The sequence below is a fragment of the Zalophus californianus genome, chromosome 3, assembly GCF_009762305.2.
Source record: "Zalophus californianus isolate mZalCal1 chromosome 3, mZalCal1.pri.v2, whole genome shotgun sequence".
Taxonomy (NCBI): Eukaryota; Metazoa; Chordata; class Mammalia; order Carnivora; family Otariidae; genus Zalophus; species Zalophus californianus.
The window spans coordinates 175970025-176097048 of NC_045597.1; the positions used below are offsets into that span (position 1 = coordinate 175970025).

The window sequence follows — 127024 nt, forward strand, 5'->3', positions numbered from 1 at the left end:
TGTGACCAAGAAGCTTCCAGGACCGTGACAGTCACATGAAGTGTTTTCTGGCTTATTCTTTCATCATGAATAATGCACAGCACTTCCCAAAATGCATTTTGTGGCATGTGTTCTGCAGGACAGTGATGGGTGTTAGGGTATGGACCTGGCCACCCTTTCTCTTCTACAGTAGCCCAAAAGACCGGCCTTCCACAGAATTCCCTTCGGGGAGATGCTCCCCTAACAGTACCGAGCCTAGCAATGTATACTGTCCCCCAGCTAGCAGGACACTGATCCCAAAAATAAAATCGTTCAGAAAATTTGGGAAAGAATTATCAGGAGAGTTTTATGAGCACCTGAAATGGTCTGAGGGCCATCCTGACGGTTTTTAGCTTCTTTTTTTTTTTTTTTTAAGATTTTATTTATTTATTCATGAGAGAGAGAGAGGCAGAGGGAGAAGCAGGCTCCCAAGGAGCAGGGAGCCCGATGCGGGACTCGATCCCAGGACTCTGGGATCATGACCTGAACCGAAGGCAGACGCTCAACCATCTGAGCCACCCAGGCGCCCCCGGTTTTTAGCTTCTTGCTTTCCCTTTTAACTTGTCTCCATCTAGTGCAGTGGGTCTCAGACTAGTTTGAGACCCATTCATGAATTGTGAACTGTCCTGACATTTTTGTTTCCTAAACTGTTGTGAGATCACTGTAGGTTCATACGCAGTTGTAAGAAATACTACAGAAATTCTGTGTGTCCTTCACCCAGCTCCCCCCAGTGGTAGCATCTCGAATGATGGTAGTGCAGTATCTCGGCCAGGACCATGTCATGGACACAGTCCAGCCTGACTGGTGGGTGTATGCTTGTGTGCGTTTGGGAGGGGAGGGGGCGTGTATTTCTGTGTGTCTGTCACGTGTGTAACTTCATCACTGGCCTTTTTTTTTTTTTTTAAGATTTTATTTGAGAGAGCGAGCGAGCACAAGTGGGGGGGAGGGGGAGAAGCAGACTCCCCTCTGAGCAGGGACCCCGATGTGGACTCGATCCCAGGACCGTGAGATCATGACCTGAGCTAAAGGCAAATGCTTAACTGACTGAGCCACCCAGGCGCCCCAGCTTTTTCTTTTTTTTTTTAATGGGATAGTATAGATCAGAGTACATCGCATTTCTCAAGGGTAGGTATTGATTTTGGAGTGTATTTTGGTTATGTACACACATCTTGATTAGATTATAAAACACCTTTTTTTACTGTGGGTCACCGTCAAGAAATCTGAAAGCTATAGGTCATTCAGTCACCTGGACTCCACAGAAATGGGCTCTTAGTTCGGGGCTCAGGGCCCATCCCAACAAACCTGTGCACTGGGGAGGGGTGGCCCCTTGTCACCCGCTTCCGGTGGGTGGCAGACCTGGAAAAGGAAGTGCCCGCTGCTGCGTCAGCCCTGTCCTGGGCAGCCCATACTTAGCAGTTGCCATTTCCATTCCCTTTGGTCTCATTGGAAGTGAAAACCCTTGTCCCAACAGCTCCTGAGGCCAGAGACCCAAGCCTGCGTCTGCTCTGGGGTCTCTTGAGTTCAAGCAATGCTACACCCTTCCAGGGATTGCTGAAACACTGCAGTGGCCCGGAGGGGGCCGTGGAGAGTCTGAACCCTAACAGGAAGGAACAGGGTTTCTTCTGCCCAGAGACCTGGCTCAGGGCTTCCTGAGGCCAAAGTCCTGGCCAGGATTGTACCCAGGGCCCTCCAGAGGCTCCCAAGGGCTTGTCTGCTCTTGCCTGAGGGGAGTGAAGAGTGTTGACAGTGGCTCCTGGAGGCCAGCCAGGGTCCAGAAAGCCCCGGGGCTTCCTTGCCTCCACTTGTCCAGTTAGCAAGTGCCCCAGCCCCTGCTTACCACACCCACCCGACCCCGGGCCCCCAAGGTCAGCAAAGAGCTGCCAGTATCCAAGAGAACGGAGTGGACGAAGGAGGCCTAGGAGGATTCCCCGGCAGGGTTGGGCCCTGCCATAGAGGCTGTGCCTGAGGAGAGGAGAACGGGGACCACGGAAACCGGCCTGCAGCTGGAATGGAGGGTCTGGAAACTGCCTGCACCAGAGCCCTCCTGTGGGCCAACGGTCTAGAAGGCCAGGGATGAGCTGGTGCCAGAGTTGGAGGAGAGAAGGCCCAGATGGTCCAGTGAGGAGGAGACAGGACCCAGGCTTCCCAGCCCCTGCCGCCTAAGCTGCCCCCTTCGGACGTCATCCCACACACATTGTTTAGACAAAGCAGCGAAGAAGAAACACAGACATCCTGGATCCCGAGGAGGCCAGGGCTGGGAACAGAAGGAGGTCTGTTTATTCCTGGCAGCCCAACATCTGACGGGCCCCACAGCCACTTGTGTCCAGGCCCCAGTCTGAACTCTCCCAGAGCCTCTGACTTCTGCCCGACCAGAGAGCGTGGGTCTGCGGGCCGGCTGCTGGAAGCCCGCGTCCTCTAGCCACCAGCTCGCTTGAGGAGGGTTTTGAGGCTGGATGCTTTCTTCTTCCCACTTTTTGTCCCAACAGAAGTCCTGCCTCCCCGGGCCCCCTGACCCCTTGCAGGATGGGCAGAGCTAGACCCCTCGGGCCGCCAGCCTTCAGTGCGGGTCTCCCTGCCCTTCCCCGCTGAGGGCGCAGAGGTCCCCTCGCTCCATCTACCTGTGCTCTTGAGCAGGGAAGTCTTTCCTCCTGTCTCATCTCTGGCATTCTTGCTGCAGTTTGCTGCTTCCTCCCACTTCAGCCTGCTGCTTTCCAGCACCCCAAGGCCTCGCTTGATACCAGTGAAAACGGGAGCATCACACCTCTTGGCTCCCCAGCCTTGCACTCGCCCTTCCTCTCCTGTACCTGCCCTCCTTGCTGTCTGTGGAGCAGAAGTGCCATCCCCTCTAGCTTTTCATGAGCTATCTGCCTTTCTCTACAGTTTTCTTAGCGGGGACAGGTGGCTGGAGGGAAGCGACATGCAGAGGGCAGAAATCCTAAAAATGTTAACAGCTGCCTTTCACTGAGTGCCTGTGTGCCTAGTGCTCATCCAAGTCTTCACGCGTTGGCTCGGTTAGTCTCGCCCTAGGGGAGCGCAATAGAAGCCCCATTCTGCAGATGAGGAAACGAAGGCAAAGGAATTTCAGTAATTTGCCCAAGTTGACAGAGCTAAACAACAACAAAAAAGGATCCCAGCCAAGATTCTAAGATTCAAACCCAGGCTTTCTGGGCTCACGCCTCTTATTCATCATGGAGGCCTCCCATTAAGTGTCAGACACTGGGATATACGCAGTCACATATGTTACTCCATGATATTCCCCCAACAGCCCCGAGAGGTAGTTTTACTTGTTCCCCTTTTACAGTAAAAGGGGGGAAAATTGAGGCCCAGAGGTTAGCTTGCTCAATGCCACACCCCCAGAGCCATTTTTACCTCACTGCCCAGAACTTGACTCAAGGCAGTTGAGAAAAGTGCGGAATGACCCCCAAGTTCTAGAAGGTAAGTTTGGCTTTTAAGCCAAAAGGCCCATCAGGTAATAGGATGGGAGGATCCTCAAGCTCCAAACACCCCCAGCCCTGGCACCATCAGACACTGCTCTTCAGAATTATGGAGCTGGGGGTGCTGTCAGCCAGCTGGCCACTCCAGGGGTTTAAGACTCATCAAATGTAAATGTATTCGCTGGGACAGGAAGTGGAGAGGGGGAGCCGGAACCCTGATTATTCATTGAGTGGACAGCATTTCTCCCATTAGCTAGGCAGGCAGCAGGTGACAGGGCTCCAAGTTGGGTGACCTGAGGTAGGGGATCTGCCACCTTGGTGGCAAGCTATAGCTGGTGGCCGGAGAGGGGGCACATGGGTACAGCACAGGGCGAGGGTACTGGACCAAGATGGGAAGGCCTCCCAGCCCCTGCGGCCCAGCGTGTGCCAGGCCCCACCCCCCCAGAGGCGGGGCCAGGCTGAGCCCCACCCGCTCCAGCTCCATCCCTCCAGAACCCAGGGCAGGGGCAGAGCCTGGGCAGCAGAGAGCCTCAGGGCCCTGCGGTCCCTGCGGAGTGGAAGCACCATGTCCTCACCGGCCGGGACACCAGACAGCGCCAGAAGCCCTGCAGGCCTGCCTACGGCAACACCCTGACACTGAGGGGAAAGCCCAGGCTGGGCCAGGAACACCTGCCCCCAACAGCCATGTGAGTAGCTACGCCCTCCTCCCTCTTCCCCCACCGCCATCCACCCCGCACCCGACCTCACCGGGAGACCTCAGCCCCGGGTCCTGAAGAGGCCCCGCAGCCAGCCCAAGCCACCCGAGCCTCCAGGGCGTGCAGGTCACGGGGCCAGCCCAGCCCTGGGAAAGCGGCCCTGGGGCCAGCCCTGCCTTTCAGGCTGCCCCGGGGGAGGTGGGGTGGGGACTCACTCCAGGGCAGTGCTGGGAGCTCCAGCCCTGGACTCCAGAGTCCAGGTTTGAGGTCACGGACCCTGAGGTCTCATGGGGTTTAATAAAGGTGGCGCAGGCACTAAGGGAACAGAAACTGAAGGGCCTGATAGAGAGGGAAGGATGTCCTGGGTAGAGGGCTCGGGGCTCGGGGCTCGGGAGGATGAGGAAGAGGAAATGGGCTGAGGGGAGGGGAGAGGGGCAGCAGCCTGGTGTGGCTTGGCCGGCTTTGGGGGGGGGCTGGGTGGGCAGCTGGGAAGAGAAGGGTCCTGAGCTCGGGGTGGCGGTGGTGCCCTCGGATCCAGGGGGGTGGGGGCCGGTGGGAATCCTTTCCTGGGGCCAGGGTGCCGGAGGGGGCTGAGGACACAGAATCAAGAAAGGGAAGGGTGGGGCCCGATCAGCCACAGACCGGCCAGGCCCTGCCCTCAGGCTCCCCCCCCCCCCCCCCCGCCGCCGCCTCTGGGCTCAGGTTCAGGTGCACGGCCCGTCCTTGCTGCCCCCATCTTCCTCCTCCCCTCTCTACCTCCAGTTCCCAGGAAGGGCCCTGTTGCTAGTGTGGTGCGGATGAGTCAAGTTTATGGGCTGGAAGTCCTACCCGGAGGCTGCTCACTGAGCTGTAACCGGCTGTGCAGGGGAGGGGGGTGCTCAGGGGACGGGGCACCCTGCTTGCTGCTGCCACCCGTGGCCCTGGCCTGTCGCTAACTCAGGTGTTCAGCCAGCCCTGCCTTCGCCTCTGCCTCACTGTTCCCCCCCGCCCCCCCCAATCCTTAGCAGCCTCCCTTCTCCTAATGCTCTGGTGCCAAGCAGGCTGGGAGCATCTGAGGACAGGGACCCCTCCTTCATCGTAGCACCCCCCGCCCCCCCAGCACTGGCCCCAACCCGACCTGAAGGAGGCTCTCAGCTGATGGCTGGCCAGAAATCACTACACACCAGCCAGACCCTGTCCTCCCTTCTGGCCAGTTTGAGAGGCCTTGCCTTGTGGAGGCAGGGGTGGACAAAATGCTCTGGGGCTTTGGGGCTGGGTGGGTCCACCCTTCCGTCCAAACGGAGGCATCAAACGCGGTGGCCCAGAGGGGCTCGGACAGGGAATGACAATGGCCAGCCGGCAGGGTAGGGCCTGGGGAGTTGGGTGAACACAGGCACCCCTCAGCTCCAGCCGCAGGACATACTCGCTGTGGGAAGTGGGAAGCCCAAGATACGGATTTTTATGTAAATCGTAACTGGCACTTAATTGAAAAAAAAAGCGTGCCGGCTTAAGAAGGTAAGGCTCGCGGCCCGCCGTCGGGCACCATCTGCCTCACTGGGCCGCCCATCTCTCACGCAGGCCCGCCGACTGCTGCTCCAGGCGGCCCCCGTCCCCGGGCCCAAGATGACACCCAACGGCACCAGGGAGGCGCCCAGCCCCGTCCCCGCGGGAGCCTTGGGGCTCTCCCTGGCCCTGGCCAGCCTCATCGTCGCTGCCAACCTGCTCCTGGCCTTGGGCATCGCCCGGGAGCGGCAGCTGCGCCACCCGCCCGCTGGCTGCTTCTTCCTGAGCCTGCTGCTGGCCGGGCTGCTCACGGGGCTGGCGCTGCCCGTGCTGCCCGGCCTCTGGAGCCAGAGCCGCCGGAGCTACTGGCCCTGCCTCTTCCTCTACTTGGCGCCCAACTTCTCCTTCCTCTCCCTGCTCGCCAACCTCCTGCTGGTGCACGGCGAGCGCTACGCGGCCGTGCTGTGGCCCCTGCGGCCCCGCGGGAGCCCACGGCTGGCCCTGCTCCTCACCTGGGCCGGCCCCCTGCTCTTTGCCAGCCTGCCGGCGCTGGGATGGAACCGCTGGGCCCCCGGCACCAGCTGCAGCTCCCAGGCCGTCTTCCCCGCGCCCTACCTCTACCTCGAAGTCTACGGGCTCCTGCTGCCCGCCGTGGGGGCTGCCGCCCTTCTGTCCATCCGCGTGCTGGCCGCCGCCCGCCGCCAGCTGAGCGACATCCGCCGGCTGGAGCAGGCAGTGAGCCGTGGCACGCCGTCGGCCCTGGCGCGGGCGCTCACCTGGAGGCAGGCGAGGGCGCAGGCCGGGGCCACGCTGCTCTTTGGGCTGTGTTGGGGGCCCTACGTGGTCACCCTGCTCCTCTCGGTCCTGGCCTTTGAGCAGCGCCCGCCGCTGGGGCCCGGAACTCTGTTGTCCCTCATGTCGCTGGGCAGTGCCAGCGCAGCGGCCGTGCCCGTGGCCATGGGGCTGGGTGACCAGCGCTACACGGGCCCCTGGAGGGCGGCCGCCCGGAGGTGCCTGCGCGCGCTGCAGAGGAGAGCCCCCCGGCCCCGGCCCAGCCTACCACACCAGCAGCCAAAGCAGCATGGACCTCAACCTGAACTGGGGCAAGGGCCTCTGCTGGCCCCTACTCGAAGCATCTGTCCATCTCGGCCACCGAGCCAGTCTCCTCTTGTCCCCAAGCCCCGGGATCAGAGGCCCTGCCCTTATGTGACCCCACCCTGACCAAATAAACTCCTCTGGCCCAGTTCACGGTTATCTCACTCCGCAGCTCCGAAAGAGCGGTGCGGGCGGGGGGCAGCGGCGGAAAGAAACCAAAGCCAGACACGCAGCCACACAGACCCGACTCCCTCAGAATCAACCGCCGGGGAGGACGAGCCGCCGCCCCACACGGTGAGCTGAGGGATCTCGAAGCCTAGCAGACTTTGCGGGGAGCCTCACCCCGACGTGTCCCTCAACTGGTTCCCCAATGTCCAGATGCCACAAAATCCACATACACACGGTCTCTGGGAAGTATATTTTATTTACATTTTTAAAATCTGTAACTAATCTCTCTTCCTCCTTTCCACCCCCCCGAGACTTGGGAAGGGAAAGAACGGGAACCTCAAAGACCTACTCCCCACATACAAACACACACCCCCGGGGCTCCCACCAGCAAAGGGAGGTGAAAGAGAAAGAGGCCTGACCACCCCCCCAACCCCCCGAGGGACCCGCAGGTCTGGGTGAGGGTGGTGGGGGGAGCCCAAGGGGTGGGTCTCTTAAGAGAAGGGACAAGAGGGGGCAAGTCAGTTTGAAGGGGTTGGAAAGTAGTCCGAGGCCCCCCCCTTCCCCCGTACCCTACCGCCTCTGCTGGTGGGGCTCTCCCTTCACCCCTCAACACCAAAGCAGAGACTGCAGCCGTTAGCGGTCAGGTCTCTGGACACAAAATACTTTTGCTTTGTGGTCTCCTGACGTTGTCACCACCAGGGAGGCATCTCTGTGGACAGAAAGCGCAGGTCGATGGGACTGAGGGACCTGGGGCCCGGCCCCAAGCCCATTACCCAGGGACCCTCGGGTGGCCCCCTCCAGGGCATCCTCAATTCTAGATCCCTGGTGCCTGGCACCGGGCTGACACGTCCACGTCGAGTGAACACACTGGACGCCAGCAACCAGTAAGGGGATCGGAGAAGAGCCCACAGCATGGGGGGAGACGGTCCCAGCCCCTGAGCCCCGGAGCGGAGATGTGAGAGCCCACGCAGGTCACCATCAAGCAGAAGTGACAACTCCCTCAGGCTTCCCTGCACTTCGGGCTCACACACCGGGCCTGCGGCCCCAGCTTCCCTTAGGAAGCCCCTCCCACACCCCAAGGACCCTACAGCACCCCCAGGTGCCATTCCCACCCTCCAAATACACAGAGGCTCCAGCCCTTGCCCAACTCACGTACTTGCTGAGGGCGAAGTCCAGGATCTCGGCCGTGTGGCCCCGGTAGTCCGTGAGCAAACGGCCGGTGCGAGCGTCCCAGAGGCGCACGATGCCGTCCAGGCTGCAAGTGTAAACCACGGCGGTGCCTGCCTCCCACAGCAGCTGCACGATGCCCGACTGCACCGGGCGGGGTGGGGGGGACACGGGACAGAGTGGACAGAGTGGATGTCAGGGCCGGGAGAGCGGGGAGGCGCCGGCCCTGACTCTCGGGGAGGGCTGGAGGAGGGGAGCAGTGCGGAGGCGGGGAGGGCCACAGAGGGCCACGCTGCAGCTCCAGGCTGCCCATACCTGGTGCTGACACCGGTGCCTGAGCGTCTGCGTAGATAGGTCGTAGATGGCCAAGGTCCCGTCCAGGTAGCCGACCGCTGCCAGAGGCATCCTGGGCAGAGGAGGGCACCACTAAGGCTCGTGGGAGGACCTGGACTCATGCACTCTGCACTCCTCCCTGGCTTTCCGGCCCAGGCACCCCTCACCAAACCCCCTCCTCCCCAGCTTTCTCCTCTCCAGGCCGAGGCCCTTCTCACACTCACACGCTGCAGAAGCCCAAAGACTCCACGGAGTTGGACTCGCTCTCCTCCCCTTCTCCCACATTGGGCTGGGAGGCCACGGTCTCGGGTCTGAAAACCCCCACCACCTAGAAGCCACGGGAGACAATTCGAGGATGGGAGGAGGGCTGATGAGAAGGAGGAAAGGCGACGGGAGAGGGGCTGGGAGAGCCCTCAGAGGCGGGGGCGGGGGGGGGGGGGGGCACGACACGGGAGGCAGAGGCCCCAGAGCCTGGCTCCGGGTCACACTCACCTTGCCAGTGGTGGCACTGACCAGCTTGGCCTGGCAGTCCACGGAACCGGTGAGGATCAGGCTGCCGTCCTGGTTGGTGGCGACACAGGTCAGAGGGCCCTGGTGACCCTCGGTCCCTAGGACGGAGCAGACAGCTAAGTCAGGCTTCCTCGACGCACCCAAGGCCTACCCCAGGCCTTCCGCACAGACACCCGCTGAACCCTGGCCCTGCCCTGGAGACCTTTTAGTACGTGGATCGAGCTGCCCTGCTTCAGGTCCCAGATCCGGATGGTGCCATCTTCATAGCCGACCACGGCTCTCTTCCCTGAAGGGCCACAGGCACGGACGGAGAGAAGGACAGACAGCACTCGCAGGCACACCCGGCAAGGGAATGGGGGGGAAGGGGGAAACCAGGAAGTAAGGGAACAGACGCCGCCCCAGGGACTAGCGGCCAGTCAGGGCAGGAAAGGGGAAGCGGTTGGCTCTGGGGCCTGGGTCCATGTTCCAGACAGCAGAGCTTGGAGCTGGCCGACTAAGGCCCGGTAGGGAGCCCAGGAAGGCGGGTGAACCTGGAGCCAAGCTCTCTGTGCCCTGGGAAAGACAGACAGGACAGCGGCCCTCACCGTCAGGGAGGACTCGGCCACAGGTAGCTGGGCAGCTGGGGCCTTGGAAGGTCTTGCAGTCACCATTTGGGACCTTCCACATCCAGGTGTTGCCATCAGCTGTGCCCGCCAGGAGGACAGGTGCCCGAGGGTGCCACTCCATCCACTGGGCAGAGAGGAAGGGTCAGCAGGGAGGCCTGGCCCCCCTAGGAGCCCGTCCCGTAAGCGCCACCCAAGCTGTCCTTGCTTCCAACGGCGGCAGGGACGGGACAGGAAACAGAGCCCCACACTCTTGCTGCACGTGGAGAGCACAATGCCTTAGAGCGGGCTCAGTCTGGTAAAGGCGAGACTGGACCCCCCAGTTCCCAGCTCCTCCCCGAGGCCCTGTGCAGCTAACACCACTCTGATGCTCTCACCTCCAGATCTCCCGCTTCAAAGGACCAGACTTCCTCCTTGGTGTCCACCTGCCACACTTTCAAGAGGCCACTCATGTCCCCTGTGGCCACAAGGGTAGAGTCGTGGCTGAAACCAGCACAAGTAACAGAGTCTTTATGGCCTGCAAAGGGAAGGAGGCAGAAAGAGAGGAGAACATCAGGAAAACAAGACCCAGGTGTCTAGCCCCCAGAAAGGACCAGCTGGGAAGAGAAGAAGGGTGGGTCCCACCGTAATAGGTGACTCAAGCTCACTGCCGCTCCAGGAGGTCTCCCTAGGAATGGTAATGTCAGCCTCCCACTCAACCATGCCTAGCCCAGGCCTATGTCCTCCCCATTAGACCTTCCCCAGACTCCTTTGGCCAATACTGGCTCCCTCCCCATGCCCAAGACAGACTAAGTTATTCTGAGGTCCTCGGGTCCAGCATAGAACTGGCCCAAAATGGGCACCAGTAAATGGCTGCTGGATGCACAATCATTGCAGGCTAGCCCCCTAAGACCTCCAAAGGAACATGACCTCACCCATACTCCCTCACCTGCACACTCAAAGAGCAGCTCCCCATCGCTGAGCCTCCACACGAAAGCTTTGTCATCCTCACCCCCCGTCACTGCCAAGGTGTTGGTCTTGGGGTCCAGGCTCACACAAAACACAGATGCTGTCCAAAGAGATATTCCATGAGTAAGCGGACAGGGCTCCCACCCCAGGTTCTGTCCTTCAGGACCTTCAGGAAACCCACCCCCTTCCACCCAAAGCAACATGTCTTTCCTCCTGGAAAAGAAGAGTGCATCCAAGTTCTTCTAAGTTTCAAGCATCAAGTTGTTGGAGCAATTCCTCCCCACGCTTGCCAAGCTCCCAAGTCCTTGCCCTGGGCTGCTGCGTTCACCACCCCAGACAGACGCACAGACAAGAGGAGGGTACACGTGGAGGCTTACAGGTCTCAGCGCGGGCTGCCACCAGGCTGACCACAGAGTGAGGAAAGCACCACGTCACCTACCTCATTAAGGGCTACCATTTGGGAGAATTATATAAAACATGCTCAAAAAGGTACTACTACCTCTAACTTACAGCAAGACAACTTTTTGAAAAGAAATTGAGACCCAGAGAGGTTAATAGAAATCACAAATCTGTAAGGAGCAAAAGGGGAATTTGAAGCCAGGTGTCTCGGCTGGCTCCAGGAGCTAAGCTCTGCCCCAGGCCTTCACGGCGCAAGTTCCTCCAGGGGAAGGCCAGCCTCTGTTTTCCCACCTCCATGTCCCTCGGAAGGCTCCCGACACAGCAAGTGTGTGATGTTCAAATGCCCACGTGCACTGAGTTGATGACGGATCTCCTCAGAGACCTACCTGAGTGCAATGCAAAGGTGACTTCGCTGTCGTCTGGGCCCTCCATGCTGCCCACCACCCCTTCCTGGGGTTCCAGAACCCAGCCCTCCTCGTTGCCCTCTTCCTCTTCCTCCTCTTCTTCAAAGTCCACATCTTCCATCTCCTGGGCCAGATCATCTGCTTCGGGGAGACGGTTAAGAGATGGGGCTCGGCAGACAGTAAGAAAGAGGGCAGGGGAGACGTGGTGGGGAGGCCTGAGGCGCTGGGATGTAGCAAGAGGGTCGGCTGAGGTCAGACGGAGAGGGTGAAGCGCGGGGAGGAGCGACAGGGAGGAGGGGGCACTGGGGACGGAGGACAGGAGAGGGTCTGAGGACCCGGGGTTGGCGAGAGACGGTGTGCGAAGGGAGGACCGAGGGGATGATGGGAAGGGGGTGTGTGAGGGGAAGGGCCAGAGGAGGCGTCAGGGGAACCCCCACCCCTGCCAGGCCTGAGAACTAAGTGTGGGGGCAGGGCAGGGGGAAGGGCGAAAGAGGTCGGTAGGAATGACCGGTGGGGAGTGGACGGGAGGGGGGGAGAAGCAAGGGTCAGAGGCCAGGGGTGAGCGCCTCCTGTCCCACGGCCCGAGGAGCGACAGTTCTCACCCGGGTCCGGCGGGCCAGGATCCAGTTCTACCACCTCGATAATCTCCTCATCACCATGGAAGCTCAGGGTCTCCAGTGGGGGGGTGTCAGCGGCGGCCCCGCTCTCGGATTCGGACTCCATGCGGCGCAAGCGGCCGATCCACTTCTCTGGGCCCAAACGCCTCCCAGAGTCAGCTCTGCGCGACGACGCGGAACTCGAGCCCCTCCTCCCGGGAGGAAGTAGGCGTAGGCGACTCCCCGGCAGGAAGAGCGACGGCCGCTAGGCCAATGGCGAAGGGGGCTAACTGGCCGACCCACCAGTCACAGAGCAGAGATGGGAGAAGGGGCCGGGGCGTGGCGGGGAGAACCCAAACTCCGCCCGGCCTGACTCCGCCTCCAACAGGAGGGAAACAAGCGAGCGTGCGCGCCTCCGGGGTCTCCTGGGAAGAGTAGTTCTCCCGGGTCCCCTCGCAGGCTTCTGGGAGATGTAGTTCCTGGTCTGTAGGCAGGACGGAAGGAGCGGGGGAGGCCCCTTACGCAAACTACAATTCCCGGCGCGGAGCGCGGTGAAAGGGGGGGTGGGATCTGAACATGGCGGCGGTGGTAGCTGCTACGGCGCTGAAGGGCCGGGGGGCGAGAAATGCCCGCGTCCTCCGGGGTAAGGAGAGGGACCCCGGGGAGGGCAGGACGGCAGGGGATCCCCTTTTTTTATACATCCCGACCAGCAGTAGCAGGAGGTCATGGCTGTCGATTCCTGCCTGCACCCCTCTGCAGGATCATAAAGAGTCAAGGGGCTCAAAGATGCTCTCTAGAGGTCACCCAGCCCATCCCCCTGCCCTCAAGTTGCGCGACAGCTCTGGGGTCATGCTGCGAGAGGGAGCTCCGAGGAAGCCTTTTAGACTCCCGCGCTCCAGGTGTTTCACACTCACCGCAGTGCAGAGGAAAGAGCCCTGGGCTTCTGGAGGCTTGGGTTCTAGCCCCGGATAATTAGCAGTTTGACCTTGGGCGAAGCAGTTCGGCTCTTGGGGCTTCAGTTTCCTCTTCTATAAAGGGGATGGAGTAGACTACCTTTAAGCTCCCAGTGCTAACATCCTGCAGTTTGAAAACCTTTCCTCGGATTTCCTTCGTACGACTTATGTGAGCCCCACTGCAGTCCTTCACATCCTGTCGTCTGAGCAGATGAAGAACAACGAAGCTCGCTCTCCTGGCACCAGGGTGATGAGCCCGCAGTGACGTGGAAGTGGCTTCCAGAGGTGCCACCTCGATGGCAATTTTCCCATTTTCCCTTTGGATTCTCCCTGGCACTCATTACTCCAAACTGCCGTCTCTCCCCTTCTTCCCCTGGGCTTTCTTCTCGTTCTCTCTTACTGACCTTCCTTCCTTCCATCCACAGGGATTCTCGCAGGAGCCACAGCTAACAAGGCCTCACAGAACAGGACCCGTGCACTGCAAAGCCACAGCTCCCCAGAGTGCAAGGAGGAGCCGGAGCCCCTATCCCCTGAGCTGGAATACATTCCCAGAAAGAGGGGCAAGAACCCCATGAAAGCTGTGGGACTCGCCTGGTGAGTTTTAACTAAAACTCTTTGCCCACCAATGGGGAGTGGCACAGTGGAGGGTGGGACCCAGAAAGTTCTCCAAGTTTCAGGTGGTGAGTTGAATCTGAGGTTGTGGGGACAGAACTGCTTGGCGTGAGGACTGGAATCTCAGAGGAATGGCGCAGGGGAGGGGGGAAAGTATGTGGAATTGGAGACACAGTGGGGTTTCGGTGTAGTAAGCTGAGCTAATCTGATTTGAATTTGGGTCCCTGGCCTCATTCTCTCTTTTGGGAGCTTGGGCTGAAAGGCCATTGAGCTCTTTCATGGAGATCGTTAAGATCATGTGAGATTATGTTAGTTGTATAAAGTAGCATCTAGAAGGTGTTCAATACTTCGTTATTTGGATGTGACTCTGACCTTAATATGTACTGTTGATCAACATTGAAAGGAGGGGAAATTTAACACTTTTTTTTTCCCACACCTGAGGTGTGCCAGTACTTTACAGTGTAATGTTTTAGTTTTTCTGAGATAAATGTTACATCCCTTAAACCCAAAATACAAAAAAAACCCTTTTTTTTTTAAGTACATCCCATTTCACAGAGGAGGGAACTATAAGTAAGGTTCAGAGGTGGGATCCTCACAGGTCTTGTGACTCTGCCCTCTCCGCCACACTAAAGTGCCTCCCAGGTAGTGGTTACTCAGATGAAGGGGAGTCTGGGAGGGGATGTGGGGCAATTAAGGCAGAGGGAACCTTTGCCAACACTTGGAGAGGGAAGGAGGATGGGCCATCTGGAAAATCTTGCATAGTCCGTATGGCAGGATCGCAGGGCTCACGTCAAGGAGCCTCAAGCTATACGGGACAGGAATGAAAACGTGGGCAGAGGACCAGCCACACTGGGCCTTCTGTGCTGTGCCTAGGAGTTTGGATTTGGCCAGGAAGTGACTGAGAGCTGTTAGAGAGTTTTAAGCAGTGCAGCAGCAGGATCTGATTTGCTTTTGGCCCTCCAGCAGCCAGCGTGGAGGCTGCATAGACAAGAGAGATATTGAGGTGTTCGTGCAACCGATGAAGCTGGAATGAGATTCCCCCAGCTCCTCTGGCTCAGGCATGGCCCTTCCCCAAATCCCGTGCACATCTCCCCACCCCTAGGGCCATCGGCTTCCCCTGTGGTATCCTCCTCTTCATCCTCACCAAGCGGGAAGTGGACAAGGACCGTTTGAAGCAGATGAAGGCTCGGCAGAACATGCGGGCATCCAACACGGGCGAGTATGAGAGCCAGAGGTTCAGGGCCTCCTCCCAACATGCCCCGTCTCCTGAAGCGGGGTCAGGGGTGCAAGCCTGAGGAACACTGCCACCCTCCCCTAGACCCTATTGACTGTGGCCTCCAAGACTGTGAAGTCCTGTGGGTTTGGCCAAGATTCTGGTCCTTGCCTATGAGGTCCACCAGAGGGCGCTGCCAGCCCCCTGCCCTGCCCCTCCTCAGAAGCCAGCCAAAGGCAAATAAAGTCCTGAAATGTTTTGAGCGCAAAGGAACCAGGAGTGGGCTTGTGAATTCCTTGGGACGGGAGGGGCCGAGGGAGGGGTTGGTTACTCACATGTGCTCCCTCTCACAGGAGCGTTCAGTGTTCCTGGCTGGCTGGTTGGGGAGACTACAGAGACTTAAGTACAACAAGCCTAGGCTCAGGCCCTGGGGACCAAGCCTTCAGAGCTGCTGGCCAGGAGGGTGGGGTCTCACTGAGCCTCTAACGAAAAATAAAAAGAATGAAAAAGGGCGTTCAGAGTGTGTGTGTGGCGGGGGGGGGAAGCGCTCCTCCTCTTGGTCCGGTCCAAGTGACTGGGCACTCTGGGCCTCAGTTTCCTTGTTTGTAACAGGGATTGGACTAGTGATTTCTAAGGCATGGGTTCTAAACTTGAACCTGTGGTTCATCTCCCCCCACCCCCACATGCGAAGTCGTGTGAACACATACAGCTTTGTGGGGAGGAGAGTTCATAGCTCTCATGTGCTTTTGTAAAGGGTCCAGGATGCAGAAAAGGTCACGTGCCACTGCTCTGACCGGTCCCTGCCAGACCCCATATTGCAGGGTTGAACCTTTACCAGTCTGTTGCATCCATCACCCGGAAGCACTGGGGCAAAATATATTTGATTATCTTAGAAAAGGCAGAAGACGCCAAGCCGGAATGCAGAGGCAGGAAGCGGATGCTTTGGGCAGAGCCAAACCAGCACTCCCAGAGCTCCCACCTTAAAGCAAAGAAACCAGAGCCAAATAGGGGTTTAACTCCTAAACATAAAACTTTATTACATTTCTAGTTATGTCCTTTTGCGTGATATATTTACGACCAAGTAGTTAAGAGAAGTCCTAATTATATCCTTGGGCTAATTTGGTTTCTACCCCCACCAATAGATTGACTCTTGTCCCCCCCCCCCCCCCCGCCCCCGTTCCAGCTTGAGGCACTATGTGTAGCGAAGAAAGTGGCAGCTGGCTGGAGAGATAAGCCTCAAGTCTGAAATCCCCCAGTACAAACTGAGAGCAGAAGTCTCCTTTCGCTCAGGGTCCTCCCCAGGTTAGCATAAGAACATGGAAGTTTCCATGGATACCACAGGAGGCTTTCATATCCCTCAGACCAGGCGGAAGACCCCAGAGCCTTTCCCCTGCCCCCACCCTGGCCTCTCTTCACCCTCGTTACTTCCTGGCCACACTTACAGTCCTACAAACCACCCCATCTCCTGACCTTTGCTCCTCGCTTTCTGCTCGGAGCAGCTTGGGCACTGGAACAAGAGGTCTCTCTGACCAGAGATCTCAGAAGCAGCCAGGGAGGCCCCAGGCAGGGCTTTGGAGAATGGGGACCAGAAGGCTGCGAACAGGCCTGTCCTCTCCACCACTAGAAGCCATGAGGAAGCCCAGGGTAGATGCCACTCTGTATTGGCCCCTGTGCTTGACTTTGCTTACCGCCCCCCTTCCTCCCCTGCTCCAAACAGTATCCGTATATGCCATCGAAAACAGGGGGATTGAAGCAGGGGAGACCCATGGGCACAGATCTACCTTCAGGAGCTTGAAGACACCAAGGGTTGTCAAAGGAGTACAGGACAATGGCCTAGGAGTCCAGGAGGCTGGGGACAAAGCTCTCTGACTTGGGGGTTGAGGGAGGAAATAGCTCTAGCTACAGAGCCCAGAAGCCTATGGCAGAGGTGGGAGGGGACACCTCATCACCTCGAAGTCACTTCTACCTCTCATACTCCTTTTTTGGCTACATAGTAGGCTCTTCTTGTCCTTCCCTGCAACCCCAGCTATTGAGAAGAGTTTGGTGCCATGTAGTGGGTGGAGAAGAAGGCACATCTGCCTAGTCTCCTCTGGGTCTACCAAAGGCAAGAGTTAGTCCCCAGTTCCTCCAGCCCACCAGGTAACCTGCGCATCTACCACCAGAGAGGCCACCCATCCCAGGACAGAACAGAAACTGGGCATGTTACTGGAGGGGAAAGGAAAGGGATCTGAGGTCCAGACTCTGGTCACAGGGCCCGGCCCTCTAGGGAAGTGGGAGCCCACGGTGGGGCGGAATGCGGTGCTCCTTAATTGCGATCCCCGACAAGCTGCAGCACAAAGGTGAAAATGTAGATGATGTCGGTGTAGATTTGCAGAGCGCCAGTGATATAGTCCTCGGGGCTGATGGTGTGCTTCCGGTTCCCAAGGACCAGCTGCGTGTCATAAGCCAGGAACTGTAGGGATAGGGAAGGCACGCGTGAGAACCCAGGGGCTCCGTGGCCAGAGCTCCTTTCTGGTTCTCGTTTCATCAGCAGATCTGTCCTGGGGAGCTTCCATGCCATGCACTATGCTTAGGGACATGTTAACGAACAGCACAGCACGTGGTCTCTACCCTCAAGCGGTTCAGAGTCTAGAAAGGGAGAGAGACACACACCCTCATCCGTAATAGGGCCTGCTGGGTGTACTCCATAGCTGGCGGGTGAACAAGAGGTGGCAGGAATGCCCAGAACATCAGTCACCTCGACAGCAGAGAGAGAGAAAGGTAACTGTGGCCTGCTCCCTGCCTCCCAAGCAGCCCGAATTCATGCTCCGTCTGTCTAGTTGCTCCCCTCCAGCCCCTCAGCTCCCCTGCCAAGAGGGAGCAGGGCCTTACTCACCAACGTGAAGCAAATGGCCCCCAGAGCAGCATAGACCATGTGGAGCCAGTAAATCTGGGGAGAAGGGACGGGGATGGTGTTAGAAATCTTAGCAAAGCCCGGACCTAGGCAGTCCCTCAGAACCAGCTTCCCCTGGAATTCTGGGAAGAATAAGGAAGAGCAGGGAGAGCCAGGAAGCTAGCTACATGAAAGGACCACTTCTGCCTTCTACATCGGGGAAGAAATTAGGAGTAGTAACATATTTAGAATGCCTGGCTGGCTCATTCAGTGGAGCATGCAACTCTTGATCTCGGGGTTGTGAGTTCGAGCCCCACACTGGGTGTAGAGATTACTTAAAAAAAAAAAAAATAGTAACAAATTTGGACAGAGAAAACAGAGGCCATCCTTCAGTGGTCATATGAAACCAAGCTCCAAAGTTAGGGTACAGAAGTGTCCACTGTACTTCTAGAAAAAAGCAGATGGTTGCGTTGTAGCTCCGGGAGGGACAGAGCCAGGCAGGCACCGGTTGAAGAGCCCTGCCCCCTTTCCCCCAGTCCTAGTCCACACTCAGTCGTGCTTCCTGCCGCCAGCCTGGGAAGGAAGCCCCCAGCCACCGAAGGACTGCCGGAATCCTGGAGCCCTCCGGGTGCCTGTTCACAGAAGGGCAGGGCCAGCCATGGTCCAGTAGGCAGATGCCCTCCCAGCACTGTGCTCCCCTCCTCGCAGGTCCCTTCCATGCAAGCCCATCTTCTCAGTCCTGGGCGCCTCTCCCATCTTCCTTCTGGAACCTAACCTCAGCTGCCAGGCAGATCGCCCCACTACTTCCCATGGGAATTCTGCAATGCCATCCAGGGCCTTGGGTTCTACGGCTCCCAGGGCCTTCTCATCTCCAGACAGAGATTACCCTAACCCAAACAATGGTGCTCCGGTGTTGGAGCCTTTGCTAGCCAGTTGTGAGCTTCCAGAAGAGCGAGCCTGCCCAGAGGCCTGGCCACCACTTGATACAGAAAGTCTCCTCCGAGTGCTAGGTTCACTGACCCCAGCTCTCCCAGGACACTCACATATTTGAAGGACAGCACAATGGCAGTGACAATCCCTGTCACCATCATCACAATTCCCAGGACACAGAAGAGGCCTGTGCACGAGGTGAAGTCCACCTGCCAGAAAGGGAGAAGGAGGTACCTGTCAGACGAGCGTCACAACCAGCAGCCCAGCCAGACTCCCCTGCCTCCCCAGCCGGGGAATCCCAGTGCTGCCTCCTAGAAGGCGCGGGAGTAACCATGACATTCTAAAGACAGACACAGGAAACAGTTTTATAGGTGCAGACAGGAGGGGAAGGGGATTAGGGTCTCTAAGGGAAATCCCTGGTGTAGAGGGGTCTGGGCCCTGGCAGGCCTGCTGCGGTGCCAAGGCTGGAGGGCCAGGTTTATATAAAGAAAGGGGGGGGGGTGGCCAGGGAAGCGCCCCCCACCCCTCCCCATACCCTCACCTTGGTCTGGAAGCAGAAGATGGTGACCGAAATGGACACCACAGCAGTGATGATCATTGCAATGATGACAGCTTTGGTTTCATACACACTGAGGGGAAGAAGGAGTTCAGAGAGGCCAGAGGCATAAGTCATGTAGGAATGACTTCAAAACTATCACTTCTAGAAGGATCCTGCCTGGCATCCCCCCCATGCAGAGGACCGCGGGATGCCCCACTCCCCCATAATACACACTTCGCAAGAGTGTGATGGTTTGTCCCTGAGTGTACCTGGAAATGGTGCCCGTCATGAAGCCCATGGCAAGAGTCTGAGGGCAGGACAGAGACAAGAGCGGAACACGTAAGAAAGGCAGGTCCCCTGCAGGCACGGCCCTGGCAGACTGCCAGAGCTGGGGGCACATGTGACTGAGCAGGAAAGAGGCAGCCAGGAGGAGACCAAGGGCGTGGGTCAGGATAGGGTGGGGGAGAGAGCCAGGGACATCGGCCACGGTTGTGTCCCCAGCCCTTCCCTGGGACCCACCCTCCCTCACCCCTTCTTGACTTACAAAGATGGTCAGCAGGATGATGTTCCATGGGAACCGGCGTCTGAAGGGAAAAAGACCATGATTAAGTGACTTGGGGCCAGCCAGGTATCAGAGGCTCCTTCAGCAGAAGGTAGCTCTTGGCTCAGGTGCTTGGAGAATGTGGCCTTGACTTGGGGGGGGGGCGGGGAGGCTGGCATGGCCTTTGGGACCTGCTCAGGTGTTCTATGCAGGGACAGCATGGGCCAATGGGACAGACCTGGGCTGTGGAACCACAAAGACCCGGATCCATTTGCAGCTCTTACCCGGCCTGCCTGTGTTAACTGTGGGAAAGTTACGCAGCTTCCCTGAGCCGTGGGTGCTTCCTATTTGTAAAATGGTTAAAATGCTACATACCTTGCAGAGGTACCGTAAAAATAACAGCCACACAACTGAATCGATCCCACACGGGCAAGGGACTTTAAACACACCTGAACCTCAGCTGCGCCCGTCACCACTCAGCTGCTATAGGGATCCCCTTTCTTCCCCAAACACTTGGTCCCGCCCGTTTGCCCCCCACCATCCCTTCTCATTGTCTGGGACTCACCTGGGTCCCTGGCAGCAGGCGAGGGTCAGATAGGTGGCCAGGAAGACAGCACTGGGAAGAAAGTGATGAGGAACTAGTCCACAAGCCCGGTCCACCCCTTAGCCCCCTCCGGGCCCCGCCTGGCAGCACTCCCCAGGCGGGCAGGCTGGGGGCCCACAGAACCCTTTGGAAGTCTGAGGGGAAGCCACCCAGGACAAGGGTACCCCAGCCAAGGGCACTGAGAACCTCTGAGACGGGGTTTAGCCAGGAAGGAGGCTGAAGGAGACCGAGGCAGATAAGCTAAGAGAACTTGAGGACCCGACGGCAGTCTGCGTGTTGTGTTGCCGCCAGTCCCCCACCCCTGCTCCCAGGCGCTCGGTGGTGCTGTCACTCCTCACTAGGCCCCTCCCACACACCCACACTGTCCAGCACAGCTGGCAGCTGGAAGGGCCCCTCTCAAAACGTATTTGGATCCCTGCCCTGAGAGAAGCTGGCCAGTGGTCCCCCCTCATCTCCTTGCCCCCCTCCCCCAACACACATGCAGCAGAGGGGAGCAGAGACTCACTAGGACACATAGTAGACATACAGGTTTCTCCTCACGAATTCACCAACTGGCTTCCTGTGGAGCAGGGGAGGATGGGAGGGGAGAGGAGTCATACAAGGCTTGGCTACCTCCCTGCCCAGGCCCCCCCCCCCCGACACTTCCCTTCAGGGTCCATCTGAGCACAGGGCCCACCCCACCCCGCACGCCCCGAAGGGGACCCAGTGAGACCGGGGCAGCGTCCTCAGACTCACACGAACGTGAAGATAGCGATGATGGCCACCGTGATGAGCAGCTGGATAGAGATGATGGTATAAACCTGGAACACAAAGCCGGGGCGGGGGAGGGAAGCACGTGTCACCGTCCCACGCATCCCCCCAGGAAGCAGCCAGCCCGCTGGCCCAGGAGCCCAAAGACCCTCTCTCACTGGCAGGGAGGGGGCTCTTTCTTAATTTTGGAGGATCTCTTCTTACTTCATTTCTCCTCAGGGGCCCTCCCCTGCTGCCGCCTGTCCTGAAGGCCACCCCGGAGTGAGGAGTCTGGCTCAGAGACTACCCACACCCTCAGGGCTGACCCCTACCTCCGGCTGCTCCTTGCCATCTCTCCCCACCCGCCATGTCCCACGGCCAGCCTCGCTTCCCTGCTTCCTCCTCCCGCCTCACTACCAGGTAGTCCTCCCCGCTGCTCACACAGCAGTTTCTGTGCCGACTCGGAGCAGGGCACTGTGCACATGGGAGCCAGGGGAGAGGGGGAGTATAAACAAGTATGATCATTCTGGCTTTGAGTTGCTTCCAGTCTCACAGGAGAAAGAAGTTTGCGGAGGGCAGGACAGTTTGGCAGAGCCCGCCTAGATTTTCCTAGATTGAATCTGTCCCCTGCCACAAGGTCAAGGAAGAGAGGACCGAGAGGCGGGGAACAGGGGTCAGAGGAGCTGCCCCCCCCCCCCCCCCGAGGGCAGGGCAGAGCTAGAAAGAACTTGGAAGGCGGCAGCATCTCTCCATGGAAATGAGTGCCCGGGGCTGACCGTGCCTGGCCCCCCGCACCCCGTCCCCACCCCATTCCCATAGCCCAAGGGGCCCGGGGACAGTGGCCTCCCAGCCCGTGTCTCACCTTTCGGATGAAGGTGTGCCGGACTTTCCTGTCATCCCACTCTCCAGGCCCGAAGCTTTCACTCACTGCTCTCTCCTCCCCATCATAGCCCTGGCCTGGGCCTGGGGGGAACAGATCACGTGTGACCAACTGGGGACTGGGACATGTGGCCTCAATCCCAAAGCCTGCATGACCTTATGTCAGAGTCTCCAGTATCTCCAGCCAAAAGACGGGTGCCATAACTCAGGAGCTCTTCACCCAAGCCAGGTCCTCTAGACGCCCTCAGAGTGACCCAGTGCTGGCCTGGGCACCATATGGAGCCGTGTGTCCCTGTCACAAGGGGCCTTAGGTGCGAGCCCATCCATCAGTGCACATTCATTGAGGGCTCCTGCATGAGGGTGTCTGGCCCACACCTGGGTGCTCTGGGGTGTGAACACACATGGTCCCTGCCATCTAGAGGTCACGACCTAGTGAGGAGGCCAGGCAGGGGCAGGGCTCTCAGGAATGAAAGGAGGAAAGGCAGGGAGAAACAGAGAGCACCTGTGTGGAGGGTGGAGAACAGAGTGAGGGCCATGTTCTCCATCTGGCAAGCATGAGCACTCAGGGATGCCAGGGGTCCACGTGCCCAGGACAAGGCGTGACTGTGAACGTGACGGGTGTGCTAACATCCCCACCAGAACACGTATGAACACGTATGGGCAGCTGAGGGCTGGCCGTGCCCCAGCATTCCAGAGGCTGCAGGGCTCAAAATATTCCTTCAGTGCCTCCTTAGGAACTGCTTTCAGAATCCACACATGAGCCATTCACAAAAAGGTACTACATCTCATCTCCCATTTCTGACCTGACAGAGCATTTCCCTGCCATGACATTTATCAAACATCCAAATGACTTCTGGATGTTTGCAAAACTCAGACATTACCTTAACAGATGAGGACCTGTTAGCACCGAGAATATTAACCAAAAAAAAAAAAAAAAAAAACCAGTGTTTCAGGTTCTAAAGGCAATTCCTAAGGGAGGAGTCTGGGGGCAGAGGTGACACCTGTCTAGTTAGGACATGGAAATGGCCTCCTAAGGTAGCCGCTGTGAAGTAACTAGTTACTTCATCCTGCCACTTTCTCATCTGATGTTTAAGTTCTGGTGTGTGACTATGGACTCCGTCTCCTTGTTGAATAAAGGGGCTAGCAGGCGTCTGGGGCGGGGGGCGAGGTGCTGAGGGGGCAGGTGGGGAGGTAACAACGATGGGGAAACAGAAAGAACTAAAGAGATGAAAAAAGGGACGAAACAGGAAGCTGAGAAGGAAGGAAAAGAGGTGGCTCGTGTGGGACAAGTGCTGCCCCATCATCCCTGCCTGAGCTCCCTTCAGGGACTCACCGTAGCGCATGGGCATCGGGTGGATGGGGGGCATAGGCTGCGGGTAGCCAGCAGGGTGACCGTAGCCAGGCTGGGGGTAGGCAGGGTAGGGAGGGTAGCCCCCAGGCAGGACGGACGGCTGCGCATAGCCCCCCTGGGGCGGAGAGCCAGGGTACAGGGGGTTGCGGTCCTCATACGGAGGGGGGGCGCTGGGGTTGGACATGGCCACTCAAGGGCTGAGAGGAGACCCCAGCTGCTGGCACCTGAAATGGAGATGAGAAGAGCAGTCAGAAATGCCCAGACCCAGCTCACCAGGCCCCAGTCCAGGTTGTCCCTGTGGAGAGGGGACCCTCCTATTTTCTCTCTTAATCACGCCCCCCGTGTGTCATCCTGTGCCCACAGGCCATCCTCCTGATCCCCACAACGCTGCCTGTGCCACCAGCTCAGCCCCTGCCCCTCGGCCTTCATGCCAGCTCTCTGGCCCCGGCCCTCCTTCCTGTGCAGTTTCAAGCCCCCGGAAAGCAGAAGCGGCGGGGGGGGGGGGGTTGTGCAGGAGCCCAGAGCAGTCACCGGGCACTGCTGGCGTGAGGGGCAGGGGGCGGGCCCGGGAACCCCCACCCCGTGTTCATTTAAGCCAAGCTTCCAGCGACCAGGGAAGAAGCCTGCTGGCCCAGCCAAGCCTCGGGGTGAGTCACACGGCCAGCTGGGACCCATTGCAGGGGTCAGCCCAGCCCCCAGGGCAGGTGGCAGGGGCATGGAGCCTGAAAGGCGGAGCTGGGGAGGAGCCAAGGCTCAAAGTGGGGGGCGGGGGGGGCATGCGGAGAACAACAAGCTAGCCCCAGGGCCGAGCCACCAGGCCCGGAGCCGGAGGGCAGTGGGCCCATGGCCAGTGGCTGAGTCAGGGGACGCCAGAGAGGCCTGGGCAAGTAGGTGCCCCGGGCTGGCCACTCAGGGCTGGGAAGCTGCACAAAAGGGCAGGCCAGAGACAGGACTTTCTGGCTCCTTCAGATAACAGCCTAGACAAATCCACCGGGTGTGCTGGGAGCAGGACAGCGCGTGCGGGCCCCGAACCGCCCCCGGAGGGACAGACACATGTTTTGAACGCCGGGGCCTCTGGTATCCCCACGTTCCCCAGCAGGGGCCATGGCTAGTGGGGAGGACAGAGTGCTGAGGCGTCTGCCACCAGAGCCAGCCCGTACCTTCTCTGCAGCAGGAAGAGTCCCACAGCCGGGGCAAGGCTGAGGAACGCGGAGGAGGGAACCCCCAAAACAGCTCAAAGGGACCTCCAGGTTGTATGGCCCCAAACACTCAATTCAGATAAGGGAATTAGGCACAGAACAGTGAAGGGACTCGTGACTCCCCAGGGTCACAGAAATCGCAGGTGAAGGCACAACCAGAATTGAGGCCTTCAGGGTCCTGGGTATGCACGCTCTGTGTTAGGCTACATTCTCAAGGCCTCTTAGGCCAGATAAACGTCCCCCAGGCCTGGGGTCCCCTCTGAGGTTGCAAAGATCGGGGCTGCAGAAGAGCTAAGGAGGAGGTCCCAGAAAGGCCCTACGTCCTTGGTTAGGATGAGCCTTGACAGTGCCATGACCTCCTCCTACAGCATCTCCCAAGGGGCAGACCTTAAGGAACCCCCAAGGGAGGAAGCACCCCCCCAGATCCAGGCAGGCAGCCATCCTCAGAACCTCTGCTGGAAGGAAGAGAGAACCGGCTTCTCTTTTTAGGGTACTCCGCAGAGTCCAGGGATCAGATAAAGGACTGTCTTTTCTCTCTTAGGAGAAGTGGGATGCAGAGAGGAAGGGGGTAGGGAGGGGCAGGGTGGAGGGGTGGCAGAACGGGCCAGCTCTCTAAATGGGCTGCTTTGAGGAAAGCTGTTCGTCCTCCCAGAGCCGACAGACCAGCACAACAAGAATGTGTCAGGTCAGAAATAAGAAAGACCTTTCTAGCAGTGAGGGTATGACACAGCGGCCCAACGTGTCCACAGCAGGCTTGTGGTGAAGGTCTGCACAGTGGAGGAGAGCAGCCGGAGATAAGGAGCGGAAGAGAACAGGAGACCAAACACTGAGTGTTGTTTCAGGAACAGATACTAACTGCTGTGGGAAAGTTCTGGGCCCATGTAAGGGTAGGGAGATGAGCATAGACAGGTGTAATACGGAAATTTCTGTACATTTTTAAAAAGGAAGAAACACAAACTGACTCTCCTCCCCTGAGGCCAGAGGCTCCTTCTCCCTACACCCCCCTGCCCGCCCCTCTCCAGGAGCCCCCTTCTAACTCCACCAAGAGAATGGCGTCCTGTTTGTAGAAAGAGGTCTGAACAGGTCACCTTTGGAGTAGGACTATCTGTCCTTATTATGGCCATCTCAGCCCCGGGTCCACCTGGGTGGTGGCACGCAGGTGAACAGGCCAAACATGACCCAAGAGACACTGGCAGGGAAGGCCCGGTGGTTGGAAGCCCCAGCTGGGCCACCACAGTGATGTCACCATGACCCGGCTCTGTCAGCTGCGCAGGGTGCACCTCTGTAAAATGAGGTGTCATGGGCCACATGATCTGTGAGCTCCTTTCCAGCTCTAGCCAACTGTGAATTATCTGAGGCACCCAGCTACGCTGGGCTTGCCCTTTGCCCAGCAAGCAACTGGCCCTCCCTCCTTCCTCTAGGCCAAGCCAGGCCAACAGGTCCCTTCCCAGACCACAGGGGCTGTGGCCCCAGACTGCGGGGTGAATCACCGAGAGAAAGGTCAGCCTTGGAGGGGCCACCAGGACTCCGGGGGCCCGCTCCAGCTCAGAAGGCTATGGATGCACAGGGACTCCCTTGCCCCGCCCTCGCCCCCCCGCCCCCCCGCCCCCGGCCCCGGACTCTTCTGGTTTCAGAGGAATTCGCCAGTAGACCTGCCTGCTGGAGACACAGCAGGTCACAGTCCAGTTCTCTGAGGGCTCAGCCAGCAGCCCATGCTTACCAGAGACTGGCACTGGACCACTTCACCTCACTATGCCTCGGTTTCTCCACCTGGAAAATGTGTTTTAACACTATAATCATACCCACCACAGAATTGTAAAAATGTGCATAAAGCACTTAGAAGGGTACCTGACCCCTGATAAAAACAGTAAATGGTGGCTGGTTTTAGTTAATATTTTATTAATCGTTATGGTAGTCCAACAGGGTGAATAATGTTATCCCTAGTCACAAATGAAGAAAGGATTTAAGTCACTGGGCCAAGGTTTCTTAGCTAGGGTGTGATGAAGTCCACACCCAAGCTCCAAGATGGACTCCAGAGCCCATGCTCTAATCCCACATTTGGACAGCCTGTCTATCTAAGCCTCTCATCACGTCTCATGGCTACCCATCTAAGACTCTCTAACAACAACAGAAGGCTTACATAGCAAGTGGACACCGAGCTATTCAGCCCCCTCTATAATTGCCCCCCCCAACCCCAGTTTCCAAACAACCGCCAGGAGGTGAAGAGGGTGGTCAGAGAGAGAGAGTCTTAACTGCCCGAGCTGAAAGCAAGCCCACTCATCTAAGGCGAGCCAAACCTCTCACCTTACCAATGGGACGGGAAGGTAGAGTGACCTATCCATGGTCATGGAGCTGGGCCCGGGGCTGGGACTACATCCTGGCTCTCTAGAGGTAGAGTCCTGGGCACAGGAGAGGGAGATGGTGTTGAGGTGGGTCAAGGGAGTGGCTAAGCTCAGCCTCACTCACCTCTGAGTGGGGCCAGGTGGGGCCCAACTGGCTGTGGCCTAGCCTACACAAGGGGCCTGGCCCCTTCCATGTCATTGAGGCCTCAGCTAAAGATGAGGTTTGGGGCCGGCCTCTGCCTAGGTAGTAGGGAAAGGGGGAAGTGGTCAGTGTTAACTTTCGTAGCTATGACTAAGGGCGGGAGCTGGAGAACATGGAGTCGAAAAGGAATGAGAGGAAAAAGGACGGAGACAGTCCAGAGACCAGAAACCAGGAATCGGGTCCTTTGGGTTCTGCCAGGAGCTAGTGGAGGAGCTCACAGTCTCCAGGGGCTAAAACGGACCTTTAAGGCTCCCCACTGCAAGCCTGAATTTTCCTAAAACACAGTAGGCATTCAGCTTCTCCTGAACACACTCCAGTAACAGGGAGCGAGGCTGATCACTTGCAGGCAGCCTCAATCATTGGAACATTCTTCCTCACCACGCCTGTTATCAAGACATTCTAACTCTGCCCCATCCCCGCCATGTTACAGATCTAAGTTTGCTCCTCCATCCTCATGACCCCAATCCCCCCCCATCAGGAAGGTGCCAGAAGCTCTCCTTTCTCCTCCAGACCCAGCCATCCTGGCAGCAGAAGTGGGTGGGCTCAGACCCAGGACTTGTTGGCTGTCAGGTTTTCAGATACAGCCTTGAGGGGGAAGCATCTCCTTCCCCTGGAGCCATCTCAGTGTGGTCCAGGCTCGCGCTCCCCTGGGGGCACCTGAGGGTTAAGGCTCTGGAATCCACGCAGAAGGGTTGCAGCAAGAGGTTGTGTGTGTGTGTGTGTGTGTGTGTGTGTGTGTGTGTGTGTGTGTGTGTGTGTGTGTGTGTGTGTGTGTGTGTGTGTGTGTGTGTGTGTGTGTGTGTGTGTGTGTGTGTGTGTGCGCGCGCGCGCGCGCATGCGTGTGTGTCTCGGAGGGAGGGGTGGAAAGGAGCAGCTGACTGGTCAGGCAGCCTCCCTTCCTCTCTCTGCCAGGAACGGATGCCCAGAGCCAGGATGGAAAGAATAGCTCAGAGTGTGCATCTCAGGAAACCGCCCCCAGCAGGCGCGGGAGCACAGCCCCTGGTCTCATGCCAGTCTCCTTCCCTCCCTTTTCCTTCACCTACCCCCACCTCCTCCAGCCCTCCCCCACCCCCAGGAACCGGCCCCCCACTCCCCTCCCGCCCCGGCCCCAGCACAGAGCCACCAGGGCAGAAAAGTAAAAAGATACACCCAGGAGTGTCTGGGCAAGTCACCAGGCCTGCTGCACACGGACCAAGAGGCCCAGAATCAACTTATCCTTCTGTCTGCCTGGCTTCTGGGAATAACAGGATGACTCTGAGGGGACCTAAAACCTGAGTCGGAAGAGCTGGAGTGGCCTTTAGAAATCACCCGGTTGCCTGACAGAAAAGGAAACCCCAATACCAAGAAAGTTCCGGCCCAGCCCACAAAAGGCCCTCTCGGTCATGGGTTTGGAACTTCAATTCCCAGCCCTGCCCATTGTCTGAGAACCCAGTAACAGACGCAAGCACACACACAGCTGAGGCGGAGCCGCGACAAGTCACTTCCCTCCCCACCCCACCACCCCCGTCCTCCGTGCCCCCCTGCTCAGAAATAGATAAGGCTGCCAACCCATGACTTCCCTCCCGGCCCGATCTAGAGCCCAGGGCGGCCTCTCTCCCATTGGAGGCTGAGAGGGGTGGGGAGGGAGAGAAGCCCTGGACAGCAGGGGAGGACCCAGGCCCCACATCTCTGTCACCCTTCACGGGGGGGGGGGGGGGCCGAGGGCGGTGTAGAAGTGGGTCACCAGTGCCAGTAAGCTCAGTGTCCCCAGCCACGTCACTGGTCACTGGTCCCAACGGCCTGGAAATGCAGATAAGGAAGGAGGAATCAGAAACATAGCCCCTAGCTACCTCCTCCTTTGCCTTTCAACTCCTGCGTTTCCACAGGACTTCAGATTAGGAGGGAGGAGAGGCAGACGTAGTTGGCAACCCACCATGGAGAACAGGGACTGAGTAACCCTTCCCTGCGGTGGGCAGGGCGGGCAGGAAGGAAGAGAGCCGCTTACAGCAGTGAGTACTGGGTATCCGGTACTGGCTACTAAGGCAGGTCTGAGCCTGACAACAGCCCTCCGAGGTGCATATTCTCATCCCCACTCTCCAGAGGAGAAAGCTGAAATTCATAGGAAAAACCCATCTAGGGGCCCACAGCAGGAAAACAGCAGAGATGTGTTTGAACCCAAATTGGACGTCTGATTTTAGAGTTCCAGCCCTTTGCTTTTACACCTGCTTAGAACACAAGCCCCGGAGACACCCCCATCAGCCACTTGCGTGCACAGGCCACCACCTAGGGCGGGGTGACGTAGTGAAGACCTTTCCCTTGGAGGGAGTCAGTCCATGCCAAAGCTCTGGGTTAGAAGGCAGGGAGTGGAGTTTTTGCCCGGGTCCTAACTCCGCTGTGAGTCAGGGTGGGCCACTCCACATCCCTGGACTCTCTTTTCCCCACCATAAAACAGGTACACTGAACCAAGAGATCAAGTCTATTCCAACTCCAACAGCCTCTGCTTCTGAAGGAGCAGCCTAACAGAGCACAGCAGGTTTCGGGGCAGAATGACCTGCTTCCTAAAGAATCTACACCTGGGCTCACTCCCCATCTACAGAGGCAGACACACACGGCATGTTCAGGGGATGGGACTGACCCTAGCACCCTCTCCTCCAAACTGCCCCCATACTGCCCTCTGGAACCTACGGCCAGCATTTCCTAGGCGCTCACTTACCCCAGAGCCTGCAGGGAAACACTGTTAACAGTGTAGACAAGAAAGAGTACCAGCAGGAGGGAGGTCAGGAGACCCGGACTCCAGTTCTAACCCTGCCACCAGGCAAATGACCTCCCTTGGCCTCCTTTTCCCCCACAGCAGCCCCCATGGGAGAGTGGGGGGAGGAGGGAGTAATTACCCAGAACCATGGAGTTGAGAGCTAAACTCATTCGGCCAGGCACTTCCCGGACTGCTCTAAAGAACACCACCCCAGGAGATGTTAATGGATGAGTTCTGAAACATAGAAATCTGAAAAACAACCCATACCCCTTTCAGAAATTCCCAAGGCACAACGGCATATTCAGCTTCTGAGCAGTCCTGCAATGAGCAAAAACTGTTCAACTTTGTTTAACCCAGTTTCCCTCCAAACTTCCTTAAGCCTGAAACATTTTTATCAGGGCACACCTAATTAATATCCTGTGGGATCCTGACCAGTCCACCTTTGTTTTACAGACAGACCCAGCCCTGAGAATGATTCATGTGCTAACTCCTCATATCCTAAAACCCGTCCTTATAGCCCCCAGAGCAGTCACGTGAGGTACAAGTACGTCCCCTCACTCTGAGTCAGCTCGATCCCCGGCGAGGGTCCTCTCCTCTCCGCCGCCCACCCCCAAGACAGCTGCTATTATCTCCACAGTGAGATCTACTGCCAAGGGCTGGGGGACATCCTCAACTAGCACAGAACTAGGAGACTGGCATCCCCTAACATCACCTATATGTAATGGGGAAAAATACAAATCATTAAATACAAGGATTCATTCTTATCTTCCTCCCTGACCAGTGCGTCGAGTACTCTCAGTAGCCGGCCCTGTGGCCTGTGGACTTCTGAATATCTCTACTTCCAAACAAGACCCAGGTTTTGGTCTAGAATCCCAGACTCCTAGGGTTGGAGGATCCGGCCAAGGCCGTCCACGGCATTCCCAACAGAATACTCAAGAAAGCCCACATCAGTTAACACATCAGTGTTAACCGTATTGTTAGCAGAGGCCTTCTTCCCTGAGAGCTGTTGGAGCTTCCACGCTCTGGCCCTCCCACTTCAGCGCTCCAAAGACACGAGTGTGTGTTCCTTCTCTGGGGCTTCTGCTCTTTCTGAAGGACCCAGAGTGAGAAGTTTGGGGGGTGGAAGTGCTCTGAGGTGGACAGCTTCCAGCTGAGGCCCCCGTTCCCGTGGGAGGAGTCTGAGCTGAGGTGGCTATTACCCCAGCCCATGACACGAAGCACTCCCCACACTTATGGCGTAACCCGTCATTACCTCTCTGACGTGCCCATTTTTTACAAGTGAGGCCCTGAGGTCACGGCACCAGAAGACAGAGGAAGTCAGTGCCCTTGACACTGTGTGGTCCCACCACTTCTTTCCAAGTTACAAACTGGCTCTCTGTTTGGGTCCCCTGCCTAGAGAGACAGGGACGGCAGGCAGGTGAAGAAAAAGTACGGCTGCCCCTTTGGCCCAGACAAAGCAGCCCCAAGGCAGCCCCGGGCTCCCCCGGCCACCACTGGCCTTTGAAACCAAAGCTCACCAGTGAGATGAATATTTCAGAGCCCCAGAGAACTGGACACCGGAGGGAACTGCCATGACATCTGGCTCTGACCCTAGTTCCCAGGCCTTCCCCCACTTATCCCATGCCGGACGTTGGCATTAGGTAGAAGGCCACCCCCTGGATACCACACCCAGGCCACAGGGGGGTGAGAGGATGGAGACCCCCAGAGGACAAGAGCTGGTGCGGGACCCCCGGATCAGGGCCAAGCCTCCCAGCAGCCTTCCCCTGCTTGCCCTCCCACTGTCTTCTGGCTCCTTCCCGGGGTTCCAGTTCTTTTCCCCTTTCCCAGGTTCCTGTCGGGTTTTTATGCTGACCCAGAGAGGGCCCCGAGGACAGTACTTCCTTGTTGCTTTCTCAACCCGGCCTGGGGACAGTGGCTGGAAGCAGGCGGGCTGAGGCAAAGTCATGATGACAGGGGTGGCCATTCCCCACGCCAAGCACGGTGAGCCGCTGGCTGCTTCCACCCCAAAAGCCAGGCCCCCTCCCCCCGCTCGCATACTCATTCACCTGTCTACGCCTAGCCTGGCACCAGCCTCCCGGCCGCTCCCCTACCCCTCGCACCGGCCTAGGGCCCTGACAGCCCTCCTCCCGCGCACAGCCGGCCACTCCGGGGGCTCGTACGGTGGACACGCCCTGCGACACACGCGCCAGAAGGAGGGGGACGTGACGCCCTCAGACCCTGGCCCGCTCGCCGGTGCCCACAACCCACTGCTCTGCTCCCAACGCCCAACAGGCGCCACTCGGCCGCCCGGACGCCCGCGGGAAAGCGAAACTCCCAGGGCGAGGGCCACAGATTCTCAACCGGCACCGCTTCTCCCGGCCAAGCACTCGGAGAAAGTTCGGGGCGCCGCCCCAGCCCTGGCCCCGTTCCCGCCGGCCCGCGCCGGCCCCCCACTCCCGCCGGCCCCGGCCCCCCGGCTTGCCTGGCCGCTCCGACAGTGCGCTGCCGGCCTCGCTCCCGGTCTCCCTCCAGGCGCAGAGAGTCGGGCACGGAGCGCACGGCCCGGGCCTGAGCTGGGCGGGCCTGGGCTGGGCTGGGCTGGGGCTCCGCGCCCCGCCCCGTCGCGCCGGCTCCCCGTGGGGCGGGGCCTCGGGACGCCGCCAGGGGGCGCTGGGGGCCGCCCGGGGTCCCGCCCGCGTCCGCCCGCTCCGCGCGCGCCTCCCGAGGCCCCGACGACCGTCTAGGGTTCTCTCGGATATAAAGGCAATACGCGATCACTGATGGGAACAGAAAACACAGACACACGGGGGGGAAAATCTGTTCTCTCCACGCCTCCCGACTTCCTGCGGAAAGCGCTTGCGTTTGTGCTTCTTTGCCTTCCATGTCTGTGTATTTTACTTATCTTTCCAGAGTGGGGCGTATTGTATGATGTTTTATATATTGCTCTTATTTTACTTAACATTTTATCATGAACATTTTTCTTGTCACTAGCTAATTCTTCAGAAGCATAATTTTAATGCCGCAAAGTATTCTGTCACATAGCTATGCTGATTTATTCAACCAATTTCCTACTGGAAGACACTTAAATTGGTTCCCATTTCTCATTATTAGACATAAATCCGTGGTGAACATCCTTGACACTTCTCTTCTTTTAAACCAAACGCACTTCACAGGTTTAAAACTTCAAACGTCCAGACGTAAAGACGGGACTTGGAATCTCTCTGTCCCTGGGAACTAGGACCTTTCCTGCTTGAAGTTAGTTCAACCAGGAAAGCAGGTGTTTTAGACTCAGAAATCCTGACCTGGGATGTAGGTTACTAGTACTCGCGGGCCTGTCATCTCAGCCCTCCCAGCCACTAAGGCAAGGATGCCCTCCTAGTGCCATTTTACAGACCAGGAAACGGGTTCTGGGAATTTTTGAAACATTGCCCGAGTTTGGATAGTTGCAAAGTCCATGTTTTTTCCATTACGCCAAAGCTGCCAGTCGATGAACAGCTTAATTTCAGGTGCTTATCTAGTGCTAACAGCTACAAGTCAACATTACCACTGGATGTCTTACATAGCCTCTAGGGCTCTAACTTCTTGAATGGCAGGGGTGGGACCCGTAGACTTGACGAAACACAGCTGGAAGCCCTCCTGATTCCAGACCCATCACTAAGCACTTTTCCTTTACATGATTCTCTCTGGTGGCCCAGTCTAGCTTTGTCACAGAGCAAGACTTGGGAAGGAGGGGCCCATGGACTTACCTGGAAACTCATAAGTGAAAGCATTGTGCCTACCAGTAAGCATAGTAAGCAAAATTACCACTCAGATTATATATTTCAAACCAATTAAAATAGAGATTTTTTTTAATTGCCTCCCCCACACACAGTTCGTATGTTTATTCATATGGATATAATTCAAGTAGGAGTTACTCAGGGGGACTTGTGGACATTTTGGCAGGCTAGCCCCCTTCTCCCCCAGCCACCCCAGCTCTCAATGTGAATTCAGATCTTAGGAGCCATGAACCTCATTTTAGGAAGTCCCCTCCCAACGCGTGAGCTTACCAGCAAAAGCTCACAGGAGCAAGTTCTCTGATAGCAGAATAGAGCCCTGGTGAAATGTAAAGCTCCACAGAATCTGGCCAGATCTCCGGGCACCTCTTCATGTCCTCTACACTTGGGCCTGTTCTCCAGAAAGCACCCTCCACTTTCTGGAACTGCCAGAACAGTCTCCAGGGAGATTTGTTTTCCCAGCCAGCAATCACATCCGCCTCATGGGAAAGGGGAATGTAGAGACAAGCCTTGCTGCCTGCTTTCTCCGTGCCCATTTTCTGATCATGGAATCAAGATTATAATCCTACAAGAATCTGAAACGAAGCACCTGGCCCAGGGCACACCATGGGCATTCAGTGAATGATGTCTCCTTCTCTTGACCCCCTTTTATCCCTGGATAAAAGGGATAAAGGCCTTATTTATAAGACTCTCAGCAGATTACTAACTAAGCCCCTGCTGTCTGTCAAGCAGACAGGAATTTCTGGTTCTGGAGATGACAAAACTGAAGGACGCAGCCCAGCCCCTGTCCTCAAGAAACTCACAGTCTAAGGGAGATGGTAAAAGACCACATCATTTTCATTTTGACAGTTCGGCAAGTGCTGGGATGAAGAAGTGTTCACTTGGGGACAGCATCTTAAGCAAGGGGTTTAGGGCCCCTACATCCCAGCAATCTAGCATTGAGCAGGTAGAGTGGGGTGGGAGTGCTAAGAAATTGGGCCGGGGCGGGGGTGCGCCTGGGTGACTCAGTCAGTTAAGCATCGGACTCTTGATCTCAGCTCAGGTCTTGATCTCAGGGTCACGAGTTAAGCCCCTCGTTGGGCTCCATGCTGGGTATGGAGCCTACTTAAAAAACAAACAAACAAACAAAAAAACCAGGACTGAGCAAGGAGACAGGGGGTCAGAACTGAGATTTCACCTCTGGGGCAATGGGAGGCATGTGGCTGTCAACAGCCATCTAGAGGAAAATGAGGAAGGGCATGGGAGGCTTGATGGTGCCCCTGGAGTAGGGGGACCAGCTTCAACAAATAAAGAGGCAGAATGACCAGGTATATTTGAACTTCAGACAAACAACAAATAATTTTTTGCGTAAATGTGTGTCATTGTCCCATATAGTATTTGGGAACACTTAGACTAAAAAGTGTGCATTGCTTATCCAAAATGCACATTTACCTGGGCGTCTTGTGCTCTTCTGGCAACCCTGCGCCAGGAGGAAAGTCAAATCAAGTTCAGTCAAATCAGGCAACAGGAGGCAGAGTAGAAGGAAGGAAAGGAATCAGGCTGTTTGTTTTAGGGACGGGCAGCCGGAGCTTAGTGATTGGAGAGGGGAGGTTGGCAGGATGGGGGTGGGGTGGGGGTGGGCCTGGAGTGGTTTCCCTGGAGCCCAGGTGGAACCAGAAGGAAGTGGGTCGGGAAGGCTCAGCTTTCTCTGCAGCCAGCCCCAGGGCTTCAATAATCTGTCCTATACATTCCTCCTGCCCTGTGCCTGATCACTTAGAGCTTATGCGTTACTCCACCCGAGAAAGGTCTTTTCGTTTATCACTCACTTTCTCCAAAAAGCTCCCTTTTGTTTTTCAGAGGTAAATATGGGGGTAAATATGCCTCTTTCTCGCCATTGAAGGGCAAGGACAAAGTCTCATTCATCCCTAGCCTCAGACAGTCCTGCCCCATCATCTGTTGAATTAAAGGGACTCTAATTTTTTTTAAAGATTTTATGTATTTATTTGAGAGAGAGAATGAGAGACAGAGAGCACGAGAGGGAAGAGGGTCAGAGGGAGAAGCAGACCCCCCACTGAGCAGGGAGCCCGATGTGGGACTTGATCCCGGGACTCCAGGATCATGACCTGAGCCGAAGGCAGTCGCTTTAACCAACTGAGCCACCCAGGCGCCCGCATTAAAGGGACTCTAATGCACCAAGCTGGGGTGGGGGAGGGCATTAGAGCTCTTTCCCCTGAAAATTAGTCTTATTATCTATAAACAGTGCTCAGCACTTTCATAAAGAAATCGGGAGAAGAAAGAATAGTGGATTTGAATGTGCCAGAAACGAGAATTTTGTCCTAGCTTTGCCCCTGAATGGCTGTGAGGCCTGGGGCCCATGTCTTTACTTATAAATGAGTCTAATCATACTGTTCCTTCCTTCCTCCTACACTTTTGAAGCCTCAGATGAAGTCAGCTACGTGAAAAGCACTGGAAAAGGCATGCACGTGGGGCTGTTGTTAGTGATCTTGCCAGCGAGGTAGAACTGGAAACAGGTTAGGTGAGAGAGCTCCCCCTTCCCTAGATGTGTCACCTCGTGACAGAGGCCGGGCCACGGAGCCCGCGTGGCATCCACCGCACCACGGCCACGGTGCGCGGCAATGCCTTCCAGTCATCCCTGACCATCAGAATCGCCCCAAGGGCTTGGGAAACCATGGCCATTCCTTGGGAGATACCTCTTTCTAGAATCAGAAATGTGAATCAGAATCTTCAGGGGAGGCTAAAAGAAACGCCCCCTGGTGAATCCGATTCTCAGCCAGCTTTGGCGCTAGACAGACCTGGGCTCTGTTCAAATCGCGTTAGTGACGCCAGGCCTATTACTTAACTTCTCGGAGCCTTGTATCTATAATACAGGGTGTAAGGTTTCAAAATAGCAGCTTCCAAGGGCTTGGGGCCTAGCAAAAATTGTCAACTGTAATGGCTGGCGGTGAGAGAGAAACGCAGTGACTCAGTGATGAGCACACACCTCAGTTTAGCCAGCAGTGTGATTGCCTTTGGAAGACCAAACAGGACCAGAATAAATGAATTTGCGGTAGCTAAGGTGTGCCCTCTCACCCTGCCCACTGCTGCCCGTGGACCTTGGCCTCCTTGGTCACCCTGACCTGCCGGGAGATTCCCAGCTTCTGCAGACTTCTCCTGCGCGAGAAGGCCTTCCTTGGATCCTACCTGCATTTGTCTAAACACCACACTCTGCAAAGCCAACAGCCATTTCCTCTTCCCTCAGTCCCAGCCCAAGATAATAGCTGCCCTAAGGTCTCTCTTGCCAGTAACTGTGCCCCCTCTGTAATCGCAGGGTCAAGCGCCCACACTCTGATCACCATTTATCTCCCCAGCTCAACAACCCCAACAAGAACAACTCTGTGAACACACCAGGGTTGACAGCTTCTGCGTCTTATCTCCTTTTCCCTGTCCCTCCCCGTTTCACTTCCCTCCTTAACTGGCTTCCATCCCCTGTGGGAATCCCTGCACTCCTTTGCCCCACTGCCTGGTGGAGCTCAGAACGATGCCCGCACACAGCTGAAAGGCAGAAGGAAAACATGCAAGGTGCTGACAGATCTCCCTGAGTTCATCAAGACTTGGGTTTTTCTCGGCATTCATCTTGACCTTCCCGCCCTAGATAATTACTCCACACTTCCATCAATCTCTTCAAAGCTCCAACTCCTTCACAGCCTCACTCTCAGGCTTGGACTTCCTTCCCGTGTCACTGAGCGAACAAAAGCTGTCAGAGAACCGCAGCCTGGATCGCCACTGAGCTCTCTCGAACCTCAGTGTGCCTAACAGATGACGTGGGGATCTTGTCTAAATGCAGATTTTGCTTCCCGGGGTGGGACCTGAGAATCTGCATTTCTAATGAGCTCCAGGTGATGCTGCTGCCTGGTGGCCCATTCCAGGTGAGGTCATAAGCTTTTCAAGCTTAATTTGACCAATGCTTAAGTAATTTAAAATTTTCCAGTAGGCCCATTTAAAAAGTAAAAATAAGGGCATCTGGGTGGCTCAGTCGGTTAAGCGTCTGCCTTCAGCTCGGGTCATGATACTGGAGTCCCAGGATCAAGCCCTGCATTGGGGGGGAGGGGGTACCTGCTCAGCAGGGAGTCTGCTTCTCCCTCTGCCCCTCACCCCGCTCGTGTTTTTTCTCTCACTCTCTCTCTCAAATAAAATCTTTTAAAATATAAAATAAATTTTAAAAAAAGTAAAAATAAGCAGGTACAATGAACTTTAATAATTTATTTATTTAACCCAACATTTGTCTAAAAGCATCAACATTTAACCAAGTCTAAAAAATTCTTGATAGGTTTTTTTTCATGCTAGGACTTTGAAATCTGGTGCATAGTTTACACTTACAGCACATCTCAATTTGGATGTTAAATTTTAATCAGAAATACTATCTAGATTTTATAAAAAATGTACAGCCAAAAAGGTAGATTCACATACCCAGGTTGTTCCAAACATATTTGAGTAACTGAAATCAGTTGATTTTTACATTTAACTTTAAGTGAATTGAAATAAGATAAAATTAAAATTCAGCTTCTCAGCTGCACTAGCCACAGTTCAAGTATTCGCTGGCTGCATGTGGCTGGGGGCTATACCATATTGGACAGCACGGATGCATGGCACTTATGCTGGTCATCAACTGGGGGAAGAATCTGGGGTCAAGGTCTATGCTGTATTCATCTCAGACCCCCCCCCCACTTCTCCCCAGATGCCTGGCCTAGGACCTGAACTCAGCACTTTTTATAGAAATAAATTTATTCCCAAGTTGAAAATTGACCTCTAGGAACACACGCTTAGTTCCCAAACATGACCACTAGGGGGCAGGATCTGGCTAGCATCTCTTGGAAAGAAAAAGAACACTAACAATTGTCTACATAGGTGGAAGATCATCCAGTGCAGTGTTTTTTATTGCTCATCATAACCCATTAGCGAATTCAATTAAGTGAGTCATACCGACATAAAAAAAAAGGCCAGAAAAATATAGGAACATGAGCCCTATTATTGTTACGTGTAACTTTGTTTTAGTTTTATGTATACATTTATTGTGTATGAGTCTTTTTTTAGCTTTATTTATTTGAGAGAGAGAGAGAGAGCGTACACACACGAGCGGGGGGAGGGGAAAAGGGGAGGGAGAGAATCCCAAGCAGACTCCCTGATGAGTGTGGAGCCCCGCACAGGGCTCCATCCCACAACCATGAGATCATGACCTGAGCTAAAATCAAGGGTCAGACACTTAACCATCTGAGCCACCCTGGCACCCCTGTGTATGAGTCTTGATGTAAAATGTCCTTATTGTGAGTCATGGTCAAAAATCACCTTAATTCCCCATACCTACAGATAAAGAAACGAAACCCACAAGTTGACCAGTGTTGAAGCTAGGAAATGGGAACAGGAGAGCTCCTTATACTGTTGTCTCTTCTGTTTAGCTGTTCTAAATTAGCTGTTCTAAACCGTAATAAGAGGTTAATTTGAAAAGGAGCTGAGCTCAGAGAAGTAGAATGGCACGCCCGGGCTCAGGGCTGGGCGCTCTGGAGCCAGGCCTCACACCCAGTGCTTTTGTACCGACTCAGCAAGTGTGGCTGCGGGGCTGTGGGGCAAACTGTGTGCTAAGCCCTGCCCCAAGGCGCAGGCAGGCAGGGGGGACGGCCATACCTACCGCTCCCGCCTTCTTGGGACCTGCAGTCCAGTGGGGAAGACAGACATTAGCGACTAGTCTCAGGTAAATACATCATTACAACCAGTTAATACCTGCTCTGAAGAAAAATGGGCTCGGGGCCGTAAAAGAGCTTACCTGAGATTGGAGAGACCAAAGGAGCTGCCCTGTGAGGGCGCTATTGAAGAGGAGCCCGAGTCGGCCTAGCTGTGCGCGTGCGTGCACGCGTGCACACATGTGTATGTGCAGATATGCGTGGGGTGGGTGTGGATGTGTGTGTGTGTGTATAGTGTATGGTGTGTATATGTGGATGTGGATGGTATGTGGTGTGTGTGTGCAAATGTGGATGCAGTATGTATATGTATGGTGTGTGAGGGGTGTGTGTATGGTGTGGGGGTGTGGGGGTGTGTGTATGGACGTGTATGATATATGGTGTATGCTGTATGTGTGCATGTGTGTGTGTGTGTGGACGTGTATGGTATATGGTGTGTGTGTGTGTGGATGTGTATGGTGTGTGGTTTGTGGTGTGGATGGTGTGTGGACGTGTATGGTATATGGTGTGTCGTGTGTGTGTGTGGATGTGGATGGTGTGTGGTATGTGGTGTGGATGTGTGTGTGGATGTGGATGTGTACGGTGTGTGGTATGTGGTGTGAATGTGTGTGTGGATGGTGTGTGGACGTGTGTGGTATATGGTGTGTGGTATGTGTGTGTGTGGATATGGTTGTGTATGGTGTGTGGCATGTGGTGTGGATGTGTGTGTGGATGGTGTGTGGACGTGTATGGTATATGGTGTGTAGTATGTGTGTGTGTGTGTGTGTGTGGATGTGGATGTGTATGGTGTGTGGTATGTGGTGTGGATGTGTGTGTGTGGATGGTGTGTGGCATGTGGTGTGGATGTGTGTGTGGATGGTGTGTGGACGTGTATGGTATATGGTGTGTAGTATGTGTGTGTGTGTGTGTGTGGATGTGGATGTGTATGGTGTGTGGCATGTGGTGTGGATGTGTGTGTGTGTGGATGGTGGGTGGTATGTGTGTCTGTGTATCATATGTGATGTATGGGGGGCGGTGTGGCAGTGCGGGCATGCTGTGATCATTCTCCACTGAAGGAACAAGCTGTGTGGAGGTGGCAGAGGTTACCCCGAAGCCGAAAGTGCCTGGGGTGCTTGGGGAACTCTGAGGTGAGGTGAGCACTGGGGTGCAGCCGAAGAGGAGACCGGGGAGCTGGGCAGGGGCCAGACCTGCAGGACCTCTTGCGCCTCATTAAAGATTTTGAATTTTACTTCAAAGGGAAGCCATCGAATGTTTTCGAGCCGAGGAGAGACATGATTCAGTTTTCGTTTTAAGAAGATGCCCTGGCTCTGAGTGGAGAATGGGCTGGGGTGTGAGCGGGAGAGCAGGGCGGCCAGTTAGGAGCTGTCTCGGGTGTCAGATGGAAGGTGGTGGCGGAACCTCCACCTCTGGAGAATCGATGCACCTCCCCCCACAGCCACCCCAAACCCACATAACTTCTTTGGCCTCATTTGGCTGGCTACCTCTCCTTTGCCCCCCACGACTATCTCTGCCCTTCCCCACTACTCAGAGCTGGCCTGGGTGGACGCATCCGTGGGCCCTTTGTCCTCCAGCTTCGGTTGGGTTTGGCCAATGGAGAGAGGGGAGTCGAGGAGCCCGTGAAGTCAGGGTATTTGTTCTCCTTCTCCTTCCCGAAGGGTCTCCATGGACCGGCTCATCCCTCAACCAAAGGTCAGGTGGCTCTGTCCACACATCTCTGTCCTTCCAAGTTCTACACCTGCTCCATGCCCTCACCTGTCAGGCCTACGGGTGGTGCCAGGACACACCTGTCAGAGTCCTGGGGAATGGCACTATCCCTTGGGCTTCCACCTTGCGCATCGCCTTGTAATCCTTTCACAGTGCTCTCCTCCAGTCCCCGGGTTGAGTAGCTTCTCCATTTCCTGGCCGACTCCGGCAACACAGCATCCGTGGGATCAGCCTGGACTTCGGGGTCAGATAAAACTAGGCCCGAAATCTGGCTCTGTCACTTACTAGCTCTGTGAGGGGGTGCATAATTCAGCCCGGCCGAGCCTCAGTCTGTTCATCTCTAACACGAGGACACCATCACCTGCCTTACACAGTGGCTAGAACAGTGGAGCGACACGCACAAGGGTGCGGCTCCTGCCTGGTGCACAGTAGACGAGCATCCACGCTGGGTTTGTTCTTCCTTCCCCGGCGACTGAGCAAAGCACTTGGTACTCTGCCCTGGGTCCAGCGCGGTACTGGGTGCTGGGATGAGGGGCAGACCGGGGAGGCCGCGGTCCTGGAAACAAGGTACAGTGGCTCCCCCAGCTGGACTCCGCCACAGTTCAAGGGAGAAAATCGTGAAGGTTACTTTTCAAACCATTCATTTCCAACTATGTGGCAGGTGTTTCTCCAGAGTGTGGAGATAGAGTAGTGACCGGGCATAAGCTGTGGTGATCAGAAGGGGCTTCAGAGGGGAGATTGAATTCACTTTTAGCTTTCAAGGAGCTGTGCTCCAAGGTAGGACACAGCTGTCTCCCTGGGGACTGACCTCACGCTCCCCCCCTTCCTCCCCCTGGGAGAGCCTGCAGAGTGCCCCAGACTGAGAATCAGCCTCAATGAGTTACAGCTACTTCGGGAGTGTATTAGATCACCTTGGCCGTGTGGGGGCAGAAGGTACCCAGAAAAGAGTGCCTGGGGGATTTCTCCAGGCCTGGTGGGGCAGATGTAGGGGACAAAACATCCAGGACTGTGACCAGGGCAGACCTACTGAAGGGGGAAGGGCGTGAAAGGGAGCAGTGTGAGCATAAGATGCTGGAAAACTGGGTTGAAGCCATATTGCTAAGTCAGGCAATGTGAATTTAATGGTGTAGACGCTGGCTTTGAGCGGGGAGGGGACAGACCTGATTGAGAGTTGGGCTTCCAAAGCCTTTGTCTGATAGCCTTTGTAAGCTGGATGGGGGCCAGAGGTATCTGCGGTGGGTGGGCCGGGTGTTAGGACCCTGGCCCAAATTTGGGTGATGGCAGTGGGAAATGGAGGGCAAGGATCACACCCTCTGCACCCATTCCTAAAATGTTTATTGGCGTGCCCACAAGGACCAGGCGTCGATGTTGCAAGAAACATACAAGATTCAATAACATCACTGAATGAATATCTGCAAATGAACCCCGCACTGTGTGCTTTACTTGGGTAATCAAGGTTAGTCGTCAGAATAGCTTCGTGCAGATCCTCAGTCCCTTCTGCCAAGAAAGAGACTGAGGATCCCCTACATCTGCCCTGCCACACCTGGAAATGACCAGAAAGAGGATGGGTGTTTCGATTTGGAACTCGAGAGGGAAACCAGGGTGGACGTTCCTTTCTGGGAGCTATGCGTTCTATGTCAAGTGGAGGCAGGGGGAGCGGTGAATGTGACTCCGGAAGTAAAAGGGCCAAGTCATGAGCTCTGGGGAACAGGAGTGAGGGCAGCAGAAGGGGATGCTTGTGGGAGGGCAGTCAGAAGAGACTGCGACAGGGGCGCCTGGGTGGCTCAGTCGTTAAGCGTCTGCCATCGGCTCAGGTCATGATCCCGGGGTCCTCGAATCGAGTTCCACATCGGGCTCCCTCCTCAGGGGGAAGCCTGCTTCTCCCTCTCCCACTCCCCCTGCTTGTGTTCCCTCTCTCGCTGTCTTTCTCTGTCAAATAAATAAATAAAATCTTTAAAAAAAAAAAAGAAGAAGAAGAAGAGACTGCGACAGGGAAGGCAGAGCAAAAAGAAGGCTCTGCCCAGAGGCTAGGTGACCAGGACTGAACAGTGACAAAAGGTTTTGTTTGTTTGTTAATGTTTTTTTTTAAGATTTTTTTATTTTTAAGTAATCTCTACACCCAGTGTGGGGCTCAAACATACAACCCCAAGATCAAGAGTTGCACACTCTACGGACTGAGCTGGCCAGGTGCCCCAAGGGGTTTGATGTTCTAGGAGTCAGAGCCAAATTAGGATGGAATGGTGGGGCAGAAGCTCAGTTGAGTGGTCTAAGAACCAGTGCAAAGTGAAAAGTAAAGACAGGAAGGAGGACTGCTTTCTTTGTTTCAATAAAATTATATATATATATATATATTTTTTTTTAAGTAAACTCTAATCCCAACGTGGGGCTCGAACTCACCACCCTGAGATCAAGAGTCACATGCTCTACCGACTGAACCAGCCAGGCATCCCCTAAAATAATTTTTTATTAAAGTAGTAATACATTCTCATTATAGTAGGGCAGAAAATATTTTTAAAATATAAGAAAAAGACAACAAGTGATATCCCAGAAGTCCATCAATCAACAATCATCACTGGTAGCATCTTAGATTTTCTTCTATGCATTTTTGTTTACAGCAACCTTATCAATGATACAAAATTTATACATGTCTGTATCCTATTTTTCCCCCACTTTATATTAAAATGGACAATTTACCCACAGTACTGGTTTGAATGTCTTTGGCTGCAAGTATCAAAACAAAACAGGGGCGCCTGGGTGGCTCAGTCGTTAAGCGTCTGCCTTCGGCTCAGGTCATGATCCCAGGGTCCTGGGATCGAGCCCCGCTTCTGGCTCCCTGCTCAGCGGAGAGCCTGCTTCTCCCTCTCCTCCCCACTCGTGCTCTCGCTCTCTCTCTCTTTCTCTCTGTCTCTCTCTCAAATAAATAAATAAAATCTTAAAGAAAAAAATCTAGGGGCACCAGAGTGGCTCAGTTGGTTAAGCATCCAACTCTTGATCTCAGCTCAGCTCTTGATCTCAGGGTTGTGGGTTCAAGCCCCACACTGGGCTCCATGCTGGGCGTGTAGAAAATTATACCAATTGATATCACCACAAGCAGTGTATGAATACCCATCTTCCCATAGTCTTTCCAACATTCAGATGTTATTAGTTTGTTTTGTTTTGTTTTGTTTTGTTTGGGGGGGCAGAGGGGGAGGGAGAGAGAGAATCTCAAGAAGGTTCCACACCCCGTGCAAGCCTGAAGAGGGACTCGATCTCACGACCCTGAGATCAGGACCTGAGCCAAAATCAAGAGTGCCATGCCCCAGATTTTATTAGTTTTAATCTTCTCATTTTTTTAAAGATTTTATTTATTTATTTCAAACAGAGAGAGAGTGAGAGAGAGCACGAGCAGGGGTGAGGGGCAGAGGAAGAAGCAGGCTCCACGCTGAGCCGGGAGCCTGTTGAGGGGCTTGATCCTAGGACCTTGGGATCATGACCTGAGCTGAAGGCAGACACTTAACCGACTGAGTCACCTAGGTGCCCCTTTTTTAAAAAAATTTTTAAAGATTTATTTATTTGAGAGAGAGTCAGCGACGAGGGAGAGAGTAGCTTACATTTTCTAGATTTTTTTTTAAGATTTTATTTATTTGACAGAGAGAGAGAGAGAGGACAAGCAGGGGGAGTGGCAGGGAGAGGGAGAAGCAGGCTCCCCTTGGAGCAGGGAGCCCGTGGGGGGGGCTTGATCCCAGGACTCCGGGATCATGATCTGAGCCAAAGGCAACTGCTTAACTGACTGAGCCAGGCAGGCGCCCCGAGATGTTTTTAATTTGAGAAATTTAATTTAACTCTTAAATGTTAAGAGTTTAACATTTTTTCATGTATCCATTTATCCCTTTGTTAATTGGGCACTTTTTGTTTTCTTATTTATTAAGGTATTTATATTATAAAGGTCTTTATTATTTACTAAGTAGATTAGCTCTGTGACAAATTTGAGGCAAATATTTTCCACATTTTTTGTTGTTGGCTTTTTCTTCTGTTTGCACATGCATGGTTTTTCTTTTTCTTTTTTTTAAAGATTTTATTTATTTTTTTGTCAGAGAGAGAGAGAGCGCGAGCATGAGCACAAGCAGGGGGAGCAGCAGAGGGAGAGGGAGAAGCAGGCCCCCCCCGCTGAGCAGGGACCCCGATATGGGACTCGATCCCAGGACCCCGGGATCATGACCTGCGCCGAAGGCAGACGCTTAACCAACTGAGCCACCCAGGCATCCCATAGTTGTTCTTTTAATTTATGAAAGGTTTAAATTTTTTTAAGTAGCTAAAAGGGTAATTGTTTCCCTTGTTAGATCTTCAGCTGCTTTTTGTCTAAGAGTAATAGATGCCTGCTAAAAAAATTAGAAAAACACTTCTATTGCTTTTAGCCCTAGAAAGTCTTCCACTGTCCAGAGGTTGAATGTATTTAAATTTCCTCTAATTTTGTATGGTTTAATTTTATGTCCTTAACACTTTCATTCACTTGGAATTTATTTTGCTGCACTCTGCTAGGCACAGATCTAAATTGCTCTTTTCCAAATAGCTAATCAGTTATCCAAGCATCAGGTTTCCAGCACCTGGAAACTAATAACTAATAACTAATCTTTTTGCTTCCCACTGTCTCCATCAGCTAGTGTTGCAATCATGCTGCATAACAAGCAAATCCAAAACTGAGATGCATACAATAAGCATTATTCTCTCATGCATCCGTGGGCAGGCTGAGTTTCAGCTGATCTAGGCTGGGATCTGCTGGGCTGGGCTGGGGGGGGGTCTACGTGTGAGTGGGGTCAAGTTGGCTCCATGTGTTTTTCATCCTCCTTAGAGCAGCAAATGCCCAAGGGATGGTCTCATAGCAAAAGGCATGGATATAGAGACCAGATTCAACCACAATCGCATATTTAAGACCTCTGCTTATATCATTCTCTGCTAACATTCCACTGGCGGAAACAAATCACAAGACCAAGCCCAATGTCAATGGTGTGGGGAAATATATTTCACCTTTATCGAAATGTGCATAGTCACATGACAACGGATGTGTTTACAGGGAGAGATGAAGAATTAAGAACTGGAAAAAAAAAGAAAAAAGAATTGAGAACTGAAATGCAATCTACCAAACCCATGGAGACAAACTTTCAGGAAGCTCAATTGTGTTGAGATAAATGGCAGAACAGAATCTAGAAAGGGACACAAAGTCAAGGAAGCTTTTTTAAGGCAATGAGATACTCAATTTGCTCACAGGTTGAGGAAAAGTAGTGGTCAGGAGGAACACCACTTGAAGGTATGAGCAAGGCTAATAGCATTTCCTCTAAAAATGTGTATGGAAGCAGCAAAATTCGTAGGAGGTGGGCGGGCGCAGAAATTATTTCCTCTAAGAAGGATATTGGCTGGAAGCAAAGGAATTGGAGGTGGGCCTGAGGTTTCCAATAGCAACTGGGGTCATGAACAGGTATCTCAGCAAAGTCAAAGCACTGTCATGCATTGGTTTTGGGGGTCCCAGTAAGGCCGGAATGGTAGAGACCCTCATTCACATGGGATGGCCATTTTCTCCAGCCCTGTCCATGAGGGTGGGGCAGAGCAGGTGGGTTGTCAGGTTGGTCCAGGCAGGTCTGGACATTGGTAGGCTAAAGACTGGTAGGCCAAGGGGGTGAGGAAGCTGACAGTTTCCTCAGCTAGTGAGTGGTTCCAGGGACTGAACCCAGGTTCTCACTGGGAAGGAAATGTGGGCAGGAGGAGCTGAGGGGCTGGGAGAAAACATATGGTTTGAGGGGCTAGAGATAAAGGAGTACAGGAAGTGGGGCTGAGGGGTCAGAGGGAAGGACACTGGACTAGACGTTTTCCGAGGTAGAGAAGTTCCGGGGGCATCCAGGGTGTGACCACGTGAGTAGGCCATTCAATTGCATTGAAGGCCTTGGAAGTGAGGTCAGGAACTGAGGCCAAGGCAGAGTTCAGGGTAACCTATGCTAAATGCAGATTCCCGGGCCCTAGCCAGACCTACGAAGTTGGAATCTTTTGGGGAGAGGCCCAGGATTCTGTATTTTAACAGACTCCCGGAGTAGTTCTTAGATTCTCTGAAGTTTGAGAACAGCTGAGCTGAAAGTTCCAATGAGCCATGCTTTCTGGAATTCCCTTATGACAGGAAGCAGGCAGGAAGACCAGAAACAGGTGTCTACTCTTCAGAGTCTGGGCTGGGTCAGTGACTGTGCTGCTGAGGAGGGCTGGAGAGAAGTTTTTACTCGAGGCAGGAGGAGCAGTGATCCTGACCTGGAATGGCACACGACAAGCGTCGGAGGCTGAAGGTTCCCCCTCCAGAAAGCAGGGCAGCAGGAGGGAGGAAGGAAATAGATGTCTGGGGGGTAGGGGTGGGGTGGGACTTGTTCCCACGCAAATCAGGGTTCCAGAGTGTACAGCACAACGCCTTGGAGGTTCATAATGGGAACGTGGGCTCAGCATGGGGGCAGCAGATATGGGGCTGGGCTGAGGGGGGAGCCAGATAATCCTAGCCACTGCTGCTGCATCCGGCTGCCTTTTCTACACTGAACTCAGTTCTCCACACTGGTCCAACAAGATGTCTCTTTTCTCTAACATTCAAACAGCTCCAACCGTCTCAGCTCCTTCATGACCGCTCATCATCATCGTTGTCATCACCACCACCATCAATACCATGATTTCTTGACCGCCAGCCAAGCGCCAGGCATCAAGCCTGAGCTATGATGCAAGATGAAGATAGGCTCTCGATCCTAATGGAAGGTCCCGGGCCAGTTGGGAAGACAGGATTCAGACACCAGGGACAGGCAAACTGAGATGGAAAGTGGATAAGGGGCAGATTCGAGAACCCCCTACCCCCACCCCCAGGAACCTGCAGGGAGGCTTGCTCTTTGTGAGTTAAGCTCTAAAGCCCCCCATCACAGGCCAGAATGACATGCTGCCAGTCACCTGACCCAGGTGATTAAGGGGTCTCTCCTAGGAGAGTCGTAGAGGCAAACCTTAGCCTTGGCAATGCACCCCAGGCTGCTCAGGGGAGGAGGTCATGGGCAAAGAGGGGCTCCTCAGACTTGGCCCTCCTGCAGCCTCCTCTAATGTTACGAACCAAGGGCCGTCACCAGGCTTGTCCCAACTCCCTGTTCACTAGCCGCCCTCCTGAGTGGGGACTGGCTTCTGCATGTCAGTCCTGCAGGGATTCAACCCACTGGTCAGAATGCTAGTCTTCTGACAGTCACAGGGCTCAGTGGCAATAACCAAATTATCATTCATTCATTCTTGGCTTCTATCATTCACTCATTCATTCAACAGATGCTTGTCATCTACTTTGAGCCAGGCATTGTGCATCCCACTGAGAATACAGTGGGGCAGAGATAGATCCTTCCCTGACTTCATGGGGCTTTCATTCCAGCAGGGGGGCGGCAGATGAAAATCACAAAATAACATCATAGTGTGAAAAGCATGATGAAGGAAGTGAGCAGAGCAATACAGCCGACGGCGATGGAGTGGTCAACGAAGGCGTCTCAGAGAGGGTCGCATTTTTCTTTAATTTGATGTATAGCTTACATATGGTAAGTGCGCACATTTTTAAGGCACAATCTGGTGAATTTTCACACCTGTGTATGCAAGGGTTTCTCCACCTCTGTACTGTTGACATTTGGGGCTGGATAATTCTTTGTCGTGGGGCTGTCCTGTTCAGCGTAGGATGTTTGGCAGCATCCCTGGCCTCCACTTACCAGATGCCACTAGCACACCTCCCCCTCCCTTTTGTGACAATCAGAAATGTCTCCAGACTTGGCCACATGTCTTCTGTGAGGCAACATCCCCGCTGTGGGGGACTCCTGGCATAAGCCATGTAATCCTCAGTCAGCTCAGGATACAGGCTCTTCCCATCACAGAGGGGCTGGCATTTGAGCTCCAACCCAATGGATGAGAAGCTGCTACCTGTTCAAAGAACTGAGGGAAGAGCGTTCCAAGAGGGAGCATGAGCAAAGGCCCTGAGGTGGGCATGAGCTTGGCCCATCTGAGGAACAGTGTGCCTGGTCCATGGTGACAAGGGCAAGAATGGCATCTGAGAAGGTGGAAGAGATAGGCTTGGTGTCATTAAGCAGGGGCCTTGGCATTGGGGCATTTCAAAGAACATTTGTGAGTATTTAGTATGCATCTGGTACCATGCCAGACACTGGAGATTCAAAGATGAATCAATTAAATCATACTCCCTACTCTTCAGGAAGACAGTAAAGTCTTCTAGACTCTAGACTCTTGAGACAGACATGTAAACAAATATATATATCTCTATATATAGCATGAGGAATTGCACTGAAAGATAGGGTTATGGACGAGACCTAGAGCGGCACAAGGGGCCCATGCGTAAGCCCATGCTGGGGTGGGAGGGTTCGAGAAGAGCTTTCTTGAAGAGAGCACATGTGATCTGAGTCTTTCAGGGAACAGAGGATGAATGACACTCCGGGCGGAAGGCAAAGCATGTGCAAAGTTGCAAGGATGTGGAGCAATATGATGGATTCAGGGAAAGACAAATAGTTAGGTAATATAAGGTGTAAGTTCAGGAGGGGGTGAATACTGAGGCATCAGTCTGGCTGGGACAGAGGTTTTCATGGGAGAGGAGATGACACTAAAGCAGATTTTGGGGCACCTGGCTGGCTTATTGAGTGGAGCATGAGACTCTTGATCTTGGGGTTGTAAATTTGAGCCCCCCGTTGGGTGTAAAGATTACTTAAAAAATAAAGTCTTTAAAGCAGATTCGGAGCAGATGTTGGAAGTCTTCCAGAACAGTCCAGGGGAGGAGAGGAGGGCTTCCTGAGCCCACATGAGGCCCCTAAAACACCCACCCTTACTCCTTAGCCCCAGTCCTGTCCTGGCTCCATGTATTTTTTTTTTTAAGATTTTTATTTATTTATTTAACAGAGATAGAGAGAGAGCATAAGTAGGCAGAGCGGCAGACAGAGGGAGAGGGAGAAGCAGGCTCTCTGCCGAGCAGGGAGCCCGACGTGGGGCTTGATCCCAGGACCCTGGGATCATGACCTGAGCCGAAGGCAGCCGCTTAACCGACTGAGCCACCCAGGCGCCCCTCCATGTATTTCATAAAATGCATCTTGAATGATTATCTATAATCTTGTCAGCGTGTGTGTGGCTGGAGAGTAAGAATTCGATCATTCTGTATTCACAGCAGGCTCATGCCTGAGCCTGCATTTCCTGTTTCAGATGACAGAGACTGTGTTTTAATTTCCCAATATAATGCCTGGCACAGCCTTACCTGCAGAAAGGTGTGTTCACAATGACTTTTGATGAGGCTTCATGATTCTTCACTTTGCATGCATAGACATAGACTTAGAGACATACAAAGTCCCTCGACCTGGAAGGGCCTCTGCAAAGTAGCCTGTCGGTCTTCTCTCCTCTCTGCCTCCTGTGCGGCACTCACAGGTGGGAAGCTAATCACAGGTGGGAGCCTAATTCCATTCTATCTGATACTTGTTTATTCAGACCCTTGGGGTGCCAGGCCCTGAGAAGAAGCTGGATTGTGAGTAAGGAGACAGGGAGGGAGCAGGCCATAGGTTCTGGCCCTCAAGATGTATCCATATAAGAGAAAGTCCATGCATGTCTGGGGTTTCTGAATGAAGCCAGGATTAGGTGTTGGGATTACAGTTCCGTTTAGGAATACCTCAACCCATCTCTTGGCTTTTTTGAAGGGGGAGGCTGAGGCCTCCAATTCATTGTACGTAATGATCCTATACGTCTCTGCTCTCCACGCTGGGGACCCAGCCTTTGGATCCAGCTGTCCATCAGAGGGAGAGAGTGTGTGATTCGGGGGTCAGCTTATCCAGCCTCTTAGGCCCGAGCCCAGGATGAAGGGAAGAAAATAAGAGCACTGCCTCACCTGCTTCCCTCCACCAACCAACTCCCAGCAGCAGATTGCTAACTTGACTGTTGGCAGCATTTCCTTCCCTTCTTGTGCTGGGCCAGGGCTAGGGCTGGAGCCAGAAGGTTTGCCCAAATTTGTCGATGTCACCACGCCTGCCCTTGCATCTACTTCCCTCCCACTGACCTCAACATCTTCTGGAACCCATCAGGAACACAGCAGTGCAGGGGGGCGGGAGCAGGGGGTGGGGGGAATGATGTGGAAATTCCACTGGGCTTGGGAGGCAGGATACCAAGGTCCTACTCCTGTCTCTGCCACCCATTGTTGCATAATCCTGGTTCAATCACACCCTCTGACCTTTATAGTCTCTTCTCATCCTTAAGGGTATATGGTTTACAGGTCACCTGCTTAGGGAGCCCCACGCCCATCTAAATTGGTCCTCTGTCCTCCTTACCATTGGCCCCTCTGCTCGCTCCCTTTATCACAGCACACTTTGTAATCACACACAAGTATGTACATATGTGTGTGTGTATATATATATATGTGCGTATATAAATATAAATAAATGCGTATATAATTGTTTGTTGGCTTATTTGGTCTGTTTCCCTGCCAGAATCTAGATTGCAGGCTCCAGGAATGTAGAGGCTGTGTATCTTTGACCCTTGCATCCACAGAGCCTAGCACAGTGCTTGGCGCAAAGGAGGGCACAGAACAGTAATTTAGTGAATGAATACATGAATGAATGGCCATTGACCCACATGATCTTCCAGGTTCCTTCCAGCTGAAAAAGTTTCAGGCTAGGATTTCCCGCCAAGAGGACCATTCCAGGGCCTCTCGCAGAGTCCCCTGTTGCGGGAAGGTGGGAGGATGTCGAGGGTGGGGGTGTGGGGGTGTGGAGGGGGCGGGGGGCACCCGTCGAGCCTCGACCCCCTCCCCGCCCTCTGGAGATCTTGGACCGGAATCGGCGCAGGTCAGGAGGCCGCACCCGCCCCGCCCCCGGGCCGGCCAGCGGGGGCGGGGCCAGGCCGCCTCCTGCGGGTGGCATTCGGGGCTTGCGCCCGGCGGAGCGTGGCGAGGGGGCGGGTTCGAATGCGAGTCGCGGAGCGGGGCGGGGCCAGAATGCCCCCCCACGCCCCCCCAGGCTGGCAGTGCAGGGGGCGGGGCCCCAACCCCGCAGATTCCCTGCCAAGGGGCCTGGGCCGAGCCGTCGCCTAGCAACGCCCCGCCCCGCCCGCCCCCGGTCGGCCGCGGGCGCCTGCCCCCAGCATGGCCTGGCCGGGCTGGTCCGCGCCGTGGCTGTGGGTCTCCGGCTGCGGGCTGCTGCTCCTTGTCCTCGTCCTGCTCGTGAGCCCCCGCAGCTGCCGAGCGCGGCGGACCCTCCGCGGCCTGTTCATGGCGCGCAGCAAGCGGCTGCTCTTCCGAATCGGGTTAGTGCCGGGCTCCGGCGGCGGGATGCGGGGCTCTGGAAGGCGGGCGCGCTGCGGAAAGGGAGCTGAGAGGCGGGGGCCGGGGGGAGGGCTTGGGGGTTCGGACGAGGGCTGGGACATCCAGAGCCAGAGAAGAGCGATCGAAGGGGCGGGCTGGAGAAGCTACTGATTTGGGGGCACTGAGAAGAGCAGGAGTTGGGGGGGCTGGAAAATTGGGATGGGCGAGAGAAGGATTGGAGGGGCAGGCCAGGGAAGGGGGGCATGAGAAGACATCTGGGGAAAAGGGCCAGATGAGGGGCTGGAGACAGGGAGCTGGAAAAGGAGCTGGAAAAGGAGGGCAGGTGCAGAAGAGAAGGAATGCCTCAGACCATCGAAGTGTCACTTGAAACCGCCAGCTCCCTCCATGTGTCCCTGTCCTTCTCCCCAACACCCAGCTCCCCACCACACAGTGTAAGCTCTTCTGTCCCAAGCGAGAGCCCCAACTGTGTAGGTCCGTCTCTTTCCTTCTATTCCCCCACCCTGGCGCGTGTCTGGAGCCCCAGGCTGTGAAATCCGACCCTTCTCGCTCAGCCAGCCTTGAGGAGGTTCACTGACCTCCAATGTCTTTTTCCTGTCAGAAACCCCTTCCCCCAGTCCTCACTCCTTCCTTCCCCCTACTTTTCCCTTTTCCTGGGACAGACAAGGGGGGTAACCAGCTCTGATCTGCCTGGAGACACTAAAGGGGGGGGACCACAAGAAGGCTTCCTAGGGCCCCTAATCCCTTCCCGCAGCCAGCCAGGGCTGGGGGCAGGATCGCAAGCCTGAGGACAGCTATGATGGGGACGGGAACTGTGGGAGCCCTGGCCAGTAGCCAGGTTTGGGGGAGGGCCTAAGCCTGGGAATTTCCTGAGCTTCAGAGAGGACATTGTACAATTTGTCCCTCCTCCCCAGACCACCCCAGATCTTCCAAGAAGCTTCAGCACTGGGATTCTGCTCAAACTCAGTCTGAGGAGTAGAGATACAAGGGCTAGTGGGGGGGGGGGGAAAGTGGAAAAGCATGGGGGGAGAGAGAATCTTGCATGGGTGCCTTTGGGGCATTCACATCTCTGATGGCTCAAACATTGGTCACATTCTTTTTTTTCTTCTAAGATTTTTTTTTTTTTATTTTTAAGTAATCTCTACACCCAACGTAGGGCTCGGCACTCAAACTCACAACCCCAAGATCAAGAGTCACATGCTATACCCACTGAGCCAGCCAGGCACCCCAACATTGATCCCATTCTTGATAATGCTCCAACCAAGTCACCATTGCTCTGCAAATAGCGTTAAATAATGAGATTTACAGATATTTAAATAATTTCATATTTGGGACCTAAAGAAAATTTTCCCCATAAAATTTCTGGGAATTTCACAGCTCTATGTGGAGAAGGATTTTTAAATTTACTTCTGGCTTTCAAAGTCAGTCACATTGAAGTCACACAAATGGACTGAGGAAGTGGAAAAGAAAGGTTTCCACAAAGAACTGGAATCAGAAGTCCTGAAATAAAAATTTCCAAGATCGCCTCCTCCGCATCCTGAGGGACTGGGTATTCCTAGAACTTAGGATCTGGGAATTTCCCAATTCCCAAAACTTGGAATTCTCAGAGAACTTCTTTGGAATTCGGTTTTTCTGTTGGGCTTTCCTGTGTCTGGATCTCACTATTGCCTTGGAATCAGCTCCCCAAATTTGCAGAGCAAAAGGGCGTGCCTGGAATCAGAATTCCAGATCCTGCCCCTCCATGGTCTGGGAAACAATCAGTTCAGTCCCTTGGGGGAGAGGCTGTTGGCTGCTGGGAGGGACAGGGGGTGTGAGCAGGAAATGGTCTGGGGGAAATGGGCAGGTGTTGCTGCTGGGGTGTTGCCTCCAGGAAGGATGGGGAGGAGGGGGAGGGGGGATCGGATGGGACAGGCTGTGATGGGAAGGGGCAGAATGCGGGGCACACACCACCCTAAACATGTGGCTGGGAGGACCACCAATAGAGGGTTCCATTGGGGGCTGGAAAGCAGGTGATGGAAATACTAAGAGAAGAGCAGTTATCATTAATAACAGTAATCAGTGGTGTTTGGAAAATTTTATAAAGGGCTTTCCTCAGACATAACCACAGTTGTCTTGGGATGGGGATGACTGGGCATCAGGGAGGGTACATCCAGGCTAACCTGAGATAGACACACACATGGGAGCATGGGAGACAGCGAAGCACATTGCGTGTGGGGTTGGACGAATCTGCTTTTGAATCCTAGGTTTGTTGCTTAGTAGCCACGGGACCTTGGATCGATAACTCGGCCTCTCTGTGCCTCCGTTATCTGCATCTGTAAAATGGGCATGGTGATTGTACCTCCCTCATGGGGATCCCGTGAGGACCAAATGAAATTGTGCATATAAATGCAAAGGTCTGGCTCATAGTAAGTGCTTGGGAAGTGTTGGCAATGGCTCATTCTGGAGCATGGAGAGTGGGGTGGGAGGGTGGCATTGGCCAGGCTCCTTCTGGAGCTTCCTTCCTTACTTCTCCTGTTTTCCAAGCCTATCTTGTCCACCCACCCCTCAGGAAATCCCACATCCCTTTATTCATCCAATGAACTCCTAATGCTTCTGAGTTGGGATTGTGGGATCACAGATATGAACAGAGTCTGGTTGCTGCTCTCAAAGTATAGGGGAAAGGAACATGAACAGGGACCCAAACTGTGGCAGGAGGCGGGGCACGACAAGTTCCCCAGGGTGTGGCAGGGGGTGACTGAGGAGGCTGGGATTAGAGCGTGGGACTCTCCCATGTGTGCCACCACCTTTGTGCCTCAGTTTCCCTTTTGCCCTTTTGCCTTCTCAGTGGTAGTTGAGAAGGTGTTGCAGAATGGGGCCCTGTGCCTGGGTGGCTCAGTCAGTTAAGTGTCTGCCTTCGGCTCAGGTCATGATCCCAGTGTCCTGGGATTGAGGCGTTGGGCTCCCTGCTCAGCGGGAAGCCTGCTTCTCCCTCTCCCACTCCCCCTGCTTGTGTTCCTGCTCTCGCTGTCTCTGTCTGTCAAATAAATAAATAAAATCTTTAAAGAAAAAAAGAATGGGGCCCTGAGCAGAGCCTCTGTCTTCCGGGAGGGTTGGGGGGTGGTGAATGGGGAACAAAGCTGAGCTCGTTTGGGGCTCGGAATGTCTTGCACAACTGAGAAAGGAGATGACAGCCAGCCTTTGGGGTGGGCAGTCCTAGCTGCCAAAGCCCTTCTATCCTCCCTGACCAAACCCCCTCTTCATTCCTAGGCAGAGAGGGTCTTTCTTTTTTTTTTTTTTAAGATTTTATTTATTTATTTGACAGAGAGAGACACAGCGAGAGAGGGAACACAAGCAGGGGGAGTGGGAGAGGGAGAAGCAGGCTTCCCGCCAAGCAGGGAGCCCGATGTGGGGGATGTGGGGCTCGATCCCAGGACCCTGAGGTCATGACCTGAGCCGAAGGCAGTCGCTTAACCAACTGAGCCACCCAGGCGCCCCAGAGAGGGCCTTTCTTGACTCTCCTGACCCACGTAAAACCAACTGTCCCTGGGACAGACCTTGCTTGCTCTATTTCTGCAAGAGGAACCCCTTCTCTGGGGCCTGTGAGGCCCACTGGCTTGATTTCAAGGAGCGGCAAGAATCCTGGGCTGAGGGCCCTGGAGTAAATGACCAACCTGCTTGTGACCTGAATGAAGGCTGCGCAGAGGCACTGGGCTGGGCCATCCCCAGCGCAGCCTGCATGAGGGGAGCAGGGTCCTTTTCCTTTCGCAGGCCTTTGGGACCCTGGGGAGCTACAGCCCCAGCATCCACAGCGGCCCCTTGGCTGCAGGGTAGTTTCCAAAGAGTGGCTCTGAGTGCATGCCTCCTTCCCCGAGCCACATTGCCTACACCCCAGCCCAGGCCTTTGGGGACCCTCCTTCACCCCCTGCAGACCTGCCCGATGCCATTTTCCGCAGGCCTGGATCTCTTTCTACACTTCCGTCTGGGGCCCATCAGACCTTCCTTCCTCCGTATGTCTCTACCTGTCAAATGTTGTTGCATTCTCAAACCTCACCTTCAAAATATATCCAAGCGCACCTGGCTGGCTCAGTTGGTAGAGCACACAACTCTTGATCTCGGGGTCTTGAGTTCAAGCCCCTTGTTAGGTGTAGAGTTTACTTTAAAAAAATAGATAAATAAAAGTAAAATATATCCCAAATCTGAACACACCTATCCGTACTTCCGCTGTTGTCACCCTGGGCTGACCCATGGTCCTCTCCTGCCTGGCCTCCTAAACTGACCGCTTCCTTTGGTGTTTGTACCCCCAAAGTATTCTCAGCACAGCAGTTAGAACGAAACCATTAAGATTTAAGTCAGAAATGTGCCATTCTCTGCTCAGATTCCTCCCGAATAGCTTCAAGGTCCTGTGTGACCAGCCCATCCCCCACCCCACCTTTTATGCTCTTCACCTTGCTCATTCTGCAAGATGCCTACTCCGGCCACTTGGCTCTTCCCTAAACACTCTACGACAGTCTTACCTCTGAGCCCTTTGATTGCTGTTCTCTCTCACTAGAACCTTCTTCCCCCCAGATGGCCACATGGCTTGCTGCCCCACTCCCTTCAGGTCTCTGCTCAAATTTCACCCTACTGGGGAGTCTTGCTCTGACCACCCCATATAAAAATAGCAACGCTCACACCCCTGCACTCTATCCCCTCTACCCTGCTTTGTTCTCCATAGTACATATCACCATAGGGCATCCTATATATTGATTTGTCTATTGGTTTATTGGTTTCCTCCCCCAACCAGAATCTGAGCCACAGGAGGGAAGAAATTTCTTTCCGTAATGTATCCCAGTGTCCAGAACAGTGCCAGGCACACAGTTGGCCCTTGTTAAAAAGTTTTTTGAATGAATGAAAAGCTTGGCGCAGGTGCCGTCTCCTCCATGAAGCCTGCCCAGCCTCCCCGGTCCAAATTCATCTCAGCCTCCAGCATGACCTTGGCCCTGGCCTCCCCCTTAGAGCTTTCACTGCACATTCTGGCTTGTTCTTACATTAGGTGTCCACAGGTCTGATTCCCCCACTGGACTCCTAGCCCAGGGAACGGGACTGAATCAAAGAGGGCCTGGCACTGGGGTGAGGGACAGCAGGGGAAAGCCGAAGGAACAGACCCAAACCCAAATCAAACAAAACCCAGGGGCCTTGGCTGGGCAGGTGGCCAGGATCGCAGGCAGGACTGAGCCCTGGCCAAGAGGCCTCTGGCCATGGCGATGCCTCTGATTCCCCCTGAGAGCCCTCAGCTGGACTCCTCCTCGCTCTGGGAAGATGGATGGAGTCCAGAGTGGGCTGTGAGGGCTGCAGACAGGCATGGAGCCTGGAGCTCGGCCCCATGGTCCCCTGGGCAGGCCTGTTCCGACCCCGTGCAGGCACTGCCCCTCTCCTGGGCATGGGGAAGTGCCCCATCCCCCAGCTCCAGGCTTGCCAGCAGCTTCGGGAAACTCCCTCCCTAGGGCCTTTTTAGCTGTCTCATTATCTTCTTGGTTTCCTCAGTTTTGAGAAAGTGTAAAACATTGAGCCTCTTTCTGTTCCTAAGGGTCCTGGGAGCAGGCCCCGTTCCAGTAGCGCTCCAGGCCCCTCGGCCCTCAGACAGGCATTTCTGGGTTTGGTTTCATAAAGAGGTGCAAAGCCTAGGGCAGGCTGTGTGTCCTGGGGGGCATGAGAGGAGATGCCAAAAGTGCACCCTTGACCAGAGGCCTCAGCAACCTGGGCCTGTGTGTTGGGGCCCAGTGGAGTTCAGGGCCCAGGACGAGGTGGGACTGACACTTGAGAGCCCTCAGGTCTCTCTGGCCCAGATGGGGAGGCCACCCTCGGGTGGAGGGGAAGAAGAACTCCATTGTGTGTTCTGCACTGGGTGGCTGAGGGATCAGGGGGAGGGGAGGGGCTGTGTCTCAGTCCCCAGTTGGCCCACAGGCCTCCCATGGGGCTACAAGTTCAGACTCAGAAGCCAGAGAAGCCATGCTTCTGTGCAGTGAGGCTGGGAGTGAAAGGTGTGCCCGTGACCCCTCACTGGGGTGACTGGTGCTATGTCCCAGCCCTAACCCCTCAGGGAGGGCCCCCAGGGCAACTGCAGGAGATCACCCCAGGCAGTCTGCCCCCACCCCCACCCAAACCTGCACAGCGGTTTTTCTGAGTCCCAGGAGACCAATTAGGAAACTTTCTTTAGTTTTTGGTGACGGGACAGTGGGTAGTTCTGGGCCCCAGAAGTGCTGAATCAGACAGAATCCAGGCAAGGGGCCAGGGCGTGGGGCGTGGGGGTGGGGCTGAGGGTGGGGGCAGGGAGAGCAGGGGGAAGAGGAAAAGGTCCAAATTGTCCTGTTTAACCAGCACCCCCAGATCATTCTGATGCAATGGCCTCAGGCCCAGATCCCACCTTTCTGACAATGCCTGGGAACCCCATGGCAGAGAGTTTGAATCCCACATCAGGCCCTGGGGTGTCAGCGGCATCTTGTAAATCATGTGACCTTTCCAGGCTGAGCTGCTCCTTCAGGGAGGAGGAGGAGCACCCGGTTTCACAGAGAGGGAAACTGAGGCGGGGAGTGTGTTCCTGGTTCTTGCCTCTGGCAAAATTAGAAAGGAAGCTGTAGGGGCCCGTTACATGGGGCAGTGACTCCCAGCGAGGTGGGGGGGCTAGCGGATGGGACAGGTTCTTCCCAGTGACTCCTCCACCTTCACATTTTCCTGGCTGGGGTCTGTTCTGTTTTCGTACTCTTCTGCCCACGGAAGCCTCAACCCAGTCGTAAATCCGGGATTAGGAATCAGAGCCTCGATTTGAAAGGGACTTTCAGGATTCTCCAGTTCAGGGTGTCTTACCCTGAGGTCCATGGGGTCTCTGACCCTCTGCGTTCATCAGCAAAATGCAGCACATGTAATGAGTTCGGCCCAAGTGTGGATCTCGACAAGGCTAAAACCAGGGATCCAAGAGGTCCCAGCAGACAGATCCTGGGCTGCGTGTCTGGGTCACTGAAGTCACCCTGACATACCATTTTTCTCAACAGAGGCCCTCAGAGGAGGTTGGTCTACCCATAAATACTTCAGGCCCACTCACGTCATCCTCCACCCTCATTCAGGGTTCGGGGAGGATGTTAGTAGTTAAGAGTGTGAACTCTAGGATCAGGCTGCTGGGGACGAGTCTCTGCCCCACCACTCGCTTTGGTGTGATCCTGAGTGGACCCCTTCCCACCTTTCCGGGCTTCCGTGTCCTCGTCTATAACATGGAGGAACGAATAGTAGCTGCCTCCAGGTTGTTTGGGGGTGGACAGGAGATGACTGGTGGGAGACACTTAGCTCGGGGCTGAGGTGAGGTTGGAAGGAGACGAGCCCGTGAGCTCCAGGGGCGCGCTCTAACCTGCATGTGCAGACCCCTGTCCAGCGCTCCCTCCGTCTCCTCCGTTCAGGGGCCCCGGGCCCAGACCCCAGAGCCTGGGAGGTTGGAATTTGGTGCCCTGTGACGCAGCCCCACCCATGCCCTTGGGTCTAGGTGACCTGGTTATCAGAGCACCCTGCTGGGCCAGGTGTGGGTGCAGCAGGGAGAGGGAGGGACATGGGAAGCCGATGGGTGAGCGGGGGAGGGGAGAGCAGGGGCAGAGGCCATTGCAGCTTGGGCCTCATAAGCCCCCACCAGGCGTCACAAGGTCCGTCACAAGGTCCACAGCCGGGCATGGGGCCCGCGGAGCTGATGGAGCACTCTCTGCACCAGGTCACTGCTTTAACACCGGCATGCTGGCCCCCCACCCCCAGCTTTTCCTGGGCACCAAGTCAGCATTTTCTGAGAGCCAGTGTGTGCTGTGCTGGGGCTGGGGGTACCCCGGGGAAGGGTGAGGAGGAGCCAGGAGGAGCAGGCTGGGTCACCAGCCAAGTCCGCCTACACCATGCATGGCACTGATTAGATACCGGGGAGAAGTGGGTAAGGCCCTGCCACTGAGGGAGCAGGGAGGTGGGTTTGAGCCGAGCTCCCAAGGATACTTAGGATTTGAGTAAATCCAGAAGGCCTGGAGGGTATTCATGGCCGCGAGCAGGAGCTGAGACCGGAGCTGAGACAGGAGCTGAGGCAGGATAGTTGTCTGAGATTTGCAGGAGGCATTTGAGGCATTCAAAAGAAGATAGATAATATAACAATTCCCTCGACCTCCCAGCTTAAGCAACAAAATATTACTGACATGGTGAAGTCCCTGTGCCCACCTCCCAGCCTGCCTCCTTCCTGCCCCTGCAGGAACCCAGCTGAGCTGCCCGTTGACCATCCCCTCGGCTGCCTTGATTCTTTCACTACAGCCGTCTGTATCCCCAAGCAATATAGATAGTGCTTTTGCATGTTTTGGCGTTTTTATTTATTTTGTATTTTTTTTAAAGATTTTATTTATTTATTTGAGAGGGAGCGAGCGTGTGTGCACACAAGTGGGGGGAGGGGCAGAGGGAGAGGGAGAAGCAGGCTCCCCGCTGAGCAGGGAGCCTGATGCAGGGGTCGATCCCAGGACCCCGGGGATCGTGACCTGAGCCGAAGGCAGACGCTTAACCATCTGAGCCACCCAGGCGCCCTGCTCTGGCATTTTTAATAACTGTTGCAGATTGTCTGTTTTCCCTGTAGTATGTCTGTTAGCTTAATGTTGTATATTTGAGTTTTGTGCACGTTGAGACCTGGTGCTCTAGATCATTTTGGTTGTCAGACACACCCCTGTCACCAGTGGGGAGCCATGGAGGGTTCTTGAGCAGGAGCAGGACTCATTCAGGTGGCGCTTTAAGAACTTATATTTTTCCATTGGTTTGTGGTTTGGGCAGAGAGCTGAGGAAAGGAGGCCTCATGAAGAGCTTCTGGGGCCTGTTCCCTGGCGCAGCTCTTGTTGGGGTTGTGGGGAGGCGAGACTGAGAGGATTCAGTTTTGGTAGCATATGTCAGGGAGAGAGTTCAATGTGGAGCTCAAGCTGTGTCACTGGGAGGGTGACATGGCCTTTCCCAGAGGGAGAGGCTGTAGGGGGATATGGGAAGGAGCTGACAAGGACGGTTCTGGACCCTGGCGACTGTGACACCCAGCCAGCACAGCAGGCAGATGAAGAAGGAGCCACAGCTCTGAGACTGGATAGAGTCACACAGAAGTCACTGTCAGGGAAAGAGCAGGCCTGGGGACAGGATCCCAGGGTCACTGGGTTCTCACCCCCGTCTCCCAGCCCAGGCCAGCCTTCCGGTGCTCTGTACAGTGACCCAGACTTCAGGCCCACAAGGCTACCTTGTCCCTCCCCCCATAGCCAAGCAGGGCACCCATCTCAGGTCTGGCATCCATTCCCCCCTACCTCTGCCTCACCCCTCCAGTCCTGTCACCCCGACAGTCCCTTGTCGTGTCCCCCACTGACGACTCAGTTCCTTCGGCCACCTGCCATCCTGCACCCTTTCACCGCTCCCTCCAGCACCGCAGGCCAGCAAGCTCTTAGACAGGGACGTTGAAGCATGTGCCTCTGTGCTTTAAAACCCACCAGCAATCCCCCCCCGACCCCCACCCCCGGCCTGGCCCCTGCCCACCCCGCTGACCCCTTCCCTGGCACTCTCCATCCTTCCGGCTCTGCCTGGCGACTGCTAGAACATGCCTGTCTGTCTCAGGGCCTTGGTGCCACAGCACCCCGGACAGCCTGCCCTCCCTCTCTCCTTTCCATTTCCGGCTCAGGTGTGACCGTCAGGGAAGGGCCAGGCCTTTTCCCTGATCACCCTCTCCACAGTCAGACTGTCTCCCCTCTGCTGCTCTCTTCCCTCACCAGCTGCACTCAGCCGCTCGCCTCTGACTGATTCCTTTCCTGGTCTGGGGTCTGGCGGCCCTCGCCTCTGACTGATTCCTTTCCTGGTCTGGGGTCTGGCGGCCCTTGCCTCTGACTGATTCCTTTCCTGGTCTGGGGTCTGGCGGCCCTGGCAGCCTCGCTCTCTGCTCTCTGCCCTGCATCCAGCACGTGCAGCAAGGATTTGCTGAATAGAGTGAATGAAAGAAAGGGACCTTGTTGACGGCAGCCTCCCAGTGCACAGCTCCTGCCCTCGTGGCTCTTGACCTTCGCTGGGGGAGAAAGCACATATAAGAAGCATCCAGTAAGGGAAAACAGGCAACGTTTATCAGTGCCTCCTGAATGTGGACAGCCATGTTCCAACAGCTGTGAGGGGGGCCCGGCTGAAATCGGGAAGGAAGCGACAGTTGCTAAACCTTCCACCCACCAGGCCCTCGGCGGACTATTCACATTTGTTATCTTGTTTTATGTCACTGAATGTTCACACAGTCCTGCAGGACTAAGTCCTGGTGTCTCCACTTTGTAGATGAGGAAGCTGATCTAAGAGACCAATAACTCGCCCAAAGACATGGGGCTGGGGGCGCCAAGCCATCACTGGAACCCAGAGCTTCCTATGGCTAGGGCCCGGGCACTTTCCATAAGCCTAAGTAGGAAGGAGTAAGGTCAGGAACAGGACTCCAGGCACGGATGCGAGGTGGTGTCAGGGCACAGAGGAAAGTGATTTTATTGACTTATTTATGGTCTTTTAAGTTTTCATTTTGAAATAATTTCAGACTTGCAAAAACAGTACACAGGATCCCCCATACACCTCTCGCCCAGCTCCCCTGAATGTCACGTCTTCCCTAACAACAGACAGCAAAACCGAGACGTTAACGTCCATATAAACTCTTACTGACTCTCCAGACCTTACTGAAATTTTTCCAGTTGTCCCATTAACATTCCTCTTCTGGTCTGGAATCCAGTCCTGGATATTTATGTTGTTCCAACCAATCCCTTCCTGCTGGGCATATCTGGTGTGCCGGCTCTGTAATTACAAGAACACAGCACAGAGAATGGGCAGCCCCTGCCGGCTGGCTGCCTTCCTCCCCGCGGGGACTTTTACACTTCCCGTCTGTCCCGTTCTTGGTGAGGCTTCTGGCCCAGCGGGCTCCCTCGCTTCTTGGAAATGTCACCTCCAGAGTGGCCTTCCTTGATGTCACCGTTCTCCGTTCTGTTGCCCAGTTTGGTGTTGTCATCTTGACTTGACAATATGTTTGTTATCCTGCCGGTCCCACTAGCACATAAGATGCCAGAGGGCAGTGACTCTGCCTTACTCACTCTGCCCAAAGCCGAGCCAGGCCTCACTAAATATTGTTGCATGGGTGAAAGTGGGAAGATCTGCAACAGATTTGAAAATGAAACAGAAAGAGGGCGAGGGTGACTCAGTCGGTTGGATGTCTGCCTTTGGCTCGGGTCGTGATCCCAGGGCTGGTCTCCCTGCACAAGTGGGGACCTGCGTCTCCCATTCCCACTGCTGCTCCCCCTGGCTGTACGCTCTATCTCTGTGAAATAAATAAATAAAATCTGAAAGAGAGAAAGAGAGAGAGAGAGAGAGAGAGAAAGAAAAGAAAGAAACAGAGAGAAAGAAAGAAAAAGAAAGAAAGAAAGAAAGAAAGAAAGAAAAAGAAAGAAAAAGAAGAAAGAAAGAAAGAAAGAAAGAAAGAAAGAAAGAAAGAAAGAAAGAAAGAAAGAAAGAAAGAAAGAAAGAAAGAAAGAAAGAAAGAAAGAAAGAAAGAAAGAAAGAAAGAGAAAGAAAGAAAGACTATGGAAACTGGACATAAAGACACAGAAAGCATGGCAAAACCCTGCCACAGGATGTCCAAATTCCCCAGGCACACAGGTGCACGGGCACCCGGAACAGAGATGGCAGTGATTAATCTCTAATGCAATCATGGAGACCTGCTCATGTTTGACCAACTTGTTTGTAGACAAATCAGCCACCTCTTCCCAAAGGGGCCTCAAGAGTGGTTGCTCCTGCCCCCTCCACCCCAAGATAGACACAGCAAATCTCCATAGATATTTAGGGTCCATCATCTACCCCCAACCCTGCACCTTGACTCCTCTCAGCCTTTTTTTTTTTTTTAAGATTTTATTTATTTATTTGAGAGAGAGAGAGCAGGAGAGAGAGCGAGCAGGGGGGAGGGGCAGAGGGAGAAGGAGAAGCAGGCTCCACGCTGAGCAGGGAGTCCGACATGGGGCTCAATCCCAGGACTCTGGGATCATGACCTGAGCTGAAGGCGGACGCTTAACCGACTGAACCACCGAGGTGTCCCTTCTCTGTCTCTGTCTTAATCAGCCAGAATCCCTGCCCCTTTTCTGACTTGCTGGATGACCCTAAACATTGCACAGGAGGCTTTTGACACCAGCAGCCCAGCACCCCACCCTGGTCTCATTTTTCCTTGTGAGAGGCCAAGGTGTGAGACAGCTTGAGGTGGCTCGTCCTGAGCTGGCTGGGCTGCTCACAATATTTGCAGGGCCCGGTGTAAAATGGAATCCGGAGTCTCTTGCTCAAAGAGCAGGAAAAAGGTGCCATGAAAGATACTAAAATATAAGCTTTTCCTTTCTTCTATGATTTCTTTTTTGACTTGTCCTGATGTTTTTATTTATTTTTTTTTTTTAAGATTTTGTTTGACAGAGAGAGACAGTGAGAGAGGGAACACAAGCAGGGGGAGTGGGAGAGGGAGAAGCAGACTTCCCGCGGAGCAGGGAGCCTGATGCGGGGCTCCATCCCAGGACCCTGGGATCATGACCTGAGCCGAAGGCAGACGCTTAACGACTGAGCCACCCAGGCGCCCCTGTCCTGATGTTTTTAATTTGCTACTCAACATCAGCATAAGTAAAGAAAAATTAAAAATCGAAATTATCAGCATGAATTTTGCCTTTTGCTTTATTATATACAATCCCAGTTTTTTGTTTTTGTTTTGGGGGGGTAGGGTTACAGGTGGGAGGGGGAGAGAATCCCAAGCAGGCTCCACACCCAGTGCAGAGCACTATCCCACAACCCTGAGATCAGGACCGAACTGAAACCGAGTGGGAGGCTCAACCGACTGAGCCACCCAGGCACCCCTGTACAATCCCAGTTTCAAATGCAAATATAAGGACATTTAAGTCACATATGAAATCACTGAAACTGTAATTCACATTTCCTAGCTTGTACACAGTATTTTGTTCTTACCCAAGCAGTGGAAATACCGCACAAAACAGAATTACCTGTTTCTTTTTTCCCTTTTGGTACACCCGCATTCTGCCAGCCCCGTCTGCCTCCGGCTTTACTAATGAGCCCGGGAGGACGGAAGGGGCAGGACAGATGGGCTACCCTCTTTCCCTTGCCTCCTGTAGCATTGTTTGCAGCGAAAACGGATCATACAGGGAAGTAACACGAGTAAGAAAGGATGGGGCAGGGGCGCCTGGCTGGCTCAGTCGCTAAGCGTCTGCCTTCGGCTCAGGTCGTGATCCCAGGGTCCTGGGATCGAGCCTCACATCGGGCTCCCCGCTCCGCGGGAAGCCTGCTTCTCCCCTCTCCCACTCCCCCTACTTGTGTTCCCTCTCTTGCTATGTCTCTCTCTGTCAAATAAATAAAATCTTTTAAAAAAAGAAAAAGAAAGAAAGGATGGGGCAGGGTTTCTCGGTCATTTGTGTTTCTTTTTTTTTATTTTTTTTAAAGGTTTTATTTATTTATTCATGAGAGACAGAGAGAGAGAGAGAAGCAGAGGGAGAAGCAGGCTCCCAAGGAGCAGGGAGCCCGATACGGGACTCGATCCCAGGACCCTGGGATCATGACCTGAGCCAAAGGCAGACGCTTAACCATCTGAGCCACCCAGGCACCCCATTTGTGTTTCTTAGAACACCTTCTTTATGCATCTGAAGCACGTTCTGGTTTGGACCAAAGGCGTGGCCTCTGTATACATAGATGCATACTCACCTTGCAGCCCCTTTGAGTCTTGAATTCCCACCACGGTGGGGCCACCAGAATCCTGTGCTAGGGGGCACCGTGAACGTGGTAGATGTGGGCTGGGGGAGGGGGCAGCAGGAACTGAGCATGCGCATACTGTGTGGTCTTCGACCCCGGCATATTCCCTTGTCCTGTCAGACTTCACTTCCGGGACACAAAGCCAGAGGTAAAATCATTAAGAATTTCAAGACGGCGGCAGTGGAGCGTGGAACCCAGCGTGGGGCCGTGTGTGCCTGCGCCAGTCACATGCTCGCCCTGCATGCCGCCATCCTGTGTTTGGAGGACTCTTAGTCACAAGACCCCTCTGTGCCTTGTGCCACTTTCTCGCCTTTCCCATTTGTAGCCTGGGATGGCCTGACACGGTGGTGGGAAGAGGGAGTGTGGTCAGGCCATGCCGCCTCACCTCTCCCTACTTCCTCCGCCAACCCGCGGGACGGAACTTTCTATAGTTTCCCCTAACAAGGCCCTGCTGTCTGCTGCCTCTGGGCCTCGCCTGTTGTTTCCTCTGCCCCAGAGGCTCTCCGAGTTTGGTCCCCGGGCCAGCGGCAACCAGCAGCACCTGGACCTTGTTAGGAATGCACATTCCCAGGCCCCACCCCAGACCGGCTGAGCTGGCCCAGACAGGGGGGTGGGGCAGAGAATCTGGTTCAGCAGCTCCGCGGCGGGATGTGATGCGCCACTGCTCTTTGGAACTATGTTTTCCACCTCATTTCAGCTTCCTAACTCCTACACCCTTTTTGTGGAATAAACCCCTCACCCTCTGAGTCCCTTCTGTGAATCCCTCAGCTCACATCTCCCCCGATGGGCCTGAGGCTTAGGGTGTGTCTGTCCCCTTCTCCCTCTTGGCCTGAGGACTGAGCAGGGCAAACAGTAGGCACACACGTGATGGTAGAGATGCACCGACTCAGGGTGCGGCCAAGGGAGTGGAGATGGGGGACCCCCGGCGTGCGCGGGGGGCGGGGCTGAGCGCAGACCTCCCGCCCTGCAGGTACAGCCTGTACACCCGCACCTGGCTCGGGTACCTCTTCTACCGCCAGCAGCTGCGCAGGGCTCGGAATCGCTACCCCAAAGGCCACTCCAGAACCCAGCCCCGCCTCTTCAACGGTGAGCTCTGGCTGCCCCGGGCCAGCATGGCCCCAAGCTGTGCCCACCCCCCCCCTACCCCCGCCTATGCCCCATCATATTACCTCCCTCCACCGCTGGGCTCCCTGCCCGGCACCCCGCCCACAGCCCATCTCTGTCCCCCAGGAGTGAAGGTGCTTCCCATCCCCGTCCTGTCAGACAACTACAGCTACCTCATCATCGACACCCATGCCCGGCTGGCTGTGGCTGTGGACCCCTCAGACCCTCAGGCCGTACAGGTGAGGGGAGGACTGGGTGGGGGCAGGGGTACTTTGGGTCACCGTGGGGACTGGCAGCTTTCCCTCACTGGAGAGGGGCTGTCCCTGATCCCTCTGCCAGTGGGATGTGCCCCCTCCTTGTGCCCTCACACAGAGACCCTGACATGCAAGTACACACAGAGACCCCCCCCCCCCAACCACAGCGGGGGGTGGGGCCAGTGTCCAGGGCTTGGCGGGGGCTGGGGGGGGGGTGCGGACAGCCGTGGGGGAAGCCCAGCCAGAGGGAAAGGGACGCCGACTCAGGACCATGGTCTGAGGTTTCTTCTGTCTTTCACTCTCTGTGGTGCCTTTCTGACCCTCCTACTTCTCTCCTCATCTGTGTCTGTCAGTGTCTGGGTCTCTCCAGCTTTCCTTCCCATTTCTTATTTCTCTGTGTGCATGTGTATCTGTGTGTTCCCCTGCCCCTTGCATCTCCCTCCACCCACCTCCCCATGGCCTCCCCTACGCCCTGGCTCAGCCTCGGCTGCCCCCCTTCTCCCCAGCCTTCTCCTCCCTACCCTCTCACTCTCTAGCTTCATCACCTCCCTGTCCCTCATCCTCCCTGCTCTCGCCCCTTTGCCCAGCACCTGCACCCCTGTCCCTTGCTGCACACTGCTCCTCAGTCTCAGTACCTCCTCTCTCCCTCAGGCTTCCATTGAAAAGGAGGGCGTTAATTTGGTTGCCATCCTCTGCACCCACAAGCACTGGTAAGGGGCTGGGGTGGGGGTCTGGGTACAGATGATCTTCCCTGGCCAACCCTTGCCCCAGTGGGCTTGGCAGGACTAGGCCCAGTGAGGACACGCTGGGCTGGGGGGCAGGGAGTCAGGATGCGAGGGCACCCACCTTCTTCATAAAGTTATGGGGGCACCAGCAGAGAAGGAGGGAATGGGTGGGTCTCCCACCGCAGCGCTTATCAGGCTCCTGAAACCCTAGAGGAGGGCAGGGCAGGGCAGGCATTTATCTTTCATTCCTTGGGCACGTATTAGATGCCCAGTGTGCTCAGGACATGGACAAACCCTGTGAGCTCTTTCCCCAAGGAGATTATAGTCCGGTAGGGGAGACAGCCCTGTGTGACAGTGTACAACAATGACAAACATTTAGGTGGCAGTTGGCACAAAGTACACGAGGTGGGGGCCCTTGGTGAAGTGTGACCAGATCCACTTGGAGGAATTAGAGGCTGACGACCCTGGAGCTGAGAGAGTCCAGAAAGATTGGTCGGCACTGCCTGGGCATGGAGGGGAGGGATGGCAAGTCGTGGGGATGACACTGCGAGCAGGGGAGCAGCTCACACAAAGCCTAGAGGTGTGGACAGCTTGGCTCAGTTCAGAAGCCTAGGGCTCAGGGCTCGAAGGCCTGGAGATCTAGAACGAGGAAGGCAAAGAGGCTTCGTACCATTGCCCCTCAGAGTCCCTGCCTGTCTCTGCCATCTTCCAGGGACCACAGTGGAGGAAACCGTGACCTCAGCCGGCGGCACCAGGACTGTCGGGTGTATGGGAGCCCTCAGGACGGCATCCCCTACCTCACCCAGTAAGTCCCTGACCCGGGGTGGGTGGCCCTTCTGTGCCCCCTTTCCCACACCCCATCCTGCAGTCGACTATCGCAGGACTGCCAGCAGTTGGATCTTTGCTGAAGCCCTTCCTGGCCCTTAGAGGGCAGATCACAGCCCACCCCCCAACTCATCCAGCCATGGTCCCCAAGAGAGGGAGAGGCGAGGGTTTAGATCTGAAGCCCTAGGCACTGTCAGTGCCTTCCCTCTCTGGTGTGGAAGCCCTGCCTCCTTCAAATCACCCAGCTCCTTGGACCTCGGGTAGGCCAAGGATCGGCACGGCCGAAGCTCTAGCACCTTCTCTCCCCTACTGCCTTGCTTCTTAGTCCCCTGTGTCATCAAGATGTGGTTAGCGTGGGACGGCTTCAGATCCAGGCTCTGGCCACTCCTGGCCACACGCAAGGCCATCTGGTCTACCTGCTGGATGGGGAGCCCTACAAGGGTCCCTCCTGCCTCTTCTCAGGGGACCTGCTCTTCCTCTCTGGCTGTGGTGAGTTCCTCCCAAAAAGGGAAGCAGGAGTGGGGGGTAGGGGTCAGGGCAGAGACCCAAGGACAGCACAGCCCCATGCAGTACATGAAAACTTTGCTTTCAGTGCAGACACTGCCTGGCTGTTACTCCTATGCATGTTAGCCCGTTGTTTTGAACAACCTCACGACTCCCCCACAGGGGATGCACAGAATGAGACAATGCTTGTAACTGAGTACAGACCTGGCAGGGCGTTCATTTCCACTGGGTAGAGCCTGCCTAGTTCTCCAGTACCTGGAGAGACTAGGTTACAAAAAGTCGAGAAGCCCCAAATGAGAGGGTGACCCGTGGGTAGGGGAGGATCGTGGTCCCAGGCTGCACGGAGTCTCAGAGGGCAGCCCAGGCAAAGAAAGAAGTGGAAAAGAGCCACCCCACACCAACTGTGCTTGGGGCCCTGGGCACTCAGCCTGAAGTGTCCATCCTCCTCTCCATCCACGTGTCAGTATGTGCAATGCGGGCCTTCCCGCAGGCTTGGTTGGGGAGTGACTATGTGGGTTCAGCAACCAGTCGGGGGGGAGGGCATAGAGGCCTGGGGGGTGAGTGTGGCAGGGGCCAGGTTGAGGGCTGGTGGCCAGCCCCAGCTATGCACACTGGTCCCCACCCCCTCCATGTACCTTAGACCGAGCTGTGTTCTTGTACCTTGTAACACACCCACTTCCCCTCACCAGGACGGACCTTTGAGGGCACCGCAGAGACCATGCTGAGCTCCCTGGATACGGTGCTGGGGCTGGGGGATGACACTCTGCTGTGGCCTGGTGAGGTCCCCCTCCCACTCCTCCCTCACTCCCCTAGAGTCCCAGCCGCCCCAGCTGCTGGCCCAGAGGGGACACCACTCTACCTCTGGTGGCTCCTGGAAGCCACCTCTAGCCGTGAGGGCAGAGCCCCTTTCATTCTGGAGTACTGGCTCTGAATGCCTCTGCTTCTCACGCCAACTGCCCCTGACAGCCAGCCCTCAGCCTCTTGGGAGCCCTGTAGGCCCCGGTGCATCCCAGAGAGATGGCTGATATTTTATAGCCAGAGCCGAGAACAGAAAACAGCCTTTGCTTATCAGAGAAGTCAGTAAATCTGCTCCGCACGTATCCACTGCATGCATCCATATCCCACATTGCATGTGCATCCGTCCCCATGCATGTATGTGGCACGTCTGTCCGTCCATCCGTCCAGACACTGCATGTCCCTACATACATCCACGAACATTGGATAGCCATAGTTTCTCAAACACATCGCTGAGATGTCAGCTAATCTTCGGAACGTATATTTATCCATCCACTCATTTGACAAATACTTGACTGAACGCCAGATGCATACCAGGCTCTGTCCTAGGCTCCGGGAACGCATCTGTGTTCTAGTAGCATTATTTTTTCCACTTGCCAGATGACAAAACTGCGGCTCAGAGAGGTGCCATGACTTGGCTGAGGTTGCACAGCTGGGCAGGGGCGGAGTCAGGGCTAGGATGCAGGGCTCCCAGCTCCAGGTCTGGTGGTTTTGCCCCTGAACCGCTTTGGCCCCTTCACTCGTGGCTGGCCTGTGCCCACATTTAGAGAAGCAGCCCCGTGTGGTTGGGGCTCTCCTGGCAGTGCCAGCCCTCCCCCTGGTCGTCAGGTACCCGGAGGGCTTTTTCTGACCGCACCACCCCTCTCTCTGTGTCCTGCATCTTGCCCCCCAACCACCCCCCGCTGGTCCTTAGGTCACGAATACGCAGAAGAGAACCTGGGCTTTGCAGGTGTGGTGGAGCCCGAGAACCTGGCCCGGGAGAGGAAGATGCAGTGGGTCCAGAGGCAGCGAATGGAGCGCAAGAGCACGGTGCGGGGCAGGGCCTGGGGTCCAGGCCAGGGGAGGGGGGGTGTTTTGCCCAGGGCACTCCCCAGCAGGAGCCCCTCCATGCTGAGCTGCGGCCTGCAGACCCGTCCCTAGAGCCCCGACATGTTTGGTACACAGGCCTTCAAGAGAGGCCCCCTGGCCCCTGAGATGGGAGAGGCCAGGGAGGCTTCCAGACTCTCGCCGCCAAATGCCAAACCGGTGCCTCTTGTCCCACAGTGCCCGTCCACCCTGGGAGAAGAGCGCTCCTACAACCCCTTCCTGAGGACGCACTGCCTGGTGCTGCAGGAGGCTCTGGGGCCAGGCCCGGGCCCCACGGGGGACGATGGCTGCTCCCGGGCCCAGCTCCTGGAGAAGCTCCGCCAGCTGAAGGACCTGCACAAGAGCAAGTGACAGCCCCCCAGCCCACCACAGCCCGCCCCCCCATGGCGGGGAGCCCCCCCCCATCGCCCACACCACACCATCCCCCTCATTTGCTGCCACCACCACCTCATCGGCACCCCCAGTGGGCCTCAGGCCCCAGCACTGTCGGGGGGCGGAGGGGCAGGGGGACGAGGCCATGAGACTGAGAGGATGGAGGCTGGTCGAAGGCTCGGAGGCCCCACGGGGCCGGGTGGGGGGGAGGCTGAGTCATCCAGGGCCAGAGGAAAGGGGGAGCCTTGGGACATCTCCAGACCCAGCTGGGAGGGTGCCTCCTCCCTGGCTCCGCTCCTGCCCCTGGTGAGGACGCAGAGAGTGCTGGTTGGCGCTCCCTCAGGAGGCCTCACCCGCTGTAGCCCCTGAGCCCAGGCCAGCGGGAGTCGTGAGCGGGTTCAGACCTCTCCCCCCTTCTCCCTTCCAGGCTTGGGAAAGACACGCAGGCCCCCCAGAGTGGCCTGAGGTGTGGTGCCTTGGAAAAGCAGTCACTCAGAGGGGCAGCTGGGCTCTGGTGTCCAGAGACACTGGCCCTCCTCCCCAAGCCTCCCCCCTGCGTCCCCCCCACCACCATGAAGGCATTTTTTTTAAACAGAGCCATTTCTGGGAAAGATGAAAGGGCTGGACATCCACGTGTCTGGACAGTCTCGGCCTCAGTGAGTCCCCTGCAGCCTGGAAGAGGGAGGGTCCTGGTTGCCACAGAAACCACGCCCTCAGGCTGAGGAGACACCGGGAGCTGGGACTGCAGCCCCACAGGTGGGGCCCAAAGGACCCCCCCCTTCCCAGGGGGCAGAGAGCCATCCTCCGCCCGGGCTGCAGCAGTCTTCTCCTGATGGCTCTTGTTCTTAGGAACTTCTGCCTTGTTCTAACTCCTGCTTTACTCTCAGGCCCTCTCCTCTTTTAGTTATGAAGCCATTTCTCTGGCCCTCTGCGGTTTGCCACGAACATCCCCATGTCATTTCTCATTCGATCCTTGGTCCCATCCTGGCTGGGGAAAGGGGTCTACGCAGCAGAGTGCAGAAATTGGAAGTCTGGGAGCAGAGAGCGGTCAGCTCTTGAGTGAGTGGTGACCTCCAGGACCCCAGGTCTGAAACCCAGCTCAGCCTCTCCTCCGGTCTCTGGCCCACGTCCCTTCGGGGCCACAGAGAGGATCCCTAAGGTCCTCGAGCAAGCATACCTCGGGTCAGCTGGGAGCCTTCTCTTCCTGTGTTCAAGCTTTCCCTCGGGCTCTGCTCGCCTCTGGTGAGCCTCTGAGATGCCCCCTGCCCTCAGTTTCCCCTCATCATCCCACCTCTGCCTCTGTCCCCAGCCATAGCCTCTGGTACCAACTCTAGCAATACCACCAGAATAGAGTTCCCCGCCCCCCTGAGACATGCAGTTCCATGCCGCTGTGCCTTTGCTCATGCTGTTCCTTCAGACTGGAATGCCTTTCCCCCGCTCCTCCGGCCTTGTCTGCCTGGCAAACACCCACTCATCTCTCACAACCCCCCTCAAAGGCCCCCTCATCCAGGAAGACAACCCCCATGCCCCTCACCCTCCAGGCTACCTCTGCTCTTTGTAAATGCTTCTCCCTCGTGGCACTTCTCACACTGTGTTTTACTTGTTTACATGTTTGTCTCCCCTTCTAGACTGTGAACCCTTCAGGGCATGGACTATATCTTATGCATCTCTGTAATTCTGCGCCCAGCACGGTGCCTGGCACACAGGAGGCGCTCAATAAATCTTGAATGAATGAATAATTTAACTGGGGCTTGATCACTCAGTGAGATCATCTTTATTGGTGGTTCCGTTTTCCTGAGTTACCAGTCTGCTAACTTGGAGCTACTGCACTCCAAGAGCCTTGGCCCGGAAACAGTGCTATAAATACATCTTCCCATGGCCTATGTGCACTTGTTCAGAGTTACAACGTGCTTACCTCATTGTTTTCCAGAGCTTGGGAGGCACAGGTGCACCACTGGCCACAGGGGAGAGGAATAGCACTGAGGGGCAAGGCCCTGGCACTAGCCTCTCCTCAACGCGTCTCTTTAACAGAGCCAGACTCTGGGTCCACACCTTAGTCGGTCAACTATCTTGAGTTTAACACTGTGGTTTTGTTTTCATTGTATCTACCTTTGAGGTCATTTTTTTTTAATTTATTTATTTTAGAGAGAGCACACAGATACATGCGGAGGGGCAGAGGGGGAGGGAAAGGGACAAGCAGACTCCCTGTTGAGTGTGGAGCCTGACTTGGGGCTTGATCCCACCACCCTGAGATCGTGACCTGAACCGACACTCAACCGCCTGAGTCACCCAGGTGCCCCTGGGGTCAGTATTTTTGACAAGTGAAGGCAGTTTTCTTTTTTTCTTTTGTTTCCACAAAGTGATAGCAGTTTTCAATTCATGAAAGTAATTACAGATATTTATTGAAATAGGGATGAAGTAAAGGTGGCCCTGGGCCATGGCAGAACTCCTTTTTTTTTTTTTAAGATTATTTATTTGAGAGAAAGAGAGCGTGAGTGATGGGGGGGGCGGTGTGGGAGAGAGAGAGAGAATCTCAAGCAGACTCCCCACTAAGCACAGAGTCCAACCCGGGGCTCGATCCCACGACCCTGAGAACACGACCTGAGCCAAACTCAAGAGCCAGCTGCTCAACTGACTGAAGCCACCCAGGCAACCCCATAGAAGAACTCTTAAAGGTGGCCTTGATATGGCTGAAGACTGGGCAGCACTGGCCTAATTCCACATTTCCTTGGGGCCAGACCAAGGCATAGTTTTCCCACCCCTGGGCACAATTCAGCCTACTCTCTTAGGCGCCCCTCACCCCAAGCAAGGAACCTTGGCACTGGCCCCCGCTATCGTGGATCAGGGCTGTACTTAGGGTGGACATGGAGGAAGGGGCCATGGTCCTCACCTTCCAGAAGAAGGGCAGCTCTGTGTGCTCTGTGGTTGTCTCTGGGTCACTCCTATCTTGAATGGGCAAGCCCCAGGGCCAGGTCTCTTTGGGTATGCCCAGCTACAAGGGGCATTTGGTGATGGTTTTCTAGGGTTAGTGAAGCATTTTCCTAGAGCCTTAGGTGATCAGCCCACTGGGACATCATCATGAATGATGGCCCATGCTTTCTGTGGTGCTGGCACCGACCAGCAATAACCAGGCTACCTGCCCTTTGCTTACAAGACAGCAGGTGTCACTGGCCTCAGAGACTTCGGTTCCATTCCCAGCTCTGTCATGCAACATCCAAGTGACCTTGGGCAAATTTCACTTCCCTGACCTGTTTCTTCACCTTCCGTGGAGATGACAACCTTGAATGAGTCAAAACACTTTCAGGTACAAGTGACATACTCAACACTAAGGAACTTAAACCAAGAGGAAAACTTATTGGCTGGTGAAATTAAGAAGTGGGAGATTATGTCCTGGTGACTGCAGGCATCGCTGGATCCACAGATTCAAAGGGCCATTTTATCATTCAGCTCAGCTTTCTTCTGCATTGGTATCATTCTCTGTCAGGCTTTCTCCCTGCAGTGGAAAGATCACGTCTGTAAGTTCTAGACTTACAGGTTACTAGTTGGTTCATCAAACCTAGCAGGACCTCCAATAGTGGCAAGGGTTGAGTTTCATTGGTTCAGCTTGGGTCATGTGCCCAATCCTGAGCCAATCAGGAGTTAGGGGAATGGGCCCCTTCTCACCAGCCAGGTTAGGGTCACATGACTACACTTGGAAGGGCAGTGTCAGACCCAGCGGAAAGGTGCGCTGAGGCTGTGGAAAACGTCCCCCAGACTAATAGGGGGTCTGATAACAGAAATGATGCAAGGCCTAAAATCACTGATGTTCACCAACAATTCCACTTATTAGAGGCTATTGGGAGAGTCTGATGAGCAAGGGCATATGAAGTCACTTTGGAAAATGCTACATCAGATTCCTGGTGCTATAACTCATTATATAGAAGAAATGGAGGTAGACAGGTGGCCCCAAAGGTATTTGAATAATATCTAGTTTTAAAAATAACCAGCAAGCAATTCATTTTTTCCTGAATCACAGACTGTCTCTACGGGCAGGAAAGGAGAAAGGGAGGACACTAAGTGGGCAGCCTCAAGCGTTCCAGGGAGGAACAAAGCCCGGGGGAGCTGTCATGTGATCTCGAGGAGCCCTGTGCCTACCTATGTGTGGGGGGGTGGACTTAGACCTCCAAGGCCCTGGCCACACACGGAGACTTTGAAAGTGGGTAGAAACCTAACCTAGGTGGTCAGTAAACCCTAGGCAATTACACTTACTGAGTTCCTAACTATAGACAAAGCCCCACAAAAGATGCAGAGAAAGACATCTGTCTTAGGGTTCTTCAGAGGAACAGAACCAATACAAAAGGAGATGATAGATGATGATGGATGGATGGATGGATGGATAGATGATAGATAGATAGATAGATAGATAGATAGATAGATAGATAGATAGATAATAGTTTGATAATAAGATGGGCAGGGTGGCAGAGAGAGGACTTGGAGAGGGACGGGTCTGGATAGGAATATAGGTTCTGCCTCTGGTTGACCATGGGTGACACCAGCCAGGCATCTCATGGCACCGAGCCCTGTTCTAGAGCAACTGGGAGAACTAAGTGAGATGCACAGTGGTGTTCAGTGAACAGCCACCTCTCTCCTCTTACTGTTACCAATAAACGAGGGCCAGTCCCTCAGGTACAGTAGGACAAACTGATTAAGAATATGAACTCTGGAGACAGCCCATCTGGGACCCTTCCATTTTTTTTAAGATTTTATTTATTTATTAGAAAGAGAGCACGAGCCGGGGGGAGCAGCAGAGGGAGAGGGAGAAGCAGGCTTCCCGCTGAGCAGGGAGCCCGACATAGGGGCTTGATCCCAGGACTCCGGGATCGTGACCTGAGCCGAAGGCAGACGCTTAACTGAGCCACCCAGGTGCCCCCACGCTTTCCATTTATTAACCGGGTGACCTTGGGCAAGTTACTTAACCTTTCTGTGCCTCCGTCTCTCCTGCGTCCACTGAGGGCATGGCTTGTACCCCGTGGAAGCTGATTGTGACGATTGAGTGAGTTCATACCTGCCGAGCTGGACACATCGTGAGCCCTCTCCACGTTAGTGGCTGTGGTTCTGTAGGTGCTGATCCCAGGGGCTGGGAGGACACTGGCTGTGCCTGTCACAGGTTCAGAGAGGCCAACCGGCCCAACGTGACTGCACAGCTAGTAGGTCAACCTGCTACAGAGCTTCCCTCCCCTGGCCTAGCAGGCTCTAAGAGCAGACGGTAACAAGGGTCTGTAGCAGATCTCTTATAGAGATTTAAAAATTGGACTAACAAACTGGATGTCGATCCTTCTGTGAACTACTTTGTCACGTTTCTTTCTCTCCTAGCAGGAAACAGCCAGCATGAACGGGAAGGGGTCTTGAGGGGGGAGCTGGATGAGAAAGAACCTGGGCTCTCAGGAATGGGAGCCTGTGTGGACACGCAGGTGGGAGTCCTGTGCAGCTCCAGGGGCCTCACCAAGGAGAGGGGAGGAGGGAGGGGGGAAACTCTAAAGGGTAAAGGGCTCTGGGAGCAAATCCACCCTCAGGCCAGGAGGGGGGTGCATAGTAGGGAGGGAACCACATGGGCACCCCTTAAAGAGCATCTAGGCCATAATTTGCTTCTTCTTTTTTCCAACTTTGTCCTAATAATCAAAAATGTTTTTTCCAACTTTATGTAATTTACATACAAAAGCAATAGGGGATGCTTTTTATAGATCTTATTTAAATCTATCTTTTATTAACAACTTTATTAAGATGTCATTTACATAACACAAAATTCATCCTTTTAAAGCGTACAACTCAGTGGTTTTGAGTATATGCACTATTTTGTGACCATCACAATCTAATTTTATTTTTTTAAAAGATTTATTTATTGGAACGCTTGGGTGGCTCAGTTGTTAAGCATCTGCCTTCGGCTCAGGTCACGATCCCAGGGTCCTGGCATCGAGCCCCACATCGGGCTCCCTGCTCCGTGGGAAGCCTGCTTTTCCCTCTCCCACTCCCCCTGCTGTGTTCCCTATCTCGCTGTGTCCCCCTCTGTCAAATAAATAAATAAAATCTTTAAAATAAATAAAAGACTTATTGATTTGAGAGAGAGAGAGATAAAGCACGTGTTCGGGGGGAGGGGGGAGGGGCAGGGGGAGGAGAGAGAGAGAGAAACCCAGACTCTGTGCTGATTGAGGAGCCCCACGTGGGGCTCGATTCCATGATCCTGAGATCACGACCTGAGCCAAGAGTCAATAGCTTAATCTGCACCACCCAGGGGTGCCACAATCTAACTTTAGAACATTTTCAATCATCCCAAAAAGAAAGCCAGTGCCCATTGATGTCACTCTGTGCCTCTGCATACCCACACCAGGCAACCACTGATCTGCTTTCTGTCCCCACAGGTTTACGCAAATCACATATGTGACATCAGACAATACGTGGTCTTCTGTGACCAGCTCCTCTCACTGGGCCTGTTCTCAAGTCTCATGTTCTGGCATCTGTCAGTACTTTACTCTTCTTACGGTTGAATAATATTGCATTGAGTGTATATACATTACATTTTGTTTATCCGTTAGTTGACAGACATATGGGTTCTTTCCACTTTCTGGCTATCATGAATAATGATGCTATGGTGCTATGAACATCTGTGTACAGGTTTTTGTGCAGACAGATGTTTTCAGTTCTCTTGGGTATAGACCTAGGAGTGGAATTGCTGAGTCATATGGTAACTCCACATTTAACTTTTTGAGGAACTAACAAACTACCTCCTAAAGTAGTGAGTTTTCTTAATGCCATTGACAGTCTCTCACGTGCAGAGAAAGGCTTCTTCAGAATTCACTTTGGCTTTTAAAAATTAATACTCAAAATAAAATTTAAAAAGTAAATAAAATTAGGGGGCACCTGGCTAGCTCAATCCATAGGCATGCGACTCTTGATCTTGAGGTCATGAGTTCAAGCCCCACAGTGGGCATAGAGCGTACTAAAAAAATAGTAATAAATAAAATTTTAAAAACTAATACTCGGTTTCTTAAATTGCAAATTTTAAAACATAAACATTTTTTAAACTTTTAAGTTCAACTTATCAGTCATATTTTAATCATAAATCCAGTAAATGTTAATAATAACTTTTAAGGAGGCTTTGATTAATAATTGGTCCTCTTTTCAAAATTGCAACTGCTCTAGGCAGTTTATGTTGTATTTATTCATCCCAGATCTTCTACCTCCTTTTTAAAAGGAATTGATTGTTATATGTCAATTATATCTCATAAAGCTGAAACAAAGTAAAGGAAAATAAAAATAATTCAATTATCTTAAAAAAAAAAAAAGAAACCGGCCTCCCAAGTACTTTACTGCAATCTACTAAAAGTAAACATATAAATACAGCAAATTTGGGGGCACCTGGGTGGCTCGGTTGAGTGTCCAACTCTTGATATCTGCTCAGGTCTTAATCGCGTTGGGCTCCATGCTAGGTGTGGAGCCTACTTATAAATAAACAAATAAGTAAATAAAGCAAATTTCAAGGTTTTTATTTTATTTTTTTAATTTTAAGATTTAAAAAAATGTTTTGGGGGGTGTCTGGGTGGCTCAGTCGTTAAGCGTCTACCTTCAGCTCAGGTCATGATCCCAGGGTCCTGGGATCGAGCCCAGCATCGGGCTACCTGCTCAGCGGGGAGTCTGCTTCTCCCTCTGCCACTCCCCCTGCTTGTGTTCCCTCTCTCGCTGTCTCTCTCTCGGTCAAATAAATAAATAAAATCTTTAAAATAAATAAAAAAATAAAAAATAAAAAAATAAAAAAAGTTTTGGTTCTACTTACAATTCCAGTAAGCATTTAACTTCAGAGTTCAGTTTAAATCAATTATTCAACCGCCCAATTTATTAATTTTTAAAGATTCTGTTTTATTTATTTGTTTTTTTAAGTAATCTCTATATCCAACATGGGGCTGGAACCCACAAGCACCAAGATCAAGAGTCCCACCCTCTTACGACTGAGCCAGCCAGGTGCCATTCAACTGCCTGATGTAAATTAGAATCTCAAGACTTCTCTTTTTTTATTTTTTTTAAGATTTTTTAAATTTATTCATTTGGGAGAGAGAGAGAGCTAGACTATGAGCCCGGGGTGGGGGGGGAGGGTGCTCAGAGGGAGAGGGAGAAGCCAGCTCCCCGCTGAGCAGGGAGCCCAATGTGCAGCTCCAACCCAGGACCCTGGGATCATGACCTGAGCTGAAGTCAGATGCTTAACTGCCTGAGCCACCCAAGTGCCCCTCAAGACTTATCTTTTAAGCACGCTTCCATGCCAAATTATGTTAAAGACCTTGAAATACCAAATACGCACAATATGACACACACACAAATTAATATTTTTAGTTCAATCGTCTCAAGCAATTCTACACATAATTCTAAATCTTCCCAAAGTTGATAGATAATTACCTAATGAGAAGACATTGGAAGATTACCTTCCTGAGGGCTATGGTGGGGGCAAGGGGGGCAGCTCCTTCAGTGATTGAGGTTTTTGAACAAGAGTTTTCTTTTTTTGTGACTCTGTCAGGCTGAGTCCCTTTTAATAGCCGCTATGATGCAGACTTGAAAACTTACAAGGTGGGGTTTGAGTCCTATCATAATTCAGTTTTCGTCTTTGGCACTGATCACTACCCATGCTGTGGAGCTGCTTGTTTGGATTCAATGTATTGTCTATTTGCTGCTTCATTTTTCTTTGAATTATCTCTAGGAGCCAGACTGGCTTGAGTTGAGTCCTGGCTCTGCCAATTACAGTTGCCCCTTGAACAACATGGGGGTTAGGCATGCCGACACTCCCCCCTTTCAGACACGGTTGAAAATCTGGGCATAGGGGCACCTGGCTGATTCAGTGGGAGGAGCATGTGACTCTTGATCTTGGGATCATGAGTTAGAGCCCCACATTGGGTTAGACATTACTTAAATAAATAAATAAACTTAAAAAATAAAACTGAACATTGTGTTTAAAAAAAAAGAAAAAATTTTTAAAAAAGAAAGAAAAGCCGGGTATAACTTTGACTCCCCCCAAATTTAACTACTAATAGCCTACTATTGACCCAAAGTCTTACAGATAACATAAAACAGTTGATTAACACGTGTTTTGTATATTCTATTATTATATATGGTGTTCTACCAATAAAGTAAGAGAGAGAAAATGTTATTAAGTCATAAGGAAGAGGGTTGCCTGAGTGGCTCAGTCGGTTAAGCATCGGACTCTTGATTTCGGCTCAGGTCATGATCTCAGGGTCGTGGAATGGAGCCCCGTGTCTGCTTGAGATTCTCTCTCTCCCTCTCCCCCACCCCTCCCCCCTCTCTAAATAAATAAATAAAATCCTTAAAAAAAAAAGAAATCATAAGGAAGAGAAAACACATTTACAGTACTGTACCATATTTACCGAAAAACATCCGCATATAAGTGCACCCAGGCAGCCCAAACCCATGCTGTTCAAGGGTCAACTGTTATCAGCTGTGTGACCCTGGGAAGACATTTAATCTCTTGGTGCCTCAGGTTTCTCAGCCATAAAGTGCAGGGGAAAAAAGGACCTGCTTGCAGGTTTGGTTTGAATACTGAATGAGATCACGTGTGTGCATCCCTCCAGAACAGTGCGGGGCCTATGGTAAGTATGGCTTCAGGGTTTGCTGGGATTGTCATCGTTACCAGCATCACTCTCACATGTGGTCCTATACACGTGGCTCTCAATGGGTTCTACCCGTTTGAGGCCACGTCTGACTCAGGGCCATAACTTTCTCACTTTATTATTATTATTATTATTATTATTATTATTATTATTTAGTAATCTCTACACCCAACATGGGGATCGAACTCATGATTCCGAGATCAAGAGTCACATGCTCCTCCGACTGAGCCAGCCAGGCGCTCCCTAAGGTCATTCTAATGACCCATGTCATCCCCCTGCCATGTCAAATGCTCCCTCTGCAGGACAATACTTCAGGCATGGCCTGAGCTCCAAAGCCCACAGCTCCTACCATTGCCTCCAAGGTCTGGGTGTTTTGTGAGGTGTGTTGATGGCCCTTTAAGAGGCGGTAGCTGGCTTCCGGTTGTCATGGAGACAGCTGGACACAGCCGGAGTAGCAGAAGGCCGGCAGCATGTCCTCTAAACTTCAATCCACAGGTGGGAACAGGGCTGCTGGGACTGGAAATCGGAGCGGCATCTTCCCCTCTTCTCCCTCACAATCCTCCTTGGGATGGCCTTGGGGGATTCTGCTTTGGGCAACACCTGTCCCACCCCTGTCCCTCTCCCCAAGGTTGCCATCTCAGCCTCTCCTCCCTCTCTAGGCCCCAAAGCCAAGGACCACCAGCCCTCAGCCCAAGAGAGTCTGCCAGCCCCAAAGGCCAATGCTGAAGCCATTCACTTCCTCAGCAACCTCAGTGAGCCTGGACAGTGGGGGTGTGGGGGGCACAGATGTGAAGGGGAGGGAAGAGAGAAGGCCCAGACCTGGCCCCCTCTCGCTCAGCCTTGATTCCCCTGGGATGCAGACAGGGTTCGAGGCCTACTGAAATATATATATATACATATATATATTTTTTAATACAGAAAGGTTTTTTTGTTTTTCGTGTATTTTTTTAAGGTTTTATGTATTTATTTGCGAAAGAGAGAGAGAAATAATGAGAGACAGCATGAGCAGAGGGGAGAGGGGGAAGCAGACCCCTCGCTGAGCAAGGAGGCTGACATGGGCTTGATCCCAGGACCCTGAGATCATGACCTGAGCCAAAGGCAGATGCTTAACCGCCTGAGCCACCCAGGCGCCCTGATAACTGTTTTTACTTTTTATTTATGTATTTATTTATTTTTGATAATTGCTTTTTTTAAAAGATTTTATTTATTTATTTGACAGAGGGAGACACAGCGAGAGACAGAACACAAGCAGGGGGAACAGCAGAGGGAGAGGGAGAAGCAGGCTCCCCGCTGAGCAGGGAGCCCGATGCGGGGCTCGATCCCAGGACCCTGGGATCATGACCTGAACTGAAGGCAGATGCTTAACGACTGAGCCACCCAGGCGCCCCTGATAATCGTTTTTAAAGATTTATTTATTTGGGGCACCTGGGTGGCTGAGTCAGTTAAGCGTCTGACTCTTGGTTTTGGTTCAGGTTATGATCTCAGAGTCCTGAGATAGATCCCCATGCAGGGCTCCCTGCTCAGCAGGGAGTCTGCTTGAGATTCTCTCTCCCTCTCCTTCTGCCCCTCCCCTCCCCCTGCTCATGTGCTCGCTCGCTCTCTCTCTCTCTAAAATAATAAATAAATGAATCTTTAAAAAAATAAAAGATTTATTTATTTATTTGAGAGAGAGCACAGAGGGAGAAGCAGATCCCCACTAAGCAGAGAGCCCCGTGCGGGACACGATCCCAGGACCCTGTGATCAAGACCTGAACTGAAGGCAAACGCTTAACCAACTGAGCCACCCAGGCGCCCCTATTTGTTGATAATTGTCAAGAGAAGACCCCAAGGACATGGGGACTGGGGGTGGTGGCGGGGTCTTCACCTGCTGGCTGTTGTACAGGCCAAGGGAAGGGAGCCAGGAGCTGCCTGGGACCTGGGGGATGAAGAAGGGGTGGGGGTGGCCCTGCTGGGGGGAGGGTCAGAGAGCCGAGGCCCAGGAGCTGGGGCTTTATCTGTGCCCATGGGACCCCCCACCCCCAGAGCAGGAGGAGCTGCAGATGCTGCTATTCTCCGAAACTCTGGCCATGGTCTCAGACACGGGGGAGCCTCAGGGAGAGCTGATCATTGAGGTGCAGAGAGGGAATTACGCAGACGAATCTGGTGTGATGTCGCACTGCCTCCTCGTGCACGCCTTTAGCCGCAGCTTCATGGACAAAATGCTCTGTGGAAACTCCCTCCTGGGTAAAGTTCTTGCTGCCTGATGCTTCACCTCCATCCTTCCTCCCCTCCATCCCGTCCCCATTCCGAGGACTTTCACTCAAGACCAACCCTTGACTTCACCTTGGGACCAGAAGGCAGCCAGGAGGGTGTGTGGGAGGTGGGGGTCACAGCCACAGACTTAACGACAAGAGCACCACTTAGTTTTCCCTGTGGTCACAGTCCCCCTGAGTCCTCCAGCCTGGGCCCCTGCCCTCCCACCCTGCAGTCTTCCGGCCTGTCTCCGGTGACGGGGTGATGGGGACAGCAGTGTTCTCCTCCTGCCCCAGGCTACCTCTCATGGAACCTGCATATCATGGAGCAGTGTAGTCAGGAGTTCATCAAGGTACCTCCTGGGGCCCCCAGCCTGGCCCCCAAACCAGGGTGAGAGAGTGGAGACCCTGGGAGGGAGGGGGGGAAGAACGGAGGGACTCGGTGGAATGTCACCCCCAACTCTCTCCAAGTTACCCTGCAGTCCCCACCACACATAACCTGGGAACTAATCCACCCAGGGCAGCATGTTGCTTCTCGTGACCTTCTCCTAATACACGATCCCTGGGTCCAGTCCACCCGGAGCCTCCTCCAGGCTGAGAGCCCAGCATCTCCCGGAGGGCCATGCAGGCCAGCCTTTCCCAGAGCCTGGTCTTTCCCAAGGGCCTGTCACCCCCTCACCTCCAAATTCTCCTGCTCTGTGCCTCCCACACCCAGCCCCAGCCACCTCACTAACTTCTGGAACGTGATCAGCATTACACATTGGAAAACACTCATGCCTAAGAACCTTCCCACAGAAACCATTTCCATCTTTTAAAACCTGTATTCTGAGGGGCATTTGCTTTTTACCTTTATATTACACCATAATACGCCTTCTGTTCTTGAACTTCACTACAAAGGGAAGGTTTTCTATCCAAACTTCCCTCAGTTTTCTCATTTCTAAAGGAGAAGGGGCAAGGTGACCTGTGGGGGGTGCTGTTCAAGTTCCCGCTTCTCTCCTCCGTGTTCTGGCCCTTAGTTCCGCGTCCTCCCCATGGAGCGGAAGATGAGTTTGGTGAAGCAGGACGACCAGCTGGCCGTGACCAGAAGGGTCAAGGAGGGTGAGGTAAGGGTGAGGTAAGGGTGAGAGACAGGTAGGGGCCGTGCCCCGCATCCTCACCGAAGGCACGAGCAGGGGCCAGATTGTGTCAGGCCGGGAGCCTGGCATGGGGACTCAGCAAGGACCCTATATGTGCCCAATACCTGGCTTCCCCGTCCTCCCTCCCCACCCCTTCCCAGATCAATGTCCCTGACTCAGATTTTTCCTGAACAGGAAGTCAAGACCGAAGTGACTTTTGTCCCGGGGAGCTCAACCGTGGGCTTCATCTCCGAGGCTGCCAACCTGGTGTTGCTGAGGGTGATGGCCTGGCGGCAGACCGTGCCCAGCAGCGCCCGTTTCCTGGCCTTGGACACGGAGGGCAAATTCTGCTACTCCACTTACGTGAGGGCTCTCCCTGGGTGGGGGACTTGGCCTGGGGAAAAACAGAAGGGGCACTACGGAGGCCGCTGAGGTGGGAGAAAAGACAGCTTTGGGGTGGAAGAGGGGGTGGGCTGTGGGGCCCCGGGGGGGGGGGACTTCCAAGGGCAGGAGAAGGCAAGACTTCATGTGTTGGAAAATCACGTGGGGGGCAGGTGGTGGGAAAAAGAGGAACCAAAGCGGGGAGCAGTTGAGAAGCAATGTTTTTTGCCCAGACGTCAGTCCAGGAAAAATAAACATAGTGGAGGGCTGCTTTTAAAGACAAAAATTTTTTTTTAAAGATTTTATTTATTTGACAGAGAGAGCACAAGCAGAGGGAGAGAGAGGGAGAAGCAGGCTCCCTGCTGAGCAAGGAGCCCGATGTGGTATTCGATCCGAGGACCCTGGGATCATGACCCGGGCCGAAGGCAGCCGCTTAACCAACTGAGCCACCCAGGCATCCCATAAAGACAGATTTTTTTAACATCAAGAAATGCACCATTTCCAATGGCACTTTTATTATGTTCTTTTATTATGTCTCAGACCTGAAAGGTGTTCCTTTTTTTTTTTTTTTTTTACTTGTGGCTAAAACTTCATAATCAACATACCCTAGGACTTCCTGCAATGTGAGATTTTAAAGCTATGCCTCTAAACACACATTTTGGGGGCTGATTTGACCAAATTTGTAAATGACATTCTAGTCTTTTCTATCACAAACATGGCAAACGGCAATGTGTTTGACACAAACAGGCCCATGTCACTTCCCCCATCTTCTTTTGAAACACATGTCTTATATTCGCGCTTTTCTGCCCACGGCCACAGCTGCTCTAGGCGTTTTAAGTTCTAACGACAAAAGGGCAGCCTGCCTGCAGCAGCAGGAGCCTGAGGCGGCCACAGATGGCAATCTAGCCCCCTCCTCAGAGCATCGCTGCCCCCCCCCACGCTCCCTGCCCCCCAGGCTCACACCTTGGTTGATCCTCATCCCTGTAACTCAATCTGCCAACCAGAAGCACTTGGTCATCAAGATGATGAGGGGAGTTGGGGCACGAGCAGCATGGACCTGGCTTTCTATGAGGGGACCCCCACTTAACTTGGGGGTGCAACTCAAATCCTGTGGCGGCTGAGGGCCTGTACAGCTGAAGGTTGCTTATCACTGATAAAGAATGAAGCGGCAAGATGGAGAAAAGGGCCAGGGTGAGATTTGGGGGAGATCCTGGTGGGCATCCGCCTCACCTCCCTCCCTCTATCTTGGCCGCTGCCAGCAAGATCTGGGCTTCCAGAAGATCCAGGTGGGCCGCCAGCAGGTGGAAGTGTTCATCGTGGAGCAGACTGTCCACTCAGTTAAAGGCATCCCCAATTCCTGCCAGTTCTACCTGCTCTCGGATGGGTGAGCTACTGACAGTGGGCGCTAGGGGGCAGTGTGGAACACAAGCCTGGGTGCTGGATCCTGGGGGCAGACATGGGGCAAAGGGAGACTACTGTCTCTGGGGACACCACCAGAAAGAGTGCCCCCTTGCTTGATCCACATCCGCTCTTTCTTCACATATTTACTCCTGATTCATACCATGCCCAATCCGGGCCCAATGCATTCACCTGATGTGTACCGTAACTCCCAGACCTCACCAGGAGCCCTGAATGGCTCAGAAAGTCAATGCTGACCCCACAAGCCTAAGGCACAGTAGCTAAGCATCTGCCACAGCTGGGTATAATACCAAAAAGCACCGAGGTTTGAACAACTTGACACTTGATAGAATCAATGTGCGTTGGGGGGGGAGGGACATCCTGGCACACGGCCAAGCTGTCACCAGTGGGACACAGGCCCCAAAACATGAGAAAATTGGGGAGGAAGGGGGGAAGAATTTGTTTCTTGAAATTTCCAAAGAGGTATTGATATAATCATTACACTGGGAAAAAAGTAATCAGAACATTGTTGGCTTTCCTTATTTGATAACTTAGCATGTTGTTTCGATTTTGGGTGTCACATAGCTAGAGGCTCATGATTTTTTTAGTGCACCCAGCACACATCTCCAAGGGCATGGACAAGACCCAGTTTGAAAAGCAGGGGCTGTTATCTGGGGACCCAGAAGTGAACACGACCCTGGAACTCAGAGATAAGCAGTGTTGGGGGAAGCAACAGCAAAGGGAAGCCCCCAGGATGGCTCTCAGGGGAGTGGGCTGGTCTGGGAAGACTCCCACTCTCACACCTGTGTTGTATTCCAGGCACCTGGCCAAGAGAATCCAGGTGGGTTGCCCCGGGTACTGCATGATCACCCAGATGCCTATCTTGAGGGAGAAGGGTGAGTGAAGCCTCTGGCTGGCGCAGAGTGAAGGAGAGGTGGGAAAACCTGGAACCTTCCAGCATGCAGAGGCCGGACTGAGTGGAGATGGAGAAGTTTTGCCCTCCAGCCCCTGACCCCAAGGCAATTAGGGGAGGATCATTTTGCAGGGAACCCCTTCCAGCAACTAAGCCGAGCCCTGGGCCTCTACCCATGACTGCAATTTGAGTATTCTTGGGCATCCCTCTGTATCTGGGGAAGGTTCTGGGGTGAGGGTGTGCAGCCTTCCTTCCCTCCGCACCCAGATGAGACTGAGCCTGGCCCCGCATTTGAGAAGAGGCCCCTGGTGTGGGAGGAGGATATGGAACTCTACTCGAGGTTCGTGGACCGGAAGGTGAGGAGAGACTGCAGCCAGCCTGGGGTCCCCATTCCCCCCATCCCCCCCCACCCCCCGAGCATAAATTCCACCAGCACTGATCCCTCTTTGTGCCTGCTTGAAATGCACATCCCGATGGCTGGGAGGCCCTCCTTAGAGCGAAGGGGTAGGGGGCTGCTCCTGGGGCGCGGGGTCCCGGGTCCCCGGGTCCCGCTCAGGCTCGGTCCCCACCAGGAGGAGCTCCGTCTCAGCCACACCAGCTATCTGCGGCAGCACCCCGAGGCCCAGGCGCTCATCTTGGATTTCCTGCTCTTCCTGTTGCTGCGCCAGCCGCCAGACGTGGTCACCTTCGCCGCCGAGTACTTCGGCCCCTTCGCGAAGCGCCAGCCCCCGATCCCCGCCTTGCGCTCCTCCCACCGGCCCAGCCCCTTCCGCTCGCTGGACCCCAAGCGCCCGCCGCACTAGGGTCGGCCCCGCGCGGCGTGCGGGGACCGGGCAGGAAGCCGGGTCGTCGCCGAGGACGCAGCGGGGAACCAGAGGGACTCACCCCCGAGGCGCGCCTTCCGAGCTGCGGGTTCTTTGGGGAATAAATGGGCCCCACCCCCGCGGTTCTGCTGTGGGCGCGGGAACCTTCCCTGGCCAGAGTCTTGTGTCTTGGCTAAAAAGAGGAACTGTTAACAGAGTTTACCCAGCGTATTTCACGCTTCTTCCAAGATGCTGTAATCAACAGTCCTATTTTACGGATAAGAAAATAGAGGCGCGGAAAGGTTAAGTAACTCACAGAGTTAGTACGTAGCGAGCAGGAGTCAAACCTGGACGTTGATGCCGAAACCCACACTCTCGGTCACTAGGTTAGTAGGGATAGAGGGGCAGGGCTTCTGGGTGCCACTAAGCATAAACCAAATTACTTCGCTTCCACCCCACCCCCACCCCCCAACCAAGAAAAAGAGCAGGGGCTGGTGGGGGATCTGGATCCCCACTGGCCTCGCTCATCACTTCTGATGCCTCCCAAAACACGTGGGCGGCCAGTTCTCACACTCTACCTCCTTTTCCAGTGACACACAGGAACCCCCAAACTGCGTGCAGGGTCCCCAGTTACCGGCTCCCTGAGAAAAAAGGATAGGCAGGGGATCATCGGCTCCTTTAGGCTCCTTGTACAATGTCAATCTGGCCAATGGCTTTGTTTCTGCCCAGGGCTGGCCACGGCTCATCAGCAAATATTAGGCAAGCTTCTCCAGGACAGCTGGTAATGGGGGTGCAGGCTCCATTCCTCCGTTTTCGCACACATGGGCCCGCCTCTTCCAGCTGAGGAGACCCGGCAGGGTCTCCCCCTCCCGCCCCCGCCCAAGCTCCACCTTGTGATGAGGGCGGCCGTGACTCTGGACTCAGGGCAGCAAGGCTTGTGGAGAACTATCGCTTGAGTTGAGCCTTAAAGAATTTTTAAAAATATCTTTTATTGTCCCCATAACCTTATTTCAAAAGAAATGCATCTTCACTAGAGAAAACTGAGAAAAGGGGGTTAAACCAAAAGAAGAAAGTGAATTCACCCCAATTTCTCAAACTATAGGCTGCTGCTCTTAACATTTTGGCAAATATGCTCTTTACTCTTTTTTTGATGCATAAAAGTGGCCCATGTTTGTTCAGCATTTACTCTGTCAAGAAGTTTTTTGTTTACTGTCTTAACATTGCCTTTTTTTTAATTTTTGAAGAATAGTTGCGATACAATATTATATTAGCTTCCTGTTAAGCACTTTTTTAAAAATTCCTTTTTAAAGAAATCTCTACACCCAATGTAGTGTTCAAACTCATGACCCCAAGATCAAGAGTCACATGCTCTTCTGACCAAGCCAGCCAGGTGCCCCCATGTCAAACACTTTTATATAGAATGTTTGATCTGTCTTTAAAACTCCAAGGGACTTCTTTTAAACAAAAATGAAATCATATAGTAATACATGCTCATTAACTGATAATTATATACTTAATTATATTTTTTAAAATTTCAAACATTACAGATAAAGCTGGAAACTTCTAGCCCCAAACTCCTCATGTTTTGTAACTTTTTTCCTGTATTATAACTGGCTTTCTTTCGTTTAACAATATATTTTGAAAGAGTTCCATGGCATTATACAGTCCTCTATTTTTGATGGCTCTACCATAATTTTTTAAAAGATTTATTTATTTTAGAGAGAGATAGAGAACACGGGGGCAGGGGGCAGAGGGAGAGGGAGAATCCTCAAGCTGACTCCCCGCAGAGCACAGAGCCAGTCTTGAGGCTCCATCCCTGGGCCCTGAGATCATGAGCCAAAATCAACAGTTGGCCAATTAACGGACTGAGACACCCAGGCGCCCCAGATGGCTCTACCATAATTTAACCAATCTCTCCCCACTGCTAGCTTTTTGTCTGTTTTTTTGGGGCGGGGTGGCTACTATAAACAGTGCTGCATTGAACATCTCTGTAGCTAAATCTTCCCATGTATCAACAATTATTTACTGAAGGATACATTCTCAGAGGTGTAATTGCTGAATTGATCTTAAGGCTTTTGTTTGTTTGTTTGTTTTAGCATTCCCAAATTCTACACGTGTAGGATTTTTATTAAGGATCAGATAAAGCATTCCAGGCAGAGAAAATGACATGAGTGAAGAGTAAAGGTAGGAAAGTGCAATGTGTGTTTCTGGTCTAGAGCAACTGGATGCCACAGATCTTCCCGCAGTGATGGAAATGGTCTGTATCTGCTATGTCCAATATGGTAGCCATTAGTCATATGTGGCCACTGAGTGCTAGAAATGTGGTTCATATGACTGAGGAACTGGAGTTTTACCTTAATTTTAATTTTAATCTGGCCACATGTGGCAGTGGCTGCCAAATCGGACAGCCACAGCTCTCTCAGAGAGTAAGGTCTCTCCATTCAGCCTGGCACTCAGCTCAACAAATATGGGGTCCCTTCCATGTGCCAGGATCCTTCCGGGCAGTGGGAGATCAGCGGTGACAGGACAAAGTTCCTGTCCTCCTGATGCTTACTGGTTGCACGGGGAGATAGTAAACACAAGAAATCATTTCATATGGGCAATTTCAGACTTTTATGGGGAAAAAAAGTCAAGTCATGGGTAGACAGTGACTCAGGGTTGAAGGGTTGAGGGTGGAGATTTCAAGGAGGGCCTTCCTGGCATCTCAGTTGGACTGGGACCTGAATGAATGCCAAGGAGTCAGACCTGTGGAGAGCTGTGAGAAAAGCATTCTAGGCAGAGGGAACAGCAAGCACAAGGGCTCTTGAGCATGTTGCACTCAGAAGGCCGGAAAGGCTGGAGTACTAGTATGCTCAGTCATCGTGAGGTAGGCAGGGCTGGGTCACAGAGGGTCCCCCAGGCCCTGGCAAGTTCACTTCATGTGTGGAGAACTGAAACACAAACTGCTCAGCCCAGCACAACCACAACACTCCACAAAGATCTGGAGAGTCGTGTCCAGTCCCCGATGCTCCGGAAGGGCAGTGACATCTGACCCACTGAGATCCTTCCTCTGCTGAGCTCCCTTGGAGCTGGCGACTTGCTGTGGGAGCATCAGGGCCCGGCCCTACCCGCATGGCACACAGTCAGCCTAGAAGAGAAGAGACATTAGTCAAGGATCCCATGAATGAATGTGTGAGTGCAGAACATGGAAAGAGCTAAGAAGGAAATGTATACATGCAACAGTAGAGTGTTAAATGTGCACTTGACCTGGCGTGGGAGCCCAGGGAGGCAGAGGGAAATGAACAACAATAACAATAACAGCAAGTGCTAGATAGCCCTTATTATTTTAATCCCTCTAAATATGGTAATTCATATGATTCTCACAACACCCCTGCTAGGTCAGTTCTATTACTGTACCCATTTCACAAATGAGGGAAAGGTTAAGGCCAAGACCATGCAACTGGCTAGTGGCAGAGCCAGGATTTGGACTCAGGGCATCTGGCTCGAATACATGTGTAAATTCACTCTGATAAACAGATCAGGTATGGCTCTCTGAAGACAGATCCCAGAACAGAGATGAGGCATCTTCCTGCTTTAGATACTTCCAAAGTAGGCTTGACTGTACACTGTCTTTCTCCTTCCTCAAGCACCCAGAAACTGCCCATTCCCTACTGCACTATCCCTGGCGGCAGCCTCCCAGCTGAGTTGCATGGGAAGGGCATTGTGCTGAGGGAGCACACAGCCTGGGCCTGGAGAAGTCAAAGAAGGCTTCCCAGAAGACGTCACACCAGAGCTGCATCCTGAAGGACAAAAGGCTGTTTGCCAGGCAAAGGGTGTGGGGGATGTTTGAGGAGGAAGCAGCATATGCAGAGTCCTGGAGGTGAGAGGGAGGGAGCTTGGAATGTTTTAGCTACTGCAAGGGGTTCAGGATGGGATGGTGGAGGGTCTGGGAACCCAGTGGAAGCGCTGCCTGCCATCCAGGAGACTGAAAGACCCTGGAGTGGGTCAGGCAAATGCCCACATGCCTGCCTGTGTGTTTTCTTTCCTCCCACAAGAAGCCGTAGGTGAGCTGATAAACTAAGAGCGAAGCTACAGACAGATGGAGCCCCACAAGAAAAGTCTTACATTTAGACATTGGACAACAGACTCTAACCCCAGGGCTCATAACGTCCTTGGAAGGTGCAGATGTGGCCTTCTGACTCTCTTGCGCGCCTCCCCGCCTTTGGTTGAATCGGCTGTTCCCCCAACACCAGCATCTGTGATAAAACCTGTTCTTGTTCAGTTTGATGGTTTCCTCATTTTGTTTTATGAGATATTGCATACAACTGTCCCGTTAGCCCATCCTCACAAATTTCCCCTGTTTGAACTGCGCTGAATCCAAAGGCTTGAGTGGGCAAATGTGGGCACCCAACCACCAGCGGCTGCAATGTTAGTAGCAGAAAATGCATCTGAGGTGCCAAAGGATTGACGGTGGCCGGTGACATTTTGGAAACCCATTTATAAAAGCAACCAGCTGCAGAGTGCTAGGTGCATTTCTTGGGCTTCACAAACACACTTTGGGGTAAGTACTCTTATTACCCCACTTTCCAGGTGAGGAAACTAGGGCCTAGGAAACTTGCCTGTATCACAGAACTAGTAAAAGTCAGATTCAAGCCCAGGCCATTTGATTCCAGAAGCTCTGGTGGGTGGTTGTTGGTGGTGTTTTTCAATCAATGTTATGGAAGTATGATATCCATTCAATAAAACCCATCTTTTTCCTCTATTTTAAATATTGAGCTAATTGCAGATTCACACGTAGCTGTAGGAAAAAATTGAGAGAGATCTCATGTATGCTCTGCCCGCTCCCCCCAGTGCTAACATCTTACAGTCCTATTATACAATATTATAGCCAGGATTTTTTTTTCCCACCTTTTTGGGGGGTGGCAAAATATACATAAAATTTACCCTTTTAACCATCTTTGGGTGTATAATTCAGTGACACTAAGGATATTCACACTGTTGTGCAACCATCACCATCATCCATTTCCGGAACATTGTTATTGTCCTCAACTAAACTCTATACCCATTGAACAGTAACTTCCCCTTCTCCCTTCCCCTAGCTCCCGGAACTCATCTTTCTACCTTCTGTTTCTATAAATTTGTTCTGAGAAACTCATATAAGTGGAATCATACAATGCTTGTCCTTTGGTGTCTGGCTTATTTCACTTCTCATAAAGTTTTCAAGACTCATCCATGTTAGAGCCTGTATCAGGCTTTCATTCCCCCCCTTTTTTTAAAGACTTATTTTTATTTACTTTAGAGTGAGTGGGGGGGAGGGGCAGAGAGAGAGGGAGAGCGAGAATTCCAAGCAGACTCCCTGCTGAGCACGGATCACAATGTGGGGCTCAATCCCACAACCCTGAGGTCATGACCTGAGCTTAAACTAAGAGTCAGACGCTCAACTGACTGAGCCACCCAGGAGCCCCCAGACTCTCATTCCTTTTTGAGGCTGAATAATAATCCATTGTATGGATAGACCACATATTGTTTATTCATCTGTTGATGAACATTTGGGCTGTTGTTGGCTTTTGGCTTTTGTGGAAATTGTTGCTATGAACATGGGTGTCAAGTATCTGTTTAAATCCCTGCTTTCAGTACAACCAGGATATTGACATTGACATAATCCATTCACCTATTTCAGATTTCCTGTTTTATCTGTACTCGTGTGTGTGTGTGTGTGTGTGTGCGTGCGTGCTAAGTTCTATACAATTTTATCACGTGTGTAGGTTTGTGGATCCAGCACCAAGGTCAAGATACTTGAACAGCTCCAACACCAAAAGGATCTTTCAAGTTACCCTTCCACAGTCACACCCACCTCCCTCTCTACCCTCCACCGATACCCGCTGATGGCCACTACTCTGACATTCACTTCCAAAACTTTGTCATTGCAAAAATGTTCTGTAAATGGAACAATACAGGATGTAACCTCTTGAGATACACTTTTTTCACTCAGCATAATTTCCCAGGAGATTCATCGAAATCATTGTGTGTATGTATAGTTTGTTTCTTTTACCGAGGAGTTGTAATCCATGGTCTGTACAGCAGTTAGTGTAACCATTCTCCTGTTGAAGGACATCTGGGCTAATTCTAGTTTTTGACTATTACAAATAAAGCTGCAACTTGCATACAGATTTTTGTGTGAACGTACGTTTTAGTTTCTCTGGGATAAATGCCCAGCAGTATATTCTCTGGTATAGATATACTATAGTTTGCTTAACCATTCATCTAGTAAAGGACAATGTGGGTTGCTTCCAATTTGGGCTATTATGAATAAAACTGCTAAAAAAATTGTGTGCAGTGTTTGGGTGAATATGAACCATTTCTCTGGGAAAAAATGCCTAGGAGTGCAGTTGCTAGATCATATGGTAGTTGCATCTTTAGTTTTTTTAAGAAATTCCCAAACTATTTCCAGAGCGGCTGTGCCATTTTACCTTCCAGCCAGTAACATACGAGTGATCTAGTTTCTCCACATCCTTGTCAATATTTGGTATTGTGACCGTTTTTTCTTTTAACCACTCTGATAGGGTGTAGCAATAAGTCATTAGGATTCTAATTTGCATTTCCCTAATGGCCAATGACGCAGAACATCTTTCCATGTACATAGGATGTCCCCATCTGTACATCCTATTTGGTGAAATGTCTGTTCTTGGTTTTTGCCCATTTCTAACTGGATTGCTTGGTTTTTCACTGTTGAGTGGTAAGAGATTTTTCTATTTCTAGATACTGGTCCTTTGTCAGATATGTGGTTTGCAAATATTTTCTCTGAGTCCTTAGTGCGTCTTTTCATCTTCTTAAAAGGGTCCTTCACAGAACAAATGTTGGTAATTTTGATGAGGTCTGATTTATCAATTTTTTCTTTTATGGATCATGCTTTTGGTGTTGAGTCTAACAAGCCTTTGTCTAGTCCTAGATACTGAAGATTTTCTCTGACTTGTTTTTCTAAAAATTTTATAGTTTTATATTTACTTTTAAGTCTGTGACCCATTTTGAGAGAATTGGGCTTCATGAAAGCTCACCTTGTATGTGCAGGCTTTAGTATTCAGCAACACCTCCAGATCCAAGAGGGTTGCCATGCAGATTTCTGGAGCCCTAGCTCAGTAGCCTCCTACCTGCTGATACTCTGCCAGGAAGCTCTGCTCTTAACCATTGCACTGTACTGCCTCTTCTGTAAGGCAGAGGTTGTGCAGGTACTGATCAGTCATTAATTAATTACACTTACTGAGTCCAGGCAAAACTCCACAAAAGATGCAAAGAGGACGACTTCTGTCTTAGGGTTCTCCAGAGAAACAGAACCAATAGAAAATACAGACAGATAGATAGGTAAATGCTAAGGAATTGTTCACATGAGTATGGAGGCTGAGGAGTCCCAAGATCTGCAAGCTGGAGCCCCAGGAGAGCTGATGGTACATGTAATTCCAGTCTAAGTCTGAAGGCCTAAGAAGCAGGAGAGATAATGGTCTAAGTTCAGTCCCAGCCAAGGCTGAAGGCAAGAGAAGACCAATATCTCAGTTCAAAGATAGGCAGAGAGGGGCACCTGGGTGGCTCAGTCGTTAAGTGTCTGCCTTTAGCTCGGGTCATGATCCCAGGGTCCTGGGATCGAGCCCCACATCGGGCTCTCTGCTCCACGGGGAGCCTGCTTCTCCCTCTCCCACTCCCCCTGCTTATGTTCCCTCTCTTGCCGTGCGTCTCTCTTTGTCAAATAAATAAATAAAATCTTAAAAAAAAAAAAAAGATAGGCAGAGAGAGTGAACTCTCCCTTACTCAGCCCTTTGTTCTGTTCAATTGGTTGGATGAGGCCCACCCTCATTAGGGAGAGAAATCTGCTGTACTCAGCCTGTGGATTCCAATGTTAATCTCCTCCAAAAATACACACCTCCTTCACCAACACACCCTGAATATTTGACCAAGTACCTGGGCACACTGTGACCCTCCAATGTTAATCTCCTCCAAAAATACACACCTCCTTCACCAACACACCCTGAATATTTGACCAAGTATCTGGGCACACTGTAACCCTGCCAAATTGACAATAAAATTAATCATCACAACATCCTACCCCAGCCGACCCCACATGAGCCCAAGGTAGTGATTAAGGAACTTGAGACGGTGGTGGCACGAGGAACAACTGGATTGCACAGTGACAAACCATGACTTTCCCCTCTCCCTTATGACCTAACATTCACTCTTCTTCCCGCACCCCCTCTTCTCCAGTCCCTCCAACCTCCCCCATCCATGAGGAGCCAGGAAATTGGTTGCCAGCATTCCCCATCCAGATCCCAAGCTTTAGCTAAAGTGTTTGCCTCAACATGGGGCTACATCGTATCCCTGTTCAGACCTGGGCCCCAGAGCTTGCACCTGTTTTCCCTGGATCCTGAGGTCTTAGACCTTGGCGCTGGAAACCCCAAAGATTGGTTTTGAATCTTCTTGGCAAAAAAGGAAGGCCACAGGATAGAGATCGGGAGTGGGCATGGGAAAGAGAAGCATGGAGCTTTTCTGAGGTTCATGACTGAGCCTCACTTCCCTCTTAAGGGAGGGCAGCAGTGGGGACACAGCACAGACAAGGAGAAGCAATCAGGAACTGAAGAGTCTTACGCCCCCATTCATCCAGATACAGACCGATAACCCTCAAGTGGAAGCTAGCCTAAAGGAATATTTTGTTTAAATTACACGATATTTTCAATTTTTTTGAGCCTAAGATTCAAGAAGCATATGTTGCATAAAACTCAACATCTTCCTGGGCACCTGGGTGGCTCAGATGGTTAAGCGTCTGCCTTCAGCTCAGGTCATGATCCCAGGGTCCCAAGATCGAATCCCTCATTGGGTTCCCTGCTCAGCGGGGAGCCTGCTTCGCCCTCTGTCTCTGTCTCTCTCTTATGAATAAATAAATAAAATCTTAAAAAAAGACAAAACAAAATTCAACATCTTCCAATATCCTTGACAGATCAGAAGACATGGTGACAGTGGGCACACATTCCCACATGACAACTGGCTAGAACTCTGTAGGTACTGTTCCCGTTGGACAGAGTATGTGTCCTTTGTTTTGCTACAGTCTCCACCACTCCCTGTTACTCGCTGATACTGAGGCTTGGCATCATTCGTCGTTGAACACTGAGCTGGCACTGTTTTCTTACTCCTCACCTGTCTCCTAGTTTATCTGACCTGCCTGGCCTTCTTGGGCACCTACTGTTTTGACCTCTTAGCTTGTCTGAGCCCTTCATGTAACAGAAGAACCAAGTTCAGAGAAAGGGACGGCCTGGTGACAATCTCAAGTGAATCAATGGCAGAATCGGGACCAGAGTTCCAGTGCCTCCTTCTTCGGAAGCTCTCCTTGGCCTGAGTCATCAGGGCTTGTCCCCGTCGCGGTGCCCGAAGGTCTTCTCCTCTGAGGCACTCAATAGGAAACTGAGGCCTGTTAGCCATCAGGACTGCCATTGCTGGGGACTCCAGACTGAAGAGAAGGGCCTGACTGCTTGTGTGTGGGCAGGGGGGTCATGTGATCTGGACATGAACACCCAAGCAGCAGGAAATGTCTTGAAATCAGAGCTAACTTGGGAGCCACAGAATGTATGGCACCTGGAAGGGGGCCAAAAGTGTTGTGAGCCTCGGGCCAGGAGGAAAGAAAGTTCCTGCATTTTGGTCAACGAGACTCTTCCGCCAGAGCGGCCACTTCTGCCTTTGGAAAGGTTTCACAATGTATGTGAGGACTGCTGAGATCAGCTGAGGATGGACAGGAGGGCGTGGCCTTGCACACTGATATGCTCCAGCCCTCAGAGAGGGAGCGTGTGTGCTGAGTGGCTGCTAACATCCCACTCACACGCAGAGTGCTTGAGTCTGCCATCCTCATGACAGGTGAGTAGCCCCTCCAGGGTCAGAGTCGTAAAAGGGGGTTGGGAGGAGGCAAAGGAACCCCCTGATCCCCAATGGGCATCCTGGTCTTGACCTAACTCCAGACACCAGTCTGGGGTTGGGCTCTTTGCATCCCCAAGTGCACAGCATCCCCTTTGTCTGTTCTCTGTGCGTTTGGAGCTCCTGGAGTTTACCTGGCTGGTGGAGGAGGCAGGAGTGAGGCCACGGGGCTTACACATTGGCATCAGTATGCCCTCCTCAGAGTCCGGTGTCCCCCTCTGCATCCTTTGTGGCAGGAGAGATAAAGATTTGGGAATTTTTGTGCCCACGTGGAAGGAGAGTTATTCTGGAAGCTGTATTCCCACATGTCTTCTGAAACATTTGGTCAATCAGGGCGCCTGGGGGGCTCAGTCATCTAAGCGTCTGACTCCTGATTTCAGCTCAGGTCGTGATCTCAGGGTCGTGAGACTGAGCTCCAGATTGGGCTCCATGCCCAGCGTGGAATCTGCTTGAGATTCTCTCTCCCCCTCGTCCCTCTCTTCCTCCCCCTTGTGCATGCTTGCTCTTTCTCTCAAAAAAATTAATTAATTAACAAATTAATTAATTTAATTAAATCTTGAAACATTTAGTCAAAGGGTGGAGGTGATGGACCCAAGATGGGAGCCAAGGGCTCCTGTTTACTTGGGCCTTAATTTCTCCACTTTGCCAGAAGGCTGTAGGGGAGGAGAACAGAGGACTTTAGCTTTGGGCCACCAGAAAGAAACCAGTCAGTCACCATGCCTCCTTGGGGCCCTTTGCAGGTGACAAGAACCCTCAAAGTCTAAGCAGGCCCAACTATGGCTCCATCTCCAGCCCACCCAGCTCAGAGCCACAGCAAGAACCTCTCAGAACAACTTACCTGAGTGAGAAGATCCCCATCCCTGACACAAAACCGGTAGGAATGCTGGAAACTTCCTGGGGTCTTTCAGGGCTGACAGCATGCTATCGGATCTCACAGGCTGGGGGGAAGAGGGCTCCAGAAGACCATGGCAAGTCCCTTCCAGCTCTGAGCAGCAGTGACTGGCAGTGGCGACTGCCCTTCTCCTGCTTCCATCCTTAGCACTTGACTGGGGAGCTCAGGTTTTGTCTAAAAATGATCAAGCGGCTTTCTGAACGAATTTCAGCTTTCTTACAGAGGGAAAGGGGCCTGGGGGGAGCTCAGGCTGGAGTCTCAAGGATTTGTTGTAGTATTAAAGGAAAGGACCGGCTCGAGCGCATCGGGAGAAGTGACGGGAACTGCAGGCTGTTTTCTAGGATGCTGTCGGCCTGAACTTCCAGAATCTTTAGCAGATCCTCAGGCTGCCAGGCCTAGCCCTGGAATGGGGTGGGGAGACCCGAGGCTCAGTGGACTCCAGAGAGGAGGGACTGTGGTTTGAGAAGGAACTGGGGAAGGAGGAGCAGGACCAGGGAGGCTTGACCCCAGAAAAGACCCCCGCTGGGCTCTGAGGATCTACTGAGTCAGGGCAAGCTTGAGGCAGACTGGTCAGTTGTAGGCCGGTTGCCAAATTGGACAGATCCAGAAAGCAGATCTACTATGACTCAGCAGATCCTGTTGCTTCCTCCCACCCCACGCCCTCCACGAACCCCCAGGGGTGGTAGCTCTGGGAATGGGGGGAAAGGAGAGGCCAGGACCAGACAGCCTGGGCTGATGAGCCCAGAGGGGGTTCGGGGGGGGGCGGGCCAAGGCCCATTGCTACCACCCCTCTACCCAGCATCTCCTCGCTTCACTCCCACCCACAGGGCGCATTCAGCCTGAGGAAGCTATGGGCCTTCACCGGGCCTGGCTTCCTCATGAGCATCGCTTTCCTGGACCCAGGAAACATTGAGTCGGATCTTCAGGCTGGTGCTGTGGCTGGATTCAAAGTGATTGAGTCGGGGCACCCTGGGGAGGGCGGAGACCCCTCAACTTGCCACATTTCCCCAGAGTGGACTGCATGGCCGGTGTTGGGGGGAGCAGGCATCAAGTTCAAATGGGCCTGAAAAGGGTCCTCAGGGCTGCCCTGCCAGAGTGTGTGGGGGGGAGGGGGGGAGTGTTGGTCTTCTCGCTCCGTCTCCTCTACTCTGTCCCCAAGGGGTGTGCTTGGTTAGAGGGGTACCAGCGGCAGCTTGGGGTTGTCAGACAGCATCCCCCCACACTGAAGGCCTCCCCCTGCCTCCCTGCAGCTGCTCTGGGTGCTGCTGTGGGCCACCGTGCTGGGCCTGCTCTGTCAGCGGCTTGCTGCCCGGCTGGGCACCGTGACAGGCAAGGACTTGGGCGAGGTCTGCCGCCTCTACTACCCTAAGGTGAGCTTGGAGGGCCTGGACAGGGAGCACCCACAGACCCCAAGCCCCAAACAGCTATTTACAGCGTCCATGATCAAATAAACACATCATCTCAAGCAGAGCCTCACAAGTCCGTTTGCTAGATGGGAAGACTGAGGCTCAAACTAATGGTTCACAGACTGAGAGGGACGTTAGAGATCCCTGCTTGTTTTACAGGAGGGGACATTGAAACCTGGGAAAGTGACTTGCCCAAGGTGCAAACTAGGCAGGCATTGGCTTGAGATGGTCATTGGCTGGGGTGGACACCGGGGACTTCCCTGCTGTGAGTGTCCAGGCGGGAAAAACAGAAACCATGCCACAAGGGATTTCAAAGGTATTTAATGCAGGGATGCAGTCACAAAGGTATTGGAAGGGCTGGAGGAGCAAGGAAAGGGGTGTTACCCAGAGATCAGAAAGCTGCTGGGCAGCTGCCCAAGAGCCATCATTTGCTGCCAAGCTTCTGGAAGCACGACCACCACTGTCGAAATGGCCACCAATACCGAGAGAGCCAGGCTGCCTGGTGCCCTTGCCGGCACCACTGCTGGGAACACCACTAGAAATAGGGGGGGAAAATGATCTCTCCCTGCCTTTCGTTCTCCCTTAATTGTTTCCTACAAAACCTAAGTGGAAGCCAGCAGGCGAGGCCGGCAGGGGTCTCGTGCAGGCTGCCAGCCCAACAGGATAGTGCCGGGTATGGAAAGCCATCAAGGACATGGGGCATCAAGGACAACTGGCCCAACGTTGGTGAAGAGTCACCTCCTCCCCCCAGGTGCCCCGCACCCTCCTCTGGCTGACCATCGAGCTAGCCATAGTGGGCTCGGACATGCAGGAGGTCATCGGCACGGCCATCGCGTTCAGTCTGCTCTCAGCTGGACGGTACTGCCCCCAGCGGGCCCCAACTCTCCAGTCCAGGGCTTCATACTTCCCTGAGTCCCTTTCACCCCGCAGTCCCCTCTGACTTAGAGCTGTTGGGCTGTGTTGCCGGCTGGGGGGCATCTGAGAGATGCTGAAATTCTGAGAGACCCAGAAACGTGAAGTGACTCATCTAAAGTCACACAGACACCGGTCACCAGGCGGGCTTCGCCAAGCGGACCTCGGGACTGCAGCCCCAGGCTGGTCCCCCATCCAGCTGGGCCCTCCCCTACGTTTTGTGCCATTTCTCCGGGCTCCAACACACTCCCGCTCCCCTCTCCCTTCGCTGCCTGGGGCCACCACGTGGGGCCCTGCTCCCAGGAGGCCAGATTCCAGTCTCCTGCCCTGGGGGTGGGAGTTCCAGGCCCCTGCACCAGGCTGGGCTGACCCCGGCCACTCCGGTTTCAGAATCCCACTCTGGGGCGGCGTCCTCATCACCATCGTGGACACCTTCTTCTTCCTCTTCCTTGACAATTACGGTGGGTGTGGCCCTCACAGGGGACCGGGCGGGGGGAACAAGTGAGTGTATAAACCATGCTCTGCGGTACTGAGAGGAGACAAAGACTCTCGGCCCCCTCCCTCTGGCTGTGTGGCCTTGAGCAAGTTACTTGGACTTGGGTTTCTCCATCTATACCATGGGGATAATAATAGCACAAACGTCACAGGGCTGTGGTGAGGATTCACTGAGGTCATATCTGTGAAGCACTTGACACGGTGCCTAGAACAAAGTGCCCAAGGTATTAGCCATTAATAATCGCTTACATTCCAATTTTTGTTGTTGTTGTTGTTGTTGGCTTTCCCCCTAGGGTTGCGGAAGCTGGAAGCCTTTTTTGGATTGCTTATTACAATTATGGCCTTGACCTTCGGCTACGAGGTGGGAAGCCAAAGCCGCAACACCCTCCGCCAAGGCCATTCCTTGGTGCCCCTTGCAGAGCCGAGGGGGAGGGGGCCGCGGCCTCTGGCCACGCCCCCTAGCGGCCAGGGTCCGGGCGGAGGGTGGGAACGGCGGCCCAGGGCTCGGCCTGACCAGGCGTCTCCCCACAGTACGTGGTGGCGCGGCCGGCCCAGCTAGCGCTTCTCCAGGGCCTGCTCCTGCCCTCGTGCCCCGGCTGCGGCCGTCCAGAGCTGCTGCAGGCCGTGGGCATCGTCGGCGCCATCATCATGCCTCACAACATCTACCTGCACTCGGCCCTGGTGAAGGTGAGCCGAGGCAAGGGGACAGAGAGATGCCTGCTCCCTTCCGCCCCCGCTCTCGCCGCCTCCAAGCCGGGAGCCCCGCCCCTTTGGCTCCAGCCTTCCGGATTTTAGGCGGGAAGTGAATCATTCTCTCCTTACCCAATATGTAGTAATAGAGCGTCTACTGTGTGCTGGGAGCCAGGGGTCAGTGATGCAAAGACAGACAAGTCATCTGCCTTTCTGGGGCTCGTATTCTAGTGGGGCAGACAGACCATGAGCCAGTAAACAGGTAAAGGAAACAATTATAGATTGTGAAAGGTGTTTGAAGGAAGGAAACAGAAATATGATAGAGAATGACTAAGCAGGAGCTACTTTAGAAAAGGTAGTTGGGAAAGGCCTTTCTAAGGAGGTAACCTTTGAGACATGAAGGATAGGAAGGAAGATCAGGGGAGAAGATATTCCAAGTAGAGGGAATGGCAAGTGCAAAGGCCCTGAGGCAGAATATAACTGGGCATGCAGGAGGGGTGTCAGCTGACCGAGACCTGTCCCAAACTGCCACGGGGAGGGCTTTAGGAAGAACTGGGGTTTGAAGGGAACATAGGTAGAAGTGTGAGGGTGGAGAATGTTGGGGGAGCTCTGAGGAACTTTGGCTCTTTCCTCCCCTCTGACCTTCTTAGTCTCGAGAGATAGACCGGTCCCGCCGGACGGACATCCGAGAAGCCAACATGTACTTCCTGATCGAGGCCACCGTCGCCCTGTCTGTCTCCTTCTTCATCAATCTCTTTGTTGTAGCCGTGTTTGGGCAGGCCTTCTACCAGCAAACCAACGAGGCTGCGGTGAGATATACCTCCCCACACAGCCACAGCCGGCCTCCCCACCCCCCCAAGCCCTGCAGGCTCTGCTGGGGACACCAGGCAATGCATCTGAGCCCTCTGAGTGTCCGTCCTGCACTTCCGGCACCGGTAGAGGAGGGCGTCTGTGACCAGGCCTCTGGCTGAGACCCCTTCCCCACTCTGCTGGGGAGTCACGGCTCCCCCCAGGCAACCCACAGGGCGGCAAGGCACAGACATGCAAAGGAGGTGACTGGGAGGGAGGAGCTGAGTCTCCGTCCTGGGACCCAGCCTTCCAGTTATACCTTGAAGAATGGCCAGGATTTGTCCAGCGAACTGCAGGGAGGGCACTCTGGGAGTAGGTGCCTGCCTGCGCATGAGCACAGAGTTGGGACCGTTCAAGCAGTCCGTTTCTTCTCTGAGTCCTCTCTCCTGATCATCTTCATTGTCAGCAGATAAATCATCATTCATTCAGCAAAGATTTACTGAGTATGTGTTAGGGATCAGGCAGTGCCTCGACCCTGGGGATATAGCAGCCATGATACAGAGCTCCTCACTGGCTCTCTGGGATTTGGGACCTGGGCCTCTCTCCTTCCTGAGTGGGTCTCTGTCACGCGGCTCTAACAACTGCTAGCCAGGGGTGGGTGCTTTCTGAATGCAGAGCACTGCGGGGGGAGGACTGGCCGTGCCTCCCGGGACTTAGGCACTGCCACTGCCTTGCTCTGTGGCCTTAAAGACCAGGCAGTCTCAGGGCTGTGGTAAGTGGGTCCAGTGTAAGGGAGAGGAGACTGTGGAGCAGCTTGGGCCACTGCCAGCCAATCGTCCCTTTGTGGTAATGCTAGCCTTTACAAACCCAACAGAACCCTGGAAACCGGGTTCCTGTGTGAATTCTCCTCAATTTTAGATGTTGGCAACCAGATTCACATTACAGAGGAAAAACATTCTTTAGTCAAGCAAAATAACATCTGGCCAGATTCGGCCCGCGGGTCACCAGTTTTCCACCCCTGGTCAAGGCCTGGCTGTCTGATTTTCTGAAACTAAGCACTTCACGTCCCCTTCCTACTGTCCACAGTTCAACGTCTGTGCCAACAGCAACCTCCACGACTACGCCAAGATCTTCCCCAAGAACAACCTTACGGTGGCGGTGGACATTTACCAAGGAGTAAGCACCAGGCAGGGATGGGCATGGAAGCTAATGGTCCGGCCCCAGCTGGGCTCGTGGCCACGCCCATCTCGGGGGTGGAGCCTGAGCGAGGGGCGGTGCCACAGGTCTAACCACACCCCGTCCTGCAGGGCGTGATCCTGGGCTGCATCTTCGGCCCGGCTGCGCTCTACATCTGGGCGGTGGGTCTCCTAGCGGCCGGGCAGAGCTCCACCATGACCGGCACCTACGCGGGACAGTTTGTGATGGAGGTGGGGTCTGGGGCGGGCCGGGAAGGGCCAGGTCCCAGGTCAATGGGTACACCTCTGGGGGCTCAGATACCAGCCTCATTGCTCCTTAAAGCAGCCCAGAGGGCGCTATTGTAAGCCCCTCCCCGCCCCCCTCCCCGGTTTAACGATGAGAAAACATGCAGAGAAGTGAGGTTACTGGCTCAAGCCTGCAGACCCACGACTAATAGGAGCCTTTTCCCCAAAAGCTTAGTCTTAGGCAATCAGCTGTGGGGGGAACCCCATTTCTCCTCATCCATCCTCTGCCAACTAGAGTAAGAGCTGCCCCCATTTTAGAGATGGAAAAATAGGGGGTTCCCCCTGGTGCGAGATGGGCTGAGGGACGATAGAGGATCCCTCCTCTGGAATCCCTAGTCCTGAACCCCACCACCAAGGTGCTCACCCCACACTCCAGGGCTTCCTGAAGCTGCGGTGGTCACGCTTTGCCCGCGTGCTCCTCACTCGCTCCTGCGCCATCCTGCCCACCGTGCTCGTGGCAGTCTTCAGGGACCTGAAAGACCTGTCAGGTCTCAATGACCTGCTCAACGTGCTGCAGAGCCTGCTGGTGAGCCCGTGGTCCCTAGCGCCTTTGCCCCTGCCGAGCTACCCAGGAACCACAGCAATCCTCCATACGGAGCCTTCCCCCCACCCTTAACACTCCTCTAAACATACCTTGCCTTTAGGGCTCACGCAATCCCCAGAGGAACCACCATTGTCCCCATTTCACAGATTGGAAAACTGATGTACACAGTTAAGTGACCAGTGGAGAGCTGGCGTTCAAACTTAGGCAGCCTGGGACCAGAGCCCCCAAATGCTTTCTCCTGCTTAGAAGCCTCACAACTTTGGAAGGCACAGAGGTGGAGAACCTGAGGCTCCGAGTGGTTAGGGGACTTGCCCAAGGGCACACAGGCAGAGCAAGACTGGAACCCTGCTCCACTCCTCCCTTCTTGCTGCATTGTGAGGGCAGGGTCCCTCAGCCCCATCCTCCTGCTTCTCCCCAGCTTCCCTTTGCTGTGCTGCCTATCCTTACTTTCACCAGCATGCCAGCCCTCATGCAGGAGTTTGCCAATGGCCGGTGAGTATTCCCCATCCCCAACACCGGACTTGCAATTCTGCATTTGATCCTCACAACCACCCAGAGGTAGGAATTACCAGTATCCAGAGAAGCTCATAAAGGTTAAGGAACTTGTGCAGGGTCACCCAACTATCAAGTGTGGGGAACTAGGCCTGGGAGGCTGTTTCTAGAGCCTGAGCTCCTCACTGTCTCACCTCAGACTCTGCTCTTGCCAAATCCTGCCAGTGTGGAGCCTGGGGGGCCCAGGAGACAGAAGTGGGCAAGGGGTCTGCTCCAGGTCCCACGGCCCGGAGAAGGTGGCTTCGTGTATCCCCTCACTCTCCTCCAGGCGGGCTTGGGGCAGTGGAGAGAAGGAGATGCAGCCTGTCCTGAGCCTCCCTCCTGTCCCCTAGGCTGAGCAAGGCCATCACAATCTCCATCATGGCGCTGGTCTGTGCCATCAACCTCTACTTCGTGGTCATCTACCTGCCCAGCCTCCCCCATCCGGCCTACTTCGCCCTTGTAGCCGCGCTGGCCGTGGTCTACCTGGGTCTCACCACCTATCTGGTACTGTAGGGCCAGAGGGTGCCTTGGGGATGGGGGAGGCAAGGAAAGGAGGCAAAGGATGGAGGGCACTGGGGGAAGGGGGTGCACCGGGGCTTCCTGGAAGGCCTTGTTCTCTCCTGGGCTCACGGTCGCCCCTCTCCCAGGTCTGGACCTGTCTCATTGCCCATGGAGCCGCCCCTCTGGCCCACAGCTCCCATCAACACTTCTTGTATGGGCTTCCTGAAGAGGAGGAGAGGGGGAATATCTCTGGATGAACTCCCACCCAGGGCCTGGCTGGGGGATGGAATGACCGGGGCAGACTGGCCTGCTGGAGTGTGTGTGGAGGCAGCAAGATGGAGTGGGAGTTTTGGAGGCAGGCCAACCTGGGTTCCATAGGAACCTGCTGTTTCCTAGCTTGGACAAGTGATTAACCTCCAGTCTCAGTGGTCTCATCTGTAGAATGGGGACAACACCAACCTTGCGGTGGATATAAAGCACTTTAACACAGTGCCTGACACTTGGGACTTAAAAATAATAGTAACTCCAAAAATATTTATTGAGGGACCCAGTTGGGGGCGGGACACAGGTTCCAAACTGGCACTTAGGATAGTCTGATGAATGCTCAATAAATGCTAGTTCACTTCTCGTCCAAAAGAGCGGGAGAGCAGAAACCGGGAAAGCACGAATCCTCGAACAATTAGAAGCAGCCCTCTACTCGAACATCAGTTCGCTCCTACTCCGTTAGAGTAGCCTCAGACTTTCTGTTCCACCCGCAACCCACTTTCCAGGCAGTAAAACGGAGGCGCAGTTGTCCCCTCTTCGGGCACCAGGTCGTGGAACCCAAGAGTCCGTGCCTCGGAGGCCCAATTCATTTGCTATCTCCCCAGGGGACAGGGCGTCCGGGACTCCCACGTCGCACTCTTAACGCTCCCTCCGCGCTGACTCCCAGCTCCCCCTAGGGGCAGGGACGGTCCCGAGCGCCCTCACTCCCCGTCGCGGCCTCACCCCTCCCGGCCAAGGAGGAGGAGGAGGAGGCGGGCGCTCGAGCCTAGCGCCCTGGGGCTTCAGAATCCGCCCAGGCGAAGGGGCGGGGGGTAAAGGGGGGAGTTGTGTGGGCGGGGAAACCCCTTCGGCCGCTGGGAGCCGCCCGGCACCCCTTCGCCCGGTGCAGGGGTTGCACTTTACAGACGCTCCCTGGGCTGTTTCTAGGCTCCCCCAAGTCCCTCCTCCTGCCTCTTCGGGTCTCCCGGACCCCAGTCTTTGGGCCGCGGAGAGCGGTAGCTAGAAGGGGCCGCCAGGTCTTTCCCGGGGTTGAGCCTGGAGCCAGCTTTGTGCCTGGAAGCACCCCCGTTTGCCCAGGATCTGGCGGGGCAAGCTCCGCGCTCTGGTTGGGGTGCTTGTTTATGAGAAGAATTTCCTCTTTCTTAAAAGGGCAACGATGCGAGTGGGGCCCTTAAGGAGGGACAGGATGGGACAGATCTGGCCCAACCAGAGAAACGGTTGGGAGAGGGTACAGTACCCGAGCTGAAAGGCCGCTGTAGCCTCTTCTGGGCTTGGCCCTGGAGAGGGCTGGGACCCACCTTGGCTGAAGAAGGGAATGGATGGGGGCCGGATTAATGGAGAAAGAGGCATCTTCCGTACTCCTCTCCAGCTTCCTGGAGGTGTCCCCAGCTGTACCCCGGCACACCCCTCTCCATCAATTCACTATTAATTGGGTCCCATCCCTGTGCTAGACGTGGGGGAGGGAGGCAAAGTCCCGAATTAAAGACGTCAGCTCTCAAGTTGCTCACACTCCAGTAGGGGGAGCCAGCTACGTTAAGTGACAGCAAATCACTCAACAGTGGGGCGAGGGAACGACCCAAGTGTGTGTCGGGCACACCTGGAAAAGAGTGAAGCCGGGGCCAAAGCAGGTAACTCCTGAACAGGATTTTGAAAGCTGAATGGAGGAGGGGCGGGGAGCAGCCAAGGGAGAATGAACCTGCCAGGAGTGTGGGGCAGGTGTGTGCTAAACAGAGACATGCAACGTTGTGGGGAGTTCTTGGATCTTGTAGAGCAGGATCGGGGAGCCCAGATGAAGGAGCAGGCCGGGCATGTGAATAGTTAAGGCGGCCACTGAGAATGCGGGTGCAGGGAAGGCTGGGAGGGGAAGGGACCAAAGGGTCAGCTACGGGGCTACCCTGGGCCTGGGCAAGGGGTTAGCATTGAGGTCAGGCCAAGGTCAGTCGTTTCTGCGCAGGAAGCCCTTACAAGAGGCTGCCCTCCACGCCCCTAGTAGCTCTGGTTCTTCCTAGAGGGAGGTAGGGGGGAGGGGGCCTGGCACCTGGATTCTCCCCAAGGGCCTGAGGAGGACACCCTCCCTTTCCGCCCTGACCCCCCCTCCCCCTTCACTTTCCTGGGTTGGGCTCTTAGCAAGCCCATTTGGCAGATGAGGACGCTAAGGTGCTAAATGGAGACTCTTGTCCACGGTTGCTAGTCAGAACCCAGCGGAGTCCTGGTGTTTCTGGATCCACAGCCCGCCTGATCTGATTCCTCCTGGGGTGCAGGAGAAAAATAACTTGTGGGTAAGGTGACCTCCAGCTGCAGGGGCAGTGCAGTTATGGGGTAGCGGCTGGGTGTGGACACTGCCCCCCCTCCCAGGGAGGAAGGCCGAAGAACCCCCGAGACCCTACAGAACACTTCCAATGGCTTCTGTGGTCTCCACAGACCCCCCACCCCCGCCCCTGCCCTGCAGGGGCGGGGGCGGGGGTGGGGGTGGGGGCCAGCTCCTGACTCCCTGGTAACCACCTCTCCCTAGGGGAAGGTCCACCTCCAAGGCGTTGGAGTCTGGGAAGGTCTCCCAGGGGAAGAGGCCTTGGAGATGGCTGATGTTAGGGATGGGAGGCGAGGGGGATGGGGCCCGGGGTGGGCAGCGACCCTCCCCGGTGCCCTATCCATTCGGTCGGCTACTCTGACTCCCAAGGGGACAGCCGGGCCAGGTTTCAGCCTTCAGAGAGGGAGAAAGGAAAGGAGAGGAAGGTGAGCCGCCCTGCTCAGGCCAGGGTTCATTCAGTCCTCCACCACACGTTTCCTTTTGGGGTCAGTGCGAGCTGGGCATCCGGAGATAAAGCTGACACCCCGCCCCGGGCCTCAACCGAAGGGGGGGGGTCTCGGCTTGGTGGCCAGAACCCCACCTCTACCCTCGCCGGAAGGCTGGGTCAAGTCCCTTCACTTCTCGGAGCTCAGTTGCCCTATCTGTAAAATGGGAGAAGGGGGTCGTTCTGAGGAGTGAAGGAGATTAGGGGGCGCAGCCAGAGCAGGGTGTAGACGAAGCGCTAGCTATACGTTGGTGATTATTAGGATTAAATGCAACGCTGGTGGCGATGTGGGCGCCGAAGGGCAGGAGACGGCTGCGGGGTCCGGCCTGGGGCTGGGCTGGGGGGCTGGGGGCTGGGGGTGGAGGGAGTCCCATCCAGCCCCGGGCCGCCTCCTCTCCGTCGCAGGGCAAGCAGCTGGCGCGCCTTCGGGCCGGCACCGCCCTCCTGCCCTGCAGCCCCGGCGCTGGGCCTCTCCCCTCCCCAGGGCCTCTCCCCTCCCCGGCTCCCCCTCCAACCCACCCCGCCCCGGGCCTGGAGGACGTGCGTGGAGCTCGCACCAGGCGGCTGGACGGGACAGGACGCGCCCGCTCCGCCCCGCCACCGAGGCCCCGCGGGGGAAGGAAGTACTGAGGCGTGTTTGTCAGGGCTTGGCGTTATTATTATTTTTTAAATTGTGAACACAAAATAGTAAGGAGAATGGAAAGAACTTCCGAAACAGGAGAAATAAAACAGAACAAAAACACCCGCAGACCTCGCGGCGCATAACACGGGAGTTTCCCTCGAGAAGAATCCGCGTGGAAACGCGGGCCCCGCGCCAGTTCGTGTCTCCGTACACCCCAAGTGCAACGGGTGTTTAAAATCGTACAAACAGCTGATGTCTGTGGACGCCCCCACCGTCAGAAATCGGGCCCGCAGGGATTAAGCGCCCACTGCGTGCGGACACCGCATGACCCCCCGCCCCAATAATTACAGCGTGCCCGGCGTGGGGAGTAGAGGAAGGGTCTGGGAAGGCCTCTTGGAGCAGGTGGCATGTCGTAGAGGTCCGTGGGATTTGGCTCCGTGAAGGGCATGGAAGCGCCTTCCAGGCAGAGGGAACAGCGCACACGAAGGCCCTGAGGCACATAGGGACTTGGTGCCCTGCCGTGGGCGCGGACGTTTGGGGCACCCGATGGGGCAATTGGGCGAGGTCCGCAGGGGGCATTCCGGGACAGGGAGTTGTAATTGTCACGCCCTACAGATCCGGGTCACCTGGCCCCGAAACAGCGGTGGGTGTTGACGGTCCCGGTCCGGTCAAAAGCACAATTCTGCGGATCTGCACAGACTTTTGGAGCCGGCAGAACCTTCGCTCGCTCAGGACTTCCCTGCGAGGCGGTCCCTGCAACCACTGAAGACCCATTTCGCAGACCAGAGAGCGTTATTCCCGTCTCCCAGATGAGGAAACCGAGAAGCGGCTAGTCTCTGGCGCTCGCGAAGTGCAGAGGTGGAGCCGCGCCGCCCTCGGGCACTCCCCGGCGTGGGTGCTCGGTGCGGGTGGGGCGGGCCCTGGCCCCGGGCGCTCGGCTGTCTGGAACTGTGGGCCGGGTGCCGGTCCTGCCACGCAGCCGCAGAGGCTCGGCCCCGCGGGCGGGCGGCAGGAAAAGAGGCGACGCCCCCTGGAGCGCGGCAGGAACCCGGCCGGGCCCGCCTCCCGGCCAGCAGAGCCGAGCCGCGCCGGCCCCAGCGGTGATGAAAGCCGCGGCCGAGTCCAGGTCACGCCGAAGCCGTTGCCCTTTTAAGGGGGAGCCTTGAAACAGCGCCCGGGTTCCATGTTTGCATCCGCCTCGCGGGGAGGAAACTCCATGTTGTAACAAAGTTTCCTCCGCGCCCCCTCCCTCCCCCTCCCCCTTAGAACCTGGCTCCCCTCCCCTCCGAAGCTCGCGGGGATCCCTCCCTCCCACCCCTCCCCTCCCCCCCGCGCCCCGATTCCGGCCCGAGCCGGGGGGGAGGCCGGGCGCCCGGGCCAGAGTCCGGCCGGAGCGGAGCGCGCCCGGCCCCATGGACAGCTCGGCCGTCATTACTCAGATCACCAAGGAGGAGGCGCGGGGCCCGCTACGGGGCAAAGGTACTGGGGGCGCGGAGGGGGCTGCAGCTGGGGCGCCGCGGGATGGGAGGAGGAGGGGGTCGAGACCCTTCCCGGGTCAGTCGCCGCCGCCGCCCCGGGCGCCCGCCACTGCTGAGCTCAAAGCTCCCAGCCGGAGAGGGAGCGGGGAGAGAGTTTGAACTCGCCGAGGCTCCGAGACGCGGGGCGGGGCCTGGAGCCACTTGGGCGCTCCCGAGTGCTCGAGGTGGGGAAACTGAGGCAGGGATCGAGAGTGGGTTCCTTCCGGGTCTCCCGGGCTGGCATTGCGCGTTGCCCGACAGTCGCCCCCTCCCCCCCCCATTGGCGCCAATGAGGCTGGGAGATGGAGGGTTGAAGAGGGCGCCTTCAGGCCACCCGCTGAGGCTCCGCCCCGGGCCGCGGTCTGGTTGGGTCGCTGGCGGGGGCGCCGAGGTGACAGCGGGCTGGGGAGGGTTGGAAGGATCTCCCGCCAACGCACAGCTATGATCCCAACAAACTTCCGCGTCACGCGTAGAAGCATTGAGCCCCTGAGAGGCACGAGAGTGGGGCAGCCACTTCTAAGGGTCGCTAGCGCACCCGCGGGGAGTCCCGTGCATCGGGCTGAGCCCCAGGTGCCCCGGCTGCAAGGCCCTTGGGCGCCGGGCCTGTGCACACACGCACCGACCCGGTGAGCGGTGCCGCCCGCCTGCCTCGGCCGGCCCCCGGGGGCTGGAGGGTCTAGGCTGGGCGTCTGCCCCTCCCTGTCCCGGCGTTGACCTCAGAGGCTAGGAAGCCCCTCCGGGTCGGCCCAGCTCTGGCTAAGGCCTAGCTCCGCCCGAAGGCAGGGGCCCCGGTAGAGGGGCGGTGGAGGGTGGGTCCGTCAATCAGGCGGCGGATGCCGGGCTCTAGGTCGGAGGTCTGGGCGGGGCGAGGGCGGAGGAGGCGGGGCCGGCAGATGGCTGCGGGACACCGACTCCAGGCCCCCACTCCCAGCCTCTGCGCCCAGCCTTAGTAAGGACTTTGGACCCACGTGGGCGGAAAGGATGGGAGGAGGGCGGGAGTGGAGAGCTGGGGCCTCCGGCCCCAGCTCTCCTCCGTAGGGGCCTCAGCGAGCAGGGGCTACTCAGGTAAGGTGGGTGTCAGGAGGCGTCCCCAGTGGGGCTGATCCCTCAGGAGTGATGAAGGCTAGGAGGGAGGCAAAAAGAAAGCACTTTCCGTGGGCCCCTTCCAGCCAGCCCACTGCCGGATGAGGGTGGCTTTGTGCCCACACTAGGAGGATTCGTGGGTATCAGAGGGGTGGCCTGGGGTCAAGGCTGTCAGGAGGGTCTGGAGTCACGTTGGTGTATCACCCTGAACGAAGGGGGCATGGCCAGACCCTCTCAGCGCAGGGGCTCACACCTGGGTACATAGGCACGACTCTGCAGCCTAGTGTGCACACCCCCACTTCGGGCCTCCCTGCTTCAGGTGATCAGAAGTCAGCAGCTTCTCAGAAGCCCCGGAGCCGGGGCATCCTCCACTCGCTTTTCTGCTGTGTCTGCCGGGACGATGGGGAGGCCCTGCCTGCGCACAGTGGGGCACCCCTGCTGGTGGAGGAGAACGGAGCTGTCCCCAAGGTGCGTGGTGGCCAGGTGGGAGCTGCAGGGGCGGGCATCTGGGCATGACCAGTCTGCAGGCCCTGTAAGATAGGGAAGGGCCCTCTCCCAACCCCTGCACCCACCCTCCCACGCCTTCCCAGCCTGGCCCTGAATGCCCCAAGACTGCCACCCATGTGAGGGCCCCTCAGCCAAGGGAAGTCTGGATTTCCCCTATAAGATGGAAGCTTATCTCTCCCTTGGCTTCCCAGGTGGGGAAATGCAGCCTGCCCCAGGCCTCAGTTGGCAGGGGGCAAAGCTGGGAAGGCGGTGGTCTCTCCCTGCCACCCCTGTGTCTCCCCAGGTAGAGGGCTGGGGGAGGGAAGACCCATGTAGGAGAAATGACGGGGCCTTAGGAGAGGTGCCCCCAACTACCTCACCCATCCCTGAAGCAGACCCCAGTCCAGTACCTGCTCCCAGAAGCCAAGGCCCAGGACGTGGACAAGATCTGTGTGGTCATCGACCTGGATGAGACCCTGGTGCACAGCTCCTTTAAGGTGGGCCCTGCCCTGCCCTGCAGCCCTCAGCCCCGGGTCTCTGAGGGGGCCTGCCCTGGACTGGGGGGGTGGTCTCTGCGGGCCCCGCCCCAGCACCTCCTTTTCCCCCCACAGCCAGTGAACAACGCCGACTTCATCATCCCTGTGGAGATTGATGGGGTGGTCCACCAGGTGAGGGGCTGGGTGTGGGGGGGAGGCGGCGGGCTTGGCATCTGCCTTCCAGACCCCAGGCTCCTCTGACCAATCCTGAGCACCCCAGGTGGGACTTTGATAGAGGTGGAATGTAAGACCCCTGAGGATGTGAGACTTGCATCCAAGGTCACACAGACCCTCAGGGACTTGGCCCAACTCCAAGGCCTGCAGGGAGTGGGGTTCCTCCTCGGCACCCCCTTGCCCCACCTTGCCCGGGACCCAGTTCAAGTAATTCAGGATAGGTTGTGTGCTGTCCAGCCTGTTCTCCATTACTTGGCTCGGGGGCCGGTGCCCTGCAGCCTTGGGGTGAGGGGGCTGCCCCCAGGCCCCTACATTTGCCTAAGGCCATGGTGGGGGAAGGACAGGGGATTAGTGATTCCCCATGAGGTAGGACCTGAAGTTAGAAGTTGGAGGCTCATTTTGATCCCCTTCTGGAAGGACAGTTGGAACGGCCGGCTGGCCAAGTGGAGCCCGCAGGCCCTGGGACCAGCCTCCCTCCTGTGCCCCTCTGCTCTGCTCCCCCCTCCTCCCCCTCCTCAGCCACCCCGTCCCGCCCCTCCCCGCCCAGGCCTGTGGGCCAGCAGTCCCCTCACTGGCCCACCCCCTAGGTCTACGTGCTGAAGAGGCCCCACGTGGATGAGTTCCTGCAGCGAATGGGCGAGCTCTTTGAGTGTGTGCTGTTCACCGCCAGCCTTGCCAAGGTGAGCCCCTCCCAACCCTCTGAAGGGCTCCTGGGGCCACCCGCCACCCCTCCCGTCTCCATCCTGCAGCCGGATGGACCTCTGGGTCACCTTCGGCCCCAGATGACCCGTGTTCCACTCCGTAGTATGCAGACCCAGTAGCTGATCTGCTGGACAAGTGGGGGGCCTTCCGGGCGCGCCTGTTTCGGGAGTCCTGTGTCTTCCACCGGGGGAATTATGTGAAGGACCTGAGCCGGCTGGGCCGAGACCTGCGGCGGGTGCTCATCCTAGACAACTCGCCCGCCTCCTACGTCTTCCATCCAGACAACGCCGTGAGTGCTGGGCAGGACCGGGTTGAGGGCCGAGAGCCAAGAAAAGGGTCTAGCCACTGGGGCCTCCTTGGCCTCCCCACTGCCATGCTGGGTGGTGTCCGGGGCCTGGTGCCCTCCCGGTCCTCCTGGCCCTCGGTGGCCTGTGCCTGCCACTCCCTAGCCTCATCCACCCGCTGCTGCGTTTCATACCTTACTGATCATTCGAGCCAGTCCACGTGCTTGTAGGGGGAGGGTGCCCACCAGGGGTGGAGGGCCCTGTTGCATACTGGAGCAGTTTTAGTTTTTCAGACTGCCAGTTGTGCCCTGTTAGTGGGTCACAGAAATAATGTAGGGGGTCCTAGTTGGGAGTTTTTGAACAACAAAATAGAATAGAAGATATTGGAGTGCTTTGCACCCAGTAAGGCTAAGTATCATTTTATAAAACTGGCACTTTATCATATGTGTAAATGTGATTTACGGTGGGTTGCTGTCAAAAATGTCTGAAAATTGTGGGTCAGGGGCTTCCGGGGGGTGGCAGTGGGTGCTCAGGGCTGGTCTGGACATCCCGCGCCCAGAGCCACCTGCCCTCCTCATTGCCCCGCATCCATCCGCCCAGGTACCAGTGGCCTCCTGGTTTGACAACATGAGCGACACAGAGCTTCACGACCTGCTGCCCTTCTTCGAGCAGCTCAGCCGCGTGGATGACGTGTACTCAGTGCTCAGGCAGCCTCGGCCCGGCAGCTAGTGAGGCGCCCTGGGGCCAGGAGCTGCCCCTGACCAAGGCACACACCCCTCACACGTGGACTTTGCCTTAAGAAAACCCAGCGGCCACTGCCACCACCTCAGCGTCATGGGGAAGTGGGCCCTCCCCACCTGCCTGGCCAGGCTGTGAAGGGGGCAGCAGGCTGCGCCAAGGGCGATGAGCCTCTGGGTCCCTGTGTCAGTGCCTTAGAACCTCCTCCTCCTTCTTGGGGGATCTGTGGGGCCCTGTGTGCCGCTCCCCCTTTCTCTCTCTCTCTGCTGCCATGTTTCTTTGCTGCCAAATTGGGCCTCTTGGCCCTTTCTGGTTCTGCTTCGGGGAGGGGCAGGGTTCTTGCCGCCCCGTGCCTTGGGCCCCCAGCTTGGGAACGGTGGACACCCAAGTGCCTTGCGTAGAGCCCTTTTCCCTGCCCTGTTTCCCCAGGGCCGTGATCGGGTCAGCTCTGGCCTGGAACAGTCTCCAGATGGCTGCAGTCTAGGCTGGAGGGGGAGGAAACAGTCTCCCACCTCCTCCCTTGGGACTGATAGAGCCCCCATCATTCTCTGCCTGGGAGGGCAGGGAGGGCAGAAGATCTGTTACCACTTGTGAAGGGAGCGGCGTGTGTCCTCTGGGACCCCAGAGTCCAGCTTCTCTAGGCTCATTCGCAGCCGAAGGCTGCTCCCCACACCAAGCCCTGACCTCTCACATCTGCCTTGACCACCCCAAGGCCCTGGGGCTTGGCTCCCCCAACTCCTAGTGTGGGGGCGGAGGCAGGACCCCTTTGTGGTGCCATATAAATATGTATATGTGTATATAGATTTTTAGGGGAAGGGGAGAGGGAAGGTTCGGGGTAGAGAGACCCCCTCCTTCACCCCTTTCCTGGACCCATAAATTGTGGGGAGGGAGGGAAAGGATTTTTACATTTTTTAAACTGCTATTTTCTGAATGAAACAGGCTGGGCCAAGGGGCCCCAAGCCCTGTCTTCTGTCCCTCACACCCTCTTTGCTCCAATTACTCATTCATTCAAAACACATTAGCAGCTTCTCTGTGCCCAGCGCTGTGCTAGGCCCACCAGCTGAGTGTGTAGGGGTCTCTGCACCTAATCCGGTGCCTCCCCCACCCACTCCATACTTCACCGGTGCCTTTAGGGGAGCTGTAGGAGGTGGGACCCTTCTTGGGGGGCTTGGGGGTCTCCAGGAAGCCTGGCCAAGCTGTCCCCCCGCCCCCCGCCCCGTGCCAACCCACCCCCTGTCGCCCCCTGCCTCACCCCCTGCTGGCTGGGGGCAGCTCTCAAGACATCCTGCCTTCCAGTTCTGACTTCTTTATCTGGAACCCCTTCCCCAAAATGCTGAGAGTCTGGAGGTGAAGGCCTTGGGCTCTCCCCAGGGCTTAACGGTTAAGGGGACCCATATACCAGTGCCAAGGGGGGATGTCAAATGGAGATACCATTGCCCCTCCGCCCCCGAGAACTGGGGGTGGGAGGGAGGTTAAGGTTGGCCTGAATAGGCTGACCTTCCTATTTAAGTGCCTTCTCTGACTGAGCCCCACAGTATGCCGAGAACTAAAGAGAACGCCAGACCCCCCATGCTGCCTCTGTGGTCATTGGGGGGACGCTGAAGCGGGGAGCGGTCGTGTGTCGCATGAGGCCACACCCCCCAGTAAATCCTTTGGGGGGGAGCGTGAAGGGAGGGGCTGCCCTAGGCCCCGGGCCTTCAAGCGTGCAAGTGCGAGGTCGACGCCCCCCGGTGAGCGGCCTCGCGTGCACCGCTGTACTATTTAATTATTCTGCTTCTCTTAGCCTCAGTTACCTGACCGGCAAAATGGAGAAACGCTCTCTGCGGAGTTGATTAAATGCCTGCACACCGAGGGCTCGCTAGTGGTAGCCTTAAAGTAAAGCTGGGCTGCGTCCCTAGGCGAGGCCCCTGGAAGGTATTTGCAGGCGGGAGGGGTGTGGCCTCTGTCCCCGGGTAGAGGGGCGGGGCTCTGGTGGCCCCCGAGCGGGGTCTGGGGGGCGGGGCGAGTTCTTGGGAAGCCAAGTTCGGCTCCAAACCGAAGAACTTCGGCCGAGGCGTCGGGAAGGGCGGGCAGGCGGAGGCGTCAAGGTCTCCGGGGAGACTGGGGGCAGGCGCTCGGTCTCCTTGCCCTTCGCACCGCCCTCCCCCATCCGCCCCTCGGCGGCCTCTCAGCACCTACCGGCCGCGCCCTTGCACGAGCCTCCGGCCCACTTCCTGCCTCCGCCCCTCCGGCCCGGGCAGCACTTCCTTTGCAAAACTGGGCAGCCCCAGGCCCTGGCAGGAAGTGCCCTCCCGCCCCTCCCCGGCCCGCCCTCTCCTGCTTCCCACGGTGGCCGCTAGAGGCCTCTCTGTCCTCGGTGACGCCAGCCTGCCCCTCCCCCCCACCCCGGGGGCTGGAAAGATGGGCGCCAGCATCATTCACCCATCTCCCGGGCTGGGGGCAGTGTTCCCCCCAATACACATAAACACACGGGACAGAAGAGAGATTTGCCCTTTCCAAAGTTGGTCTCTGTCCCCCCAGCTCTGCCTACCTTGCCCCTTCACCCCCTCATCCCCATACCTTGTGAATCAAGCCTCAATTCGGTCTCCTTGCGCCCCAGATGTTGGTCTGTTCCCCAAGTCTGGGGCGGGGGGGACCCGCAGCGTGTGTGATCCGGGAAGAGAAGCCCACAGCTCCCATCAGCTCCACTCTGAGCTGGAGCCCACCGGGGCGGGGTAAATACTCAGCCCTCCCTGCCTCCGCCTTCCTCCTCCCTGGGGTACTGCTTGATTTCCTGCTCTCCCAGTAAACACTGGTTACCCCCAAGATTTGCATTGCAGGGGCCCTGACACACCAGGGAGTCACCAGGGTTCCCAGCTTTGAATGAGACCACAGTCAGTCTCTCCCCACCACCCCCACCCACGCAGCCTTCACCCACATGGAGTTCAACTCAACCACATGTATTCGCGTTCTCTGTGTGCTGGGCACGATGCCAGGACCCAGGGACACCCCATGACTGGGCCATGCCTCTGCTTTCAAGGAACCCACACCCCAGTGCTGGGAAAGACACCTGAAATGCAGGGCACCTGGGTGGCTGAGATGGCTAAGCCGCTGCCCCCTGCTCAGGTCATGATCTAGTCCTGGGATCGAGCCCAGAGCCCCCTGTCTGGCTCCCTGCTCAGCGGAGAGTCTGCTTCTGCCTCTCCCTCTGCTCTTGCACTGACCCTCTGTCTCAAATGAATAAATAAAATATTTTTTAAAATAAATAAATAAATAAAACCTGAAATGTAATAAACGCAAGTGTGAGAGATTGAGAGAGAGAGAACACGGAAGGTGGGGAGCCCGGAGGGCGCCTCAGCCCACCTGGGATGGCCTGGGAGGTTTGGAAAATGCTGCCTGCTGCCTTGTGGCTCAGAGGAGTTTGGGAAGGAGGAGCAATTCAGGTAAAGGTGGCCTAAGCGAGGAGGTGCATCAGGAAGGAAGCAGAACGTTGTGGCGGGGCGCCATAGTAGGGAGTGTGGGAAGTGAGAATTTTGGAACGGCACACAAGGGAGGAAGGGTGGGAAATGGTGCTGGAGACAGCAGGAGGGGCCAGATAGCGCAGATCTTTAGGCAGCCCAGTGGGTGCCATAGAGGAACACGGAATGGGTGGGGGCGGTGCTCAAAGGCGGCAGCTGGATTTTGGAACTTCGACCAGGGGTACAGAGACATGAGACCACATGCGGAGACCACAGCCATGGTCCCAAACATGGGGGGCGGATGCCTGAGCTGAGGCCAGGGCGGAGTGAAGCAGGAAGAGTATAGAAGAGATGGCTGTTGAGAGGACAGAGAAACTTGGCAGGACCCTGTGGCTTCTTGGCTTGGGGGTGGGGGCAGGGATGGCTGGGAGGGAGAAAGGCTTTGGAGATGTCAGCTGTGAGAACGTATCTCATGGGAGCCTGGTATGGGCAGATATTCACTCTTGTTACACACACAGGAGTAGAGGGTGCAGGGGAGAAGGCACCCGATAAAACACTGGTGGCAGGGGTATGAGCTGGTACAATCTCTTTGGAGAGCAATTTGACACTATCAGAATTATTTTTGAGGGGCACCTGGGTGACGCCGTCAGTTAAGCATCCGACTCGATTTGGGCTCAGGTCATGATCTTGGGGTGGTGAGATCAAGCCCCCCTTTGGGGCTCCTTGCTCAGCAGGGAGTCTGCTTGAGCTTCTCCCTCCCTTTGTCCCTCCCCCTTCCTTGTGCTTTCTCTCTCTCTCTCTCTCTCAAATAAATAAATAAATCTTTATGAAAGTATTTTTTGAAGTGCAGATACCCTTTGATCCAGCAATTCCACTTTTAGGAATTTGTGCTGTGTATAAAATGTATGTACATTTAGACTCGTATGTATAAGGATGTTAATTGCCTCCTTGTTTGTAATAGCAAAACACTTGAAATAACCTAAGTGTCCATCAGTAAGGGACTGGTTAAATAAACATTGCTATATCTATAGCAGAGAATACCATGCAGTCTTGAAAAACAATGAGATGGAAAAATTTGAGCAGATACAGGATGATCTCCAAGACGGATGAATCCTAACAATGGGGATGGTTTATTCCCATAAAGGAGAAATACAAAAACTGACACAAATACATACTTGCTTATCCTCCAGTCACGTACACAAGACATGAGAACTGTTGCCAATCCGGGGAACAGGGCTGGGGGGCGGGTTGGGAGCCATCTCCCATGGGAGGGACACATTTTATTATAAACCTAATTTGAATTACTTTATTTTTATTTTTTAAAAGATTGTATTTATTTATCCGACAGAGAGAGACACAGTGAGAGAGGGAACACGAGCAGGGGGGAGCGGCAGAGGGAGAGGGAGAAGTAGACTCCCCGCCGAGCAGGGAGCCCTATGCGGGGCTCGATCCCAGGACCCTGGGACCATGACCTGAGCCAAAAGCAGACGCTTAAGGACTGAGCCACCGAGGCACCCCTAATTTGAATTCTTTTAGCAGGCATATTTATTAATTTTTTAAAAAATAAAAATCAGTTTAAAATGTAAAACACAGCTCCCTAAATATAATATCAGAGATAGAAATCATAAATTCCATTTCTTTCCTTCAAACATTCATGGCACGCGTACCGTGTACCCGGCACTAGGGTTCAGCAGTGAGCTAAACAGACACGGTGGGGAAATCAGGTGTTGAATAAGTTCTTACAGAATGAATATTATCAAAGAAGAAGTAAGAAGTGGTAAGGAATTTAAAACTTTCGTGCTTCTCGTGCCAAACCATCACCCCGGGATGACTTCTAATTGCAAAGGGCAGAATGTACCTTTACCGAACCTAATCAAGATGTTAGATGTACTTTCGGTTTGTGGGCAATACTAGAGGAAGAGAAACTAAATAATACACAAGGAAAGACTCAGACAAACTCACAATGTGAACACACGACAAGACATGTGTCCTTGACTCGGGTAAGTCAACATCAGGAAAAACATAATGTTGGATGACTGTTCTAGATTTACAAAATACTGAAGAGACGTCACACTCGAAGGAAATGCATGATCCGAATTTGATCATGAGTCAATAAAACCAGCTGTTAGAGTCCTTGTGGGACAATTGGCAAAGTTTTAACTATGGACGGGATAGCAGATGATGTTAGAAATTATTGTTAATATTCTCAGGTGTGAAAATCATATTATAGTTATGGAGAATGCCCTCATTCTCAGGATACGTGTGATAAATATTTTGGGCTCAGGTATCATATCTGCAAATTACTTCCAAGTATATTTACTTCCATTAATTCTTGAATCCTTAAGTGTTGAGTATTGTACTGTTGCACTATTATTTATACTTTTCTATATATTTGACATTTACCATAATAAAGAAATTGGAAATGATTTTTAAAAACATATGTTTCCCCACTAGGAATGCTCCCGCACCGTAGGTGGGAATGCAAAGTGGTACAGCCACTGTAGAAGACAGTATGGAAGTTCCTCAAAAAATTGAGCCAGTAATCACACTACTGTGTATTTACCCAAAGAATATGAAAACACTAAATGAAAGGGATCCCTGTGTTTATTGCAGCATTATTTACAGTACCCAAATTATGGAAGCAAACTAAGTGCCCACTGATAGATGAATAGGTAAAGAAGATGTGAGATATATATATACACACACACAATGGAATATTAATCAGCCATAAAAAGAATGAAATCTTGCCATTTGCAACAACATGGAGGAGCTAGAGAATATAAATATGAAATAAGCCAGAGAAAGACAAATACCATATGATTTCAATCATATGTGAAATTTAAGAAGCAAAACAAATGAACAAAGGGAAAAAAAAAAGGAGACAAGCTAAGAAACAGACTCTTAACTATAGAGAACAAACTGCTGGTTACCCAAGGGGAGGTGGGGGGGGATGGGGGAAACAGGTGATGGGAATTAAGGAGCATGAGTGTTGTGATGAGCACTGGGTCATGTATGGAAGTGTTGAATTGCTATATTGTACACCTGGAACTGATATAACACTGTATGTGAACTAGACTGGAATTAAAATTAAAAACAAACAAACAAAACATGTTCTCCCAAAAAATCTTGAGGCTAAATTAAAAGGCAAGAAGCAAACTGGAGAAAAGTACAGCTTAAATTACAGGCAGATTACCAACCTTAATACATTAAACATATAAACAACTCAATCAATTAATTAAAAATTCACAAAAGAAGATGTAGCTAATATATATCTTCTTTTGTGAATTTTTAAATACATATATATATATATATATCTTAAAATGGTCTCTTCCACTGGTAATCAAAATAACATAAATCAAACACACAATGACTGTTTTCTTTTTGGCAGTCAGACTGACAGAGAGTTTCTTAAAATCTGGAGCCCAGTGCTGGGGAAGATGTAGAGAAACAGGCAGTCTTCTGGGCTGCAGGTGGTACTAGAAATTAATGTGACTTTTCCAGAGGCCGATTTGCCTGTTCACATCTTTGATCTAGCAATTCCAATTTTAGGAGTTTATCCCAAAGAAATAATAAAGGAGGCAATCGAATGGCAAGGATTTAGCAATAACCGGTGCGCCTGGGTGCCTCGGTCTGTTAAACATCTGCCTTCGGCTCAGGTCGTGGTCCCAGGGTCCGGGGATCAAGCCCAGGTTCGGGGGGGGGGGGGTCCTTGCTCAACGGGGAGCCTGCGTCTCCCTCTCCTGCTCTCCTCCCCTCTGCTCGTGCTTGCTCTATCTCTCAAGTAAATAAAATCTTTAAAAAAAATTTAGCAATAAGAAGAATCACCACGGCATTCTTTGTAGTATCAAAGAAATGGATATAATTCGGAAGTCCGATAATGAATTATTGGTTATATAAACTATGCTATCTATCTAATGGGTTATCATGAGAATATCAAAATGCAGTCGTGAAATAACATATAACATGCACAATAAAAAGGATAGATAGAAAAATAGATATTATATACACATAGTACACATACACAGCATATGTGTACTTGAAAGAAATACTCAAAAATAAATCACTTGAGATACTCCACAATAAATCACTGATTTATTTGTAGATTATCTCTGTAGTGAAATTATAAATGAGTGTTTCCTTTCCATTTTGCCTGTCTGTATAATTGAATGAACATAGGCTCCTTTTCTTAAAAAGGATTTTATTTATTTATTTATTTATTTATTTATTTATTTATTTATTTATTTGAGAGAGAGACAGAGACAGAGAGAGCATGAGCAGGGGAGGGGCAAAGGGAGAGGGCGAAGCAGACTCCCACTGAGCAGGGAGCCTGATGTGCGGCTCAATCCCAGGAACCTGGGCTATGACCTGAGCCACCCAGGCGCCCCTAGACTCCTTTTTATGAAGGAAAAAAGGTGTTCTTTTAAGAAACAAAGTAGCACCTGCCGTGTGTTTACTCCTCTTTGCAGACTGTTGGTGAGCATGCTCGCGCGCGCGCGCGCGCACACACACACACACACACACACACACACACACACACACACACACACACACACGGCCTCCGGAACTCTGGGGAAGGTGTGGTCAGGAGGAGGGGCTGCCCTCACCCCGCCCACTTCATCCTGCCCTCCACAGGACCAGGGTTCAGAGGGGACAGGAGAATTTCTGTAGGGGTCAGGGTTGGGGGGCAGCTGCCCAAGGTGCTGAGTTTGTCAGCAAAGCGGACTTCAGAGCAAGACCCACCCCGAGAGGGCTGCCCTGGTTTCCCGTCATCAGTGAGACGGGCCGTCCAGGATCGGGGTTGGAAGTGGAAGCCTTGGCTTCTGGGAGAAAGTGGCAAGAATCCAAAAGCACTGGTTTATGGTAGCTAATAAACATGCCAGGTGGAGTCAGTACCCGGGAAGGGGGTGAGGGGGCAAGAAGAGCACCCGTGCCCCCTCGGAGCAAGCGTCCTGCCGAGTGAGAGACCCTTTCGGGTGCCAGCCCCTTCGGTCCTGGAGGGGTCGCAAGTGTGAATCCCTGGCTCTGCATCCCGGAGTCCTGCCCTATGAGCCTTTCTCCCAGGGAATGAGGGAGGACGGCCGAGCCTCTTCATCTGGGTTGGGAGGAGGAAGGGTCCAGGCTCCCCCGCCTTCCGCGGCCGGGGCTGTCCGTGCACAATGAGCGCCAGAGCCGTGGGCAGAAATGTACCCTAACCCCGGGAGCTCGCTCACGCCCAGCCAAGGGTGGGGCCCGCTGGCTCTGGCTGTCAGGCTGTCGCTGGGCTCCACGGGCTCCAGGGACCTGGCGGGCACCTGCCTCCCCACCCCCTCACCCATTCTCTCTCTCTCTCTCTCTCTCTCTGGGGCCCTATCTTCCCTTATATGGTGAAGGCTGTTCCTAGAGGAGGGGGGGTGGGGACAAAGGTCGCTCTCCTGCAGCCAGCTTGCCACAACTCCCTGAGACCTCCCAGGTGGCAGCTGCCTCCCCCAGACAGGTAAGGCAGCCCCGCAGGACGCTGGGGCGGTAGGTCGTGGGGGGCAACAGGACAAGGGCCCCTGCTTCTTGCTGGCAGCGTAGGGCCACCTTGGAGCGGACGTGAGGGAGAGGCTTGGCATTCTGGAGCGTCTGGAAAGAGCAGGGAGCCCAGTGTGGCTTCCTGGGCCTCCAAGGAAAGAATTGTACAGTCTGCACTCCAGACAACTGCTCTTTCAGAGCCGCACCTGACGCTAACTTCACTTCAGGTGTCAACCATCCCGATTGCCCTGAATGGGGAGAATCTGGAGACACGGCACTTTGAGATTTGCAACTTGGGCACTCCTGGGCAAACGGGGACTAGTTGGTCACCCTAACCTCACTCTGCCTCCCCTTCCCCCGCCCCACCCCATCTCTCTGCCCATTTTTTCTTTATCTGAAATGGTTTCTTTCTTTGTGCTGCCATTCCCCCTGATACTGCTGGGGCCTCAGCGCCCCTGGATCCTAGGATGGGAGCCACAACCCTCAGGAACTGGATGGTCAAAGGCAGAGAGAGGCAGGGGGCTGGTGACTGGCAGGGACCTTTTGGCCCCCATCCATGCTTGGTCACCCAGGCATGCAGCTCTGTCGCATCTCCCCTCCACCAGGACCTGTCATCTGGCCTTTCCAGCCATGGTGGCCCCATGTAGCTGAAATGGGTTGGGGGGGGAGGTAGGAGCCAAGTCCAGACCAGGGTCTTGGGACATCCAGTCCACCCTACTTCCCAGAAAGCCTGCAAAGGCATCCCAGGTCCGCAAGGGGCAAAATCTGCAGCCTGGGACGCTGGGGTGTGTCTTCTCTCCTCGCTCTCACAGGCCTGGGGAAACAGGAGGGTGTCCTGGGTTCTAGGGCCTGCCACATCCTTGTCTAGCTCAGAACGGCATGACTGGGGACTGAGAGCCATGACAGCACTCTGCAGCCGGAACCCTGACGGCAGCAGGGCAGCAGTTAAGCAAGGGAAGATGGGACCTGGTGGTGCAGGAGCCCTAAGTCCCGCCAGGGCTCCAGCACAGTCCACCCCGTCCATTCCACAGTTCTGTCTTTAAGCTCTGTGAACATTTGTTGAGCACCTACTATGTGCTAAGAGTTGGGGGCTGTGCAGATGAACTGTCTAGGTCCTTGACCTTGGAGACCTCAGACTTAGATCCTTTCTTCACCATGTGGTTAGGGGGTCAAAAGTGGCATGGGTCCAGGATGCCTTGGAGCCCTCGGGGAGGGGCCCTTAGTCTAGCCTGAGGATTCTGGGAAGGTCTTCTGAAGAAATGAGAACTAAACTGAGTCTAAAGGAGCATGTAATGTTTAGCCATGCGAGGAAAGGTGGGGAGGGCATTCGGTAAAGGGAAGAGCAGGAGCAAGGACATAGGGGAAGGGGGAGAAGCAGCCTGGGGGGCCAAGGCAAGCAAGCAGTCCAGCATCACTAGAAGGCAGTGAGTGAGGGGCGCCTGGGTGGCTCAGTCGTTGGGCATCTGCCTTTGGCTCAGGTCATGATCCCAGGATCCTGGGATCGAGCCCCGCATCGGGTTCCCTGCTCCGTGGGAGGCCTGCTTCTCCCTCTCCCACTCCCCCTGCTTCTGTTCTCTCTTGCTGCGTCTCTATCAAATAAATAAAATCTTAAAAAAAAAAAAAGAAGGCAGTGAATGAGCAGAGAGAGGTAGGGGGTGTGGCAGGGGGCAGGCTGGAGAGACATTCAGGTAGACAGAGGGGCAGGAAAGGGAGGGCTCCAGGGTGTTGCACAGATAGCTGACTTTGGGGGGGTCTGGGAGGAATGGTGCCCTTCCTCAAGTAGGGGACAGAGAATACTGGAGACCAGGAGTGAGGGGGGCAGCCGGCAAACTCCAGTTGAGGGAGAAGGCAGTACATATCCAAACCTGGGGCCATGCTGTGGGCACGGGAGAGTGAGGAGCCCATAATCCTCCCACAAGGTCAGAAGCAACAGCCTCTCTGGGGAGGGCCCACCTGGGCTGGGGGACAGGGGCTTCTGCTCGGACCAACATGGATGAGAGCAGGAGCCGTTGGAGAGTATCCGTGGGGGTACCCTTGCAGTAAGAGCTCACCTCTCAGGGCCACCCTCCTCAGGATCCCCTTGCCCCCCCACCCCCAGCGGAGGCTCCCCCTTACCATTTCAGGCTGCTGGGGGTCCCGAATCCTGATTTTCCTCTAGGGAGGGAGCGTACTGGCTTTTCCAAGTCCCTGCTCCCCCAAATCTCCACTCATCTGATGGGCAAGAAGCGCCTACTCCTGTCTACCCTCAATTCCTCTTTTTTTTTTTTTTGAAGATTTTATTTATTTGAGAGAGAGAGCACGAGATGGGGAAGGGTCAGCAGGAGAAGCAGACTCCCCACTGAGCAGGGAGCCCCATGCGGGACTCGATCCCGGGACTCCAGGATCATGACCTGAGCCGAAGGCAGGCGCTTAACCAACTGTGAGCCACCCAGGCGCCCTACCCTCAGTTGCTCTTGCTTCTCACTCCCAGGATCAGAGCATGTCCCTAGAGGTCATCTGGTTGACCCGGCCCTCCCCCCATCTCTAGATGAAGAACGGGGCTCATGTTCATAGAGCTAGTGAGTGTCAAAGAATCTGTCTCGGAGAAAGGAAGATGTAGACCCAAGTGGTGAATGAAATAACACAGAAAATATTTTTCTCCTTTGTACCCAAATTGGTCCTACTGACCCAGGGGTCCTGGAAACCTACAGTCTCTGTGGGTTGAGAAATACCTCATAGACCCACAAGGGCATCGGACAGGGCCCAGGCACCAGGGGTTCCTACACAGAGCTGGTGACCGGATG

The 127024-nt window shown here is 54.4% G+C and overlaps 9 protein-coding genes across 18 annotated transcripts in view; 7 read left to right on the forward strand and 2 right to left on the reverse strand.

The window, feature by feature from the left end:
- Positions 1-3660: 3660 nt before the first annotated feature.
- GPBAR1 (G protein-coupled bile acid receptor 1) lies at positions 3661-6866 on the forward strand. The gene is given in 3 exon segments (XM_027590291.1): positions 3661-4138; positions 5705-6666; positions 6668-6866. Coding segments are annotated over 3 exon segments (1431 nt in total). The 5' UTR covers positions 3661-3841; the 3' UTR covers positions 6840-6866.
- Positions 6867-7128: 262 nt separating this feature from the next.
- Positions 7129-12059, reverse strand: LOC113919272 (angio associated migratory cell protein). Of its 2 annotated transcripts, none has more exons than XM_027588069.2 (11): positions 11858-12059; positions 11238-11396; positions 10433-10552; positions 9882-10021; positions 9487-9631; positions 9105-9188; positions 8885-9000; positions 8617-8720; positions 8375-8465; positions 8049-8203; positions 7129-7601 (listed from the first exon to the last, which is right to left on the reverse strand). In XM_027588069.2, the coding sequence occupies exons 1-11, from the start codon at positions 11976-11978 to the stop codon at positions 7526-7528; spliced, it is 1311 nt and encodes a 436-aa protein (XP_027443870.1). In that variant the 5' UTR covers positions 11979-12059; the 3' UTR covers positions 7129-7525. The 2 variants fall into 2 exon arrangements, with proteins under 2 accessions (XP_027443870.1, XP_027443871.1); XM_027588070.2 differs by having other exon boundaries at positions 11238-11393; positions 11858-12058.
- A 279-nt stretch (positions 12060-12338) lies between these two features.
- On the forward strand, positions 12339-15136 carry LOC113919276 (probable hydrolase PNKD). 2 transcript variants are annotated; one of them, XM_027588075.1, is made up of 4 exons: positions 12339-12494; positions 13230-13398; positions 14519-14631; positions 14983-15136. In XM_027588075.1, exons 1-4 carry the CDS (start codon positions 12428-12430, stop codon positions 15030-15032), a joined length of 399 nt encoding a protein of 132 aa, XP_027443876.1. In that variant the 5' UTR covers positions 12339-12427; the 3' UTR covers positions 15033-15136. The 2 variants fall into 2 exon arrangements, with proteins under 2 accessions (XP_027443876.1, XP_027443875.1); XM_027588074.1 differs by lacking the exon at positions 14983-15136 and having other exon boundaries at positions 14519-14902.
- Positions 15137-16614: 1478 nt separating this feature from the next.
- Positions 16615-32129, reverse strand: TMBIM1 (transmembrane BAX inhibitor motif containing 1). 2 transcript variants are annotated; one of them, XM_027588072.2, is made up of 12 exons: positions 32009-32129; positions 23056-23297; positions 21706-21806; positions 20850-20914; positions 20620-20673; positions 20076-20126; positions 19514-19553; positions 19239-19276; positions 18973-19060; positions 18545-18640; positions 17505-17558; positions 16935-17081 (listed from the first exon to the last, which is right to left on the reverse strand). In XM_027588072.2, the coding sequence occupies exons 2-12, from the start codon at positions 23255-23257 to the stop codon at positions 16935-16937; spliced, it is 936 nt and encodes a 311-aa protein (XP_027443873.1). In that variant the 5' UTR covers positions 23258-23297; positions 32009-32129. The 2 variants fall into 2 exon arrangements, with proteins under 2 accessions (XP_027443874.1, XP_027443873.1); XM_027588073.2 differs by lacking the exon at positions 32009-32129 and having other exon boundaries at positions 16615-17081; positions 23056-23257.
- Positions 32130-51697: 19568 nt separating this feature from the next.
- LOC113919273 (PNKD metallo-beta-lactamase domain containing) lies at positions 51698-73377 on the forward strand. Of its 4 annotated transcripts, none has more exons than XR_003518926.2 (10): positions 51698-52003; positions 66766-66881; positions 67026-67138; positions 67805-67863; positions 68591-68683; positions 69029-69192; positions 69897-69983; positions 70916-71031; positions 71266-72702; positions 73089-73377. XR_003518926.2 is itself a non-coding variant. In XM_027588071.2 (9 exons), the coding sequence occupies exons 1-9, from the start codon at positions 51843-51845 to the stop codon at positions 71437-71439; spliced, it is 1083 nt and encodes a 360-aa protein (XP_027443872.1). In that variant the 5' UTR covers positions 51698-51842; the 3' UTR covers positions 71440-73204. The 4 variants fall into 4 exon arrangements, 1 of the variants encoding a protein (XP_027443872.1); XR_003518927.2 differs by having other exon boundaries at positions 71266-72216; positions 72348-73204; XR_003518928.2 differs by having other exon boundaries at positions 71266-72216; positions 72365-73204.
- Positions 73378-81531: 8154 nt separating this feature from the next.
- LOC113920117 (ciliogenesis associated TTC17 interacting protein) lies at positions 81532-88604 on the forward strand. Its single transcript, XM_027590365.2, has 10 exons — positions 81532-81599; positions 81764-81856; positions 83127-83327; positions 83633-83688; positions 84352-84438; positions 84646-84813; positions 86091-86215; positions 87049-87125; positions 87410-87498; positions 87715-88604. The coding sequence occupies exons 1-10, from the start codon at positions 81575-81577 to the stop codon at positions 87943-87945; spliced, it is 1152 nt and encodes a 383-aa protein (XP_027446166.2). The 5' UTR covers positions 81532-81574; the 3' UTR covers positions 87946-88604.
- A 9117-nt stretch (positions 88605-97721) lies between these two features.
- SLC11A1 (solute carrier family 11 member 1) lies at positions 97722-110520 on the forward strand. Of its 3 annotated transcripts, none has more exons than XM_027588920.2 (15): positions 97722-97812; positions 98610-98743; positions 99589-99711; positions 100012-100131; positions 100919-101025; positions 101470-101540; positions 101868-101935; positions 102106-102261; positions 102915-103073; positions 104140-104229; positions 104361-104480; positions 104911-105060; positions 105497-105570; positions 105963-106116; positions 110407-110520. In XM_027588920.2, the coding sequence occupies exons 1-15, from the start codon at positions 97806-97808 to the stop codon at positions 110443-110445; spliced, it is 1572 nt and encodes a 523-aa protein (XP_027444721.1). In that variant the 5' UTR covers positions 97722-97805; the 3' UTR covers positions 110446-110520. The 3 variants fall into 3 exon arrangements, with proteins under 3 accessions (XP_027444721.1, XP_027444720.1, XP_027444722.1); XM_027588919.2 differs by lacking the exon at positions 110407-110520 and adding an exon at positions 106260-106749; XM_027588921.2 differs by lacking the exon at positions 110407-110520 and adding an exon at positions 106260-106749 and having other exon boundaries at positions 97760-97812; positions 98519-98743.
- Positions 110521-111056: 536 nt separating this feature from the next.
- On the forward strand, positions 111057-118485 carry CTDSP1 (CTD small phosphatase 1). Of its 2 annotated transcripts, none has more exons than XM_027588922.2 (7): positions 111057-111270; positions 112711-112859; positions 113270-113374; positions 113489-113545; positions 114175-114267; positions 114393-114578; positions 115174-118485. In XM_027588922.2, the coding sequence occupies exons 1-7, from the start codon at positions 111204-111206 to the stop codon at positions 115300-115302; spliced, it is 786 nt and encodes a 261-aa protein (XP_027444723.1). In that variant the 5' UTR covers positions 111057-111203; the 3' UTR covers positions 115303-118485. The 2 variants fall into 2 exon arrangements, with proteins under 2 accessions (XP_027444723.1, XP_027444724.1); XM_027588923.2 differs by having other exon boundaries at positions 113273-113374.
- Positions 118486-124161: 5676 nt separating this feature from the next.
- The window catches only part of VIL1 (villin 1), a 26834-nt gene continuing 23971 nt past the window's right edge, over positions 124162-127024 (forward strand). Inside the window, exon 1 of the mRNA XM_027589833.2 lies at positions 124162-124221. The gene's annotated coding sequence lies outside the window, so the exon portion shown is untranslated. The remainder of the gene's footprint in view (positions 124222-127024) is intronic.

Coding starts and splice junctions, on each gene's coding strand:
- LOC113919272 (XM_027588069.2), bottom strand. CDS start 11,978: ATGGAGTCCGAATCCGAGAGCGGGGCCGCCGCTGACACCCCCCCACTG. Junction 9,001..9,104: donor CTCGATCCACGTACTAAAAG/GTCTCCAGGGCA, acceptor GCTCCGTCCTAG/GGACCGAGGGTCACCAGGGC. Junction 8,466..8,616: donor TCTTTGGGCTTCTGCAGCGT/GTGAGTGTGAGA, acceptor TCCTCTGCCCAG/GATGCCTCTGGCAGCGGTCG.
- LOC113919276 (XM_027588074.1), top strand. CDS start 12,428: ATGGCGGCGGTGGTAGCTGCTACGGCGCTGAAGGGCCGGGGGGCGAGA. Junction 12,495..13,229: donor AAATGCCCGCGTCCTCCGGG/GTAAGGAGAGGG, acceptor TTCCATCCACAG/GGATTCTCGCAGGAGCCACA. Junction 13,399..14,518: donor AAAGCTGTGGGACTCGCCTG/GTGAGTTTTAAC, acceptor CCCCACCCCTAG/GGCCATCGGCTTCCCCTGTG.
- TMBIM1 (XM_027588073.2), bottom strand. CDS start 23,257: ATGTCCAACCCCAGCGCCCCCCCTCCGTATGAGGACCGCAACCCCCTG. Junction 20,127..20,619: donor TATGTCTACTATGTGTCCTA/GTGAGTCTCTGC, acceptor CTTTCTTCCCAG/TGCTGTCTTCCTGGCCACCT. Junction 18,641..18,972: donor TCTTCTGCTTCCAGACCAAG/GTGAGGGTATGG, acceptor CCTTTCTGGCAG/GTGGACTTCACCTCGTGCAC.
- LOC113919273 (XM_027588071.2), top strand. CDS start 51,843: ATGGCCTGGCCGGGCTGGTCCGCGCCGTGGCTGTGGGTCTCCGGCTGC. Junction 66,882..67,025: donor CCAGCCCCGCCTCTTCAACG/GTGAGCTCTGGC, acceptor TCTGTCCCCCAG/GAGTGAAGGTGCTTCCCATC. Junction 67,139..67,804: donor CAGACCCTCAGGCCGTACAG/GTGAGGGGAGGA, acceptor TCTCTCCCTCAG/GCTTCCATTGAAAAGGAGGG.
- LOC113920117 (XM_027590365.2), top strand. CDS start 81,575: ATGTCCTCTAAACTTCAATCCACAG. Junction 83,689..84,351: donor GTAGTCAGGAGTTCATCAAG/GTACCTCCTGGG, acceptor TCTGGCCCTTAG/TTCCGCGTCCTCCCCATGGA. Junction 86,216..87,048: donor TTCTACCTGCTCTCGGATGG/GTGAGCTACTGA, acceptor GTTGTATTCCAG/GCACCTGGCCAAGAGAATCC.
- SLC11A1 (XM_027588919.2), top strand. Junction 99,712..100,011: donor GTGCTGTGGCTGGATTCAAA/GTGATTGAGTCG, acceptor GCCTCCCTGCAG/CTGCTCTGGGTGCTGCTGTG. Junction 100,132..100,918: donor GCCGCCTCTACTACCCTAAG/GTGAGCTTGGAG, acceptor TCCTCCCCCCAG/GTGCCCCGCACCCTCCTCTG.
- CTDSP1 (XM_027588922.2), top strand. CDS start 111,204: ATGGACAGCTCGGCCGTCATTACTCAGATCACCAAGGAGGAGGCGCGG. Junction 113,546..114,174: donor TTGATGGGGTGGTCCACCAG/GTGAGGGGCTGG, acceptor CCCACCCCCTAG/GTCTACGTGCTGAAGAGGCC. Junction 114,579..115,173: donor TCTTCCATCCAGACAACGCC/GTGAGTGCTGGG, acceptor CCATCCGCCCAG/GTACCAGTGGCCTCCTGGTT.